This window comes from Acartia tonsa, chromosome 5 (genome assembly GCF_053477335.1).
Source record: "Acartia tonsa isolate MP-2025a chromosome 5, ASM5347733v1, whole genome shotgun sequence".
NCBI classification, from domain to species: domain Eukaryota; kingdom Metazoa; phylum Arthropoda; class Copepoda; order Calanoida; family Acartiidae; genus Acartia; species Acartia tonsa.
This window is the reverse complement of record NC_137264.1, coordinates 28842417-28958733: the sequence shown is the minus strand read 5'-3', so window position 1 is coordinate 28958733 and position 116317 is coordinate 28842417. Positions and strand designations below refer to the sequence as shown.

The 116317-nt window shown below is 32.3% G+C and overlaps 5 protein-coding genes across 15 annotated transcripts; 4 read left to right on the top strand and 1 right to left on the bottom strand.

Annotated features, from left to right (window-relative positions):
- Positions 1-6456: 6456 nt before the first annotated feature.
- On the bottom strand, positions 6457-18103 carry LOC145319218 (uncharacterized). 3 transcript variants are annotated; one of them, XM_080161193.1, is made up of 10 exons: positions 16906-18103; positions 13921-15323; positions 13126-13324; positions 12558-12670; positions 11474-11620; positions 9830-10517; positions 9236-9604; positions 8935-8999; positions 7240-7693; positions 6457-6942 (listed from the first exon to the last, which is right to left on the bottom strand). In XM_080161193.1, exons 1-10 carry the CDS (start codon positions 17246-17248, stop codon positions 6584-6586), a joined length of 4140 nt encoding a protein of 1379 aa, XP_080017319.1. In that variant the 5' UTR covers positions 17249-18103; the 3' UTR covers positions 6457-6583. The 3 variants fall into 3 exon arrangements, with proteins under 3 accessions (XP_080017319.1, XP_080017320.1, XP_080017318.1); XM_080161194.1 differs by having other exon boundaries at positions 9872-10517; XM_080161192.1 differs by having other exon boundaries at positions 9236-10517.
- A 921-nt stretch (positions 18104-19024) lies between these two features.
- Positions 19025-78385, top strand: Spf30 (survival of motor neuron-related-splicing factor 30). Of its 4 annotated transcripts, none has more exons than XR_013879752.1 (8): positions 19025-19969; positions 20500-20634; positions 21427-21561; positions 29394-29477; positions 58593-58694; positions 70784-70951; positions 72873-73292; positions 78022-78385. XR_013879752.1 is itself a non-coding variant. In XM_080161190.1 (7 exons), the coding sequence occupies exons 1-7, from the start codon at positions 19856-19858 to the stop codon at positions 72954-72956; spliced, it is 819 nt and encodes a 272-aa protein (XP_080017316.1). In that variant the 5' UTR covers positions 19025-19855; the 3' UTR covers positions 72957-78385. The 4 variants fall into 4 exon arrangements, 2 of the variants coding, with proteins under 2 accessions (XP_080017316.1, XP_080017314.1); XR_013879751.1 differs by having other exon boundaries at positions 72873-73652; positions 77974-78385; XM_080161190.1 differs by having other exon boundaries at positions 21430-21561; positions 72873-78385.
- Positions 78386-90449, top strand: LOC145319213 (uncharacterized). Of its 5 annotated transcripts, none has more exons than XR_013879749.1 (7): positions 78386-78518; positions 80175-80441; positions 81630-82082; positions 82542-82694; positions 83413-83606; positions 84084-85586; positions 88042-90449. XR_013879749.1 is itself a non-coding variant. In XM_080161185.1 (6 exons), exons 1-6 carry the CDS (start codon positions 78393-78395, stop codon positions 85144-85146), a joined length of 2256 nt encoding a protein of 751 aa, XP_080017311.1. In that variant the 5' UTR covers positions 78386-78392; the 3' UTR covers positions 85147-90449. The 5 variants fall into 5 exon arrangements, 1 of the variants encoding a protein (XP_080017311.1); XR_013879748.1 differs by having other exon boundaries at positions 84084-85606; XR_013879747.1 differs by having other exon boundaries at positions 84084-86389; positions 88110-90449.
- Positions 90450-90475: 26 nt separating this feature from the next.
- MESR6 (misexpression suppressor of ras 6) lies at positions 90476-102916 on the top strand. 2 transcript variants are annotated; one of them, XM_080161186.1, is made up of 15 exons: positions 90476-90524; positions 90881-90944; positions 91571-91634; positions 92135-92270; positions 93481-93559; positions 94087-94165; positions 94784-94872; positions 95614-95702; positions 96006-96069; positions 96653-96762; positions 99312-99353; positions 99646-99713; positions 100649-100698; positions 101629-101742; positions 102581-102916. In XM_080161186.1, the coding sequence occupies exons 2-15, from the start codon at positions 90888-90890 to the stop codon at positions 102671-102673; spliced, it is 1134 nt and encodes a 377-aa protein (XP_080017312.1). In that variant the 5' UTR covers positions 90476-90524; positions 90881-90887; the 3' UTR covers positions 102674-102916. The 2 variants fall into 2 exon arrangements, with proteins under 2 accessions (XP_080017312.1, XP_080017313.1); XM_080161187.1 differs by lacking the exons at positions 101629-101742; positions 102581-102916 and adding an exon at positions 101390-101488.
- Positions 102917-103680: 764 nt separating this feature from the next.
- Positions 103681-111772, top strand: LOC145319217 (uncharacterized). Its single transcript, XM_080161191.1, has 6 exons — positions 103681-103764; positions 104507-104607; positions 105635-105757; positions 106444-106527; positions 107157-107222; positions 111020-111772. The coding sequence occupies exons 1-6, from the start codon at positions 103752-103754 to the stop codon at positions 111074-111076; spliced, it is 444 nt and encodes a 147-aa protein (XP_080017317.1). The 5' UTR covers positions 103681-103751; the 3' UTR covers positions 111077-111772.
- The last annotated feature ends 4545 nt before the right edge of the window (positions 111773-116317 follow it).

Sequence of the window (116317 nt, the reverse complement as noted above, 5' to 3'; positions counted from 1 at the left end):
TTTGTTTTCAGAGCAAGTTTCTTTGAATTCCAAACGTTGTGTAGACTGTTGAAAGCAACCCTAGCCTTATCAATCCTGGTTTTAATATCAGCTTTTGAGCCATTTTCACTGCTGATAACACTCCCCAGATAGGTGAATTTATTGCTTTGTTTTAATTGTTCACCATTTATTGTTATAGTTTGATCAGGGTTTGTAGGTATATTCATAATTTCAGTCTTCTTGACATTAGCAAAAAGCCCGACTTGTCCTGCATATTTGACTAGTCTATCTGTCTTAGCTTGTAGATGTTTAATTGTTTCTGAAATCAGTGCCAGGTCATCAGCAAAGTCCAGATCTTCTAGGTGTCCTAGTATGCCCAGCTGGAGACCACGTTTTTTGTCCTCTGTGGTTTTCTTCATCACCCAGTCAATGACCAATATAAATAGAATAGGTGATAAAATGCATCCCTGTCTAACTCCAGTGCTTATTTTAAAGAAATCAGATGTCTTATTGTTTCCAACTGAAACACAGGCTTGGAAGTTGTCATAAAATTTAGTTATCATAATTATCATCTTTTCTGGTATACCATAACTTCTTAGTATTTTCCAGAGTTTTTGTCTGTGTATGGAGTCAAAGGCCTTAGAGAAATCAACAAAATTTACGTGAAGTGGCTTGTTAAATTCAACACATTGTTCAATAACTGTCCTAAGGGTGAAAATTTGGTCAACACAGCCCCTTCCAGCACGGAATCCAGCTTGTTCTTCTCTCAGTTTATTGTCAATTTTCTCATCAATTCTGTTTAAAATAACTTTACATAGGACCTTGCTTTGGATAGAAAGCAGCATAATTCCTCTCCAATTATCACAATTGTTCAAATCTCCCTTCTTAGGTAGTTTTATGATTATACCTTTAGACCAGTCCGTTGGTATCTTTTCTTGCCTCCAAATTTTATCAAAAAGATCAGTTAGAGTCCTAGCAGAAAGATCTATGTCTGCCTTAAGCATTTCGGCAGTTATCAAGTCAGGTCCTGGTGCTTTGTCATTCTTTAGGCTATGTATAGCAGCTTTAACTTCTTGAATAGTTGGTGGTCTTATATCTATGTCTATTTCATGTCCTGGTTCTGGTTCAGCAATAATTTCTGGTTCAGGTCTGTTCAACACTTCTTCAAAATGTGATTTCCACCTTTTAGCAATTTCTTTTTCTGTAGTGAGTAATTTACCATCTTTAGCCTTGATAGTTTCACCACTCTTTTTGCTATATTTGCCACTTAATTGCTTGGTTATGTTGTATACTGTTTTCATGTTACCAAAGTCAGCTGCTCTCTGGGCCTTTTCAGCCAGATTGTCAATGTAATCTCTCTTGTCTTTCCTTGTGCACTTTTTGACTTCTTTGTCTTTAGCAGTATATTCAGCTTTTAAATTGCTCATGTCAGCCAAATGTTGAGCATTATGGATTTTGTTTTTGAGCTTCTTTCTCTCTTCTATTTTGATCCATGTTTCTTCAGAGATCCAGTCCTTTTTCTCTGGTTTCTTGTGTCCTAGGATTTCCTTAGCAGTAGATTGAAAGTTTTCTTTAATTGAAGTCCATGTGATCTCAGTCTCGTCATTTAGGTCCTCTAAGACTTGAAATCTATTTCTGAGTTTTAAGACAAATTCATTCTTTATCACAGGGTCCTTTAATCTTGAAGAATCATATTGTCTACCAATCTCACTCTTTTTATCATGGCCAGTACGCTTCAGCTTTAATTTAATCTTACTGACAACTAGTTCATGGTCACTAAATATGTCGGCTCCTCTATAGCTCCTACAGTCTTGCATTGATTTGACCCATTTTCTATTGATCATAATGTGGTCAATCATGTTTCTTGTTTGTCCATCAGGTGTTGTCCAGGTATATTTGTGAATGTTTTTGTGTTGGAATAATGTACCTCCTACAACCATATCATTATTTAAACAGAATTCAAGTAAAAGTTCTCCATTTTCATTTCTTGTACCTATGCCAAAGTGTCCCATTGCATTCTCCACTCCAGTCCTGTCAGTTCCTACTTTAGCATTCATATCTCCAAGAACTAGGCACATGTCATGTTTGGGTACTGAGTTTCTGATTGATTGCAGTTGATCATAAAACTCTTGTTTTACTTCTCCATCTTTGTCATTTGTTGGGGCATAGCATTGGATAATGGTCAACTTGCAGTGCCTTGATTGGAATCTAGCCTTAATTATTCTGTCTGATATAGGTTTCCAGTCTATTAGTGAATTGACATGTCGTTTTTGAATAATTATAGCAACACCATACATATGTTGGCTTTCATGACCAGAAAAAAGTATTTGGTGGCCATCTTTGGTTGTAGTTTGTCCTTGTCCTGTCCATCTACATTCTGCAATCCCAAGTATTCCAATATTGTAACTTGTCATTTCTTTAACTACTTGGGCTGTTTTAGTTGACACATACATTGTTCTAACATTCCAGGTTCCTATCTTACAGCTTTGCTTAGAACTTATTGGTCCTGTCATCAAGTTGATAGCTTCCTTTCGGATTTCACCATCATCTTTCATATTCTCAGTAAACTGAGCATCAGTTCCAACGGTTCTTGTTTCATGCACACCTCTGGCTGTGTGAAAGCCATTAGTGTTTGAGGATCTGTGGGTGTTTTCTTGAACTTTTTGGTTTTATAGGTAGGATAGTTAGTCCTACGCAAACCTTCCATATCCCTGGAAGGATGGGTGACTGGTAAGGGGAGGGACGTCAATATCCCCCAGTACTTCAAGAAGTACCTCCTGCCACTCAATCACCATGCAAAGTTTGAAATCGATTGGACAATTCTAACATGCCTAAATTAACGAAAAAAGCTATCCGTTTGTGACGGACGGACGGACCGACCATAATTATAGAAAAGCTTCGCTTTTAAAGATACATAGAAACCAAATTAGTCTTGCCAGTTCAGCAGCTTTCAATTTCCCTTCATTTTCAAGTCGCAGCCGCCAGTAGGATAGCAATTGGTTGATGCAGCCGCTTAGTTTTTATAACATACATCTGGAGCCGTCAAGAACCAAAAAAAGTCATAATTCTTAAATATTTTTCTTTTTTATATTCAACTAACCGATCACACACCTAAAAGCCTCTAGGGGCACAGGAAGGAATGGAGGGAGGAAATTAACTCTTCTGTTTCGATTAGTTTTACACTTTTAGGAAAAAACTTTGCAGTATAATGTAAGAAACATCCTTTAATTTAAAACAAAATATACCTGAATGTAAATAAACAAGGATGACAACATCCATAACAGCGAAGCACTGAAACGGTAGGACAAACGGACATTAACACTTGTATAGTGTCTGAACTGAATAATTAGAATATAAAAGTATCAAAAGAGTCGAAGCAAAGTTTAAGTAAATTTGTTGGAAAATTGCTTGATATAGGATAATGTTTATGGACATACTTACATTTTGAGGACTTGATTATAGAGTTGATTCGCTTATACTATTGTTCTTTTGTTCTTTGTTGTCCCAGGAATCAATATACTAAAAATCAGATCAAACGGATAATTAGAAAAACCAACATGTTTAAAATGGACGTACGGACATTCTGGTGATGATTATAGAGTTGCTACGGTTTTTGAATCGTACCTAACTACTATAGGAATCATCATGCAAAATTTGAAATCGATAGGACAATTCTAACATGCCTAAATTAACGAATAAAAACTATCTATCTCGGACGGACGTACGGACCGACCCTAATTATAGAAAAGCTTCGCTTTTAAAAATTAATACAAAGACTTAGCTGAAACTTTCTTGTAGACGATATAAATTGGTTTAGAGTCTTTGTATGTTATATAAATAGTAATAGAAAGCAGAGTTTTTTGTCATTCATATCAGGGAGGGGGGGAAAATGGAGGTTAAATCATCTGAACCCCATTATTTCCTCAATATGCTGACTGCCAAAAGTAAAATTTTAAACTCGCGAATTGGGGGTATATTAATATATCATCAATTGTCCTATACCAAAAATCCCTGCATTAAAATACATGGCATATTCAAGATAGAAGAAAGAGCGCTTAAAATACACCAATAAAATGCCTTCAACCAATTGTAAATCAGTCGTCTCAATTTCATTTGGACTGATGTATGTATGTGCGCGCGCGACGCGCCTATTGACTTACATATACACACACATGTACATGTTTGCATAAAGTAACACGCACTTTGCCTGGATTCATAGACATCATTTAACACTAAATTTACATACTACTCTTATTTAATTATGTTGTGATACCATGTTTAAATAATTTTTAAAGTCATACACTGTGATTTAAGACTCGTCAAACAAATACATTTTAAATCACACACCCGTGTTCTTTATTTTCAATTTTTGCTCCTTAAATCTAAATTATGACATTAAAAATCCCTTAAAATTTTTATAAAACTCTTCGAAAAGGGAATAATTAATAGGATTTAGGTCAACAATGTTCGATTTGGGCCTGTACTGGCATGACAAATAAATAGCGTAAAAAAAGGAAATTCCAATTTCTTGATAGATTAAGCTCAATCTAACAGGATGCATAAATGAACCACAAGAAAAAATATACTTTTAATAAATGGATTTTTAATGTATTAAAATTTGTAATAAGGAAATGTTTACTAAAATACAAAGTTGCTTCGGTGCAATATCATGTCTAATCGTCCTAGGTTATGACTTTAAAATCAATAATTTGATAAAAAAAATTCTATAAAAATAACCTTTAAATATTTTAATAATTTTGCCATTTTCCCGCAAATTTTGTGTAAAATGCATGGACACCTTTATTTTGTTGAAACAAAGAGACCTTGAGTGATAGAGCCTTGGAGTACATCGACAGTGATGTGGTGACGTTTACAATACAGAGAAATAAGCTAGGGGCAGTGGGCTTAAGATGCTAGTCATTAGAAAAAGAAGGATAGGACAATGATGAAATATATTATACCAGCGGCTTTGCTCCTGGAGTACAGGTGCTTTGTATTCTAAAGGACAGAAAAGGGGTAGAAAAATGGCCAAAAACCAACCCCTCAATCTTACAGTCTTAAATCAGACAATAAAATAGCATAAAACCGACACAGGACTAATTTAGAAAATCCAATCGGTTCAGATTTATTGAGATTTTAAGCTTCAGACAAAAAAACCTTACTACAGGATAATAATCTACGAACCAGATGAGTGCCGAAGTAATAGATAAAACCTCCTTGACAATTAAGGGTCTACACACCCCCTAAAAAAGCCAAAAGGTGTTTGGGGAAGTTTTAAAAATTACTTTCAAAAAACAAGGGGACCACTTATTGACAATTAAATAACCCCTTCTTTTAATCTGTTTTACACCATCTTGGCAAAACCCTGAGTACACCACTGCTACGAAACTTTCTTTGCCCCAATATTTACTGGCCAGTAAACAGAACATAACACTGAAGGAGTGGGTAAAGAATGGATTTATTATTAATTGGATATTACCAAGGACAGATATTACACATGCCTAATCAAGTAATCTAAAAAAGTAAAACTTGTAGCTGGCTAAATTAACAATTCCCCCCCCCCCTACTGAATGTGTGAACTGACCAATAAGTGATGTCCAAGTTAGCTACCTAAATTGACGACAATTTTACCCCTATCATAATATACACGTACGTTGTAAAATATCCATGATAGTAAGTTTTAGATGCTAATAATTGGTTAACAGAAAAAATGTGTATAGGTAGTAGGGTTGGCAATCCGAATCCACCCAATTTTGGAATCCGAATCCATTTTGTAATAGCGGATTCGGATTCTTAATTGGTAGGCTAAAATTAGCGTCTTGAGTTTTTTCTTTCAACTTACCCTTTTTAATGTATCATTTAATATCTGGTTCGATTCTTAGAAGTGAATTATAGACAACACAAACATTAATTTTTATGACATATGTAGCACTTAAATTTTTAAAAATATTGCTAGAATCCGGAATCCACCATTTTTTACAGATTCTTGTAAGAATCCGAATCCAATCCAAAAATTTGACGGATTGCCATCCCTAATAGGCAGGCATTTAGATATATTTATCTACAAACCATTCTTTCCTCTAAAAGTTAGCTTTAGCCCATAAAAGCTTTAGTCCGAAATATCTGCACGGTTAATTAACCCACTCCCCAGTACTGAAAGAGTCCTAATCATTTAACGTTTTATCCTTCAAAAACTTTTTGAGTGTGTTTTTGCTGGGCTGCTTATTGATAAAGTTATCCTTTTGAATTAATGTTTTATTCCCAATAAATAGAGGAAAATACTAACCACGAAATTCAATATGAAATACAAAACACTTCTAAATTTAAAATTTTTACCTAATTGTTGCAGGAATCCTAATACATGGTTTTAATTCGAAAATGATAAGTAAAATTCCGTGAAAGCTTATTATTGAGAACTGCATTAAGGACACACAACAACCGTAGAAAAGCCTTGCTGTAAGCATGAAAAAAACTATCTAAATTTAATGGCTTTATTGTTTGCAATACAAAATTATTTGATCAATCAATTATGAATTTATACTAATACAATAAGATATAGCACGGCTGCATGTATCATATTAAAATTAATTTTCATAAATAATATTTACATAAACATCATTTGATCACTTGGATTCTGTCCCGTTGATCCCGGCATGCCGCCCGGACTTTGCCGGTACATGTGGCCGCCGGGCTGGCCCATCCCCCCCATACCCCCGTGACTTCCAGCCGCCGATTGCTGTTGCATTTGGTTTGAGTTCGGCGGTTGCTGCCTATTTGGCGGTTGCTGAGGATTTTGTTGTTGCTGTGAAGGGTTGTATGGCTGTTGTTGCCGCGCCCCGGGGTGCTGGGCGTAGCTCGGGGGCTGCCCCTGACCCTGGGGGGCGGGGGAGTGGTGCTGGTGGTAGGAAGGGTCCATACCACCACCAGGGGTTGGAATTCCACTCCCACTCTTGTCATAAGATTCTGAAAAAAAATAAATTAATGAATGCTAAACTTTTTATCAGTGTAGCTACTAAATTACTAAGAGTAGGTCTATACGTCCGTCCGACGATTTGCCATTAGTTACCACAAAAATAATTCCATACCGTGTCAGTTCCGTCGATTACAGTGGTTTAAAAAATATTTTCTATTCTTGCTTATAATTAAAATAGGAATATTGTTACCTACTGAAAGTTTTTTTACTCAGAAAATTTATATTCTATGTTTCTCTCCCTTTTTCCTCTCAGAGGTATTTTAGGAATATGTATGAAATCTACTTACCTAAATTAAACTCATTGTTACTGTTACTATGAGGGGCGGGTGACATGTTGGGATGTGGTGACATATTTGGATGCGGTGACATGCTGGGATGCGGCGACATGTGCGGCTGCGATATCGGGCTTGCTACCATGTGCGGTGAGGGCGGCACCTGCATCATATGCGGCGACGGTGATATTGTGCGCGACGGGTTATGCGCCGGGGATTGAGGGTACGAGGATTTTTGTAAATTTTGTTGCTGCCCTTGCTGAGATTGAGGGCCCGTCGTTTGGTTAGGCGGGCCACCAGAAGGAGACGGGTGACCGCCAACCATCCCGCGAGGACCCGTCGTTTGGTTAGGCGGGCCGCCGGATGGAGAGGGGTGACCGCCCACCATTCCGCGAGGTCCCATAGGGCCCATTTGCCGCTGTCCAGGATGTCCAGGATGTCCCGGCATTCCCATTCTCATTCCCATACTCTATAAACAAAAAAAATACAATTAATAAAGACTACATGAATTGTTGAACAAAAAATAGCCTAAAAATGTATTTTAAAAACCTATTTATCATGTTTAAGGTAAGCATTAAAAAAAAATGAATCATCAAAAGTCTAGAGATCATAAAATGCGTGCATGTACATTATTGAGCATTATCAGTCCTCATAGCCCAGAACACACACACACAAATATATAAATAAATACTCAATGAAAACAGAAAAAAATGCAAACACGCACTAAAAAGTTCGCAATCCACGTGTTTTCTCTCGCATTTTTAGTGCAAGGTGTGTGTGTGCGAATATTTTGGCGTGTTAATGTTTGATTGCGTGACTTGGTGTTGCACTTTGTGTCCACCTATCGGCCAAGGACAGAGACTTGTACTTTGTAAACAAAAAGGTAAAAGGACAATTTGATCTGTAAAGTGAGCTGCCATAACAAGGTAACAGTATGGAAATATAAACATTGAACTAAATCTCAAAATCATAGGTAATTCAAATAATTCTTTGTTTTACAAAATTAAAAACGATCCTAACTTATCTTTCAGGGACTTCACTTTGACAGTCTAAATAAATTATTAAATATTACTTACGCAAATTTGTGATAACATGATTTACAAAGATTTAATAATTTTTTTCCCCATTTACCTATCCCTTTCCCTGATGCCAAGTAGTAAAGTCAATGACTTTTGTGACTGATAGAAAGGTGGCAAAGAAAATCAGGTAAAAACGGAAAGGATGAATCAGAAATATATTTACCCCTCAATTTCGGATTGTATACCCAGTTCTACCTTAGGAATTTGAAAAAATGTGGGGAAAATTATTTATTTCCTAATGACCTTTCCCTTAATGATAGAAATGAGAAATGCAGCTTTGATTATAAATAAACTTTTAATTAAAATTTTTAAAAATATTTTTGTTCTTAAATTTATGAAAATAATTTAGACAAAATCTATCATTAACTGACAAGATGGGGTTTGATGAAAAGATATTCTTACTCCAGAATACAATTTTTTATATGACTAATACTTAACCCAATTTAACCTACTTACTCATTCTGAACTGCATTTATCTTTTTTAGCCTCAGCTTCCCTATTAAAAGCTTTCCTAACATATAGGAGAACTCAGTTTAGAGATTAGAGAAATCTTAACGGACAAACGAAAAAACCTTTCTTCTTAACCTATAGGTACTTCTTCAAGATTTTTTTAATTTTAACAAGGACAAACCTGGTTGAAAGCTGCGGGGTTAGGATTTCTGATATTTTGTCGCATCATTGGCATTCCGTTAGGATCTAAATAAGAAAATGTAATTATAAATAACTTGAACTAATTGGAAACTTAAAAAAGATTCTTGCTGTCTTAGGGAAAAGTGTCGTAAAAGGGGACATTTTTCTTTTTCCTTTGACGGAAACGTATGTGTTCTCGGACGTTAAAACAGGAGAATAAAGACAACTTGGCATAGGAAGTTGCTTTGTTGCCGAATTTTAAGAATCTATATTAATTCAATGAGTAAAAAATAAGCATTTACCTTTGGAAGGGTCATAATCTCTGCCAAGAGGACTTCCAGAGGACTGCATCTGTTGCCAGCTACCTCCAGGACCCATCATACCAGGCGGCATTCCTCCAGGGCCCATTCCCATACCCGACATTCCTCCGGGCATTCCACCATGCATAGGGCCACCAGGTCCGTTTGGCATTCCCATTCCCATGGGCATTCCCCCTGGCCCATGCATGCCCATGTGTCCTGGCATTCCACCGGGCATACCGCCTGGCATTCCCCGACCTGCGGGACCACCAGGCATGCCTCCAGGCATACCAGGCATACCGCCGGGCATGCCCGGCATTCCAGGACCACTGGACATAGGCATACCTCCCGGACCGCTTGACATTGGCATACCTCCCGGCATTCCGGGCCCGTTTGACATACCTCTTGGACCATTAGGCATACCTGGCATGCCTCCAGGGCCGCCAGGCATACCACCAGGACCATTCATACCACCTGGCATACTTCCTGAGCCTCCAGGCATACCTCCTGGGCCTCCAGGCATACCACTAGACATGCCACCAGGACCGTTAGGCATACCAGGACCGCTAGACATGCCTAGGGGACCAGTAGACATACCTCCAGGACCACCTGATATGCCTCCGAGACCACTAGACATACCTCCAGGACCGCTTGACATGCTTCCAGGACCGCTTGACATACTTCCAGGACCGCTGGACATACCTCCAGGGCCACTAGACATACCTCCAGGGCCACTAGACATACCTCCAGGGCCACTAGACATACCTCCAGGGCCGCTTGACATGCCTCCAGGACCGCTCACCATACCAGTAGAGTTAGGTGGCATTCCAGATTGGCTGCTTGGCATACTTGTGTTTGGCATTCCTGAAGCATTACTTCCCGGTAGGTTCCCACCCATTCCTGGGCTGCCGGGTGGCATGTTGGAGCCCATCAACCCTCCAGGTGGCATAGGCGACTTAACCGACATGGTTGAGCCTGGCATTGTGTTTGTCATACTGGTGCTTGCGCTGGTACTGTTCATACTGCTGGCCACAGGGCTGTTGCTACTGGAGCTTGTGGTTACCAAACCACCGCCAGGCATAGGAGATCCTCCTGACATGGTAGGAGTAACCCCTGCGGGTCCAGGGCCCGACATATTTCCGCCAGGTGGGCCATTGGGGTTGCCAGGGCCACCCATGCTTGGATTGCCTTGCATGTTCATCATGTTGGGGTTAGGTTTGTCGTCAGGTTTGGTTGTCATGGGACCGGGAGGACCTGGACCTCGTAACCTTTCATTCATTCCCACCTTTAAAAAATGGATTAGAATTAGAAAAAGGTAACTGAAAAAGCAGATAGAATAGTTACTTAAGTAATGATAATTTAAAAGAACAAGGTAACAACATCCATAAAAGCGAAGCACTGAAACGGTAGGAAAAACGGACATTAACACTTGTATAGTGTCAGAACTGAATAATCATAATATAAATGTATAAGAGTCAAAGTAAAATTGTAAGTAAATTTGTTGAAAAACTGCTTGATTCAGGATAATGGTTTGTTATGGACATACTTACATTTTTAGGACTTGATTATAGAGTTGCTTCGCTTATTACATTATACTTTGTTGTCCCAGGAATCAATATACCAAAAATCAGATCAATCGGATGATTAGATCACATAAAAATTTGTTGTTAAAAAAGTTAAAAAATCAACACGTTTAAAATGAACGTACGGACATTTTGGTGATGATTATAGAGTTGCTACGCTTTCTAATAAAATCGTACCTAACTATTAAAGGAATCACCATGCAAAATTTGAAATCGATTTTGTTAGAAATTGTTAGAGCAGATTTTACAACAAACAATGATTGAGAGAAACAGTTTTAAATGGTCCATCTTGATAAACATTCATCTTTATTAATTTTTAATGAGCGATCTTTAGCAATAGGACAATTCTAACATGCCTAAATTAACGAAAAAAGCTATCCGTTACGGACGGACATACCGACCCTAATTATAGAAAAGCTTCGCTTTTAAAAATACTACCTACGAAGTAAGAAATAACAATATAAAATTCTAATCCATATATAATAAACTTTAACATTAAAAGTAAATTTTTTTATGAAAAACCAAGATTTGTTCATACTTTAATAACTGCCTACTGTTGTGAATTTAGTATTAAATCGTAAAACTCATACAAGGAAGTACAGACGGACGAATGAATATTTAGTCATAAAGTAGCCGCGCAACTGACAGTATTTAGTACCTGAGCTCTCATCATAGGGCCAGACGGGGGAATCTGTTGCATACCATTGGAAACTCCTCCCGGAGGACCTCCAGGGGTCCGGGCAGCGTACTGGGGTGGCACACCTCCCCGCATTCCGGGATTCATCATGTACGGCATTCCACCAGCCTAAACAATTTGTTTTAAATAATTTTCTAGTTTTTTTATTTACATTAAGTTTTTCTTTCAAAATAACGATTTCCCTCCTTTCGCTAATGGACCCCAAATATCTAAATGCTTTTTTAAGGTCATCAAAAGTGTGGGATCTACTGCAGTTCACGGTAAAATATTGCTGGTAAGCAATATTTCCAAAAATCTAGGAATTTTAAAGGCTGGTAGCTGTCAAACGGCTGTACGTACAGATCATACCCGCACACCATTTTAGACGGCATAAGAAGGCCTACAAATAATTTGGAATAGCCAAGATCCAATTATGCACAGGGAAAGCTTCACTGAAGAAAAAACGCGTAAAATAGGTCTTTTTCGCGCATTTCTTTGCACTGGGAGATAATTATGCATTATTGATTTATGGCTATTCCAGATTATTTGTAGGCCTTCTTATGCCGATTAAAATAGTGTGCGGGCATGATGTGTACGTTCAGCCGTTTGGCAGCTAGCAGCCTTTAAAATTCATAGATTTTTGGAAATATTGCTTACCAGCAATATTTTACCGTGAACTGCAGTAGATCCAAAGTGTGCTAGGATATTACCCCATATCAATAGGGACACACATGGTGTTAGGTTAAAATGAAATATATGAGGACACGTGTTTTGCTGTCTATACATAAAGTGAAAGATTGATTAGAATAAACTCTAAATAAATGACAGGCAATGTCATTTAGAATTAAGATATTTTATATTTGTTGTATTTTTTACTAAAACAATGACTATTTGAGAAACTTTTCAAAATGTATTTAAAAATAACGGCATACATTATAAGACATATGGAGAAAATAGTTGGAAGAAAAAATGTGCTGAACTCATTAGTTAAATTAAGAATCAGACAAAAGAATAGGAGTAAATAAAAACACAAACCAAAACAATAAAGTAACAAAGTCTAGTATACCTGAGTATTCATTCCATATTCTGGAGGTGGAGGTCTGTTCCCCATTTGTTGTTGCATAGGACTCATTCGGTGCATCATTCCAGGGCCCATTCCACCTCCACGTTGCATATAACCTGCAAAACATTAACATTATAAGTAAAAGGTAATTTTTATTTTTAGCTATCTATTCAATTTTAAACAAAGTCTTTTTATCATATTAAATTTTTTTTTATCATTCTTGTTTGATAATTAGGTGTGTAAGGGGCGCGGGGAGCGTTGCAGATGTACCAATTTTTGAACCAACACAAAAGAAATTGGTCTCAAAAAAGTTACAGCACTGAGATTTGATTTTCCTGCTGTAATGTGGTACAGTTTAAAATTTTGAATAAAAAAATGGCTGAGAACTACAATTTTCGTCTAAATTAAAAAAAATATAAGTTCTTTTGCCGCTGTTCTTCATTATTCTTCATCTAAGCAAATACCAAACAAAGTCACATTGCTGTATTTGTCTTTGAGGCTGAGTGACTTGGTATTAGTTGTATTAAAATTGGCAAATCCGCCCTCCCCAATTTGTCTTTATAAAGAATACCTGGATGTTGGTACATCATGCCGTTGGGGTTTCCCATCATGTCCATGTTTGGCCCGGCGCCTGGAGGATACTGGCCTTGTTGCATGGCAGCCATTTCTGGGGACATGTTGCGCATCATGGCATTCTGTTGCTGTTGCATACGGAAACGCATCATCATGGCTTGTTGCTGAGGTGACATAGGTCTTCCACCCATTCCCATCTAAAACAAAGATGAAAAATCATATTATTATTAATATATGGAGTCAACAAATGTAATACAAAATTATTAAAGGTGAAATATGAAATTCATGCTTCCATTTTCGAAAGGACAACAAATCCTCATGTCATCATGTTATTTTTGGACGGAGAGGATAGGTTATAAAAGATAAAATCATTCTTATATGATGAATTTCACGAAGTTTTAAGATTTTTTGGATAAACCTCTAGGTTCCAGAGCTGCAGGCCTCCAGGTGGTCTCTGTACAGGTAAAAATGAAATGTTTTCTTAAGGTTACAGGTCAACTTATGAAACAAAATATGCATAGGTATTTTGTTTTATAAGGTGATTTGTAACTTAAATTTTTTTTTTTCATTTTTACCTGTACAGAGACCACCTGGAGGCCTGCAGCTCTGGAAGCTGGAGGTCTATCCAAAAAATCTTAAAACTTTTTGAAATTCATCATATAAGAATGATTTTATCTCTAATAACCTATCCTCTCCCGAGTCCAAAGTTAAAGCCTAGGTACCAGGTTTACGCAAATGTTTCAAAACCTCCCCCCCCCCCATAATACTTTCAAAATTTAAGTTTATAAGTTACCTGCATCTGATGGTTCATGCCATACATTGCTGGATTGCCACCCCGCATCATGGCCTGCTGTTGACTGCCATACTGGCCGCCCATTGGACCCATGGGTCCGCCCATTCCACCTGGATTTGACATTCCGTTCGGATTACCCATCCTGAATTTTGATTGGTGCATTTGCGCCCTAAGTCTTGCCTCCTCCTCCATTTTAGCTTTGAGCATATCTTGGTTGGGTCCCCCCATCCCAGGCGGGCCACCCATAGCGCCTGGTGGCATAGGTCCTCCAGGCCCTGACATGGGCATAGGTCCAGGTACTGATGATGGCATCCCACCCATTCCTCCAGCCTGCGAAGACATTGGCATGCTGCTATTAGGCGGACCGTTCATGAGAGACATTCCACCTGGTGTCGGCATTCCATTGGCACTGCTACTATTATTACTATTGTGACCTAAAGACGGCGACATACCGCCCATATTTGACATGCCAGGCGACATACCGTTGCCATGTGGCCCACTATTTCCTACCATTGAAGTCCTTGGCATTTGGCTCGTTGGTTGTTGCTGATGTTGCGGTTGCTGTTCCTGCATATCATTAGTACGTTGTGGCATAGAAATTGTATTACTATCACAGACAGGGGGGTTCTGGTGTTGTTGCGCCATCATTTTGAGCGCCTCGGTTGCATTGGGCTGGGAAACAGAGGGTGCTGATGAAACGGGCAGTGTTGATGCACCACTACTGTTAATGTCTAAATTATCTGTTGTACTCTGAGCATTTAGATCATCCTGCCAACTTTTGTCGTCCAAATCTGGCTCCTCCTTGGGATCAAAGTCAAGAGATTCATAGAAGGTCTTGTCAAACTCTGGTAAGTCGTCCATAAGGTCTTGGAAAGCATCATTGTTCATACCGTCAAAACCATCAAAATCTTTGAGATCAAGCTCGCCTAAGTTATCCTCCTGCTTTAAATCATCAGGGTCGTCTTTCACTTTGAGAGAGTCGTCATTACCTCCCTCAGTCTTGACGGACGCTGTTCCTAGGGGGTCAGGTTCAATTTTTAACTTTGCATTAGAGTCAATCTTGGTATCAATTGTCTCTTTTTTGATATTACTCACTGCGCCAGAGTCACTATTTGTCATGTTGTACTTTACATCAGGCGTGCAGTGTTCCTCTTTAATTTTGCTAACTATAGAATCTAAACTAGAATCAATGTCCAGGTTGGCTTTTTTGGAATTGTTTGGCATAGGCCCCGATTCCAGGGGCCGCTTCATGGGTCCGCCAGACGAACTGTCTTGGGAGGCCATTTTATTATGGTCTAGATGGGGGGGAGGAGCAGATTGTTGATGGTGAAGTTGGTTGCCCCCTCCCATGGAGTTATTTGAGTTATTCTGAGCAGAGTTATTGTATTGCATCATTGGGTTGCCTAAAAAGAGTTAATAATCGTCAAGTTTGCAACTAAAAAAATATTAACTTTTATGTCAAAAACGAACGCACATAGGGTAAGGGGGGGGAAATTTCGTTTTTTTTGAAAACAAATGGGGTAAATATTAATATTTTCAAATGAAACCAAGACCAGTAGAAAGCTTACGGAAAGGACTATCAGGTCCTAAAAGGACATTATCCTAGGACTTTTAGAAGTTGGCCGAAATTGACCGCAAAAAAGTTACCGATATTTCCCCACCACCGGGGGAAATATCGGTAATTTTTTTCAACCTAAAAAAAATCGATGAAAAACGGCCAAACGGCCAGTCGAACATAAATAATCATAATTAGTATAGGTTATAGGGATTATCCACAAAAAGTTTCATAATGATCGGACTATTCCTTCTATGTTAAAAATGAATTTTTTTGAAAGACGCGAATTTTCGATTTTTTTTTTCAAAAATTTTTTTTTAAAAAACTTAAAATTAATATAAGAAAAAAACGTATTTTATTACTTTTTAGGCCTGATCCTAAAAAAGCTCACATTGAACTATAGATTTAGCCCAAAAAACATGAAAATTGATTAAAAATTGACCTCAAAAATTTAATTTGAAGCAAAAGTGTCATCTTTGCAAAAAATCTTGACTACATTTTAACCTTAAAAAAATCGATGAAAAAAGGCCAAACGACCAAACAAGCGTAATAAATCATAATTAGTATAGGTGATTGGGATTAACCACAAAAAAATTCATAAAGATCGGACTATTCCTCCTATGTCAAAAATATTTTTTTTCAAAGGACCAGAAATTTTGATTTTTTCCTCGCAAAATTTCGATTAAAAAAATAAAATTAATTTTTTTTTTGTTTTTTATCTGTTCTATTCATTTTTAGGCCTAATTCTTAAAAAGTCCATATGGAATAATAGATTTGACAAAAGAAAACATGAAAACATGACCTTAAAAGTTGAATTTTAATTTCTTTTGAAATTACCGATTTTTCCCCCGGCGCCAACTTTGGTCATTTTTGAAAAAAATATTAACCCGATTTTAAAGCTCTCAACGGATTTGGAAAAAGCGGGCAATTTCTAGTTCAAAAAGTTTTTCAGATCAGCTCTAGGTCTTACCAATTTTTGTGTAGGTCGATCTTTACACACCTACTAAAAAATTTTTGGGAAAAAAAAATTTTTCGTCCGACTTTGAGACCCAATAAGTACCCTTAATATTCATCTCACAAAAAATTCATTATATACTTTTTTGTAGGCAATTTAATAAGGAACAAATTTGCTTTTATGTTTTTTTCTGTCATTTGAAAGGAACATGGAGAAAAAGGTCATTTAATGAAGGTAGGTCGAAATTACCGAGAATAGCCCCTTACCGAAACTTCCCCCCCCTTACCCTATATGTAATAAAAGCTGTTTCTACAGAAAAACAATTAATAATTTTAACTGAAAAAAAAAATCAAATTAGACTTATTATTCAGCAAATAGATAGGTATTTGTTAATACTACAACATATTGTAAGTCAATTATATCGTTTTTTATCTTATTCGTTTCTATCGTTATATATACTGCGAAAAATAACTACCTGAATTAATATTATTCATTTCACTCTTAGCAGCAGCCTTTTCGGCATTAGACGACTTCTTAGAAGTCTTCTTTGTTTTTGATTCAAGAAATTTCTGTCTTAATAATTTTGTGTCCTTGATTTGTTGTAAGTTTATTTGATTAGCCGTGTGGTTGTACTTAGGAAGCTTTGTGTTGTGCAACTCCCGGTAACCGTCCATCCTGCGTTTCAGGCGTTCGACGGCTGCCTGGTTACCGCCGGCGGACGTGAGATTGGGAGGGCCCCCGCCGCCCGCGGCGACTGGAGGCAACGCGGGGTCTGGCCCGGGCTGTGGACCGGGCAAAATATCAGACACTGCAGACATTATCCACCAAATACAGGTGGGTGCATGTTGGCGGGCGCGTAGCTGTCTCTTTGACCCCGGCTATTTCACATTGTATCATACACATTAGAAAGAATAATCATATAACATAATAAAAACCTTAAAATTTTAGTATTTTGGTTTGTTTTGAACACCAGTAATAATAACTATCACTTTGTACTTATTTCAGAGTTTAATTGATAAAATTTTCACCACTTTTTTTGAGCAAGCCTAAAAATGTCAATTTATGTGAAACTTGGCGTCGGTCTGATTTTTCAATCTTTTTGGGTCAAATTTAATACAATTCTATATTGAAAGTCACTAAGAATACATTTAACCAGATTTATGTACAAAAATACATAGTTAATTTAGGCGTTTAAGGGCTATTTTTTGAAAATAGCCTTTTTGTGTATCGGCTGAGCCAAAGTTTTGCCTATACATATATATATATACATAAACAAAAAGCTGAACCTGGCTGACAGGGATGCCAAATATCCCAAAATTGTAGTCACTACTTTCAGCCTAACAGGGTTCTCACTTCATATATTCTCTGCTGACATCTGTTGCTATTATTATTTGACTTTAAATGTGAAACTAATTTAATGCTAAATGAATTTTCATTGAAACAAGATTTTCACATTTATCATTAAAATTCAATTTGTTGAGATTTGTTGAAATTTTTCTGAAGAATTTTGAAATATCAACTCTTTGAATATAAGTTTTTCAATTGACTTTTTTTTCGCTTTTTTGGGCTGGAAATCTACAATTTCGAAGGGTATTTTGTGTTTTATTCAAATATAACAAAATTTTCCTAACATTTCTTTATTAAAAAAGTGGTGTCGAAAATTTTATTTTGGCATCAGTGCTGGCTGGTACATATTGGCTCTGTGTAGATGCCACCTGCGTCTCATTTAAAAATTTTATTTTACCGGTTTTTATTCAAGTTTTACTTTCAGCCGTTCTACCTGCTTTCCGAGCGGCTCATTGTAAAATATCTAAACGTCAATGGCATTATAAAATCATAAAAAAAGTTCAAAAATAATTAAATACTTTTGAAATCATTACTTATTTCATTTGATGTTTTTTGTTTTGTTTATTTAAATAAGTTGTATTTTTTTGACAATTTAAGTTGTGTAGTTTACTACAAGCCTGCCCCTGGCTTTCCCCACTGCCTAATTATGTCACCACTATGAATGATTTTTATAGAAATAAATAATGCTCTCCTAAAATTTTAAAAAGAAGTAATACAATCCTTTAGACGAAAAAAATTGAAATGTTGTCTTGCTTTCTTTCTCTGTTCAAAATCATAAAAATAGACTAAACATATAAGGTTTTTTTTTCATTAAATCTATAATTTGTGCCTAGATAACAAAACTTTTGCTATTACTCATTATGATCATATTTCTAAATTGTTCTTTTTGGCGATTTTGTGTTTGGTTAGACTTTTAATTGGGTTTGAAAATCTCGCAATATTTATTCTAACTTCCTATTGGTCAGTAGAAAATCCACCAGATAATATTGGATCAAAATCTACTAACTTGGCGACGATACTACCCTAGCTGACGCGGCATTCATGCAGAGTATACAACGTATTATTCATTTTTATTTTTAAAACTAAAATATAATTTTTATTCAATTGTATATTACTCATAATAGCTTTATGACTTAATATCAATTATAAAAATAATTTATTCAAAACTGAAATATAATAAAGATACAAAAAGTAGTTGTTTACCATGAAAAGTTGATTGAAGGGCAAAAGTTTAAAGTGTGTGTGTGTGTGAGAACATATGGTTCAAGGATACACACACCAGTTCTATTCTAATATCTGAAGGAGCCAAGTCAATTGTCTGTCATTGCTAACCATCCCTCCTCACCCTTCTACCTTCCCAGCTTAAGCCATTAAAATTTATATTCTCATAAATTTTAGCGATTTTTGTAAGAACTAAAAATACTGTACAACATGGGTGCAGCTTTAAATTAAGTAATTTTTAGCAGACAATACGACACACATGCTTTTATTAATATCTTAATAAATGGGTTAAAAATAGGTAAAACATTAATAGAAAGTAATTTTTTAATATTTTCGAATGCTAGTGAAAACTCTAAGTGCATATGCGTTTTATTAATTTATAAAAAATGTTAGTGACAATTAAGTTAAGATTTTTACAATTTTATAATTATGAAATAGTGATAAGTTATATTTTGGTGATAACTTACAATTATATCATGACAGCAAAAATTATTATAACTAACAGTGTTATGCTTTAACCCTATAGGTATTTAGACATTTGATATTGTGTAAATAAACGTTTTTTTTCTTGAACATATGGTAAGTGAATATAATAAGGCGTATTTAACTTCATTTATTATTTATAGATATGCATTCAAAGGTTTTATTACTTTTTTGATGTACAGTATTCTGAACATTACTGGATTTATTGATTTTAGTATTTAAAGGTGTCCCAAGTTTTTTATGAAATTATAATGGCATTTTATTATTATTTTTTTGAGTTCGGAATGATTTTTATAAATACCTAGTAATCCAAATCAAAATTATTTGAAAGTTGCGACAATTTTTAATTTAAGTCATGTAGCATATTTATAACGATGAAGATTATTGCAGAAAGAATATACCTAATAATTTTAAAATCAGTTCATGAAAAAAGACAAAATATGGGGGATGAAATCGATCTCAACACCTATAAACTTCAGTTACAGCAGGTAAAAAAATCTAATTACATCAAAGTTCTTTTTAATAGGACTGTCTGCCCATACATATTTTAATTTTAGTGTTTCTTAATCTGTAATATTAAGTAATAAGTTGTTTTTGTCTGAAGCTAAAGATATTTCAAAACTGGTCTGAATGGGAAGGATTTTTATTTTTAAGGAAGGTTTTTATGAATTAATTAGGGCAGTTTAAGGCGTTTTTAAGTCCTCTCCCTTACGTCCTTGGAGGATTGGGGCGAATGGTGTTAATTTGTTGCAAATTGAATAAAATTAGAACTTTTATTATTAATACCTATATGCAGTTACTTTTTTGTAATATTTTTTTTTTATTTCTTAAAATTTAATTTCCTTTACGTAAATGTTCTTATAATTAGATTTTATTGAAGGATAATTTTTTAATATTTAATCTATGAATTTTAATAGTTTAATGTGAAATTCATTATATTCATGAAAATTGTAGAAAACAAATATTTTCGTTCAAATCAGTGATTTTCTTATTTTGGGTAATTTGGTCATTTTTACAGGTGGAGGCTGCCCTAACATCAGACCCAATAAATGAAGAGTTGCTACAATTGAAACAAGATCTCAGCCAAGTTATAGAATTAACATCTCAATTAGTAAATGCTGGAACTGTACCGGAGCCGGAACCGGAGCCAAAGGTGATAAAAAGTGATATAATTTACAATTCATTCAATCATTTAATGAAGATTCATTATTATTATTATTTAATTGTTAATTAAGGGGGGGGGGGGGGAGTTCTGACACATTTGCGTAAACAGTGAGTATAGGCTTTATCTTTGGACTGAGAGGATAGATTATTAGGGATAAAATCATTCTTATGTGATGAATTTCCCCCAGATTTAAGATTTTTGGATAGGCCTCCAGGTGGTCTCTGTATAGGTAAAAATTAAAAATAAGATTTTTTTTTAAGAGTTAGAAATTAACTTATAAAACAAAATATGCTTCTTTTTGATTGTTATTCACATATTTGAAGAAAAAACATACATATTTTGTCTAATAAGCTGACATCTCACTCTTAAAAATTTTTTTTTTTCATTTTTACCTGTACAGAAACCACCTGGAGACCTGGAGCTCCGGAACCTGGAGGCCTATCCAAAAATCTTAAATCTGGGGGAAATTCATCATATAAGAATGATTTTATCCCTAACAACCTATCTTCTCAGTCCAAAGATAAAGCCTATACTCACTGTTTACGTAAATGTGTCAGAACTCCCCCCCCCCCCCCTTGTATAAGAAAATTTATTTACAATTCACGAATGGAATTAAAAGAGTGTATCTATTTTATTCTTGGGTACCTGAGGCTGTTAGTGTTATCCTGTATTTTTTTCCAGTTAATACCTATCGTTTAGTATCTTTAAAAATAAAAGTTAAAACTTGAAGAAAAAAAATAGCCTAAATATTCTTTATTTAAAATATTGTACGTTTAATAGGAGGAGGAAGAGGCAGAAATAGAGCAAGCCTTCACAAAAGCTAAATCTGAGGAAAAGAAAAAATCTAAATCCCGGTGGGGAGAGAAAGAACCTGTGTTACCTGTTAAACCCTGGCAAGTAGGAGAGAGATGTCAGGTATGTATCTTATAATTAGGAGGGAGAAGACGGCGACAGTTGAATTAATCTAAAAACCTTTCTTCCCCCAACATTAAGAATGTTTACTTGTCATTTTAACACGCCTGCAATGCCCAGAAAAAGTTAATAAAATTAAGTCATAGGTACTAAAATTATATTAAAATAAGAGATGAAATAGGAAAGTTTTCATAACGATTGTGTGCTCTGACGTTACTTTTTTTTAAAAACAGCTTGAACTTAGTCGAAATAAAGTATTAATACCAAAATAAAAGACGTCTCTGGTTCTTCAATGATGTTTATTTTCTTATGTACATATTTACTATTTTACTTTGACATCTCTGAAAACAAACTTGCTTGAAGCAATTTGTAATGTCTGAAATAGTATGTAAAATTCATATTTTGTTTGTGAGTTAACCTATTATATTTACTGTCGTATGTATATGTATATAAATCCATAGCAATAACATATTCATTAATGCCATTTAGTAATTTAAATACTTTTAATAATGCTTTAAAATATTACTAGCCTAATTTAATTCCTGGCTTTTTTGATTTTCTGAACTTTATTGCTTTTTAAATAGTTGGTGAATCTTAAGTTTGTTGCTCGTTAATCCGTGATATTAAAAAAGTAGCTCTGGTTAGACAGGGGTGTATATTCTGCACAAGATTTATTTTTTTTCCCCCTGCTACAAATTTTTTTTTATTTTTTCTCCCCTCTAGTTTTTTCTCACCAAGTAGGGGGGAAAATGGAAAAATATCTATGAACTCTATATTTTATTTATTTTATCCCTCCTACCACACATTTTTTTTTAGTTTTTTTTACCAAGAAAAATGTAAAAAGGTAAATGGAAAAAATGTTTTCAGTTTTCTTAATTTTTACATTTGATTTTTTCCCCCTCCAACCACTTATTTCCCCCCCCCCCCCCACTGAGCAGAGGATCCCATGTAGAATATACACCCCTGGGTTAGATGAGTATCATGACAGAAAAAAATCTGTAAAAAAAAACATCTTGCGACATGATGACTGAGCCAGCTTCTAGTGCATCCATTATCTGAAACAGGGAAAAGTATTATGAAAATTAGCTTGATAACTATACAATAATATATAACAATCATAAACAAGAAAGGTTTTGATAATTCTAAAGTCTGTACATAAATTTGCCAAAACTGCCAATTTTAATATATAACAGCGTACTTTATCGTCATTTGAATTTTTTCAAATTGTTCATTTTGAAATTACAAAGTTGTCTTGTCTTATATCGATGGACATGAATTAAGTACGTTTTAAGGATCACTTTAAATCCACTAAATCGTTAAAATAGATTTAATTCAGAAACAAAATATTGTTAAACCAATTTTTTCAAAGGATATTAGCACCTTTCCGTGGTGTGCATCCAAATATTTGACATTTAGTCAAGACTAGGACAGGAGCAGGAGCAGCACAGGCCCCCGGGGGCAGGGCGGGGCTACAAAACCAGTTTTTTTTTTTTTTGGGGGGGGGGCAAAGGAAGATTATCTTCCAGTTTGTTTTCTTTTTATGTAAGCATAATATAATACAAGCGGACGTAGACAAATATTTGCTACCTAAACAACTTATTAAACAACATGAATTCAGAATTTTTTTTTCTTTTATAGTTTTTAAGTAGAATATAATTATCACTATTATAGTCCATTGATGAGTAACATTAGTTTTTAAAGCAGATTTTCTATAACTAAGGGTTGTCCTTACGGAATAAATGATAGCTCCCATTAGCAGGTTTTAAATAAGATAGATCTTCGATTAGTCATATTCATTAAAAATGTTGTATGATGATTACTTCAATGATAAGGTTAAATCAAGAAAGAGAAGCTACTCGTTTATTTGTACTTCGGCTACACTTAATTTTTATCTTAATGGTAATAAATTCTAGAAGAGTCATCTCCTCTTGACAATTGTGCTTTCAAGATCTTATTGTTGTGCTTCGCTTTTATGAATGCTTTTATTCTTGCAAATTTTATAGTTTCCAAACTATTCAATAATTCCTTTGTTTTAATTTTTTTCTACAATTATAACGTGTATCCAAGTGGAACAAAGATTTCGTTTAGTAAACTAAATTTTTATGTTTTATATCTTTAAGATGCTTGAAATTTTTATTACTGAAAACATACTTCTAGTAGCGCAGTTACTTTATGACATGGCTATTTCCGTTTGTCCTTGATAACGTCACTGTCAGAGTAAGATAAAATTAAATATCTTTTTTATTTAAATCATCCTTCAATCATTTTTTAATTACAGTTTATTTGTTCTTTGTTACCTAAGTTTACAAGAAGTTTGCCAATTTTTTCAGCTTACTTTTTGCTGCCTTACTTTGGACATAAAAGTCCTTGTATTTTTTTTAATCCAAAGAAGTACTTTGGTTTCTTAACATTTGAACTGAACTTAAGAATTTATCCGTTTATGAAACTTAAAGAAAGATAGCTAACATTTAAAAACGTACATTATAATTAAAAGAATCGCAGCAACATTAGGTAAGCAAATAACATTTTTGATTATAGAAGAACAGACAAGTATTATCACGGTTATAAATCTGACAATAATTAAGATTTAGGGAACCTTTTAAACAATATCATAGTTAATCCGTGTTCACGAATAGATGGACTTTTCTAATTACAGGGATCATAGGTTAAAAGATAATGGACAAAATATTTATTTTGATTCCCACTTACATTATCTTTTTAAAAGTTTGGACCCTTTTAGATTGAACTAGCAAATCAGGATTCAATAAAAAGCACCCAAAGTTTTCAGGGCATCAAATGAAGATAATAAAACTTTGGGTGCCAGTGTAATTTACAATCTAATGTCCCCCACCCTTCCTTCTAGTTATAGAGTAGCTGCTCTACTGAAAAAATTAAGTAGACATTGACATATGCTAGTAAAAATATGAAGTCTGGACAATATCAAAATTAATGTTTGGATGCGTTTACATATTTTATTGTCTTGTAAATATGTTAAATCCATGATTAGCAAAGTTTTTCCTGGTTTTTCTTTCATGCAAGAGTTATTATTTTAAACGACGCTGTTTAAGTTTTTTCTCAGAGTTTTAAGGGATATGAGATTGGTAAATGTTTAAAAATCTTTGAATTTAAAAAAAAAATATCTTTGAAAATGTTAGATATTGTACTAGTAGGTTACTTCCAAGAAAAGTACGTATTTACACCACTAAAATAATAAAGATTAGGTTTTACTAATAATCCTTTTTATATCTGAATGTTAAACCACATAATGTTTTAAATTCAAATGTTAGGATCAGTGTTCTGGAGCCGGAGCCGGGAGCAGCAACATTTTTGGTGGAGCCGGAGCCGGATCCGGAGCCGTATTTTTCGTTAAAAACGGCTACGGCTCCGGACTAGCTAAAAATGATTTTTTAAAGTAATATTATAATTTGGCAACGGTCTATTTCCATATAATAAACTGAAAAACTATTGTTACTTAACAAATAGACACACATCCTTCTACTTTTATATAGCTTTAATCAAATAAAAGCAAAATATTTTAGATTATTTATTTCATTTTATCAAATTCAATAATGAAAAAAAATTGATATATCAATTTTAAGGTAGGAGCCGGAGCCGGAGCCGCATCAAAATTATACGGCTCCGGCACCCTGGTTAGGATAAATATTAATTTGTCTCTTGCGAAACATTAGGCACATTTCTTGTTTTAATAATATTCTTAGTTTTAATATGTAGATATTTTTCTAAATTATACCCAATGTAAACAACCTTATGAAATTTAACGGTGCAGTTCCATGAAGGGTATTCAATCTATTTAGACGCCTAGAAAAGTGACATGTACTTAAAATGTTTCTTTTAATTAAGTTTATTCAAAATGAGATATGGAGTAAATTGGAAAGTTTAACCACGAGAAATTTTTGCAATACAATAAATTCAATGGATGTCAAATTTAAAACTTAAAAATGTTATGACAGAAATAGATCTGTTGGCATAAATAAAAAACCTATCATTTTCTCTTTGTGAAATTTCTCCCAAGGAGCTGTACTAAAGAAGAAAACTAGCTAAATCAACTTTAATTTAAATGCCATGTTAGGTTATGATGGGGGAAGTTTTGACACATTTGCGTAAACCGTGTGTATAGGCATTATCTTTGAACTGAGAGGATAGCTTATTAGAGATAAAATCATTCTTTATTTATTCTATTTGAAAACTTTTCCCAAGTTTTTGAATGTTTGGATTGCGCTCCAGGTTCAGGAGCTGCAGGCCTCTAGGTGGTCTCTGGACAAGTAAAAATTAAAAAAAAAAAGATTTTTTTGAGGAGTTAATTCAACTTATAAAACAAAACATGCATCTTATATCTTCAAATATTTAAATAACATTTAAAAAGATTCATATTTTGTTTTATTGCTGACCTCTAACCATAAGGAAAAAGGATAAGAGGATGAATACTCACCCCTTTTTCATGGTAAAATACTACTTCCCCATCCCTAAATTTAGAAGCAGATGAAAATCAAAAGCCGCCCAGGGCTTTTTGTAAGTCAATCATAAATAATAATGTGAATAAAAAGAAAAGCGATATTTAGCAAACAGCCGTGGGCGGTCAGAATCAGCTAATTGTTCATGATGAAAAAAATTTCCCCCTTTTTAGAAATAGAAGGATTCATCTTTCATGAACAAATTTTTTTAAATAAAAATAAAATTCTATGTAATTTTTAATTAAAACATTAAAACGAAAATATCTAATCTAATATTCTTGCCCTAAATATGGAAATAGTAAAAAGTAAAAAAATATTTTTTTTAATAATTTTTAATCCTCCCATTTGAAAAGTAGTGGAATAGCAATAAATTTTAGCGCGGCAACAGCGCTGAGTAGGCCTCTAGGCCCACTGCCTATTTTTGTCTTCTAGTTGCTTCGATTCCTCTCTTTTATTTTTTTCTCTATGCCTCTAACTCTTTAAAAATAATTTTTTTTATAAATATTACCTGTCCAGAGACCACCTGAAAGTCCTGAACCTGGAGGCCTGCGGCTCCCAAACCTGGAGCCTATCCGAAAAATCTTAAAACTAAGCCCTTATCTTAGTCCAAAGAAAAAGTCTATACACACGGTTTATGCAAATATGTCAAAACTTCCCCCCCCCCCCCCCCTTCTTATTTCCTTTAACTCTAGTTATGGAACACACAAGGTTAATTCGAAATCAATATCATAATTAATTATAATTATTTATAAACTTTAATTTAAACAAGTTTCAAGTCTCTCCTTAAATAATAAAATGGCAACTTACGCACCAGGAAAGGGAGATAGAAATAAAACAAAACTCAGAATTTGTTTTGTAGATTTAACCGTAAATAACAAAGGTTGCAAAAATAATAACAATCAAGTTAATCGTGGGTGTTGCTCTAAATCATCTATGGAACTATGTGAAGCTTCCTTAAAATGGAGAAGAAATCAAATTGTTCTTTAGTCATTGAGATCTTAAAGGACAAACGAAAAAAGCCCACTACCTAATATTATAAAGAATAGTCGATAAATATTTGTTTTGAAGAAATCTTTACCCTTCCTACAAATGCACTTTTTAAGTATTCAAGCAGTCCCATCCTGATAATTTCTAAGTTGTCACCAATATGTACTTTTTTAGATATCCAAGATATACTGTTCACTAAAACTAGAATAACATCCTTCCATTAGAGCTTTGTAAAGAATATAATTTAAGATTGGCTCCCGCTTCCAAAAATATAAGGAACAAGACAACTTATGCTGAACTAATCTTCCCCTTCAAATTTATTTGGTAATGTTGCCGGTGTAGTTAAGGAGAATTGGAAAAAGAATAGAATGATTTAATCACAGTTGCCTTCTACCTCCATGGAATTAATAAACTTATTTGATAAAGATTCTGATTAAATTAATCATCATGTTCAAATGATTTATAATTTATCGAAAAGCTTCGCGAAAAAAAAAACAGGAAAATTAAATGAAAATGTAATCTACTTTAATCAAATTAAGTTTCCTCGTTTATAACACCTAGTAATTTGTAGCGCAGCTACTCTACAACTAGGGTTTATATGCTCTCTTATCATTTACAGCAACCCATTCCTAATATGACATAAGACCTAAGAGACAATAGACCTATAAGACAAAATACCTAATATAAACAAAAAATACCCTAAATTTGAAAAGAATAAATGATCAACTTTTTTCTATAACAATCTTAAATAGGATATAGTTGTCCTTGTTTTATTTACTCTGTTGTCCTTGTAAAAAAAGTGTACCAAAGATGACATTTGAAATCTGCATTCTTGGAAGAATTAAAAAAATTGCATTTCTCGTCTGTCTCTTGTTGTTAATTTGTTTTATTTAACCTTTTAACTTTTATCAGAGCTTAAATATTTTGAAATGTTGTCCTAGTTAGATTATGTCGTGATTACCAAGCAATGGTTTCTGCAAATTTAATTCTTCCCAGAGGTGTTTGGTAGCACTCAGGGTTGTCGAATTGGGCAATTTTTTTGATATTAGGCGGCCCAATTGCCCAAAAGGGTTTTGGGCGCCCAAAAGTGGTTTTGGGCACCCTTTTTGGGCAAATGTCGTATAAAGCATATAAAAAGGATATAAAATAGCCTAAAACCATACCTAGACTTATTATTAGAAATAAAATAGCCTAAAACCATCTCAGGACCTATAAAAGCTCCACTGGAAAGGAGAACCATATCGGTTCAGCAGTTAGCAAAATCCTTCTCTAGATACAAAAAAGCTTACTAATTTATATAGTTAACTAGCGGCTACGGAGGGGAGAGTTAAATTTGATAATCCAATTATTATACCTATTAGATTTGAAAAGAAAAAGTAAAAAACTTTGGGGGGGGAATATTTTTTTTTTTAGGGGGGTGGGATTTCCTCCCCCATTTTTATTTTTAGTTTAAAAAATAAAAAAAAATTTGGGGGGAGTGTAATTTTTTTCTATGGGCGATTTCTCTTAGGAGGGTGGTGGTACCCTCCCCCAAAATTGTTTTAAACCTTCCCAGAACCTATGAGAAGCTACCCTGTTAAGGAGAACCAGATCGGTTCAGCAGTTAGCGAGATCCTTTAGTACAAACACACAAACAAACAGACACACATCCTGTTACTTTAGTATAAGGATATCACCCAAAAAATAGGCCCGCTCCCCCTCTTTTTTAACCCCCTCCCCTTTTTCTCTCCCCCTAAAAGGGGGGTGCCCAAAACTGCCCAAAAGGACCTTATATTGGGCGGCCCAAAACCGCCCGCCCAAAACTGCCCGCCCAAAAGCGCCCGCCCAAAATGACAACCCTGGACTAGCACTACTACTTATAAAGTAAGGTCTGTACGTCTTTAAATATATAAAAGATGAAAAGCAAAATATTTTTAATATTTAGGACCTACTTATCTATTAATAATCTAAAGGAATATTAATGTAAGAGGAAAGTATTTTTGACATGTTTATCAAAAATAGTTTTTGTATCAGGTGTCACTCAGTATTGAGATTTAGGTTGCTCAATTGTTAGAATTATTTACTAGGGGATATGACAGTGGCCAAAAGAATGATATACATCATACCCAATGATGAACAAAATTACCCTCATCATTTAGATTAGTGATTGGAAAGTGTTGATCTGCTATAGAGTTTAAAGATTTATTGAAACAACCTAAAGTTTTGAAGCATACAAGTGAGAGAACGTGTTTTGAAACTTAGGTACGATAATAATTCACAGCCCAATGTCGTCTAGCTACCCATTAATTTTCTTAAAAACAAAGAAACTGCAGATTTCTACCAAACTTATGTAAAAATCAGATATTTAAATTCACAAAAAAATATTTTTATTTCTAGGCGCCATACAATGGAAAGTATTACGATGGAAAGATAACAGAAATCGATGGAGATACAGTATCAATAGTCTTCGATGGTTATAAGGTAACATTTTTGTCAATTATTTCCCGTATCAATTCGAAACCGATAAATATTAATTAGAACCGGTTTGTAGCCATACTGAAAAGTTATGTATAACATTGTATTGTATCCAGTTTTATAATACTATAAAACTGGTTTTCTTATAATTGTACATTAGTATATACGATGCGATAAATAACTATTTTTGCATGAGTTTCAACAATATCCGTGGATATGATGTTTAAGAGATAAGGATTTACTTTTCGTTGATTTTTTATAATTCCAAGTGTTACATGGTTTTCTTAAAGGTTTTGAATTTAAAGAATTAGTTCTTCTGAATTTCAACACTTATACACTCCAGTTTATTATAAGTCAGTTTTAATCATACAAGATAATTGATTTTATTTTATAGAGCTTTTGGATTTTAATTTCTTATTGTTTCAAAAAAATATTCTTTGGTAATGTACCTATCTATATGTTTTTCATAGTTTTATAGACAATATCTCTGAAAACTTGTTGATTTTCAATAATGTATCAAAGAACATTTAAAGCTGGTTAGATACCATGGTTTTCCATTTCACTCTTTTTATTTTTATATAATTGCACCTTAAATGTTTTTTAATCTTCTATTGGTTAAAGTGTTTGATTCAATTAGTGCTAATTTCTTATATATTTGTTAAAAATAGCTCCTATAAATGCATTTAGTGTGTGAGGTGTCTATGATGTAGGGATAGGTATATCATATCATATTTATGTATAAAATTGTATTGATAATAGAATATTTTTAAACAAGGATGATAATATTATTAAGAAAAAGTATTGTAAAGTGATTTATAGGTTTATCATTTTATCGGTTTTATATAAATTAGTTGAGGAAGCCCAATCCTTCCAAACGTGCTAGTTTACAATTTAAAATTATCAATAAGTTGCACTGAACACTAAGATATAATTTTTGGCATATATTTCTACTATTACTTACCAATAACAAGAAAGATACTTCTTATGAAAAGGCAGTAATGTTTATTTTCAAAGTCGAATTAAAAGTTTTAAAGTGGCAGGTAAGTTTCCCTAGTTTAATAACAGATTTAAAAAGTTTCAGAACATAATTATCTCAATAACTGCCCAGGGGAAATCTTTGTTTTACTAATTTTTTGTTACCCCTCCCACATATTTTTCTAGTATTTTCCCCAAGGAGGGGGAAAATGGGAAAACAATTGAGCACTCTTTATTTTTTAATTTTCCCCCCTTCCACATAATGGGGTAGTTGCACAAAATGCATTTAAACTTGAATTTAGTGAACTGCATATTTTTTTCTTATTTAATGGTTTAAACTACATTTATAGGGCATATTTTTGAAAGAATTTAGATTTTATACAATGTATTTTTAAAATCGTATTCTTGTGATATATGCAATTTATATAAATGGCTTATTTTCACAAAAACAGAATTACGACTAATTTAGTGCAGTGATGTCTAATTGTTGGTTATTTATTGTAATACAAAATCTTATGTGTTTGATTGACAATTGTTTATTTGTAACTTTTGCTTGATCTTTTTTCTGAAATGTACTACATGCATTTATCCCTTTTATCCCCCCACCCTTTAGCCGTGGATCCCAATACACCATTGCCAAATCATGCTGTTTACTTGTTAACTCTCCATGTTAATTGTATTGGCTTGGATGAATATAGAGTAGCCATGCTACTAATAAGGATGCAACTAGTGGCTAGAGTATGTATATAGCACAGCACACGGTGGTGGTAAGGATCATTGGTTTTCATTTATATACTTCCTGGGAACTTTTTTACGGACACCACACGCAAATCGTGTATTTTAATACACTCACACACGCGTGCATTGATTAGTATTACTCTTAAAAAATAATGAAGTACATCTATTATCCGTCTGTCTACTACTAAAGATAAACATATATGGTTCTCCTTGTCAGAATATCTTAATATTTTTAAAAGCGAAGCTTATCTATAATTAGGGTCGGTCCGTCCGAGACAGCTAGCTTTTTTCGTTAATTTAGGCGTGTTAAAATTGTCCTATCGATTTCAAACTTTGCATGTTAATTCTTGTAGTAGTTAGGTACGGTTTAGAAAGCGTAGCAGCTCTATAATCATTACCAGAATGTCCTTACGTCCATTTTAAACATGTTATTTTTTTTACTTTTTTACAAATATTTATGTGATCTAATTATCCGATTGTTCTGATTTTTGGTATACAGATTCCTGGGACATCAAAATACAATATCGTAAGCAAAGCAACTCTATAATCAAGTCCTAAAAATATAAGTATGTCCATAAACATTATCCTGTATCAAGAAGTTTTTCAACAAATTTACTCACAATTTTGCTTTGACTCTTATTCATTTATATTCTGATTATTCAGTTCTGACACTATACAAGTGTTAATGTCCGTTTGTCCTACCGTTACAGAGCTTCGCTTTTATGGATGTTGTTATCCTTGTTCATTTATGGAGGCCGAGGATGTCCCCACCTCCCAAAGATAAAATAATCCAGAAATATTTTATGACTTTTCGGGGGAAATTGGGGGTTAACTCTCCCGCTAACATTTTCATAATTCAAGGCTGAATGTAGGTCTTGGCTATTCAAAAACATTTTTTTTCATAATGTATTTCACTGACCCTGTCTAATATAGCATACAAATACTCTAAAAACCCACCAACTTTTACACACACACACACACACACACACAACTGAATAGACATTCATTCATATGCACTAATAAGTGTGAGTATCGGTCTAATAGTTTACGATAGATTGGACAAGATTTTGTTAATAACTTACTCGGTTTTTGCCCTCTGTCTTGTCTGTCCTATATTCTACGATATATTTTTATTGTAGCAACTACTTTTTACCTAGGATATATTTTATGTACAGTTTACCCTTGATGGCTTGTTCTTGCTGATCTGCTTAATACTTTTGATATAATTATCCTAGTTAACTATTAGTTTTCTTACTTTTTAAAGTTCCATATCCCTAGGTAGTTCCTGCTTTTTAAAAGAATATTAATGCAAGTCTTATCAAAATTGTTAGTTACTTCGTTGCAAAACTTATAAAATCAAGGATATTGTTTAAGGACATACTTAAACTTTTAGATGCTTTGCTTATAACATTATTGTAATAGGAATCAGTTCAATTTTACAAAAATCAGATGAATAGGTATACAAATTTTGTTTAAAAAGTAAAGAATCCGCATGTTTGAAATAGACGTACGGACTTTTGGGAATGATTATAGAGTTGCTACGCTTCCTTAATCGTACCTAATTTTTATAGGAATCATCATGCAAATTTTGAGATAAATAGAACAGAACCTGTTTGAATTAAGGACGGACGGACCTTAATTATAGATAAGCTTCGTTTAAACAAGGATGACAACATCCATAAGTAGCGAAGCATAAACAATTAAATAAGAATTTAGATATTAGTTGACAAAAGCATGCATATTAGGAAAAAATCACGAAACCTTTTCAACATTTGTTAATTTCTTAATATTTATTTATATTTCAGTACTATGACTAACAGACTGACGGTCAAAGTAAATTACATACTGGATGCTCAGAACAACGGGAAATTTAATTTTTATATTTTTAACTACAAAAATTTAAAAAAAACGGACCATAAACACCAAAGATGTGAAAAATATAAAAATAGCCAAAAACCTGCAAAAAGGCAGTCTGACCGCCATTGATGTGTTCTTGAAACGAAAGGAAATTTAATTTTGATATCTATAACTGAAAAACTTTGGAAATTGGGCCACAAACACCAAAGGTATGGAGAAAAATGTGAAAAATTGAAAAATAGCCTAAAACCTGCTTAAAGGCAGTCTGACCGTCATAGTTGTTTTCTTGAAACGACAGGAAATTCAATTTTGATTCTATAACTGAAAAAATTTTGGAAATCGGACCATAAACACCAAAGATATGGAGAAAAATGTGAAAAATACAAAAATAGCCTAAAACCTACTAAAAAGCGGTCCTATCGACATTGATGTTTTATAGTTAATTGTGCTCCTTGATAATGGGAATGTTGTCAAAAAATTTCAGCCTTTTATCTTTTATAGGAGCCGAGAAAATCACGTTTCCCCCAAACTAAGACGGACATACGGACATATGGACAGACGGACATTTCAAATTATAGAGTAGCTTCGCTACTAAAAAATATTGAATCAATTCACCAATTATTAAATTATTTAAATGCTTTAATAATTTTAGTTTTAATTTGATAATTAACAGACTCAAATTATTTTTAAATTGGAATTTTAATATTTTAATGTATTTTATATTTAATTTTTATTAGTACAATAAAATATTTTAAGCTTAATTTAAACAATACAATTAGATAAGAATTTTTCTCTAAATGAAAGTTATGGCTAAGCAATGGTATTTCCAAAATTGTTCTCGACAAAGGCATTGTCTTTACAAAAATGCTTGGCTTTCAGAGTTTTTTTAAATTGCTGTAGAACAAATTATGGAAGTAATATTTATGGAATTACAAACTGTTGCGGTTTAAGGCATATTTCATCTTGGAGAAGAACATAGATAAGAAAGAACAATTAATAAATAATAAATGTTTTTTATTTGGTTTTTGATAGTATATTTTTATGAATTGATTATTTTACTCCTATAATATATGCAGCTAACAAATCAAAGGATAAGACAATGAGCGATAAATTATTTAGATATATACTCCTACAATAAACAAAATTATAACTCATTTCCATTAAACCCTTCTCAAATATTATTTTATAAAAAAAAACCCTCACTAATCCTAAAAATACATTTGAAGGATTACTTCTCTTAAAATACCTTTAATACAACTCTTTATTATCTGTGTCTAAATCCTTGATCTAGACCTCTTTTTATTATTATCAGTTGTTGAAAATATACATTATTATTAATATATTTATATTTATCCGGAAGTATTATTTCAACTTTTCATTACAAGTACAACAGATACTAGTTTGATAATCACTTTAATTTAAAACAAATGCCGAATAATAATTGTATTTTACAAAAGTAGAATTTTTATCATAGAATTGGATTATTTTTATTGTTTTGAAAAATACAATTTTGTTCATAAACAGCATAGCTTAAACAAGCAATTATTTTTTTTTAGTAATAACTGTTACTTCATTATTAGACTGGCAGATACTTTCCTTCAAGACTCCAGGGGGTGGGGGGGGGGGGTAGTTTTTTTGATGGCGGGGGCTTTTTTTCTCAAGGCGATTTCTCATGGCGATTTCTCATGGCGATTTCTCATGGAAGGATGGTGTGGTATCCTCCCTTAAAATAGTTTTATACCTTTCCAGGATCTTTGAGAAACTACCCTGAAAAGGAGAACCACATTGGTTGAGCCACCAGCGAGATCTTTCGGTACAAAAACATACACATAGATTTTGTTACTGTATTATAAGGATTAACATTTTAGCCAAGTTCAACGACATGAGTCAAATTAACCTAGTTAAAGGAAGTTCTGCATATTATTTATTTAACTGCGGTTTTCAGCCAGTCGGTCAGTCGGACAGAACCAAATTATGGAGTATCTGAATTAATATATTTTTTTGATAATTAAAAGTGTTCACGGTTCCACGAATTTAAATCCTGCTTACGAATAAAAATTCTTTTGCAATCATAAAAGGAATTTTTCTTATGATGTTCAAATCAGTAAGAATAGACGTGCAGATTTTACACTAATTATTAAAAACCTGCAGCTTTAAGCTCGGTAGCTGGTTATTTTTATTCGTTGCGGCTTCAGAATTTTGATTTATCACCAGGAGAACACAAAGTCTTTTCCAGTTGAATTTTCTTCATGCTATTAAGCCATTTTTAACAGCTATAAAAAAATTCACGTAAAATCTAAAGTTGTACATCCTTCTTTTTAAAGAAAGGGGAAAAGAAAAAAATAGACAGGGAAATCCTTGGCTAATTTTAATTATCTTTGCATTATTTTTAAAAAAATATTTTTTTTTTGCAATATATCAAGAACGACATAACGTAAATATTGGCGTAGCTATTAGAATATTGTTATCGTAATGCACTGATTATGCAATTTTTAATTACTAGTGTCTACAGTGTAGACTCTACACCCCCTAGAAGCCTCTAGTAGGAGTGGAGGTAGTCGACCATCCCACCTTTTTTCAATTTGAGTTTTAATAAAATGTAAAAAAAATTGCGAGGGGGTCATATATTATTAGAAGGGTAGAGATACCTTCTCCTAATAAATGTAATAACCTTCCCTGGACCTATAATAAGCTACAGTGTAAATGAGAAGTTCGATAGATAATTTTTTTTTATGGGGATATAAGGGGATAAAAAAGACTTTAGCAGTACCTTAAGACGTAAACGAAGAAATAAAAAGACGTGCTACTCTACTGTAAATGTATCGAGTGTGTGTTAGCTCTGGGTTAATAATGAATTAAGAAGTGACGGAACGGCAATAAAAATTGCATAGGAGTTTAGATTTATTAGGCATGTGTATTTTTATATTGTCGGGGACGCGCAGTCCTAATTTTTACTCTTTAAAAAAAAGAGAAATTTATAAGGGGATAAAATTTATCTGAGGGGGTATTTCCTCCACTCAACCCCTATGGACTTAAAAAAGAAAAAATCTTGACAACATTTAAGGAGAGCGTGATGTAATTATATGTTTGTATGTATGTATATACAAATTGGGTCACAAAAATAACATTTTTATAAATTCTGTGAGAGTGTATTTGTACAGGGAGGCAGGGACTCAACAATGGAGGAAAAATAAATAGTCAATCTTCATTTTTTCTTTTGTTTATTTGAGAGCTTACCTATTCTGGGGGTGAAAGTGTTGTAGAATATTTTTGCTATCATTGTCCTTTGTCTCCCTGGTTTGTAAGTACAAGCTTATACTATATGTGCTGCATAATAGAATCATATATCATGATAAACCAGTATCTTCGTCCCTAGGCTCTAGGGGATGGCGATTATGGTCAGGAAAATAGCTTTAAACCACCCCAAGACATTTAATTTGCTTCCCTAAAGCAGGGGTGTATATTCTGCACAAGATTTATTTTTTTTCCCCTGCTACAAAATTTTTTATTTTTTTCCCCCCCTAGATTTTTCTTAAAAAGTAGGGGGGGAAATAGAAAAATATTTAAAGAACTCTATATTTTATTTATTTTATCCCTCCTACCACATATTTTTTTAGTTTTTTTAACCAAGGAGGGGGGCGAAATGGAAAAAATGTTGTCAGTTTTCTTAATTTTTACATTTTTTTTCCCTCCAACCACTTATTTTTTATTTCCCCCCCCCTGAGCCGGGGATCCCATGCAGAATATACACCCGGCTAAAGTGTACAACCCATTTGAACCAACAGATTCCGGGATCTTAATCTTCAGACAGAAAAATATTATTACTATTTGTCATAAAGATTAAGTAGGTTTTTCTTCTGCTGTGTAAGAAACGCGACAAATTGAGAGAAATAGTGTCAGTAAAGATCAAGTTGTCATAGAAGATAGAAATAGAACAGTCAAAATACTTTCATACCTAGTATTCTTAGTTCGCTTTTTAGATTGCATGTCGCTTTCAAAGAAATAGGGGAAATTGAATTAAGTTCAGCAGCTGCATATTCTAAAGGAGGCTTTGCTATTGCGGAGTCGAGTTTATTAGAATGCTCGTTTGATGCTAGGCTTTCGGCCGAAGTGAGCAGCCATTTTTTTATGCAGCAGCTACTGAATCCTTAATTGAAATAACTTCATATACAAAGAGAAGTACAAATTATCATTTAAAATATTTCTTTCACCTTTCTTCAATTATGCCAAAAAATAATTGGCTAATAAACCCTGTTTCAATTATTCTACATTTTTAGCATGGTTTTGTTATTGTTTAAGAACAATGGTGGAAGGAAATTGTGTTGAGATACATTTTTGCTTAACGATCGCGATAATATATTTTGACCTATTATTTAGTGTCTAATACAGACAGACGTTTTTGACCTAAGTACAGAGTATCTGCACTATTCAATGAGGGAATAGTTGCCCTGCAAAGTACGTTCAGGGGGAAAACAAAGAAAAGACCAACTACAAAATTATGTATTAGAATCATGAATATATAGAAATTGCATGATGAAAAAGAAATTTTAAAAAAAAATTATGCTTTGGTGTAAAATTTAACCTACCCATAGAGAGAGGGGACTATGGGCTGTTTATTACAATAGTCCCTAAAGTTTTAATAACGTCTTCTCATTCATTAGCTTAATAATTTTGGTGATTAGTGAATTTTGATTGGTTTGTTAAATTAGTTGAGCGTGCAAACGTTTCATTCAATAATTATAATCCACAGAAGGAGGTAATTTTGTTTATCAACATAGGGGATGGACGTCAATTTATCGGCCATCGTCTTGGAAGTAAAGTACCAATCTTGGGTTAAGATTTATCTACATCTCTTTACCAATAATAAATAATAAACTACCAAAGGCAGAATTTCCCTACAAGAATTATATATTTTGTTCTTTTCCTATCCTTAAATTCTTGGGTTTCAATAAATGGCCGAGGTTAAATTATTTTTCTGGCTAAGAATTCTGTTTTCCTTTGGATTTTAGAGCCTGATTATCAAGTCTTCAAAATATGCCTAGAATTTCACGGAGAAAAGGAATATTAAATATATTGATTTAAAGTTTAGCAATTTCTTCTAAGGGTTACTTGAGAGCAATTCTAATTGTGATTTTCTTTTATTTCAGAATTTAGAGATTAAAAAGCTACTTATTAAGAGCATATTTTTTGGACACTTTCTTATACTTTTATTCTCTTCAGTTAAACAATATGTTATTTTTCTCAAATAATGATTTTAGTTGAGGTTAATAGTACTGTTTAATTTGATTTAAGCTAATAGATGATTTAATTTTGCTGTCATTTTTGGAATATATTTAAAGAAGTACATATTTTTAGCACAGCTATTAGGGTTATTACTACTAGCAGAACAAACATATCAAATAATTTCATACTATAAAGTATTAAATCTTAAGTGTGTTCAGGGTATGTTTTATGCTATCTAATTTAATTATCAAAAAATAAGATTTAGCCCCCTTAAAGGCTCAGGGCGAAGCCAGTATCACTATTTATTGTTTTGAATTTATTGAAGCAAATAAGTTCTTACGCCTTCTTAAAATGAATGCTATTTTTAAATAAATGGATAAACAAAAATATCAATTTCTTTATAAATCCTCACATTAATATTGACAAAAACAAGTTAAACCCTCTCTTTCAGACCAACCTTAGCCTTTAACAAGAATAATCATATTCCAAAGTACGGGTTACATTAAATAATTGAAAATCTGTTACTTGTGATATAAATATGCAACTTTATTGTAATGTTTTACTCAGAAAAGTTTCAAATTCAATTACCTATAGGATCTCTACTTTAGCATACCTAATAAAATACCTTTCCTGAAATGATCCTCAAAATAACTAAGATTTATGAAACGCAAGAGCTATAGGGTTATTTCAGGGCTGTTCCAATACTAAAAATATTGATATTTTACGAAATGTAATAATATTTATATTTATAAATTATGCATTTAGGCAAGCCTACATTTTTATATTTTTATTATACATAATAAACTTTGAACCAAAAGTTCAAATTAATCATTGACAGGAGTAAGTGTTGTGTATAACAAATTATGGAATTATAGATTTAGAATAATAATGATTGTTGACCAATTAATCATTAACTACTCTATCTTGTATAATTACAGATAACCAATCCTTGATTGAATGGCCTATGTCCAGAAGTATCAAATAAAAATGCATGAAAAGTGTCTGTTTTAGTCAAAGGCATTCCTTTCCAATTTTTCAATTTATGTTACATTATTGGCAAAGCTTTAGAAGAGCTTTTATCTTAGATTTGAACTCAATACCTTTTCTAATAAATCTTTCCCTTTCAATGCAGCTTAAGTAATTACTGTTTATGTAAGTGAACCAAAAAACAGCTGTTTTTTCTACTTTTAATGAAAGGCTTATTGACTTGGCTCTGTTCTATACAGGATACACTGCACTGAAGAATACAGAGTTTCCATAGAGGGCTTAAAACCTTTGACTGCGTTGTAACACTTGTTTTTTACTCCTTTTAATAAATTTTGTATGTTTTTTGTTTCCATTGTAAATCAACGAGCAAGGAATCCAATTGCAACTTCCACCAGTGCAGTGGGGAGGCTAGTGTGGCTCACTACGATAAACCCCTTGTATCACAACTTAACCTATACTATTTGTGAATTATATGAATTTGGTATGAAAGTATTTTTAGGTGCATATTTTAAAGACAGACTCTAATATACTTGTGAGCCTTCTATTACAATATTATCAATGATTAATATACATATTAAAACATACATAGACTAGACAGACATACATGAAATAGAATATTAATATATGATTATATTTACCTCTAGTTTAGTCTGGTGTGACATTTTTGTTTGCTTTCATTAATCAATGTATATTCAGCTAAACATCTATTTTTTATTTAAAGTCATAATTTACTTGAAAATTTAAGTACCTGGAAATAAAAACTCAATTATGACTTTAAAAAAAACCTATAGTGAATTTTATAGTGAAATCAATACTATTATCGCACTGTGCTTCTATTGAATAAGGAAATAGTAAAGCTATTTACCGTCCATAAGACCTTTATTTATAGTCTTTGACAGTGACAAAGATTTATGAAAAAATATAAAAAGGTTTATTGGGTTATTTGTTCATATGTGTAAATATATTCTTAATAATTTTTGGGGCTTTTATTGAATTGTGATTGGTTGGTTTATTAAGTTGAGTGTCCAAGCATTTTAACCACTAATTGTAATATAAAGAAGGGGTAATTTTTTATCATTGGGGATGTCCTTCAATTTATAGGCCATTGTTTTATCCCTTTAGATTCCTGGTGGAAATACATAAAGAGTGATGCACTCTGTACTCATTGTGAAAGACAAATGTACAGACCATGTAGCTTAGATTAGATATTCTACCAAGATCTTAAATCATTTGCGGATATGTTCAGTAAGATCCTTATCCCATTTTTGGTTACAAGACCCTTGCTAATAGTCATGGGTTGGTGGATTATAATTTCTTTAAATCAATGAGATGTAGCAGATTAAAATTTATACCGTGACATGGGATAGGTTAGTGCATTATCAAACTTCATCCTAGCCAACAATATTTAAGCATTTAAAATTTAATTTTAGGGTCTGAAAGTTAGATTGATTAAAATAGCATATTGTTCATTTTAATCTAAGTAGTAATTTAAAATCATTTAGTAAAATTGTCTCAAAGATCTTAGCATTTAGGGGTTAGTGATAGGTTTTATACTACCATAGAAATATTTGTAAAACTATACAAAGGGCTTTGTAAGTACAGAAACTTGTAAATTATTTATTTCATTCTAGTCTACTTTGACCAAGAAGGGAGGGGACATTGCACCTACCCAATTTTCTTTTTCTAATTCGATGGCCTGAATACTTTGGTTACTTTTCATTGAATTTTTTTAAGATTGTTCCTAACTATTTTGTTCATAAGTTTCAACTAATCTCAATTTACATAAGGGTTAATTTTGTATTTAATGTCCATTGTCATATCCCTGAAAGTTCCGTGACTGACGCAATTTTTCTAATTTATTATAAGAAAATCATAAGTTTACTGACGGAGTTTTCTTCAGTATTTATTACATTAATAGGATAATGGACGTAAAAAAGTTAAGCTTCTTTATTTATCATATGCTTTTCTTCATGGAACTAACCAATTCATTTTTAATTGTACTTGTAGGCCAAGTAACAGACTATGTGCATCTGCGTTATCTTCGTAGTTATCTTGGTACAATAAATAATGAATTAATCCTCTCTTGTCTCCTAATATTAACTTTGCTTGCATAGTGATAACAATTTTTTGGATCAAGAATGAGTTTTAAAACCTAGGGCATTGGTAACGTGACGGCTTGTTATCCGGGAGGTGTTCTATTTTGAACCACACCACGTCAAATTAGAGACGTTACAAATGGCACCTTCTACTGAATCCTGAGGTGTGTGACATTATTAGTATGAGTGCCTTGACTCATATAAAGACGCAACTCATTACCTTACACTTTTAGTATTCCCAGTTAAAGAGCGAATAATCAAAGCAGGGTGTCGGAGCCGTATAATTTTGATGCGGCTTCGGCTCCTACCTTAAAATTAATATATCATTTTTTTGTTCATTATTGAATTTGATAAAATAAAATAAATAATATAAAATATTTTGCTTTTATTTGATTAAAGCTTTATAAAAGTAGAAGGATGTGTGTCTCTTAGCTAATATGGAGCCGGAGCCGTTTTTAACGAAAAATACGGCTCTGGCTCCACCAAAAATGTTGCTGCTCCCGGCTCCGGCACCAAAACACTGAATCAAAGTTTTTGTTGGGTATACTCTGGGTAAAATTAGGACATTATTCCCCTTAGTTAGGTTGTTGTCATTTACACCAGACTAGATTTAAGTTATCTTTATGGACTGCTAACAGCAAACGGCTTGGTGTAAGTGTTCAGATATGGCAACATTTAGACCTACCTAACAGGACGGACCAACATTCGCAATAATGCACAGTGAGTGCGATGGTTGAGAAATTTTGCATTAGTTGACATATTCATGCACCCAATGTAATTGGGTCTGGGCTAATTTTAGATTATTTAGACCATGTTTAGTCATATTTGATAAAAGAGGACTATCCACGAACAAGAGCACGTGATTCTAAGTACCTTCCAGCATTGATCCTAAGTATTTTCTTTCAGAATATAATAGGTCACCACTAATAATTAATATATTGACGAGAAAATTTATGCTTCACCACTTCAAGTTGAAGAAAAGTAAAAAAATGTTCAGGTTTTTTTGTCAAAATTCTATTAAACATTTTGTTGAGTTCGGGGTGTCTTTAATTGTCCATGTTGTCAAATGATAAAAATTAAAAAAAGTTAAAAGCACATTTACTATATATCACATGTATGTTTAAATTAATGCTAGTATGGATTAATTTACAATCTATATAACACGAGTATTCGCATATGTATCATCAAATATCCATTTTATTAAAAGAATTAGCTTCATAAAAGTTTTCAAAATCAATTAAAATACCTAAAAAAAATATGGTGAAACGTAAATTTTCTCGTCAATACATTAATGATATATGGTGACCAATCATATTCTGAAAGAAAATACTTAGGATCAATGCTGGAAGGTACTTAGAATCATGTGCTCTCGTTCGTGGATAGTCCTCTTTTCAAACAAGATCTGAAATAATATCTACATAATAGACGTGATCCGAGTTTATTGTATTTGTAATATGACGTTTATTAAGCACAATATTTGTTTAATGTTTGCGTTCATATTTTTCTGTACCTCAGTTTATAGTTAGTGTTTGTTAAAAGATAACCCTTATCCCATGAAGGTTACAATTTTAATAGAAAAAATCATCTTTTATAATAATATTTTGACTTAATAAAGAGGCTACTTTGATAGCTTTACTTAAGATTAGATTTTGGCAAAACAATATTTTTTTAAAGAAGCATCCATTTTGAAAGTGAAGATAATTGAATTTCTAAATATTAAATATTAATGAAAAAATAATGCATAATTCCTAAATGTTTAAAATTATAAAAAAAAACATAATGACTAAATTGATCATTTATAAAAACTTACCAATTAATTTAATTTTATATTAAAACCATGAGGAATAAATATAACACATGCCTTTTTAAACATTCTTCAAATAAAATATAATAATATGCATTGAAGAAAAAACAAGAAATTTTTGTCCAAAAGGTGCGCAAAGAAATATTTTCAAGAGGATTTTACAGCTGTAAGTTTTTTTCTTCACAAAAAAGATTTTTTTAGCAAATAAATCAGGATGATAATAGTTATTTCTCGTAACGTATTATAAACGGCTTTCAGCGGATATAGAATGTACAATTATAAGATTAAAACTAGTTTTTTTAGCCCCGTGGTGCCGAAGGCACCGGCTAAAAAAACTAGTTTCAATCTTATGATTGTACATTTCTATATTCGTAGAAAACTGGATATAATACGATGCTAGACATAGTTTTTTCGTATTCATGAGAACCGGTTCCTATCCACCGGATTCAAATGAATACGAGAAAATAATTTAAGAATTTATTTAGATACAATAATAAGGGGGGATGCGGATGTGCCACTTTTTGAAACCAAAAGCAAAACGCGCATGATTTCAGCCCATAAAAGAGTTACAGCTCTAAAATTCGGCACAGCAATTGCTTTTGTGAAGAAACGGCGGCGGAACCGCCGCTCCCGCCGAACTTTTTTTTTTACTTTTTTCGTCAAATTAGACAGTTCTCAATCATCTGAGATAAACTTTTTTTTACTCATAAGAATTACCTAATATTTTCACGTGACACAAACATGTCAATATTAAATAAAATCTTACAAGTGTCAAGTGAAAATATAAGGGAATATTTTATAAAAAAAAGTTTTTCTGAGATGATTAAAATTGTCTAATATTTCGAGAAAAGGCAAAAAAAAATTCGGTGGGAAACGGCGGTTTTCGGCGTGAGCGGCGGTTCCGCAGCCGATTCTTCACAGTTCCTTATTGTTCTCTACAAAAGCAATTGCTGTGCTGAATCTTATAGCTGTAACTCTTTTATGGGCTGAGATCATGCGCGTTTTACTTTTTGTTTCAAAAAGTGGCACATACCTATGTAGATTAATGGTTGAAAAGTTGGCTAGTTTGATCCAATCAATATTTTTTTTTAAGACAATAAATCAGAGAACGTAAAGATTTGGAGGGCAGTACAATTTATACTTCAATGTAAAAGCAATCTTTTAAAAGAAGTTTATTTGCTAATATGGATAAACACGACCAAGTAGAAATAGGATGTGCATAACGCCAGGGAGGGAGGGGACATTGAACCAAAAATTGCACTTGTACCTATAGTTGTACAAATACCATCCCATTTCGTTGGCTTCATTTAGGGACTTTAAATCGTGATTGATTAGCACATTATATACTAGCAATGACTTTTCTACTAATAACAGATGCTGGAAAATTTTTCTATCATAATTGGGGGTGTTACTCAATTTATCGTCCAATGACTTATCCCTTTAGATCCCTGACATAACGTACACTTTGTTAAGACAAAATAGCTTCCAGACTAGTTATCTATCTATGCATCCACATATCAGTCATCAAGCCAAAAATTAGATAAACGAAAATATGACTTTTTATGGTCATATATTTTTGCTGCATTGAACTCGTTTTTATGTAATATGTTTTTCTCTTGGGAAATATTTTTAAAAAATTTATGCACTTCGCGCACATCTTTCTTCTCAATTTTGTGCATGACGCGCCTAATTAAATTCCTTCTGTTTACTTACCCCTTTAAGGCTGGTGTGAGTGTATGGACTAGTTTTAAGATTGGTTGCAGGGCAAATTTGTATGTGTGCAATTTATTACACTATTTTCATACCGGAAATTAAGGGTAGATATTTGCAGGATGAAAGTAGTAAGCAAAATATATTTTAATTAAGTAGTTTATTAAACAGTTTCTCTTTTAATTGACAATTGCAAACTGTTAAAGTGTGGTGCTATCTTGCTTTATATAAAGCTTTGCTTTATCTATACACAAACCTTTTTTAAACATTATATCTACTGAATATGTTGATTGATTACTTTGTGCATTGCTGTATTACAGGTTGTTGTTCTCTTTCGATTGTAGTTAACGTTGGGATGTTCTGCTATGATCATGGGCAAGAATATCCTCTCCTTGTCGTATGCATTCTCTCTCAAAAATATCCTTTCATTTGAGTATACTTAAATCCTTGTTTTGTAGGGCTACCAAATAGATTTGTCATTCGTTTCTGTACTTTTTTGTTTTCTGTGTGTGTGTGGTGTGTGTATGTGTTTCCATGTTTAATTTTGTTATATGGTTTCATTTGTTGATGTATGTGTATGTTATAAAATTACCTAAATTGTAAAACAAAACTACATATTTACAGCCATTTTAAAATCAGCTTGAGACCATTTTAATTCCGTTTGAAATTGGTTGATTATTTACTATTATTTACCTTCTTAATATATTTTTAAGATTGGATTTTCTGAAGGAATTTATATTATTTATTCAATATATTTATACAAAGAAATTTTTTATTATGTATGTACAGTTATATTACATACAAGGATATCAACATAAAAAAAAACAATGAAATGCCAAAATAAAGAAATTCAAATCATAGTTAAATTAAGTTCATTTTGTCTTATATGGATGCTTGAGCTATTTTCCTGCCCACGATAACCAGTGCTTAATTTCTTGTTGTAAATATTTTCTCACTAGACTGATGATTTAAAATAGAGTTCCTTCGCTATTATGAAGATCTATGTTAGTATCCGGATGCATAGCCCGTGAGGGAAATGACAATGGCTGTTAATTTAATCTACAATCCTTTCTTTTTCCTAGCACTATTTTACCCACCAGTCACATCATTTGTAGAAGAATTGGAGGATGAATTTTTCTTGCATTGTCTTATCCCTAAATGCTTGTGCTAACCCTTGTGTAATTTGATTCTTAAACTAAAAATAAATTAGTCCAGCTTCATGCAGGAACTGAACAAAAGTCCTACGTAAGAAATTTGGATATGTAATTCGAAACAATATTGATAACATCCAAAGTACAGAACCTGTTAAAAGTTAAGTAGGGAATCTTCATAAATGTCTTGGTGGTTTGGAGCTATTTTTCTTATCATCTTAACCTCCCTAGAGGCTAGGGGCAAAGCGATATCAAGAAAATATTGGTCTTTAAATTATTTGAAATCAATCTTTTTAGTTTAGAATGGAAGACATGATTTTTCTTCGTAATCGTGGGTAAACAAAAATAAAGCGGATTCTTATACGTTCAGGGTTCCTTTTTCTCTTAAATTGACCCGGGACTACGGGGCTATGTTGGAAGGGTAATAGAAATTACATTACAATCAAATGATGAATGAGTGACGTCACAATAATGAAGGATGCTGACGTTCAAACAAAAAGAGAGTTGGGAGAGGGAAGTGAAAAAAGAGGAGGATTGAATGAAAAGAGAGAGAAATTACATACGTGTGTGTGTTTGATAAGTTTCTCTTAGAATGAATACATTTACTACACATAATATTGTTTCCCTTTCAATCATATTTTCATTCTCCCACTCTTGCATACTAACTTTAACAAACTTCTTTAGAACTTGCCTAAAAATAGACAAAAACAGATTTTTGTACGAGATAACCCCCTGTTATTTTTTGTTATTGGTTCTTTTTTTATTGGAAATATTTCCAAAAATAGATTTGTAAATGGAATAATATGGTTTTTGTTGTGGGGCAAAAATTAGAAAACGTTTTTATTAACATTTTCAGTATATGATCTTTGTTGACACAGATGGTGTGCACCCATTTTTGCATATTTTCCATCATGAATATGAATCAAAGAGAATTGGGCAGTATGTGCTTAAGTAATATTTTGTAGTTTTAATATATATTATACGGAATTGATTGGACTTCAACACAGAAATAATAAAGATAGTAGTGTATTTTTCGCCTTTTATTAGACAGTTTCTGCGGATATAAAAATAAAAAAGTTCATTCGACAAAGCAAAAATTAATCCAGCGTGGCCATATTCTTCAGTATACTGAAAATCTTCAGTATTCTTCAGTATTTGGAAATTGGGGCTTCAGTATTTTCAGTAAATACTGAATATTCAGTATTTGAAAATTTTATTCAGTATTTTTCAGTTTTTGGAAATTTTCATGATTCAGTATTTTCATTATTTCTTAAATTCCAAAAAAATTTGCATAAATAAGATGTTTATTTAAGTAGTTGATGTCAGATTTTTTTTGCCGCTTCGCGCCTCACTTTACTTTCCTTTGAATTACCCTATAACTTTGTACATTAATTTTGCTTTTTTTATGGTAATAATAGAATACTAATTTAATTAGACAACAACCATAATTAGCATAATAATAAGGGGGGGGGGGGAAGTAATCCGTGATTATTAGGCTAGGTATTGATGTGAGACTATAGATTATTTGGGATAAAAGTTTACTTTTGGGTAGTACTTCACGTATATTTAATCATTTTTTGGATAGGTCTCCAGGTTCAGGTGCTGCAGGCTGGAAGGTGGTTTCTGGACAGATATAATTTTAAGAAAAATTTAGTTTGAAGAGTTAGAGATCAAATTATTAAACAACATATGCATCTTTATGGATGTTATTGACAAATCGGAAGAAAAAAATACAATCGGCCTCCAGGTTTAGGTGCTGCAGGCCTCCAGGTCCACTCTGGACAGGTAAAAATTCAAGTTCTTTATTTGAAGAGTTAGAGGTCAACTTTTAAAACAGAATATGCATATTTTTTTTATATTATTGACATATTTGAAAAAAAAATTAAAATCAGCCTCCAGGTTCAGGTGCTGCAGGCCTCCAGGTCCACTCTGGAGAGGTAAAAAAATCTAATTTTTTATTTGAAGAGTTAGAGGTCAACTGATAAAACAGAATATGCATCTTTTTTTGATATTATTGACATATTTTAAGAAAACATAAAATCAGCCTCCAGGTTCAGGTGCTGCAGTCCTCCAGGTCCACTCTGGACAGGTAAAAAATCAAATTTTTTTTTGAAGAGATAGAGGTCAACTTATAAAAAAAAGAATATGCATATTTTTTTATATTATTGACATATTTGAAAAAAAAATTAAAATCAGCCACCAGGTTCAGGTGCTGCAGGCCTCCAGGTCCACTCTGGAGAGGTAAAAAAATCTAATTTTTTATTTGAAGAGTTAGAGGTCAACTGATAAAACAGAATATGCATCTTTTTTTGATATTATTGACATATTTTAAGAAAACATAAAATCAGCCTCCAGGTTCAGGTGCTGCAGTCCTCCAGGTCCACTCTGGACAGGTAAAAAATCAAATTTTTTTTTGAAGAGATAGAGGTCAACTTATAAAAAAAAGAATATGCATATTTTTTTATATTATTGACATATTTGAAGAAAAAATTAAAATCGTCCTCCAGGTTCAGGTGCTGCAGGCCTCCTGGTCCACTCTGGACAGGTAAAAAATCAAATTTTTTATTTGAAGAGTTACAGGTCAACTTATAAAACAGAATATGCAATTTTTTTGATGTTATTGCCATATTTGAAGAAAAAATTCAAATTGGCCTCCAGGTTCAGGTGCTGCAGGCCTCCAGGTCCATTCTGGACAGGTAAAAAATCAAATTTTTTATTTGAAGAGTTAGAGGTCAACTTATAAAACAGAATATGCATATTTTTTGATATTATTGACAAATTTGAAGAAAAAAAATTAAAATCGGCCTCCAGGTTCAGGTGCTGCAGGCCTCCAGGTGCACTCTGGACAGGTAAAAATTAAATTTTTAATTTGAAAAGTTACAGGTCAACTTAAAAAACAAAATATGCATTGTTTTGGATGTTATATATATATACTCAGACTGGCCAGAGTGTACGTTTTGTACGTTTTGTACGTTACGCATCGAATCTGTGTACGTTCTGGACGTTATTTTGATATGTGTACGTAATGTATTTTGAAATTTGTATTTTTGTACGTTTTACGTTTTTTAAAAATAACAAGAATCAAATATTAGCAGAAAAGTAATTTGTATGTTTTCTATGAAAATTTTTGCAAAAACAATAGGTGTATTATTTAAATAAATTCAATAATATCTTCAATTTTCATAGAACAAAAATATGTATGTAAATTATGCATATATGTTATTAGAACTTACAGTTAAAATTTATGGATTTGAAATATATGTCCTATAGATATAGTTTAAACTATTGAACAGAAAGAGATATACAGTTGACTAAATTCAAGTTTAAATGCATTCCATGCTACTAACCCTTTAATAGATTTTACGATAATTTTTTTCAAATTCTTTATATACTTGGGTAAATTTTCCGAGATATCATATGGTGCACAGTGTAGGATTAAGAAGTCTTATTTTTTGGTATCTTCAGTTTTTAAAGAATAAGAATCAAATATAAGTATAAAAGTATTTGTATATTTATTTGTATTTGTACTAAAAGTATTACAAAAATAGTATATTATCTATAATGCAAAGCAGAATGATGTCTGTCCGTCTGCTTGTCCGTCTGTATATCAGAAGCTTAATATCTCAGTAACCACTGAACCTATTGTGCTCTACTCTTCATGGAATATACCTAATAGTCCTGTGATGGTTTTTGCTATTTTCTTTGGGGGAGGGTCACTTAAAGCTTTTTACTTTCTACTAGGATCAGAGGCTTCGTATCCCTCTTTTATAGAATCGTTTGTTGGAAATTTGTCCAAAAAAAATATAAAAAAAGATTGTGATTATTTTTTTCATTTAGGCTTCGCCCCAGGGTGCGGTGGGGGTTCCCCCACCCCGCTGATTTGCATTAGTTTACAAAAATAAATTGAGGGGTGGTTGATTTTTTTTGGGGGTGGGGTGGGTTTCCCACACTTTAAGAAAATAGCCTAAAACTACCACAGGACTAGTAGATATATTCCCTGAAGATTAGAATTTAGAACCCAATCTGTTCAGCGGTTACCAAGATCTTAAGCTTTAGACAGACAGGCATTGATTTACTTTGTATTAAAGACTAGTATTTTCTGAGATCTTTAGCAATAGACAAAATAACCCTATATCCTATTATATGTTTATCCTATAAATCCTTTTTTTTCTGTAACAAAGAATCTCGCTAACTGCTGAACCGACATGATCTTTGTGAGGTTGTAGGCTATTTTCTCTGTTCTTCCATATCCCTTCAAGAACCTGTATTCAAAATGGTAGAAAAATAGCCTAAAACCATCTCGGTAACTGTGTGAAGTAGTTATGAAAATCTTAAGCATCAGACAAAAAACTTACTACTTTATTTAATAGAATATACTTATTACGTAATAACAGGATGTATGTCTCTCTGTCAGTTTATTTGTACCGAAGGTTCTCGCTAACCGCTAAACCGATATGGTTTTTTTACAGGGTAGCTTCTCATAGGTCCTGGGAGAGGGTACAACTACCCAAGAGAAACTACCCTTAGAAAAAAATCACAACCCTTCCCCTATTTTTTCTTTCTTTTTAAAATTGAAATCAGAAATGGGGGTGGTCTACTCCCCCTACCCTCACTAAAAAAATTATTAGCGAAGCTACTCTATAATCACTTTGTCAGTCCGTTATGCTATCAGAGAAACGTGATTTTCTCGGCTCCTGTTTTTTGATTGAATAAGTTCACATTCTACATATTTTCATTGAGATTTGCCTTTTGGTTGGGTGCTAGATCTATTCCTAGATTTTCTTTTTTTCATGATTTTCTCGTCTTCTATTCAAGATAGACGGCTGAAATTTTCAGGGAATAAATAAATTCACATTCTACATATTTTCAAAAAGTTTCTTTAAGGTTTGTCTATTTGTTGCAGTGCTAGATCGATTCCTAGATGTATAGGTTTTTGTGATTTTCACAACTCATATTCCTGATAGACGGTTGTAATTTTCAGGGATTGTATTAGTTTTCATTCTTAATACTTCCACTAAATTTCATTGAGATTTGCTTATTGGTTGGGGGGCTGAATTTATTCCTAGATTTTCACGTTATTATATATTTTTAAAAGGTTTTGTGATTTATTTAAATTATAAGTTAAATGCTTATTTTTACGACACTACTCTATAGTTTATATAGTTCCCAGATTTCCATCCATAACTTTTGAGCTTCGCTACTTAAGGATGTTGTCATCCTTGTTTTTTACTTTTTATTTTTAAATAAAAAAATGGGTTTTTGAATTCAACCCCCCCCCCCCCCCCCCCCCCAATCAAGTTCCTCTAGAGGCCTCTAAGGGCGTAGTCGCTGGTCCTTGTAATAGGATATACTTTGTACATAATAACAGAATGTCTGTTTGTTTGAACCAAAGAATCTCGCTAACCACGGAACCGATATGGTTCTCCTTAACAGGATAGCTTCTCATAGGTCTTTGGAAGTTTTATAACTATTTTGGGGAAGAGTATCACCATCCACCCTCCCAAGAGAAATTGACTTTAGAAAAAAAACTACCTCCTCCCCCCAAAAATGAATTTTAATTGCGATTTTAAGTTAATTTTTTTCCAGATGTCTATAAGTAACTTTTGAGCTTTGCTACTTATGTATGTTGTCATCCATGTTTTTTTTATTGAATTCAACTCTCCCCTCCTCAAGTGCCCCTAGAGGCCTTTAGGAGCGTAGACGCTAGTTCTTTTGAATAGAGTAATAGGATATCTTGTGTCTGTCAGTTCGCTATGGTTCTCCTTTACAGGTAGCTGCTAGTAGACTTAAATGTATTGATAATAGGTAACTAGGAAATTATTTAACTTATTTTTATTAGGAATGTACGTTTTTTGTACGTTTTTTTACTTTTTTTATGTACGTAACGTATTTTTTTTGTGTACGTTATGTACGTTTTTTATTTTCAAAATTGGCTGGCCAGTCTGTATACTTGAAGATAAAATTAAAATCGGCCTTCAAGTTTAGGTGCTGCAGGCTTCCAGGTGGCTTCTGGAGGCCATTTTCAGGTATTTTTGCTATTTTTTCCAATTTTTTTTCCTATTAGAAGGTTTAAAAACATGGTAGGTATCATATACATTGATACTTTTTATATGGAAAGTGACACTTTTACCTGGATCCTGGTGAACGCTGGTTGTTGCCGGCCAGGTGAATATCTCAAATGTTTTTTTAGAATTTAGAAAAAAGTTTTCTAAATAGAATAAGGTTAAAATATAATAATATAGTGAAATTTATGGACCTGGAGCCTGTCTGGACACACATTTTGAAGCATTACATTTTTACAATATTATCTTATTTAACCATTTTTTATAAACATATCTTTCCTCTAAATTAAAAAATTACCTTTACAGCAGTCACTAGGATCCATCAAAAAGTTTCAATGAATATGATAACTACCAGGTCTATACAAATATAGAATAGAAAAAAAGTAGGAGAGAAAATTACATAAATAAGAAATATACCTGAAAATAGCCTCCAAAGTTACCTGGAAGCCAGCAGCACCTGAACCTGGACGCCAGTTTAATTTTTTCATCTTCAAATATACAAATAACATCTAAAAAGATACTAATTTTTTTTTAAAACTTACCTCTAACTCTTTAAATAAGAAATTCTAATTTTTTACCTGTCCAGAGTGGACCTGAACCTGGAGGCCGATTTTAATCCTTTCTTTAAATGTGTTAATAACATCCAAAAAGATGTATCTTCAGTTTTATAAGTTGATTTAACTCTTTAAATAAAAAGTTTGATTTTTTGCCTGTCCAGAGTGGACCTGGAGGCCTGCAGCACCTGAATCTGCAAGCAGGTTTAAATTTTTTCTTTAGATATGTCAAATAACATCCAAAAAGGTGCATATTCTGTTTGAAAAGTTGACCTCTAACTCTTCAAATAAAAATTTGATTTTTTTTCCTGTCCAGAGTAGACCTGGAGGCCTGCAGCACGTGAACCTGGAGGCCGATTTAAATTTTTTCTTCAAATATGTCAATAATATCAAAAAAATGCATACTCTGTTTTATAAGTTGACCTCTAACTCTTCAAATAAAAATTTAGATTTTTTTACCTGTCAAGAGTGGACCTGGAGGCCTGCAGCTCCTGAACCTGGAGGCTGATTTTAATTTTTTTTTTCAAATATGTCAATAATATCAAAAATATGCATATTCTGTTTTATAAGTTGACCTCTAACTCTTCAAATAAAAATTTGATTTTTTACCTGTCCAGAATGGACCTGGAGGCCTGCAGCACCTGAACCTGGAGGCCAATTGTAATTTTTTCTTCAAATATGTCAATAACATCCCAAAAGATGCATATGTTGTTTAATAATTTGATCTCTAACTATTCAAACAAAATTTTTTCAAAAATTTTACCTGTCCAGAAACCACCTTCCAGCCTGAAGCACCTGAACCTGGAGACCTATCCAAAAAATGATTAAATATACGTGAAGTACTACCCAAAAGTAAACTTTTATCCCAAATAATCTATAGTCTCACATCAATACCTAGCCTAATAATCACGGATTACTTCCCCCCCCCCCCTTATTATTATGCTAATTATGGTTGTTGTCTAATTAAATTAGTATTCTATTATTACCATAAAAAAGCAAAATTAATGTACAAAGTTATAGGGTAATTAACTAAAAAGTATTTAAGTTTTGTAATCATTTAAAATATTTATCAGTCATTTTCTGCTTAATTGGTGCAAGAAAATGAAATTTTGAAATGAGGAATCATATAAAAAAAATACTTATTCAGTATTTGTATTTTTTTGTTCAGTATTTCAGTATTTTTTCTTATTTTAGGATTCAGTATTTTCAGTATTTCCTTTTTTTTCTTCAGTATTTTCAGTATTTTTTCTTATTTTAGGATTCAGTATTTTCAGTATTTCCTTTTTTTTCTTTAGTATCAGTATTTTTTTGGTTGTGGCCACACTGTTAATCCTTTTGTATATTTTTTTATGTACAAATGTACACAATACGATGGAATGCATTTGTCCTGTATCATGGCTTATATGTATTGGTTATAATCCAGCCGAAATAAATCGAATTTGATTTCATACTAGAAAAGTGAATAACAAAATGAAAGCCACATCTTTTTGGGTAGTAATCATCCTAACTAAAACTGCTAAAACCAATAGCAATGACATATTTTATAGTTTTATAAATCTAAATTTAAATACTAAAAAAAAGAATAATCTGCAACTGTAGATACTTGATCTTATTCATTTCTCACTCAAGTAATAATTAAATTTTCATGTTAAGCTTTTGCTCTGCTCATGTGTTTTGTTGAAATAAACTATGGCTTCAAGCAAGATAATTAATTGAATGTGCATAAAAACGTGTATTTTTAATTTCGCAGCAACTCTTTTATTAGGATATGTCCGTATATCTCTAACTGAATAAAACAGTCACTTTTTATCTTACTAATTAAATCTATTCCTCATCTCCACATTTCTACGCCCCTGTATGATTTTGGGACTCTCTTTTAAATGGTAGGGAGGGGACAGATAAATAAAAAATTCCCAAGACTTTAATTTAAAAATTTATTGCCAAACAAAACCATTCCGGGATGTTTGTGGAGCTTCTCTGAAATAGAGAACTCAATTGTTTTAAGGGTTAGCAAGAACTTTACACACAAAACTAACAAAAATATTAACATTTTATGTTAACAGATTTTACATTATACCAATGATTGTTTGTATAAGTAAAATATTGTAAGTAAAATATTGTTTTTTAATACTAATGGATTTGATTTTCCTTGTCATTAATACGAATTAGAATTAAAGCCAAGTTACATGTTTCCCTTAAGAGCACAGCTTAATATATTTGTAAAGCAATTATCGGGAAAGTGCATAAGAAAAAATAAGATGTACAACTGCAGAAAGTTTCATAACTACCTACTATTTTAAAAAGGTTTATTTAAAAAAAAAAAAGAAATTTGAAACATTTAGAATGTAGGTACATCTGTTATATGTATGAAAAAAAATCGTTGTAATTGCCTTTGTGAATTGAGAAAAATATATTGTTCTATGAATTTACTTTTATTTCAAAAATAGAAACATTCATTTTATTTCATATGGGGGAAAATACACATTAACTTAACTAATATGTACAATTTTAAAAGAATTGGAAATTATTCTGTTGTCACTTTTATTTAAGAGCTATTATTTTTCATGATGAGAACTTAGAGGCGAAATATTTTCTATTAGTTGAAATATCTCTTCAAATGATTTTATTGTCAGTTTCAAAAATTTTAATTGTACATTTTATCGAATTCCTTAGGTATATTCTAACTTTTTACATAGTTATTGATAAAATTACACAAAGTCAGGGATATTATGGGATAAGACAATTAATGATTAATTTATATGCATCTTAAATAAGGAATTACAAAATTACTTCTGTAAATTAGTATTGTTGGTTGAATAGATTGGACACTTCTAGTTAGGAACCAACCAATAAAAGTTTAATTAAAGCACCCAAAGTTTTTGCGAACAAATAAGAAAACGAGTACATATAACTTTAGGTAAGTTACAGTCTAATTTCCCCTTCCCTCCCTGAATATAAGTACAGTTAAAGCTAAGGATAGTACAACATAAATTAGCCGGATTTTGTTGAAATTAATTTATCTTAATTGTGTTTTTTACTTAACATGTTCTTATAATGCATAGCAGTAATATTTACATACAATAAGAGAAAAAGATATTATGTAAAAAAGATTAAATACCTATACATATAAAATCAATATGTAATTATAAGTAAGCAACAAACTTCACTTGAAACATTAACTTATTTTTAAAAAGCGAAGCATTAATATTCTACTTTTTCAGTTTTGACACTCTACCAGTGCAGTGTAAATGTTCGTTTTTCCTTTAATTTCAGAGCTTCGCTTTTATTGAGTTGTCATCCTTGTTTTTTACAATATTTTCTTTAAAATATGTTAGGCAAAATAAAATATGAAATACAGGGTAATCCTAATAACTGTCCCTGTCTTATTATTGCATATATTCCAGACAATATTTTATTTTTCTTAAATATTTTATTGATTGTTTATTGTATAGGTATTATCACTTCCGTATAGTGTCATATCTGCAAAGAATTGCATGCTTGCATAACAAGATATAGCTAATGAATTGGAGAACATTTTGTTGTTAATTTTCTAATTTTTTAATGGACGGTATTTTGTTGATATTTTACATTGCTGATGAATTCGTCAGAAGTGATTGTACAATGTACAACATCATTTTTATAGTTACCACTTGCCATACTTATATGATATTACAGTACACATTAAATAGTGACTTAATTCAAAATATACTCGTATAATTTATAAATATTCCTAACTTTTCCTTAATTTCATAGAATTAAACACATTTGAAATAAAATACAAAGTGATTTTGTTTAAGTGAGCTCTTGATTTATTATTAAACACCAGGGTTTCGGATCCGCATTGATTTTTTGCGGATCCGGATCCTCAAAATTTGGTCAGTGCGGATCCGGATCCTACCAGATCCGGTTCCGGATCCTTGACAATAAAAATAAAATCACCAAACCTTTCAAAAATATTTATTCTTTAATTCGAAGTCAAAAATACTTTTAATTTTCAAGTCTGACCCTAAACCTTAAAGATTGGCTCTCATCAAGAGAATGTCTGAGATTGTATATAAATTTAGGTAGATTTTTCCCTTTTTTCTGCATTTTTTTGAGTCCAAGAATCCGGATCCGGATCCTTGGACTCAAAAATATGCGGATCCTTGCGGATCCGGATCCGAAACCCTGTTAAACACACCAATTCAATGAACTTGATTTGTGAAGTATATCATTTGCTTTGTTGCATAGATACAAATCAATTTTATGTAACAATTTAGGGTTTCCCTACATTGTGACACACCCTATATATCTGTACAATATTTGGTTGTATTCATTCTTGTTGTCACTAATTTCATGCTGCCCATAATTTCATCGATAAAATGATAAGAAAAGCAAACTAGATTTAAAACCTTTATAAAAGCGAATAAGGAATATGGCGATTTAATTTGTACCAGTGCAGTGGCTGGACCCCAATCCTTACAAACATAATAACCCATTTTTATGTGTTTTTGTGTGTCAATTTTTTAGTGGGTTGTCCTTTTCAACTTCATTCGGGGGATAAGTTATATTCTTTCATCCCTTGATTGCAACAATATTTAGAAATGGCGGATTAGACCACTGAGTGTGGAAAATCTTTGCTCTTAAAAAACTAAAATGCAAAGTGACAAGAATTAATTTTCAATTCAAATTCACAAACCAAACATTGCATTTGTTTGCCCAGAGTTCAAATTACTTCTAATACATCTTTTTAGGTCTTACAGGGACGGGGGTTTACAAACACCATTATGAGTTAATAATATTTATGATGGATTGAATGTACTATTTGTAATTTATTTTTAAAAGTGAAGCTTTCCTATAATTAAGGTCGATCCATCCGTAACGGTTAGCTATTTTCGTTAATTTAGACATGTTAGAATTGTCCTATCGATTTTAAACTTTGCATGATTTTTCCTGTAGTAGTTAAGTAAGATTTAGAAAGCGTAGCAACTCTGTTATCGTTACCAGAATGTCCATTTAAAACATATTGATTTTTAGGTTATTTGTAATCACTTTGTAAAAATATAAAAAAAATCGTAGACCTTAGATAAAGAATCTATAAATAGTTTTCAAGAAAAAAAAATAATTATGGTTATTACTTATAATTTTGCCCATCTTTTTATTGCGTCTGATTCAAAACAAACAAGGATCAAAATATTCAAAAATTAAAACTATAGAAAAAGAAATTGAAATTAGAACAAGATTTTTAAGTTCTATATATTGATTAATAATGTTATTGGCTTCGACTTGAAGCTTGTTGATTGACATCCCTGATGATGACAATTAGTGGTTGAAACGTTTGAACACTCAACTTTTTTATCCAGCTAATCAAAATTCATTAAAAGTTCTTAAAGTTGTTAAGCCAACGAATAAGAAAACTTAAATTAAACTTGGACTAGTCTACTAAACAGTCCAAAGTCCCCTCTCTACCTGCAAATATCTACCTACGTTCTTAAATAATGCAATTTATTGCGTACAAAAGATCCATAATTAACTAGAAATTGGGGTAAACTACAACGTACTGTTGTATTTGCTTTTGAATTATTTTTTATAGACTTTAAGACGTTAAGTACCACAGTAGGTTTGTAGTAAAGTCTAATGCAATGTCTATGTGTTAGAGCTTTGTTTTAATTTTACGAACGACCTTGAAGGCTACATTATGTTTCTTTGATATTTTTCAATGGGCATTCATACGATTTAGAAATAAAAACGTCAGTAAATAATATAATTCATATCTTAAGTGTTCAACGTGGTCATTCTTTTTTCTCCTTTCCGACAAAGTGGTTAATACTATTAGATGTTTTTAAATATTTTACTTTTTGTTTACCTAATTGAAACGACTAACCGAACAGATTTTCATATTTGTAAAATATGGACGTAATCGTCGTTACTGCCAAATATATCGATGCTTTTTTGCAAAGTTTTAATTTTTATCATTTATTTCAGAGCGTGGAGAGTGCAAGCCTAGGAGAATTAAAGCTTCCAGCCAACGGGGCGACCACGCCTTTTGTGAAGAGTAGCAAGAGAGAACTTGAAATCAAAAGAAAGGTGAGAATGAGATTTGGATACTTAAAAGTTGTTATTGCATTTTCCGGTATGGATTACAACCGGTTTTAAGTCATACTGAAAAATCATGTATCTTTTCGTACTATATCCAGTTTCTACGAATGTAAAAATGCACAATAACAACAGTATCAGTATCAGAATCAGATTTGATTATATAATTGTACATTTTTTTTATATCCATGGAAAGCTTTTTATAATACGATAAGCATAGAAATCCTTCTGAGTTATTTTAAGTACTACTAGAATACCGGTGCATTTATAAAAATTGTTATTATTATTTACTAGTATACTTATTTCTGTTTCTTTTCATTATAAAAGTTAAATATTTAGGCATAGTTTTGGTTAGATTCTACATTACTACCAATCTAAGCTATCTATATAACCAAAGGATAGAATACAGAAATGAAATTTATAAATTTTTTAAAGAATACACAATTTTTTTAACAATATGAAAAGTTTTTTTGAAACCATTATTAGATTTTAAGTGAAACAAGTAATTGGTGTTTATTTGGTAATTTCGACGATTTTTCTAGCACCTCAATGGCGGATTTTTTCATTGTCCACTTTTTTTTTGATTAAAAAAATAACAAGATACACGTTTTATAACGTTGAATGAAAGAGTGATCATTAATGGCTGAATCATTGAATAGGCTATTTAAATCTTACTGGGGGAAAGAATTGTAAGGGTAGCAAAGTGCCTAGTCATCAGATACCATTTTCTTCAAGAGTAATGGTGGTTCAAATTAACATTATTTTCATACAATGCGCTATGTATAATATTTTAATTGTTACCAACCTATAGCTTGGGGGACTAACATGATTGATAGACTTGTTCTATTGGCTATAAACTTTGCACGATTTGTTTTATTTTTAGCAAAAAATTAAAGATAAAATTCAGTCGATATATATATTTGAATAAAAGGGGCCATTAGATTTATTTACCTTCATTTAATTCAAGTCTGATTTTCTAAAAAGGACATTAGTCATTATATTCTTCGTACTTGCGTATAGCTTTAAAGCTCATGCCAAGTTTCATATCGAAATTCAGATTCTAAGTGCCATTTGCGTATTGATTATTGGTTGCATTACCCCCCCCCCCCCCCTGGGCATTTAGACATTTGTCAGTGTTCGTTTATCTTTAATTTGTTGGACTTCGCTATTATGAATGCTGTCATCTTAGATTATTCTTTTGAAGTTTTGTCAACGTCACTATTTTACCAGTGCATCTGCTTAATCATGCTTGGAAATTGATTATCTCTAAAATTACGTCTGCTTTGTCTTTATTGATTGCATAAAATAATGTGTCGCGCCGGCTTTTATTTCGAATAAAAAATGCTGGATATTTGCATCTTTTGGGTTCAACCCATAAATGACTCTTGAATTGATAGCAGAAAGGGAAAATTAATACCTTTTAAAATGTATTTCAAGTGTGGTTTAATGCACATTGTGTATTCTTAGTTTTTTTTTATATTTTACCGAAAATTACTTTTTATGGAAGCTTTCTATTTTGAAATAATCTGTCATATATCTATCGCTTCTGCAGCTGCCAGAGCAACTTTATTCGTTGCATTTTTTATCTGTATGTCCCTGAAAACAAAAACCTTTACTCCACCCAATTTTGAAATGTGGTTTTGCATAAAACAAGAAGTAGAGAGAGGGTGGCAGCCACGTGCACCAGGGAGGAAAGGGGGTGAAGACTTTGGACTGTTCTTATACACATGCTTAAAAACTTTCAGAGACTGTTATGAAATCTTGATTGGTTAGTACAAACTAACAGTGACACTGTCCAAACCATTTTCCTATCCCTATATTAATATACAGAAAGGACAATTTTGTTTATTGATTTATGATTTGGCTTTAACACCAAGGGGGGGCGGAAGTTCTGACACATTTGCGTAAACCTGGTGTATAGGCTTTATCTTTGGGCTGAGAGGATAGGTTATTAGGGATAAAATCATTCTTATATGATGAATTTCCCCCAGATTTAAGATTTTTTGGATAGGCCTACAGGTTCCGGAGCTCCAGGCCTCCAGGTGGTCTCTGTACAGGTAAAAATTAAAAATAAGATTTTTTTTTGAAGAGTTACAGGTTAACTTATAAAACAAAATATGCTTCTTTTTGATTGTTATTCACATATTTAAAGAAAAAACATACATATTTTGTCTCATAAGCTGACATCTAACTTTAAAAAAAAAAAATTTTTTTTTTCATTTTTACCTATAGAGAGACCACCTGGAGGCCTGGAGCTCCGGAACCTGGAGGCCTATCCAAAAAATCTTAAATCTGGGAGAAGTTCATCATATAAGAATGATTTTATCCCTAATAACCTATCCTCTCAGTCCAAAGATAAAGCCTATACACCAGGTTTACGCAAATGTGTCAGAACTTCCCCCCCCCCCCCCTTAATCGTCCATTGTCTTATCTGTTAAGATCCCTGCGTTTATACAAAATGTCTTTGTGGGATTAACATTTTCAGAAAAATATCTTATTCGTGTAATTAGGGGGGGGCACAATGCAGCAAATGTACGTTTTTTTGGACATTTTAACTATGTTTACTAAAAGCTTCATAAATCGATCAATTCTTGGGATAAATCAATGCAGAATATCAATTTAGAATCGCCAATGCAATGAGAAAACAGTAGATCCATTTTTTGAATTAGCTAATTATGAATTTTATTATTTTTTCAACGTCAAAACATAGCCTAAAATAAATTAAACAATTTTGTTTAAGTTTACCCTTTTAATAAAGTAACAGGATCTGTGTGCGTCAGTGTATACTGTAGGATCTTGCTAATCGCTGAACTGATATTATTATCCTTTACAATGTAGCTTCACACAGATTCTGGGAAGTTTATAACTAGTTTGGGGGGGGGGGGGGGGCAACACCCTCACAAGAGAAATCGCCCCTAGAAAAAAATACTCATCCCCCCCCAAAAAAAAAAATTTTCTTCAGATTTTAATTTTAAAAACTAAAATAAAAAATGGGATGGGTCAAAATCCTCCCCCCCCCCCCCCCTATCTCAAGTGCCACATAGCCGCTATATACTAGCTATAAATAAAACAGAATTGTCTAGCGGTTTGCACCACAACTATTCAACTGGGAGTTGTCAGTAGGTCTATCTGTCCCTAAAAGATAAGCAGTAAAATAATTATACTTCGTTGTTTGATGACAGATTTTAAATCTTTAAATGCTTAATAACTTAGAATTATCTTAGAAATCTCTAAATTAAAGTGTCAAAATTGTTGATTTATTAATAAACTTCCCAAGGAATGACTTTCTTTTATTGGTCTGGTACTTATGGCTTTATCATTCTTGCTAGGTAATTAATATGCAATACATTAAAATTTATTTTAAAAATCTAAAATTGAATGTTAACAACCCTTTATAAATAAGTTAAAAAATTGTTTGCCTGCCTGTATTAAGAGAGATCGCTAAATGCTCATGCAGCTTCTTAATGTCAGGCTAAAGTTTAAAATATTATGTGTTTACTGCTTCACCCTACCAAGATAAACCGTCCTTGAAAAACTAACCCTTTACCCAAGTTTAAAATTTAAAACAAAAACTAAGGAGAAGTCTTGACATTCCCTCTTCTCTAGGCGACTAGAATAATAAAAAATTGAAAATTTCCATATGTAGAAAGCAATAAAAATATTAAAGAATTGGACAAATAGACGAACAAATAAGTTACAGTGTAGATGCGCCATAAAGGTTAAAGTCAAGGTTTCATCATAAAAAAATTCTACAATCTCTACACATACACAACTAAAGAGATCAATTTCATCCTTATGTCCATGACAGAACATCAAATCTAAAGAAGCAAGGAAATAGTATTTTTCACAGAGAATTTCCATGACTCTCTGAGCATTCTTGACGGACTAAGTGAGATAAATAAATGATGCTTATATAATTGTTATAGGAAATGTTAAAACAAAGACTAATTTTCTATCTTAAATAGCACCTAAAAAAATATTTGACATTTGAAAGATTATCTTCGCTAATAGAATTGTAAATGATTTTATTATAATGAAAACCAAACTTTTTTTTTCAAATTTTTGCGGGTATAATATTAATTACCCTTCTCTTTCAATAAAGGGGACAAAAATATTTCTTTTGTATTTTTATTGTTCTTGTATAAAGAATTAGGGTTATTTATGTTGGTTTTCCTTTGCTACGTTAAATATAACTGCTAAGATAAATTAACGAATGCTTTGATAAAGTCAAATATTACACACTTTCTCACTAAGTAGGGACTGTATAAAAATGTGAATATACGAAAAAAAGCCTCTTGGGTAAACATTGGACCCGCTTTTTTATCATTATTATAACCTTGCTAAATTATAAATGTATGTGGGAAGGTTACCCAAGCGGCTTTTTTTGAGAAATAACCTAAAGAACATAAAATAAACGTAAAAATGAAACGTATGAAAAAACCAGTGGCGTGCGAACCGAAGGGGGCATTTGGGGCAATCGCCCCCCCCCCCCCTAGCGACCAAAACGCCCCCCCCCCCCTGCCCCCCCCTAGCAACCGCCCCCCCTGCCCCCCCCTAAATGTTAAAAAATGCCCCATTTTGCCCCCCCCTGGTCAACAAAAATGCCCCTTTTTGCCCCCTACCCTACAAAAGGCAAAACTATCCCAGTTTCCAAAAAAAAAAGATCAAGAAATACTCAAAAAAAAAAATTTTGGCGCTTCGCGCCAAACAGACAGTTACTATTCATTTAACCTTACCAAATTAGTGTAGAAATTAGGTTATAATCTTTTTTCACTGAACATAACAAACCAGGTTATAGGAAGTATTTTATTTTGTATAATATAAACTTTTTACCAAAGAAATTTTGTACAATGTACATCCCAAATGATGATACACAAAATTACCCCTTATATAGATTACAATTAGTGGATGAAATGTATGGAAACTAGACTTAATTAACCAACCAATCAAAATTCCATTAAAGTCCCCAAAGTTGTTGAGCCAACGAATAAGAAAATTTTATAAGAAATATTGGGGACTAGTGTAATAAATAGCCCAAAAACCCCTCCCTCCCTGCATATTTGAAGAAAAAAACTTGCGCTTCGCGCCTTCCAAATGGTTTCTGCTATGAAATATTGGGGACGAGTACGTAATAAATAGCCCAAAAACCCCTCCCTCCCTGCATATTTGAAGAAAAAATTTGCGCTTCGCGCCCTTCCAAATGGTTTCTGCTATGAAATATTGGGGACTAGTGTAATAAATAGCCCAAAAACCACTCCCTCCCTGCATATTTGAAGAAAAAAATTTGCGCTTCGCGCCCTTTCAAATGGTTTCTGCTATGAAATATTGGGGACTAGTGTAATAAATAGCCCAAAAACCCCTCCCTCCCTGCATATTTGAAGAAAAAAATTTGTGCTTCGCGCCCTTCCAAATGGTTTCTGCTATGAAATATTAGGGACTAGTGTAATAAATAGCCCAAAAACCCCTCCCTCCCTGCATATTTGAAGAAAAAAATTTGCGCTTCGCGCCCTTCCAAATGGTTTCTGCTATGAAATATTGGGGACTAGTGTAATAAATAGCCCAAATACCACTCCCTCCCTGCATATTTGAAGAAAAAAATTTGCGCTTCGCGCCCTTTCAAATGGTTTCTGCTATGAAATATTGGGGACTAGTGTAATAAATAGCCCAAAAACCCCTCCCTCCCTGCATATTTGAAGAAAAAAATTTGCGCTTCGCGCCCTTCCAAATGGTTTCTGCTATGAAATATTGGGGACTAGTGTAATAAATAGCCCAAAAACCCCTCCCTCCCTGCATATTTGAAGAAAAAAATTTGCGCTTCGCGCCCTTCCAAATGGTTTCTGCTATGAAATATTGGGAACTAGTGTAATAAATAGCCCAAAAACCCCTCCCTCCCTGCATATTTGAAGAAAAAATTTGCAAAATTTCCAAAATGAGTGTTTTTATCTCCCCCCCCCCAATTTTTTAAAATGGGGTTATTCATCCTTCGGTATATTCCTCTTAGTATTATTTTTAGCGATTTCGAAAATTTGAGTACCCCCCCCCCCCCCCCCCCAACAAAATAATAATTTAAGTAAACTATTATTAGGTTGGACAGGAGGAAGGGAGGGAGGGTATATAAGGCGAGACACGAGCCTTGCCTTGCCTCCTTAGTCAACCATGCCAACCAGTTTAGGATCTCAGTCCCTCGCTACAAGGCAATCTGTAGTCGACTAACAAACAGCTTCAAGCTTTCAGTCTATTTATATACAGAATTCTTACTGTATTGTTTTCCCCTTTCCCCTCCCATCTGACCAACAACCCCCTTATCCCCGCCCCCTTTATGTTCTCCCTCTCGTCCGCTCCGTGTCCGCGTTTTTTAACTGTATTGTTTACCCCTTTCCTCTCCCATCTGACCAACAACCCCCTTTTCCCAGTCCCCTTTATGTTCTCCCTCTCGTCCGCGTATTTTTAGCAAGAACAATTTTATTTGTGGGTTGCGTAGCAATATTTAAAAGAAATAGCCTAACCTAAAATAGTTTTTTGAAATTTAGAAAATTAAAGTACCCCCGACAACGAACATCTGTGGCCGCAGCGCTCGGCTCCCTAGCCTATAACCTAACCTAACCTAACCTAAAATAGTTTTTTGAAATTTAGAAAATTAAAGTACCCCAGACAACGAACATCCGTGGCCGCAGCGCTCGGCTCCCTAGCCTATAACCTAACCTAACCTAACCTAAAATAGTTTTTTGAAATTTAGAAAATTAAAGTACCCCAGACAACGAACATCCGTGGCCGCAGCGCTCGGCTCCCTAGCCTATAACCTAACCTAACCTAAAATAGTTTTTGAAATTTAGAAAATTAGAGTACCCCAGACAACGAACATCCGTGGCCGCAGCGCTCGGCTCCCTAGCCTATAACCTAACCTAACCTAAAATAGTTTTTGAAATTTAGAAAATTAGAGTACCCCGACATCGGCTTCCCCACACAGCACGGACACGTTATTGAATTAAATTGAAGCTTGCCTTTTTCCCGTGTTCAAATCTTTTCCTCCTCCCGCAGACTATCCAGACTGTCGGGGGGGGGGGGGGGGGGGGGGGTACTCAAATTTTCAAATTGATAAAAAATTTTGTAACAGGATAACGCCCATCCTTCCTGCTGAGATTTTATAACATCCCCTTCCACCCATTAAAAATGTTTTGTGGTGGAGGGGGGGGGGGGGAAAGGTTAATTTATCTTCTGTACTATTTTTTCGAAGATGCTTTCTAGCTCCCTTCCCTTCGGTCATTGCAGTGTGAGGAGAAGGGATGGGGGAGAAGAGATGGGGGGGGGAAGAGGTGGGGGATATAAATGGGAAATAGGGATGGGGGAAGGGATGGGGAAGAAGGGATAAGGACTAGGAGGCCCATAATCAAATAATCCCACCCCTTAAAACGCCCTTATTTAAATAAAAAAAAGCGACTAGAAAATTAATTTATATGTTAAAACATTGCTCAATTGACATAGGGTCGAAATTTTCAAATTCCTTGAATTGAGATAATTTCTTGTTTAGGTAGCCAACTTCAACGAGCTGGTACTCGGTCAATTTTAAATATTTTCAAAAAATTTCAACTGCTAGTTTCATCATTATGCTCATATTATATATTAATTAAAAGATAAGGTTCAAATTCGATGGTTAAAAATTTTGAAATGTCCAGCTTTGCTGCACTGTGGGGGGGGGGGTGTTATTTTGTTCTTTATGTCCAACCCCTGCTGGCGCTTTGACCCTGCGGAGCTGCCCTGTACCCAATAAAACCTAAAGGCAACCACTAACACGAACCAAAACTTCCATCCATACTTTCTTTAATAAAATAATAAAACTGGGTGGGGATGTTCTGTGCTCGACCAGGAACTTTAAGGAAAACCACTGAAATTTCATATCTAGTCAGGTGATAAAAAATTATTCCAAGAGTTTTAAATTAGTCCTTTTTTATCTTTAACATAATGTTAGCACAATTCGACGATTTAATTTGAGGACTGCATTTGATAAGTAATCTACAATATGCAAATATTTTTACCCTTCTCATTATTTTTTTTTTTTGCATATAAACGTATTCATAAATCTATGCTGGGCCATTAAGATTCGCCTGTAGGCGTTTTTCTTGAATTTTTAGATTCTTGTTGCTCAAAGCGTAGGGAAAAGTTCCTTTAAATATCTACGTATTCTTTAGTCCTACGTGAACGTTTTGTCTTCTATTTTACTTTATTTCTAAAATTCTATTCTATTCTAACTAAATAAATTATTTAGATCGACCTATAATTTAGAATATTTTCAAGGCAGTAATCATGGTTGTATCTCCCATCTACTTGTGGTTATTAAAAATAATTTTACAATTTCTATAAAACCTAGAAATACAAACTTCTTTATAAATAAATCATTTTTATTTATAAATACTTGGTACAACAAATGATGTAAAATTATTTAATGACTGATTAAACTTAATGTATGTAATTAAATATTTATCTCAATTATAAGGGGAGCAGGCATTTATTACCACATTTGTTAAAATCACCCATATAATCAAAAATCAACATGGCAACAGTCTTACTGGAGTATAATTTATTGTTTGATTGTTATATTTCTTAATGAAATACCAATTTCAACATATATAGCTTTATTTCTATAGACTAAATTTCAGTGAATTTGTTATATATTATACCTGTTGTTTGTGCTAACTTTTGTTTTGGTAAAAGGTTACTTTTATAACCACATATTGTTGAGTTCTTTTTATTGTTACTCAAAACCCAATAAATTGATCTCATTGGACAAAAACTAAAGAAGGATCACTAAACATTTATGTCTCAATTGGCCTATTAGGTAATTTTAGCCAAGATGATGACAGGGTTATATTATATTATGCAAGGGATCCCCTGAGGAGGGGGGGGAATGAAAAAAATATGTGTAAGGGGGGAAAAATTTAAAAATAAAGGGTACTTCAAAACATTTTTTCCACTCCAGGGAGATAAAAAACTAGGGGGGGGGGGAGAGAATATTTTGCATCCGAGGAAAAAAAATTAATCTTGTGCAGAATATACACCCCAATCAATTGTAACCCTACTTAAAACTGATATAAAATACATAATATACATTCTCGTATTCATTAGAAACCGATTAATATCCGCTTGATTAGAACCGGTTCTCATCCGTACGAAAAACTATGTCTAGCATCGTGTTATATACAGTTTCCTACGAATATGAAAATGTACAATCATAAGATTAAAACCAGTTTTTTTTATCCCGCGCCTTCGGCATCTCAGGGCTAAAAAACATGGTTTTAATCTTATAATTTCACATTTTATATCCGTGGAAAGCTGTTATAATACGATGCGAGAAATAATTACAATATTATATAATATATAATAACCTAAATTAAATTTAAGTAATTATGTTTCGCGACCTGTTGCTAGTTCCAAAATTTTCCTAATTATGATATTAATTGCCATGTTAATTTTGAAGATAAGTTAACTTTTTACTTTTCTTGTTAATAAAATTTAAAAAGCTTTTTACACTTGTAGTTTGTCCGTACATAGCAATTTTGGCTATTTTTACTCTCATTTTGGGTTTATACAAAATATATCTTAATGTTCAATTCCTCGTTCGCTTAATGTAATAAGCAAAGAATCTATATGTTAATTTACTTCATTTTCGCTTCTTGCATTGTAGAAATATTCTCTTTCTTAAATATATTATTATTACATGTCTACTCTATATTTGTTAACATATGTTTGTTCCTATGGTTGATTTGCAGAGCTCCGCATTTCTCATATTTTCATCATTCAACTTTGATAATGAGTTTTGATAATCAATTTTATTGACAAAAACTTGTGAATAAGTTTTAATATAGCGTTTATCAATTACTTTAAAGATTAAGTGTTTTTGTTGTTAAGATCCGGATTATGTTAAGATAAATGTACTTAGGTTTTTTAATTGCAAAGAAGGTTTTTTGTTTTGTTTTAAACTTTAAAGATTTTATAAGTTTTGATTCATTATTCAAATAATGTTTTTTTGTATGTTTAACTGAATCGATTGAGTTTTCTTTTTAGGAAAATTTAATATAGGCCCTGAACAGGCTTTTTTTTCTATTTTCATAATTTTGAATGCTATAAGAGGTTTGTACAGTTGTCAGCATTTATCAAAAGCAAGAGTACAACTAACATTTAAAATTGGTTAATACTTTTTTTAATATAATATATAATGTTAATTTACTTCATTTTCGCTTCTTGCATTGTAGAAATATTCTCTTTCTTAAATATATTATTATTACATGTCTACTCTATATTTGTTAACATATGTTTGTTCCTATGGTTGATTTGCAGAGCTCCGCATTTCTCATATTTTCATCATTCAACTTTGATAATGAGTTTTGATAATCAATTTTATTGACAAAAACTTGTGAATAAGTTTTAATATAGCGTTTATCAATTACTTTAAAGATTAAGTGTTTTTGTTGTTAAGATCTGGATTATGTTAAGATAAATGTACTTCGGTTTTTTAATTGCAAAGAAGGTTTTTTGTTTTGTTTTAAACTTTAAAGATTTTATAAGTTTTGATTCATTATTCAAATAATGTTTTTTTGTATGTTTAACTGAATCGATTGAGTTTTCTTTTTAGGAAAATTTAATATAGGCCCTGAACAGGCTTTTTTTTCTATTTTCATAATTTTGAATGCTATAAGAGGTTTGTACAGTTGTCAGCATTTATCAAAAGCAAGAGTACAACTAACATTTAAAATTGGTTAATACTTTTTTTAGATATTGATTTTTGAGATTTACAATTATGTAAAATGTTAGATTATTGTATGCATTCTTAAAAGTAGAGATGCTCTATAATTAGGGTTTCTTAGAACAACCAAGAATGTTCTTCGCAGTTATTCTCTAAAACTTTCTTAATTTTTATTACTGCAAATCATTCAGTGGTGTATATTCTGCAAGAGATCTCCTGCTAAAGGGGGGAGGGGGAGGTTGGAATAAAAAAAATATGTTGGAGGGGGAAAAAGAAAAAAAACGAGATCTGAAAACATTTCATCTTTATCCTTGGAGAAATAAATTTATATTTTCAATTTTTGCGCTGCCTATAGATATATAGAAATATTTTCTTTTTTTAACTTTTATAACCATAAGTGTGGCCTCTTCTTTTACGACCTTCACTGGAAAATTTGAAGTCAATTATCTTGTTTGTTTACTTTGCTTTCATAAATAAAACTTTTTTGGAATATTGACATATTGGGAAAAAGGTGTTATCTTAGGTAAACAATGTTTTACGTCTTTCAACTTCACGTTATAATCACGGAGACAGGGGAATTAGGGGCAATAAAATTATTTTCTACATAATTATTCTTTTTTATTTTCAGAGGTTTAGATAAATTCCATTCCTATTTCTAAATGCTAGGATAAGGACGCAGTAATCCTGTTTATTTTATTTGCTCCTATAAAATAATTATAAAATAATACACAGGCTGTATTTAAAAAAAGAATTGAATAAATTAAATTAATTTAAAGACAGTTTTATTTATTTAATACTAATGAAGATATTGGTCAAGCCTGTTTGAAAATGGTTATACTATCAAAATTACCTATTTTTTAAATAGATCTACATATCATAATTTAATTTTGACTTAAATCTTATTTTTATGTGTTTATCCATTGCTTAACTATACCATGTCCCTGATTTATAAATCTTGTTATGTTTACTCTGATAAAGTCAGTCTGAAGCTAAAGTCAACAATGTTGTTGCAAGTTTATTGCACGATTATAAATGAAAATATTCCAGTTTTTTTTTCATATAAAAAGTAGCGGCGGCCTTTTTTGTTGTTTCATCTTTGTTTTGCCCCCTCTTCAACATTTTAAAATTCTATACAGCAAAAAAATTCTTTTGACTTCCTCGCATTTTGAACAGATTATTGTTTATTCATAATGAATAACATTTTGTAATTTTTACGTTATTAAAGCTATAAAAAGGAGACTCGAAGCAACTGTACAAATTATATGGTCTACTTAAGCTAAATTTCTTGATTTAAAGGGATTATAAATGTTGATATAAATATTAATAAAAAACTGGTTTTTAGGAGTACCTGAAAGAAAAGAAGAAAAAGAAACAGGAGAAAATGCAAGAACAAATAGAAACAAAGGAAAAAGAGAAAAAGCAATGGCAAAATTTCTCTAGTAAAGCCTTTGGAAAGAAAGGATTTGTTAAGAAGAGCATATTCAAAACTCCAGAAAGTAGCGATGGAAAGGTAAAGCTTTATATCGTATTTCAGACAATATAATCTTTGATTAAATACTTTTTCTTCAAGTCCTATCAATGTAATTTTTAGTTTTTAATAAAAGGGTTGTGAGAAAAAAAAATTTTAAACTCAGTGATTTTGCTTTTTTAGTTTTGTCACTCGTAATGTATGGATAGGGAAGAATTTTAGGCAAAACAAATATTAATATAAGTGCAATCATCGGAAATCTTAATAGACAATTCCTAATGCTGGTATTATGTTGTGTCTTGTAATGAGTTTATTCTGTAATCCTTATATAAAGTTGATAGGATGTTTGTATGTTTGTCTTTGTGTACCGAAGAATTTTTGTTAACCACTGAACCGATATGGTTCTCCTTTACAGGGTAGCTTCTCATAGGTCCTGGGAAGGTATTTAACTTTTGGGGGGAAGGTAACACCAACTTCCCAAGAGGTATCGCCTTCAGTAAAAAATTACCCTCCCTACAAAAAAAGTTTGTTTACTTTTTCATTTCTCACCCCCCCCCCCCCCTCTCCCCTCAAGGTCACTTAGAGGCCGTTAGTTGGAGATATGGCATTCATTTTCCCTATTTTTATCCCTTCTTCTTGGCACCACTGGTTTATTTTTGAAAAGGTGCATTAAGGTGTGTGTAATTGTATCTATCTCACTCCATTTCTCTCTTCCGCCTCCGCTTTTTTTTGCGGGTGCATAGCATCTTCATAAGTAATTTTATCTATACCTACCTATGCATTTTAGTTCTTGTATTGCACCTATCCTATTATACAAAATAGTAAGGTTTTTGTCTGTGGCTTACGATTTCGATAACTACTCGAACTATTGAGTTCTTCGTTTCAGGGAAGCTTCACAAAGGTCATGGGGTAGTTTTATGCCTTGCTCTTCGAATACATAGCCTCGAGTCTACAGCCTATGAGCGCAGAGGCTATTTATATATAGAGAAAGCAAGTACAATTGTCTATGTCAACGAAAGCGATTTATTGATAAAAATTGGTAGAATATTTTATACTGTGCTACTTATTTACACATATTTGTCATTCATAAATAGTTTAAAATACCGGCATTTCTTTGCACCTTTGGTTCTACTGAACCTTGTGCTATATCTCGCAGGGAGGGGCGGGACATGGGCTGTTATTACACTAGTCCCCAATGTTTCATAATAACAAATTCTTATTCGTTGGCTTAAAAACTCTGGGGACTTTTATTAAATTTTGATTGTTTGATTCATCAGTTTGAGTTTCTAAACGTTTCAACAACTAATTAAAATCTTCAGAAGGGGGAGGGGGAATTTTGTGTATCATTATTGGAATGTGCCTTAATTTATCTACCATTGTCTTATCCCTGCATTTCTCTGCATATTGTTTCTCTTATTTTAATAGGAATAAGAAGAAATTGTTTTATAAGAAATGTAAATGATCTGATGCTCTTAATTCTCTCACACCAGTATCAAATATCTTATCCAGTTAAGAGCATTTATTTACACAAATTCTAATGAAACATAGTTTATTTTATTTTCTACGAGAACATAAAATAAAATAAACTTTTTTCGTTTTTGGTAGGTATTTAGTCATTTGTCTTTCATAGAAATCAAAATGGGTACTACTAGTAAAAATATTTTTGACTTGATAATATTCCTCAAAAAAATTCTACCTGATGAAGAATAATTTTTGTCTCAAATTTTGAATAACAAAGTCTAAAAGCGGAGTTTGTCCGTTTGTCTATTTATCACTGTCATCGAAGCCTAATAGAATGACCATATTTTTACAAAAGAATAAAAAAATCATAAAAGTAAGAGGAATCTAAATTACGTTTGTAAATTTATTTTTATGTGCTAATTATACTTGGACTTATTGCGTGAGTGGCGTCATTATTTTTTTTATTTAGGTTTAAAACTAATGCGTCTTTTTTTCAATTTAGGTTGGTGTTGGTACCTGCGGAGTGTCAGGCCAGGGCATGACAGATTTCAGTGTCGCAACAAAATACAGAAAAACTTCATTTTAAAACATTCTTTTTAATAATAAACTGTGGGCATCTAACCTAATCCTCTCAGTGAATAATACACATTTTTATAAGTAATATGTGATTGTGGTAAAGTTAGAATCATTTATCACTGTGTACAGAATAAAAATAATGAATAATGTTAACTTTGGTTAACAAAAACACATTGAAAATAGTGTACAGATAAACATGGTTTGTGGATTGAAAAAAAAAATAAATCAACAAAAAGTGTATGTGAAATTATAAAAATTGCATTTTGTGACAAAATGATGATTTTCTAATAATTGTCGGAGAATATAATAGTGATCAGCAGAGCATTACATTCAGTTCAAATTTTGTGTCATCCTCATAGTGACCAATTTTATCAGGGATTTTTAGGGATAAGACAATGGACGATAATTTGTGTACGTTCTCAAGGATAAAAGTACATGAAACCAAAGATTAAACTTTGTAATTTACAGTCCAATATCCCATGCCTCCCTGCTTTTTATAGTAAAAAAAATGGACCAGTATTATCAATACTCTAAAAAGAAAAATAAGATAAACAAAGGTTTAATGGTTGAAGTTGGAACACAAATAATATGATCTTATATTTTAACATTAAGTATTGAGTTAATGATAATTTGAAAACTTGTCAATGCCGCCCTTTTCAAATATTTTTTAAACAGTTTTTGTCCCTCCTCCTGACTATACCTTAGAGTACAATATCCATAAACAACATTCATTTTCAAATAAAATAGAGGCCTCACTCTCAACTGGGTTCCTTTTTTGTTGCTTAAAAATGGGACTTTTATCTTTGTATTAAGTAAAGCTATATGTTAGGTTATATAAGGTTTTCAGTGCCATGTACTTTATATTTATTAGTTACAGACAGAATGAATTGTAGCATGTTTAATCTTAAGACGTTTGTACTTATTGGTTTGTTTTTTTTTAAAGCAATATGCAATTTCTGTTAGATAATGGATTTAATTTTAGGCAAAAAATTTATATCTATACAGAGTTTCGGATCCGGATCCGCAAAAAAATGCGGATCCGGATCCTTGGATTTAAAAAAATGCGGAAAAAATGGAAAAATTTACCTAAATTTATATAAAATCTCAGAAATTCTCTTGATGAGAGCCAATCTTTAAGGTTTAGGTTCAGACTTGAAAATTAAAAGTATTTTTGACTTCGAATTAAAGAATAAAATTTTTTGAAAAATTTGGTGATTTTATTTTTATTGTCAAGGATCCGGATCCGCACTGACCAAATTTTGAGGATCCGGATCCGCATACAATCAATGCGGATCCGAAACTCTGTCTATATAACTCTGAAGCTTTAAAGGATTTTTCAAAGTACGCATATACTACATATTTGAATTACGATAAAACTACACAATACATCCCCTCTTTCAAGTTTAAAATTAAACAAAGTAAAATAACCGAGTAATAAATTTCTTTTAACTTCCTGAATTTTAATTAAATAGTATAACAATGTAAATTCATTGGCAGTAAACTAGATAATTTATACTAGGATATGGTTTTTTTTTCTCTCATGGACGTGCGAGAGCGGGTGGTGTGGGGGTGTTCTTGGACATATTCATAATTAAATCATCGGGGGTGGCTTGAGTGTAATTTTTCCGTATAAAGTATGTTCATACTATTAAAAGGCAATCCCTCTATTCATTTCAAGTATGAAGATATTTTAAAGTAATTATCAGGGTAAAATCATGTGCACGCGACTTTGGTCTTTATTATGCACTAAAAAGAAAATAGCAGAATTTAAAAAATAGCTTATAAAAAATCTATAACAACATTTATTTTAATGCATATCTTTAATGAAAAATATTTATTATTTTTTATGATTTATTTCAAAATCATTCATCATTGAAAATTATATGCATTTTATAAATCTGGAATATTTTTAAAATGTCTGACATAAAAAATAATTTCAGACATAAATCTATTTCAGCTTGATTTTTGCTTGCATATGGCTGTGCGTGTGTGTGTGTATCTGTGTGTAAATATTCAATGTGTGTGTGGGAGTGTGTTTGCATACTGCACATGTTTGCTTCATTCAAGTGTATTTATTAATTTTATTGATTACTTTAACAATATCAAAAATGTATATTAGGCAAATACATTCAGGTTCAAAATGGCTTTTTGCTTGATTACTTTCATCAATCAAGACTCATGTTAGAAATAAATCAAAAAGACTGTCAATTATTTTAATAAAAAAATGTAAGACTGCACACTCGGTACCATGTAATAAGATAAGAGCATTAAGTTTTTTCTCTCTACTTATTCTATTTATTGACCATTTGTTGCATTATAAATGATATTAAAAAGTCTTTAAATACACATGTACTACTACCACTATCAGTTGGATTTATTGCGATGACTTTCAAGTTTACAAAGTGTACTAAAACTCGTTGTTCTTTAACAACTTTGCACATAAATTCGTTTTTTAGTGTGTGTTTGTATGTATTATGTTTATCTGTCTGTCTGTCTATCCTAAATCCCATTAACCTTATAATAGCCAGCAACATATGTGAACTATAATAGAAATTCTGCATAAGAAATAAGAGGGTGATTTATTGTGGATATCCCGTAATCAAGTGTTGAAAGGCGCTTTACAACATCATAAACGGCATTTATAGATTTTAGTAACATGTATTAGAAGATACAATTCAAATAAAAGTTCAATAACATATGCCTAACAAATAAATGAATTAATTTGACTCAGTAATTTTGGTGTTATATATCTATCATTTTAACCTCGACTTGTTCCCCAAAATAACTTCCCAGCTCCTATGAGAAGCTACACTGAAAAGGAGCACAATATCGGTTCAACGTTTAGCGATTTCCTTCGGTACAAACAGATAGACATCCTATTACTTTATAATAAGGATTACGGTGTCTTTACAATAATCAAACATGCCTCTTTATATTTATATTTGTGATAAAAAAAATTTAATGAAGTCAATTTAAAACAAAGTATTTTAACTTATTATAAATATTAAAATCTAATTGGCAAAATATGGTTGTCATTTCACGCAGTGGTAAGATTAAAAGGATTTTATAAATACCAGGGAAATTGACAAAATATATTTTAAAAGTAATAGAAATATTTATTATTACTAAGTTTAGGAAGGTTAGGGATCTTAAGTGATAAGACAATGGACGAAAAATTAGCAATAAAATTAAATAATTTAACACAAAAACATAGGCATTTGATGACATTGTTTAGGTATCTTTTAAACTCAAACATTTTAAGTCTTTTTGAAATTATTTTTATCCTTATATTTATCTGTCCCCGAATAAAACAAAAAAAAACAGACTTAAGGGGAGGAAAAAATTACGGGTGAACGAATTTCTACGAAGATATGCATCAAATGTAATTGAGAGATAATGATATTTCAAATTGCATTTTTTTAATTCTCTTGTTTAAATTGTTGGTCATCGTTGTGTTTGTGTTAACTGCAAGCTTTTAGGGACAGGGATAATTTATATAAAAAAGAAAATAAAGGATTGATAATTATTGTAAATAACCTTTTGAATGGAACTCTTTTCTGTATAACTTTTTACCATTTACTTTAAAGCACTTTTTTACTGCTGAGACGCGACTTATTGCAATACTGTCTATAATAAAAAAGATATACAACAGCATTTTTGGCTTTAAGTTAATTTCAATTTTCGGCTTGAATTTTTTAGGGTAATACTTACCGTTTTGACTCATTGAGTTTACTAGACATCAAATGATTTTGTGATTTTGCATCAAACATAGAAGTACAGACATGGCATGGTTTTTATGTAGCTTTTGTACTAAAAATAATAAAACTAGAAGACAAAAAGGAACTAGTTGGCTCAAGAGATTTTAGCCTGTGCAATCAGCATAAAAAACACCAATTTTATTATTTAATAGGATCATACAAAACCTTTATTTTGTGGATTTATCAATAAAATTTTATTTAATATTTAATGACAGTTCTAGTCCCCAATTGTTTAAACGAGATTTATCTTAAATCACTAAATAAACTTTGAATTACTTACATAATTCAAAGAAAACTGCAAGCTGTTAGGGATTGGATTAGAGTTAAAGTTCTGAAAGCCTTTATATTCATGTAATTTAAATGCACTCATAGCTATGAAAACAATTTTACTTAGATTTTAAAAAAAAGTTATTTAAATAGAACAAAGTAATTAAACCAAATCTTGTTCTATTTTTTCTATGAGTCGGTGGAGATTTAATGTTTTTTACTGAATAAATTAATTCAATGTTAACTTTGTGTACCTAGTTGTTCACACATTAAAAAGTGAAGACACTGAATACTATTTTTAGATGCTTTTAACCTAATTTTAAACTTAAACAGAGTAATTTAGCTTTTTTAAAGGAAGATACAAAGTGTTATTGCAGTGTTTGGTGAAATTATATACAATGCTTAATATGTATAATTTATAAACACAAACTAAATTTGGCACCAAATTACGTTCTTTGCCTACCTAATACCACCCTTAATTTTATGTTTGATGTTCAAACATAATTAGCCATAGTACAATAAATAACGCCAATACAATTTTTATACACATCGTACAGCTAATTAAACTATTATTTTGTTTAAAAACATATCAAAATTACTCTGCGTGACCCTTATAATTAAACAAGAATTAATGGGATTATGCTTATGACTTAAAGTAAGATATTATAATTATTATTGTAGAATCAAAGAAACTTTAAAAAGCTAAAACTTTCTAAATAGAAGTTAATGAAATGAAGCAAATATTATAATTTAACTTAATGTTTTGACTAACCATATCTATAAATTGAAACAACGAGCGGATCTTTGGCGGTCAAGAATTATAATTAGATATTTACTTAGTAATGACTCAAATACCTTTTTTCAGCTAAGCTGTATTATACATTGATTTGTAGGTATAATCCTCAAAGTTAAACCCCATTATTTCCTTAAGTTGAAAGTCCAATTTAAGCAAAAATAAGTTATTTTTGGTATTTTTTTAAAATGATGGTTGTTATATACAAGTTGGGAGACATAATGCCTTATAATTTCTGATAATTATAACACATTGAGGTTAACTCTAATTAGCTGATGATTTATATTTTGGTAATGCTCTCGCTAATAATATGTTATTAAACAATCATTCTGTTTGATTAAGATTATTGTGTAACAATATTGTTCTATAAATAGGTATTGGATTCATATGTAGTCATGTTGTAAATGACTTTTATACCTAGTGCAATTGGGTTATTAATAGTGACGATTAATTGAGGTTAACATTCTCTGAAAATAAGATTAATTTTTGTTTAAACAAAGAATAATAGCAAAAAATTATGAATATTTTTACACAATGATCTTTATTCTAACAACGCTTATGTACAAAAAAAACTCCTGGAAAATAAAAACTCATTTTAAACTTGTTACCGTTAATTTCAGATGGACCAATGAAAATTGTTTGGGTGTCTTGCTCCCCACAGCTCGTATCTGCTGAGTACTTGGCTAAGATGGACAAGTATCTGTCCTCTTTAGACATGAAGGATTCAAGATATAATATTCTTTCATATCCTCAGGTAAGGATCATCTCTTTTTTTTGGGAGGGGGGGGGGGGGGGGGCAATCTTGAATTGAAAGATGAACAACTTTAGAATAAATGTATTTTTTGTAACAGGATCTGTTTCCAGCAAAGAACATTATTACATTTATACCTAAGTTTACTTTACGTTTTCCAATAAAATAAAAGTAATCTAAATTACCTTTTAATGTTTTTGCCACATTTAAGAATCACATAAATCTTTAATTTAAAAAAGTGAAAGTATTAAGAGCTTTTATTTCAATGAATTGAAGAAAACGAGAGAGGGCGGACATTTAGCACATACTTAAAGTTATTATTAATAACAAAAGAAGAATTATGATTTACAAAACTCTCTAGTTTCTCCACTTTCGCCTCTTTTTCGTTGACTTTTGAAAGAAAGTTGCCTTTTTTATGTTTTTTAATAATCTGATTCCAAGTAAAGTCTCTGAACACCTACTAGATACGTGACGTAAAATTAAGATTCTTACGGATGTAAATTATTTTCATTATTTAAAGATATTTAAAAATAAAATTTTCATGTGATCTAGAAGAGATTTACTTAGAACGTAAATTAAATATCAACAAGGCACTTAAGATGTTTAAATTCCCATTTAATTAAAATGACTGAGCAAATCCTCTAATGATTTTGCAACCAAAATAGCCAACTACGTTCTAAGAATAAGATAATATCTTTATTAAGTCTTAAATGGCATCTTAACAGCCTCCTTAAATATCTAGTTACATTTCTTTATTATTGTGATTTTACATTAACATCACGTACACTGCTTTTTTCAATATCAGCGTTTATGATTTGAAATTATAATTCTACATCAGTTTTTAGTGGCGCAGCTACACTATATATCTAACTAGGTATGATAATGTCAGACCGCAGTCAGCAAAATTCTTATAATAAAGTAACAGACTGTTTTTTGTGTACCGAAGGATCTCGCTAACCGCTAAACCGAAATGTTTGTACCTTACAGGGTAGCTTCTCATAGTTCCCGGTAGGGTTAATAACTTTTTTGGGGCGTGTACCTCCCCCCCTCTCCTCCCAAAAAGGGTGCGATTGTAAAATTAGGCGGCAGGGTCAAATTTAATTCACCAACTACAGGTCACAGAGAAGCCGCTAGTATAAGTAAAGTGGTCATACATTCAATGTCTTAGTAATGTTAAGATTCAACCTTTATTCAGGGGTATATGATATATAATTCTGCTTAGTTGACCCTGCTAAAAGGGGGGGGGGGGGCGGGAATGTAAAAATTAAGATAACTGAAAACATTATTTTCCATTTTCTTCCTCCTTGGTGAGAAAAAAAAATAAAAGAACATGTGGGAGGGGAATAATATAAATAAAATAAAATAAAATAAAATAAAATAAAGATGTCTGAACATATTTTTCTATTTTTCCCCTTCCTTGCTGGAAAAAAAACTAGGTAGGAGAAAAAAAATTGAAATTTTGCACCAGTGCAGGGGGGGAAAAATAATCTTGTGCGGAATATACACCCCTGCCTTTATTATAACTTAATAAATTAGATATCAGCCAACAAAAGGCAGAATATTGTAGATGAGAATTTTAGTGAAAGGTGATTATTGTACTGATGTCTTATGGACCTGTCCCTGACAAAGAATTTTAATAATATAATTTATTTTTCTAAGGTGAAAAGACTGAGTAACCTGATGAATGAAACCATACCAATCCAGGGCAGAGGCAATTTTCCCACTCTTCAGATCAAACTGGTCGGCCTAGTTGTCCTAGTCAAGGGCAAGCTCGAGGCCGCGGGCATTACTGTCCACGACGTCCGGCTGAACGGGTCCGTGGCCAGCAGTGTGTTGGCCGTTGAGTCCAACATCGAGTACAACGATCTCGACCTCATCTTCTCGATCGAGCTGGACTCGCCAAAGCAGTATGAAATAGTGAAAAAGGCAGGGCTAAATGGATAATTAAATAAGCATAAAAGTCTATTTTTGCTTTGTAGTTTTGCAGATTTAAAGGGGACTATGCACAAACGAGGGAAAGTGATTCTAAGCACCTTATATCGGTGATAGGTACTAAATTTTTTTTCTGATTATATTAGGGTTATGTTTGATATAGGTATGCCAACTAAAATAAATTAGGCTTTACCATGGTTTTCTATGAATAAACTTTTAAATGTTAAGCATTTTTTGATGAACTATCATCAAATGTTTTGAGTTCAAATAAAATATCACACCAAAACATAGTAAAATGCTGTAGATGGTTCCACGACAAACGTAGGAGTCCCAAACGTAGGAGTGGAAAAACATCGGAGTGGACAAACGCAGGAGTCCCAAACGTCGGAGTGGGACAAACGCAGGAGTGGGACAAACGTCGGAGTGGATAAACGTAGGATTTTTGGGACAAACGTCGGAGTGGACAAACGCAGGAGTCCCAAAAATTTTTTTTCGATTTGAATTTTTCTTTGAATTTTGATTTTTTTTTCAATTTTTTTTTTTTTTTCAATTTTGAATTTTTTTTTTCAATTTTGATTTTTTTTATACAATCCCCCCCCCCTTCCTCGGTCCCCTTATTTTTCTTAGTTAGGTTAGGTTAGGTTATAGGCCAGGGGGCCGAGCGCTGCGGCCATAACCATTATTTTGTAGACAGGGGTATAAAAAAAATTTTAAAATTGTCATATTATTATAATAGCAGACACTCCTGCGTTTTACTTAAGCCATGTCCACTCCGACGTTTGTCCACTCCGACGTTTGGGACTCCTGCGTTTGGGACTCTTGCGTTTGTCCACTCCGACGTTTGGGACTCCTACGTTTACAAAAGTACACTAATTAAACTGTTAACACTATTACAAGTTACCATTCCTTTTTCTAATTCACCAAAAAAACATCTAGAATCATTGCTGAAAGGTGCTTAGAATCACTTGTTCTCGTTTGTGCATACTCCTCTATTAGATAGGTTTTAAAAAGTAAAATATTTAAAAACTTGCGTTTATTTAGTTAAAATTGAATTCAAGATTGCTTAATAAAAGGTTTAGTATTTCTCTAATGTACATATGAACTTTTAAATAGCTCAATCTTTTACTTTTAAAATCTTGTGATTTTTATCTTGTTTACTTATCCTTTTATTTGTGACAACAGGTCGTGCTAGACTCTCTGTTGGATCTATTACCCGAGGGAACGTCCAAGGAGCGCATGTCGGGCATCACCCTCAAGGAGGCCTACGTGTCCAAAATGGTAAAGGTGACCGAAACTGACCGTTGGTCACTGATCGGCCTCGGTAACAACCACACCAAATCAGTCGAGCTGAAGTTTGTCGACACTATGAAGAGAAAGTACGAGTTCTCTGTCGATTCATTTCACATAATTCTCGACACGTTGTTTTTATTTTACGAGTGCAGTAAAATGTGCATGTCAGAGAACTTTTACCCCACTGTGGTGGGGGAGAGTGTGTATGGGGATTTTAGTGAGGCATTGTATCACCTGGAGAACAGACTCATAGCTACCAAGCACCCGGAGCAGATTAGGGGCGGAGGGTTACTCAAGTACTGTAACCTTCTCGTCAAGAACTATCGTCCGGCGGTCCCGGAACAGGTAAAGATTTTTTTTCAACTCTGAATCAGCTGGATAAAAATTGTGCCTGAAATGAAGTGTGGATCAACAAAAATTGTCCATAAAAAGATTTAAATTATGGGATTGGGATATTAAAAAGAGTGGAACGATCATATGTATGTTTTTATTTTCTTATCGTGACAATATAAACAATTTCCTATTAAAAAAAAGCATTGTTTATCCTGGCCTTCAAGGAAAAAAACCTTTAAATTGTTATGAGGTACCTTTAAACTCCTTAAATTAATCAGATAAATAAAATTTTCTCACAGTAAACCACCTCCCCTCCCCTCCCAAAAAAAAAAAACTTAAAATGAGTTCAAATCATTAACCAGGTTAAAACCGTTGTTTCTTTTACCTAGCCTACGTCACCCCATAAGATTTTTTTGTGAAATACTTTGAATTTTTTATTTCAAACCTGATTTTCACCCACTTATATTTCAGGTGAAAAACATGGAGCGTTACATGTGCAGCCGATTCTTCATTGACTTCCCCGACCTGACGCAGCAGCGCACTAAACTTGTCAAGTTCCTAGACAACCATTTCCTTGGTCCGGACATACAGCTCAAGTATGACTACCTGACAATCCTATACCAGGTAGGATCATCTTTCGATTATTGTTAACAATCTTTATTTAAAGTTTTTGAATAACAGCATCATATTTTCCTACGTATTATATACATTACCTCTCGCTTTACCTCTAATTCGTTTCCATTGAACTTCTCCAGTTTCCTTACTCGTTAATAAAAATAAAATGATGTTAGATTTTAAAAGCGAACCTTTTAACACCAATTTTTTAGGTGAGTTATTAAAGAAAAAAGTTTACTATTGGGGTGTATTTTTCTTATATTTAAAAAAAATTGGATTTTGCCTCCAGGTTCAGGTGCTGCAGGCCTCCAGTTTGTCTCTGGACAGGTTAAAATAAAAGAAATTTTTTTTTATGTTAGAAGTCAAATTTTAAAACAAAATATACATCCTTTTAAATGCTATTAACTTATTTAAAGATAAAAGATGCATATTTTGTTTTATAACTTGAACTTTAGGTAACTCTTCAAAAAAAAATTTTTTTTTTCATTTTTACCTGTCCAAAGACAACCTGGAGGCCTGCAGCACCTGAACCTGGAATCCAAATCCAAATTTTTTTTAAATATAAGAAAAATACACCCCGAAAGTAAACTTTTTTCTTTGATAACCTAATCTCTCACTCCTAAGACAAAGCCTATGCACCCTGTTTACGCAAAAGTGTCAGATCCGGCCCCCCCCCCCCTCCCCCTTGTCCTGGTTCTTGTTATGCTAACATTATATATTTTACAAGGTGGTTGACGAGTCAACGGTGTGTCTGATGGGCCACGAGAGACGACAAACCCTGCAGCTTATAGAGGCGCTCAGCTGTAATGTATTCCTACCAACAAACAACAACAATTCTTATGAATCAACAACAATCTCAAATTGGTGCAACGGTGGTGGTGGTGTTATGAATGGGGACCTGAGTATGAGTAGTCAGAGCAGGTAAAAATACAGTAATAGGACAATTTTCTTACCAATTACTCTTTTTCATATCATGACTTGGAGACCATTTAATAGGTATTATGAAAGGTTTAATATTTTCCTGCTTTTGTCATTGCCATAATTCTTTTTTTTTCCTGCAAATTGTTATTGTTATATATTGAAAATTATATCTTATAATTAAAAAATTTCTATGATATTTTTATTAAAGCTGTTGTAGTGGTTTTTATGTATAGGGATGAGATACAACCTTATAAAAGAATGAGATTTATATCTATTTCTAAGTTATGCAATCCTAACCAGTGCTAACTCCATAACTAACTCTTGCTGATGTGTCTTAAGTTGATTTATCCTTATGAATAAAACTTTACAGCAAGGTCCTCCACATATATTTTTTTTTTTTACAGAAAAGACTAGAAAGAAACCTTCTACACAACACATGCTCTAAACTGTTCTATAATTGTGATCTTTTAATTTCAGTAGTAGCGGTGTGGCATTAAGCAACAGCAGCAGTAGCAGTTGTCATTCAAGTCGGTCCTCCCCGGCCCCGCAAGGCTCATACACAGCCTCTTCGCCGGGCTCCTCAAGTTCCTATCCCTCTCCCGCCCCCTCGTCGGCGTCATCAAACGGCGGAGGCGTGACGGTGTGTAACTATGCACCGCCTCAGTGTCACGCCGTTGTCTCAACTTCCTCCCAGTCTCATTTTACAACAAGCCCACCAAATTACCATCACAAAAAGAATCATGGGAATAGCAACAAGAACAAAAACAAAAACGGCAACAACAACAATAATAACAACGGTGGACAGTATAGTCCCATGTCAGCCTCCAGCGGCGGCAGTCCACAAAGTTTAAGTCCCAAACCGGCGGCCGCAGCGACGACAGTGCCGGTAAATCATTGCGGTGAAGAATGGCGGCTTGTACCTATCTCATGGGTGACCCTATCCCCGGCGCCCCCTCCAAATCACCAACAACCACCGCCGCTTGTGACTAACCAACCCCCTACGTCAGATTCTAGCCTTACTTCAAATCAAACCGTGACATATCGCCAGGTGGCGGTGCGAAGTTTATGCACGCTGGACAATTCTAACGGCGGCGTTACTTGCCAACAGCCGCCGTGTGTGACGATAGCTACACCGACAACGTGTACTATGGTCGGACCACCGCCGTCTCAACCCCCGCCGCCGCCATCAGCCACAGTTATCCAAACATCACCGCCGCCAAACCATCACACTGTTGCAGTAACGAGCCAAAATGGCGGTACACCCCATCTCGCCACCTACGAGATTATCACAACGTGTCCGCCGCAAATGTTATACAGCAATGGCAATTATTACACAGCCTTTTTGAAAACAGCGGTCGCGGCCGGAGGCCCCACGTTGGTAGCAGCCTGTTGTACCGGTAATGGTGAGGCGGGAACCGCCGTGAACGTGACAGCGGCCACGCCGACAATTATGACTGCGCAGCCTTGCTATTCTTGTTCGTGTACATGCCAGGCGGCCTCCATGTGGACTCTACCCCCTGCTAGTCACCAGACCACGTAATGCAAGGTGTACAAGTAGTTTGTAGTGTTTTAAATGTTGCCCCAACAAGCAACAAGGTGGCCCTTGTTTGTAATTTGATCAAACATAATTTTTGAGTCCAAAACGGCTCTTTTACCTTATTAAACAAAAAACTAAATTTTTTAACACAAAAAAAATTAAATGTGAAAATTGGAGATTAAGAGTTTATTTTGTGTGTACAACGTACTATTTACAATACAATACAGTCCTTATATTATAGGATATACATAGATTGTATTCAGTATATTTATAATATGTACGTACAGTACATACATACACAACTTTAACTAGTCTTTTATCACTCTAGTCTCTCTATACAATCATACAGAAAAAAAAACAAGAAAAAAAAAGACTATGTAACATTCATATACTATGTATTTTTATTAATTTTAATTGAATTTATAAAGACGCTATTATTGAATGTTTTATAATTGACCTATTGGTTCCTATTTTCTGTTGATATATTCCTGTCTCAGTTCTAATAACCTGGTCAAACAATTTTCTAATTAATAATCTTTTTCAATCTCGAATTTTTTATTCAGTTTCAATGCTTAATTGTGAAACTTAAAAAATGCAATGAAATTACTAAAGAAACACTCATATACACTTGATATTAAGACCAGTTTATTATTACTATTTATAGTAGCAACGCTACTCTACAACTAATCCCAATGTCTGATATATGCCTTGCCTAGGTATTGTGACTACTAAATATTTTCATTATTGCCGAAAACTTGTGATTTTCATACATTAAGATGGTAGATAGATAGTTTTCTGCTGCGCTTCTTATGGACATTATTGTCCTTGTTCGAAATATGTATTATTAACCACCTCATAGCTTTATTAAACTTTAATAACAGGGTCAAGAAATTTGAATTGCAAAACCTTTGTTAGTGTATTACAGCTTAAGATTTCACCATGGTGTTTATGGGCAAGTTAGGTCGCTGTTGGAAAAAAACAGAATTTTGCCCACTTAATGTTTAACTACCAGGATCTTTAAAAAGATATTAATCTTACTTTTAGATATTTCCAAAAACCTTTAATTTAAACTCTATGGAATTTTAAGCTGTCATGTTGCAATGATGTACTTTATTGTCCCTGTTGAAATTAAATAAATAATGTTGAAGCTTGGGCATTCATATACTACAATATTATATTAGGAATAGATGCACAGACAGGAATCTGTAAATATATACATCTTATACAATATATATTTGTACAATTGGTAAGAAAGTAGGGAACCAAACCTGCTAGCTCTGTGTTAAGTAAGGTTTAGTTATATCCCCTTGAAAGATGTTGAAAAAATATGTCATTTTGGCTTCTAATGGCATCACATTAGTTTATTTTTTTGCTATCCAAAAAAGCTTTTATTATGAGGGACTGGCAAAAAGTTTTTTTTTTAATTTTCGAATATAAGACGGCAGCTTTTTAAAAGATCCCCTATTATTTATGCACAACTTCAAATTCTTATAGGTTGGGTAAATTTTAAAATCTAAACCTAGCAAAAAAACAGTCAAAACTTAATCATGATGTTCTAATTAAATGTCATATTTCCAAAAATGAAATGATCTCTCCTTCTCCCTTGTTTTAAAAATCTCATCCTATAACCATGATTCACTTATTATTTCTGAGCTTCTTTTTTGTATTTCTTATATTTTTATATTTGTATTGAGGGAGAAACGCCAAAATGCATATTTTGAAATCTTTCAAGGGGAAACTTTCTAAAAATCTCTTTTTCTATTGTCATTTTTATTGGTCTATCAATTAAACATAATTTCTAAATCATGAATTTTTTCCTTGTTTCGAAGAAAAAAGTTATTCTTTAAAAATCATTAAAGATTTTGTGCTAATGTTTAGACCTTAAAAATCATTAGAATATTTTTTTCTTTTTGTTATTTTACTTCTCTTGGTATTTTTAAGGATCGGCCTAAAAACTGAAATTGTTATATTTAAATGAATGGATATGATTTGATATTTAAAAATTAATTTTGAACATTAAATAATTGATAGGATTTATTCAATGGAATTATATAATAACTTACCTAAATGTTGATGCGTCAAATAGGCTTTCCATCCATTAAATATTAATAGATATTCAAATTAAGCGTAGTTATGAAAATTAAATAGTTGGATAAATATTTCTTTAAGTAACAATGCCTCTTAAACAAAAAGATGCATAGTAACTAACCAAACAACGCAAATATAAATTTATCATTGTAATAGATAGGATTATGAAAAAGTATAACTTTATGACGCTCACCTAGTCATCAATCATTTTTTAAAAATCGGAAAAATGGGATTAATACATTTGTACGGATGTAAAATACTCAACAAAAAATTGTCTGAAAAACTTATAGGGTTATTAAAAAAACTTAACATCTGGTAAAAAAAAAGTAAATTCTGAGTTTAAACGTCTCATTTTTTTTAAAAAATTAGTCATACATCACAATTGTCTAAGTCAAAATGGTGCGGAATTGAAAAGACTTTTCCTTAGCCTATCTATCATTATTCCCAATCATCCCTTGATCTCCATTTAAGAAAGAAAATGTTGTGATATTTGGATGGACTGTGCCTTACTATCTTTATTATGTGCCAAACTAAGACAAGGCAAAGATATAAAAAAAAAACACATACCCCCTCTGAACTGGTGATACAAATCTAACACTTGAAATTGAACATCTAATTTTGATTTATTTTGTTTTAATTCTATTTAGAATTGTAAATATTTTGTTATTTTTTTTACTTAAGACTTAATCGAGCTATATCCCCTCCCCCCCCCCCCCCCCCTCTCTAAGAAAATCCGCAAACCTGGCCCTAAATAAATGGAGATCAAGGGAGGTTTTTAAATCATAAATAGTTTCTTATTCAACATTCAAGGCATCAACGAATCAAACCTATTCAAAGATGCAAAAAGATAAAAATTATTTATTCACAAATTTCTCTAGATTTAACATGTATAAAAAAGGAAATTTATTAATTGTTATGTATAAAAATATGTTTTATTATTATTAAATAGTTATAAATTGAATAAGTACCTTTATCATAAAAATTGGATTGTTTTTTTTTATTTCATTTAAAATTTTATCATATGTTCTTATATTTTTATGAAATATTTTTTTTTAATATATAACCTGATTTCTAGTATTTATGGTTGCGGATTTTTTGTGCCAAAGTGGACTATCCACGAACAAGAGCACGTGATTCTAAGTACCTTCCAGCATTGATCCTAAGTATTTTCTTTCAGAATATAATAGTTCACCATTAATAATTAATATATTGACGAGAAAATTTATGTTTCACCACTTCAAAGTTGAAGAAAAGTTAAAATATGTTCAGGTTTTTTAGTCAAAATTCTATCAAACGTTTTGTTGAGTTCGGGGTGTCTTTAATTGTCCATGTTGTCAAATGAAAAAAATTAAAAAAAAGTTAAAAGCACATTTACTTTATCTCATATGTATGTTTAAATTAATGCTAGTATGGATTATTTTACAATCTATATAACACGAGTATTCGCATATATCATCAAATATCCATTTTATTAAAAGAATTAGCTTCATAAAAGTTTTCAAAATCAATTAAAATACCTAAAAAAATATGGTGAAACATAAATTTTCTCATCAATAGATTAATGATATATGGTGACCTATTATATTCTGACAGAAAATACTTAGGATCAATGCTGGAAGGTACTTAGAATCATGTGCTCTCGTTCGTGGATAGTCCCCTTTCAATAAATTTGAAGTGAAAAGAAAGGTTGGGGGTAAAGTTTTATTCTCATAAATCAAAATCAATTTCAAGATTTTTGCTTTTTTTGTTTTCTGCATTCATTATACTATTTTTAAAAAAGGTTAATTTATTTGGGTAATCATTATCACTTTTAAAAATCATTTCAGTTGTCCAATTTTTATGAAATAACCACTTTTCATTAATGTCACAAATAAAAAAAATGTGTATATGGAAAAAAAGATCTAACTTGACTTACTATTTGTTATATTAAAATGATTTCATCCTACTCAGGGACACGGATAAGTATTCTGAGATAGAAATAACATGGCGGATTATTATGAATCTATTGAGTTTAACTAGCTTGTGTAGCTAGAGAATGAATTTACATTTTTTTTGCTGTTCTATTATTTTTCAGTATACTTATATAGGTCCCTGAATCTACCATCAATCAAATGTGATATCTAAATCTTTATTGAATTGTAATATTTTTAATCTTTGCCATGACAGTCTACAATATAAACCTTACATGAATAAAAAAAATATCTTAAAACTTATTTAAAAGATCGGTCTAAGGTGCTAAAAATGTTTTAAAAACCATTAAAAAAATAATCAGTATTGGTCCATTTTGAATAATGGTCGCTTTGGCAATAGGAAAGAAGGTTGTTTTCTTATTAATAGAACAGGTATTTAGCGACTATTTTTTTTGCATAAGTCAAGTAAGGTCAAAAATTAAAATTTGTTGTTTGAAATTTTAACTAAATGTTATTTTTAGCTAAATGTCTATTATTATTACTGGGGATGTTTTATAGTTGTTTGCAAGTGTTTGTTATGAATATCATCAAATTTTTATCTTGAACCATATCTGTGTATCTTATTCTTAAATATGTGATAAAATAATAATGGAGATAAAATTGTGTGTTGTCTGTTGATAATTAATATAATTCCTCTAAACATTGTTTAATCTATCATATAAGATCTGATTCTTTTTGCAAAATACGGAAGGTCATTTTTTAAGTATCTTTAAAAACTGCTAACGATCAAATTGCTATGGGCACAACGTAAAATTGCATCTTAAAACAACCTAGCACACCAAAATCATGCTAGCATACGTCAATGTACATAAATACCAATTTTACGCGCTTTTTCTCTAGCTGCACACTTCCTGTGCATTTTGATAATGTTAAACCGGAAAGTTGGTTCTAGCAGACTATAAAGCTACCGAAAATTAACCTTTTTTCTAGTTCCAATTTGTTTCTTTATTTCTCTAATTCTTACCTACCAAGAGTTTATTTTTATCTTTATAATTTGTTAAGAAAAATTATTATCTATCTACTTAATTTTTATCTAAATTTTTTGTGATTTTTTTTGTCAAATAAACTATATCTTTTTATTTAAAAATCCTAACGCTACGAACTATGTGAAATGTTTATTCTTGTCTTCCCAGAAGATCGACATGACAGTGGATACATTTATCAACACAACTATAACCATCCCCAGCATCCATATATAAATGTAATTTTATAAAACATAACAAAAAAATAAAAATGATAAAAAGAAAATATTGTTTTTAATTGACATTTTTTTCAGATAAATATATTAAATGGATAAAATGTATTAGAAGATTTTTATTAAAGGTATTGTATGATAATTTTTTCCAAAATGAATTAAGAAAAGGATAATAAAACCATTTTAACCTCTTAAACATTACCAGCTGCAAAACGTATGTCTTGTGATAGGATGAAAGGTTGTTTTCTCATAGGTTAGGTTATATTGGGTTTATTGTTATAGTATTTCTTATTCTTTGAAGTTCGGTTTCTGGTGAAAGCTGATATTAAATCCTTTGGCCAATCTCAGATTACCTAGTAAGCTTCGCGTAAAGCTGATGCTGCATACTAAGCTGTCATGGCAGCTTCTCATTTACTATATCGCCCTGTCGTTATTGTAAATGACTTGTCACGTGAAAATACCTCAAAAGTATGTGTTAATTCAGATTTAAAATGAAGTTACGAGCATTGAATCATATTCCTGTGCACGTGGAAGAGGATCACAACGAGGTAAATAAAAGGAAATGGGGGCGTCGTTGCAGTTTAGTGGTAACCAGGGATCTAATTGTCGATGATGCACAAAGTTACCCCTTCTGTAGATTTAATTTTTAGTTGATAAAAACGTTTGAACACTTAAATAACCAACCATTCCAAATTCACTAAATTCCCCAAAGATGTTAAGCCATCGAATAAGAACACGTTTATATAATACTTTGGGGTCTAGTGTAATAATCAGCCCATTGTCCCCCCTCTCTCTTTAAGTGGTAACTCACTGAGTAACAGTGGTGAGAGTTACGAGTTCAAGTCCCCATATTGATTATGGTGGGACATATTACATACTTGGGAAGGATCAGGTATTAAATATGAGACAGAGTGTCAATTCTAGTGCTTAAGCTGGCCCTAATGGCTATACAAATGATTCTATTTAATGACTACAGCTTCTTACAAATGAAAGTTTATTCTTTCTTAGCATAAAAATGTATAGAAAATTAAGAGTTCCAATGGAAAAGTAAATTACTAAAAGTGTTGGACATTGTATACCTAGAAACGGAAATAATAAAAAAAAATGTTGGATACCTACTTGTGCACAAACACCTGTTTTTTAAAATATAATAGACATTGTATATTTCATTTAGGTATTAAAGCACATTTACAAGAATATTGGAGCAAAACATTTACCATTGGAAAATAATACTCTAGGTAAGTTATAGTTAAGATCAGAACAGGGGTGTATATTCTGCACGGGATCACCTGCTAAGGGGGGGGGGGGGAGAAATTATAAAATTAGATTTTTTCCATATTCTTCAGGTAAAAACTAGAAAATATGTGGGAGGGGTAAAAAAATGAATAAAATCATGAGTACTTACGGAAACAGTTTTAAATTTTTCCCCCCCACCTTCAGGAAAAAACTAGGAAAGGAAAATGAAATATTTTTCAGCCGGGGATAAAAATGAATCTTGTGCAGAATATACACCCCTGGACCAGAAAAAAATTTATTTACTGTTATTAGAATTAATTTTCTAAGGGTAATGAAAATAAATACCTAACGAAAATAAAATTCAGTTTTAGAAAAAGGAAACCGAAAAAAAAAGAAAAAATCGTTATCTCTGCTTATAAATATCTAAAAATTAAATATTAGCCCCAAAACTTCTCAAGATCATTGTTAATTTCAGACATTCATACTTAATACACGTTTTCAGTACATTTTGACTCACATCCTGATCTCCTGATACCTGCCGATCTAGCTCCGTCGGATTGTTACAACAAGTATCAGCTGTTTGAGAAGATTTCCATTGAAAATTGGATCCTACCTGGAGTTTTTGCAGGTTTATTCAGGTTTGTATTATAACATTTCAAGAGGTTTAATATTTGCACGAAATTCATTAATAACTTTTTAAATTATGTACGTTATACAGTATGACCCTCGAAAAAGTATTTTTAAGCATCTGCAGCCCTTATTTCTCAATGAATTATTAAAAAATGCATATGTCCTTGTTCTCCATAGTATTCCACGTAAGTAGATATAAAAATATTTTTTTTACCTCCATTAACACTGGAGATTTTTAGTGCTAAAGTTTTGAAAAAGTGACTGAGGAAAAAGTAACTTTTAACATGAAACGACTTTTTTAGCAAAATTAAGCTAGAAATCCTTTTATTTTTGTTACTAGCAGAAACTTTATACAAAAATGAAATAAAAAATTTTGTTTTTGAGTAAAAAGCATTTTTTTACACATATTTTTTGAGTCTTTTTAGTTTAAAGATATTTTGAAAAACTTACTTATTAGGCAAAATTGTTTTAGATTAAAAAACCAAATAAATCTCTATGAATATAGCAGGAAAATTGTTTTTGTTTCACAATCCTAACTTTAATAACAAAAAAGTTATAAAGAAAATAAAAATAAAACATAATGATTTTTTAGTCTAAAAAGCTTAATTTACCCCCTATTAAATAATTGAGATGTCAGAAAAGTAGGCGGAGCAACTGTCATAATTAATCCTTTTCTATAAATAAGGGTTAATAAATAACCTAAAATTTGCAAATAATCAATTCATTCAGTAGTATTTTTTGCCATTAAAAATTTATATATTTTGGTGGAATAAAAAAGAAATATTTAGTTAACTTGTTTTTCTTTGTGTCTCATTATTCAGTTGCCAGAAAAACATAATATAACAATCCAAAAAATAAGAGAAACAAAAAAAATTCTTTTTCTCAGTCACTTTTTCAAAACTTTAGCTCTAAAAATCTCCGGTGTTAATGGAGGTAAAAAAAATATTTTTATATCTACTTACGTGGAATACTATGGAGAACAAGGACATATGCATTTTTAAATAATTCATTGAGAAATAAGGGCTGCAGATGCTTAAAAATACTTTTTCGAGGTCATACTGTACATCCATGAAATGAATCAATAAAAAATGTATTTTCATAAAGCATTATGGACTGACAGGCTGGCAGACAGACAAAATAAACTGAAGAGTAGCTTTGCTAGTAAAAACTTTCCATTATTAGGTAAATTTGGAACTTTCTGATTTTTTTATGTTTCAGAACAGTGATTTGGGTGTGTCCCCCCTGGTGTAATCAAATTAAACCTGGTGTCTATAACTTTAAAATTGGCTGTGATAAGGTAACTAAATTCTGTCTCGGGTTCTAGATCATCATTAAAAACTATATCTTTACATTATTTAGTTACGTATGAAAAAAAAAAATCTTGAAATTTTTGTTTAATTAGAGGTATATACAATATGCATTATGCATACATACATGCGTTTACTTTTGCTTTCTATTTTATATTAGTTGATATTTATGCTGTTGTTGACTTTATTTATGTATAGGAATGAGATCAATAAATAAGATTCTGTTCTTGAACTCTTGTTGACAGACCGTTATTCAAATTCCTAATCGGCGTTTAAACCTGACACGTGTTTAAGTATAACAGGTGTCCTTACTTATGTTACCCAACACTTAATTAAATTGAATTAAATCATTATTTGTGATAATATGGAGAGACTTGCTAATACTAGTTAGCGTACTACGCTCTGGTTGGGAAAAATAACTAGTTGACTCTGCCACAGTGAGCAGCCTTAAAAATACCTTCCTTCCTGCATTCGGCTTGAATAAAATTATATGAAAAACTTATGTATTTAAATTTAGGATAGTGGACGATTAGCAGTGTCTTGTCTTGAATCGTATTATATCAGTGAAGGAATTTATAAACCAGATCACAAACTTGGTAGGTAACTCATTTTTTCCTCGTTTGTTTAGAATTAATTTTCTAAATATTCCTAATGTAACAAGGAGAATATTTCCCATTATTAGCGAAGCGTTAGGAGTCAAAATGCAAAAAATCCTTTAACATATATGTATGCTAAATTTAACGCTACCAAGTGTGTATGTATGTATTCAGTTTTCTGAGCTGTTTTATAGAGGCTGTAGGCCACGTTAAGACTGTGGGCGAAGCTAATGGTTTCCAACTTCAAATCGTCGATCGCATCTGAATTCTAACTTTTATAAGAGGAGCCACTCACATACTTAGTTATTATAAATAACCATTTTCTCTTTTAATAATGGGGTTTTAATTTGATGGACATATCCTAACCCCTTGTTTAGAGTAACTGCAATACCAGAGAGGGAAGACAATGGATTGTAAATTGTACTGGTCCCCAATGTATTAAAACACGTTTCACATTTGTTGCTCAAAAAATTACTTTGGCCGTTATTAATAACTCTTGATTGGTTGATACAAACTAGAAGAAAGAGTCTCAACTCCTTGGATAATACATTCTAAGCTAATCTTTTTGTACCTCAAGAATACCTAGGTATACTCCACAATTTTTGTTATTATATTTAGAGAACGCCAAAGATTTGAGATTGATTGTGTTGAGACTGGATGAAAATATAAATCAGTTGGAACTCAAAGATTGCATTCAAAATGTTAAGGTATATTTTACCTACTTACAAAATTAAATGAAAAACTTTATTTAACTTAAGATATCCTATTATTAAACGCATATGTTTAAGATATATATATTCCCAGGGATAAGCCAACGACTGATGAATTGTATATCCTCAATGATGACACACAAAATTACCAACGAATAAGAAAACGTTATTATAAAACTTTGGGGGACTACTCTATTAAATAGCCCATTGTCTCCTCTCTCTCCGAAATATTCTGCTATAGAAAAAAATTTAATATATTTTTCTTCAATATCCCTGTCCCTGTGAGAGAAGATGAAAGGATATTATTAGTCCACAACACTTGTTATTTGAATGCAAATTGAATATTAAAATATACATCTATTAAGTACATAAAAAATGTAATAGACATTTGACATAACGGACCTATCATTAATACCTATCATTAATACATTATAAAAGAGTCTTAATCGCAAAGAACATAGGTCGACCTTTGGCAATTTTAGGTCGAATTTTTCATTGTTTTTTCCCGATTGACCTTAAGAAACAATTGTGTTTTTTTTCAGTAGCTAAAGATCTTCTTAACCACTGGATGGACACTGACAGACATATTTATAGGTCCTTGTCAGATTTGTAATTATCTGGGATGGAAAGAAGGTGAAAATTCCCCAAGAGATTTGCCGTTGGAAAAGTGATATCTTCCATCAAAACTCCCTTTGTTCTTCGTCTTTCCGTTTTGATTTCTTTTATTATTTTTTGTAGGATCAGATAGATGAAGTTGAACACTATATTCTGGATATTGATTTGGATTTCTTTTCAACACTGAATCCATTTGTCAATCTATACAAGGAAAACTTGTTTATTTCTATCACTTAAAAACATGCGAGTACAATGTTATTGTTCATTGTAAAGCAGTACAAAATATAATTTTTACTTAAACAAAATGTTGGAAAAGGAAACTATAAAACACTCATATATTCAAAGATGTGATCAAATAAATTTTAGATAGCCTAAAACCACCCAGGGCTCTACGTAAAGGTTTTATGAAATGAGAAACTCAGAAGTTACTGAGATATTAATTGACAAAATAAGAATTTTTACTAAATTATTTATAAGAATTTTCAAATATTTTAACAAGTTTTCTAATGATAGGATGCTAACTTATATCCCCAGCTTAAAGAACTATACACATATAAACCAATTCCAGAACATCTAGAGGTATCGGTTTTTTTGTCAATATTCAGCAGCTTATACCAACAACGAAATTAATACGAAAAAAAATCACTTTATTTTCAGCTGTCACCTTTTTATTTGCCCACCAAATATTACCTTAGATTTATTTCGCTTGGTTGCTATACCTTATTACTGAATATTTAGTAGCGCAGTAAATGAATAAAGAGTATGTCCGTACGTCGTTCTTATTATAATTTCCGATCAATAACTAACTTGAGTATACTTTACTCTAAATTGGATTCGTGTAGCATTAGAATATGTAAATCGGGTCAAAAGTTGCGCTAAAAGAAAACCTCCATTTGAAGGTTTTTTGCTAGAATCAACGTTCGGTGTACCATTAATGACCTTTCCAGTTACTCCGAATCTGATTAATTTCCGTTGGATAAAAATTGTTTTTCGCATTATGGGGGAATTTTCAACGAATCTTTAAAAAAAACATGAAATTAATCACTCTTTAGTTGGACTGAGCATTTGTCCTGTCGGTGCCAAAAAAAAACTGGAATTTAGCTTATAATTTTTCGTTTCACTATCCACGGAAAACTATCTTTCATACTTCAATTATTTCTAGATTGGGGAGAAGATGAAGCTTGGGGAAGAATTTGGAGCGGCCAGACAGAAAATGTTGACAACTCTGGAGGGAATATTCACGTTTCTTAGCCAAAATGAATCCATTGACAGGTTAGATTATAAACCCCGAACAAACATATTATGCAAATCTTAATTTTCAAAATAGCAGCTTTATTATTCATTTAGGATGATATTACAATAAATATGAAATGTAGATGCCTCTTTTGGTTACAAAATTCCACTATTATTTTTTAATTAATCAGCACCAATAAAGCACAAGATCTCAAAAACAGCACTTGGGGGAAATACTGGTGAACAAACATATTATGCAAATCCAAAACAAAGCAACAAAAAAAGGTTTTTTGGCACTTTTCTCCTCTTTTAAAGATTGATTATGATAAAATAATATCTTTTTAAGGGATTTATGCATTAAGGGGGGGGGGGGAAGTTCTGACACTTGCGTAAACGGTGAGTATAGGCTTTATCTTTGGACTGAGAGGATAGGTTATTAGGGATAAAATCATTCTTATATGATGAATTTCCCCATGATTTAAGATTTTTTGGATAGGCCTCCAGGTTCCGGAGCTCCAGGCCTCCTGGTGGTCTCTGTACAGGTAAAATTGAAAAAAAAAATTTTTTTTTTTTAAGTTACAGGTCAACTTATAAAACAAAATATGCATCTTTTTTAATATTATTCACATATTTGAAGAAAAAATATGCATATTTTGTTTTATAAGTTGATTTTTAACTATAAAAATTTTTTTTTTTTTTTCATTTTTACCTGTACAGAGACCACCTGGAGGCCTGGAGCTCCGGAACCTGGAGGCCTATCCAAAAAATCTTAAATCTGGGGGAAATTCATCATATAAGAATGATTTTATCCCTAATAACCTATCCTCTCAGTCCAAAGATAAAGCCTATACTCATCGTTTACGCAAATGTGTCAGAACTTCCCCCCCCCCCTTATTATGAAATATAGTATAAGGTAGAAATTAATGATTTTTCTAAATAAGAAATGTTTGAAAAAAATAAATTCGACCCCTATCACTTTAGAGGACAGCTGCTGACCCCCAGTCTTATGGATGATCCTAAATACATGTTAAAGATAAAAATTACCCTGAAAAGTATACAAAAATGTTTTTTTATGTGTTAAAAAAATCTATTTTAAAATCTTGATTTTGAGGATGATGACCTTTCAGATGCTCCTGTTGGTGGTGATGGTGAGCCAAATGTTATCTAAGTACATGCCCATTACAACAACTTGTCTATTAAGCTATGCACCATTTTTTGTAGTCATAGCAGCCTCCAATGGAGCCTTCCGACAAGAAATATAACCATCTTCTAAAACTACAGTATTCACCTTATGAATTGAAGTAAATAAAATTGCAATTCTTTTCTTTTTTTAATAATGCTGGGCTGGAGGATGCTATAACTACAAAAATTGGATCATAGTTTAATATATAAGTTGTCAGCATGGACATGCACTTTGATAACATTTGGCTCACCATCACCACCAATAGGGGCATCTTAAAGGTCATCATCCTCAAAATCAAGATTTTAAAATAGATTTTTTCAACACACCAAAAAACATTTTTGTATAATTTTCAGGGTAATTTTTATCTTTAACATGTATTTAGGTTCATCCATAAGACTGGGGGTCAGCAGCTGTCCTCTAAAGTGATAGGGGTCGAATTTATTTTTTTCAAACATTTCTTATTTAGAAAAATCATTAATTTCTACCTTATACCATATTTCATAATAATTAATGCATAAATCCCTTAAAAAGATATTATTTTATCATAATCAATCTTTAAAAGAGGAGAAAAGTGCCAAAAAACCTTTTTTTTGTTGCTTTGTTTTGGATTTGCATAATATGTTTGTTCACCAGTATTGCCCCCAAATGCTGTTTTTGAGATCTTGTGCTTTATTGGTGCTGATTAATTAAAAAATAACAGTGGAATTTTGTAACCAAAAGAGGCATCTACATTTCATATTTATTGTAAAATCATCCTAAATGAATAATAAAGCTGCTATTTTGAAAATTCAGATTTGCATAATATGTTTGTTCAGGGTTTATTAAGAGATATTACTTGGAGGTCGCATTTGTGATTATCTACAGTAATTTTGTTAGTGAGGTTTGAGTTAAACCAATTGGTAATAAGTTATTAATAAAATGAGTGTTTACAAAACTCACTTACAACCATTTGATTTCATGATTTTAGTCTAAAAGTCTTTACAGTGGAAGATAATGTTACACCTTTTTATGATTCATACCTGCCTTAATGTATTCATATTGGCCCGCAAATGACATAATAGTAGTAAGGAACATTTTAATATCTTTAAAAGTAGGCATAATGTGAGAATTGAGCCCATTGTGTATGTGACAATGATTCCTCTGGGGATACATGATAACAACGCAAAGCCAGACCGTATTTGGTCTCAATGCACTAACAAACCAACTATTGCCGACAACAAGCCCTTGATTGCACGACCTTTAGAAGTAAGTTTTAACTGTGCAGGGCAGGGCAATTAGTTTCGCCATACTCTAAATATTAATGTGGCGCATAGGACATATGAAAGAAGCAGTATAAACTATATTTACTGATTATTTTGTCTCCTAGTTAAGTTGCAAATATACTCTACAGACTTTTCTTTTTCAGATATGAAGGCGAAGGAGAGGAATATTTACCCTCAATTTCAAGGTACCGACAATAAAAAATACAATAACAGAAAAACAAGGATGATTAGGACATTATACTTCTATTAGATATTTTTGAAATGTATAACTCTATATTTCTCTTTGTCTGTCCCGTCAGTTCTTTTATCATATAGTGGCAATGAGATTATATCGGCTACTGTTCAAGATAGACGGTTAAATTTTTAAAAAATATTATCTATACTTATAAGCATCCACGATTTAATTTACTTGGCCTGTAAATCTTCTCAGTCATACTACAAAAATATTAATATTAAAACCTTTCTTTGTTATTCTAGGATAGTTGAGTCAGTAGGGAAGCATTATCCAAGAGCTGACGTTGATTGGTTACAAATTCATAATGCTGGTTTGTTTAGTCCAGAGACAAGTTAAAAGTTAGTGGTGGAAAAGTTTGGACAACTCACAGACCAATTCCCCCTCCCTCATTGTTTTATTTTCCCTAAAGGATTGTTGCTTCTCATTAACCTACTACGGGCATAGTCACTATCATCAGTGAACCATTAACCCACCCCCCTCTCCGGCTGTTAAAGGTCCGGAAGGGGCCCGATTGTGAAGAGTTAAAATGTTAAGATATCTTTAGTTTAATGCACATTGCACATGTTATTAATTTGATTTCACTAGAAATAAAATATAAAAGGGGGGGGGGGGGTATTTTGCGTTTTCCCTTGAAGGTATGTGTTCTAAGACAAGACAGGAGAAGAACGCAAAAATTTAGCAAATTAGCATGCAGTTGCTCCCACCGAAAAACCCGTTTTTTTTTGTGGGCTTTGGGTTTTAGGGGTTTTATTCTATATTCAGTAGTGGTAAATGTAGTAAATTATAACAGATTTCTACAATTGTTTTTACATTAGTTGAATATTTTTTATTATCTAATATAACTAGGTAGAAGTTGGAAATTGGAAGTTTTAAAGAAAAGAAACATTGAAAAATAGATAAATAGATTCATTCTCTTCTGTTTTGATCATAATTGTTTATCTAAAACAATCACTTTTCATTATTATAAAATTTATTTTAAAGCCCCCTATTTAACATTTCTAAAAAAAACGGGTTTTATGGAGAAAAAAACCCGTTTTTTGCGGGTACCCGCGTTTGGTCAAACTTTTGATTTAAAAAACCCGTGTTTAACAACCCAGTTAGCTGTATCTTTTATCTAAGAGCTTCGCTGTTTTAAATGGTGTTATTCTTTGTGTTATAAATTTCTCATATCGATCTATATTTTGATAATTACCTCAATTTACGTCAATATGAATACAGAAGTTTTTTTAAAGATGAATTTTTTAGGTTGTACTTTTGATGATAGTGAGTTACCCCATCATATTTCTTCCAAACAGGTATATCTAAACGTACTGATGTAAAAAGAAACCTCGCCATTAAGATATATAAGTTTTCCGGAATTTTAAAGTTAGGGGGAGATTTGAAATCTGCATCAAATTTTAAGGATTTTTTATAAAATTCGATTTTTCTATAATTCTTTATCTAAAAGCGGAAATGCATTTTAAGTTAATTAATTTTGGCATCTGCGATTGGTGGATTTAAAAAATCTGCGCTCTGATTGGATGTCGTACATCATTTAACCAATTAGAGCGCAGGTAGTTTAAAATCCACCTATCCTATTGGTCAAAATTAATTAACTTAAAATGCATTTCCGCTTTTAGATAAAGAATTATAGAAAAAACGAATTTTATAAAAAATCCTTAAAATTTGATGCAGATTTCAAATCTCCCCCTAACTTTAAAATTCCGGAAAACTTATATATCTTACTCGCCATATCAATAACTACTATCTATTTCTTTTCAAGTGTGCAGTTACCCTTAATTAGATTATGACAAAACTTATGAACATTTGACATAAACAAATAGAATGACATCCTTTATGTTATGGATTATCTTTGTACATGAAACTTTGTAATTTTTGATGATGTTCAAGTTAACCTGAAGAACTGGCGATTATTTATTAGCCCTAAGTTTATTTAACACCTAACTTAAAAATAAGCATCAATATACGTTTTTTTTCTTCAAATAGTTTGACCGTGGTTGTTTATCGATATGAGAAATACGACCCCTTTTTCCTGAATTAAATTCCTGGAAAATGAATTATAAACACTTAAATAATATAAAGTAAGATTTTGTTTTTGTTAGCCCTAGGCTGTTTAGGACCACAAGAAATTAAATATTAAAGAATATTCATCTACATATCCGCGGACAAATATCTATAAATTCATCTGGAGTTGAAGTAGATAAACAGCTATTTTAAATATTAAGGAAATTTTGAACCTGATGTCATCAGTAGAAAAGCTGTTATCTTACCTGGAGAAGCCTCCAACAGTTATAACTGTTGCCAGGTCTTCACATGATGACTACTGTCCTCCATTTCAGGTAAAAACTGGAATTTTTGATAAATCACTCTTGTTTTTTTTTAAAGTGTAAGTGGTATTATGATTTTATAAAACTAATAAAATGTTAATTTTAAATGTGAATTAAGCACCCATTAAGCTTTTTTTATTTTTGTTGTCATGGGAACAATTATGTTCCCTTCATGCAATTTTATTTAATTCGAATCCGTGAATTGAATGCTTAAAATAAAATTCTTTCTAAATGTGCAATTTTCTCCTCTTTATAAAATGTTCGTAGGAACAAAATATCTATTCATGCATCCAGAATTTAAATAACAATGTTGCCAACCTCCATAAAAACGAAGCTAGCCAACTAACAAATCAATGACAGACGGGGTGACTTTTCTGCTACATAAAGAGTAGCCTCTCTTGTTTAAAGTGAAAAAAACATTTAAATCTAACTTTTTTCAGATGGTGACAATCCTATGATATAAAGTTTTTTGGTCTGTAGCTTAAGATTTCAAGAGCTGCTAAACCGTATGCGTTCTCGATTCCAGGGAAGCTTCACATAGGCCCCGGGATGATGTTAGGATATTTCGTGTGCTAAGTCTTTAGATGGTTTTATGCTATTTTACTTCCCACCCCTTCCCTTTGAAATCTGAGACCATAGATGCTAGGGGCGCACCCGCTAATTGAGTATGCAGTTATAACTGAAAATGTAGAGTAGCTGTGCACCACTGATTATTATAAACCTAAGCCGGCACTAAAAAAAAGTTATGCAAAGTTCCATAATGAACAATGACAATTCTTCGAAATGAATGACTTACTAACCATAACCCTGATTATAGTAAACCCTCGCAAATCAAAATATTTAATTTCAGGTTGAAGAAATCCAATCGTCAGTATTAAATCTGTTACAGATGAAGTATCCTGCCACTAAAATTAGCCTCGACTATCAAGAAGATGATGAATGAAGGACAAAAGTGAAGTTCCATGAAAAGAATTTAATTGAATTTTTGGTCTCCCAGTTTATTTCTCCATATTTATGTTGGTAATATCTGAAAAAGAAAAATATTTCCTATCGTGGGGTTATCTTATTTCTTTAAGCGATTACTTTTTAACAAAAGCTTATCCTTGTAAATCAGTCTAATCATATAATTTTTAGCTCTTCCTTTACTTTTTTCATTACTTCGCCCATAGCCACTAGACCTTCGCCGCCCCCCCCCCCCCCATCCCTCCAACCTCACTCTGAATAGCCAAACATTTGCCCTGGACCATTACTCATACTTCCTTGATGCAGCTCTTTGTGAGATTTTATTAGACATTCTATGGACAGGCAAACATACAACATATTACTTGAGAGCATGTTTACTTTAGTCTATTTTGATGCTGTACTACTTGTGGACTTACTAGTCCATGTTCAATACATATTTTTGTACGTGATTTTTGTAATGTGATATTTTTCTTGGTTCCAGCATTTTTTTTTATTTGTTTCTGAAAATAGATTCTCTCTCTCTCTCTGTATAATGAATTTAATTATCTCAATATTTTCATTTTCCTATTATCTATAAGGTGAGCGTGACTTTTTGTAGTTATCCTGTAATCCAGATATTTAGGACACTAAAAAACAGAAAATTCTTTAAGCCTTAAAAATACTGTTTCTAAATTTGTATTTGATTTACAGATTCAAATAGAATTTTTACTTCCTTAAACCTACACTCATAGGTTTTTGTTACCATTAACGCTATTTCTTTTTTTTTAAATTTATACCATATATATTTTTCTTTCATTGCTCTTTTTAATACCTATCTATTTTTAAGGAACAATTTATGATTTTAGCAGTCGTGTCCACAAAGTAATACTTGAATTATGTGATCCCTCAAATAGTCACAAATCCCTCTCTTTTTTATAACTTCTGTTAGTTTTTAAATTGTCATAAAAAAATCTATCATTTAAAAAAAAACTTTTTATCTATTATTTCAGACAAAAATAAAATGTTTTGATCTGGAAACAAGTTTTCTGCCAGATTTTTGAAAAAAGGATATAATTAAAATGATTTCTTTAGGTAATTCTTTTAAATAGCTTGGAAAGGGGGGGGGGGTTAATGCAACCATCTCGTAATCAATGTATAAATGGCACTTAGAATTCGAATTTCGATCTAAAATTTTGCATGAGTAATCCCTAAATCAAACAAAAAGTTGAAAAAGTAACGGCTAACGGCTCAGCCGCTTAGCCGTTTTTTGGCTATTTTTAGGGCAAATCTGTCAAAATTACGTAGGAATCAACTTTTTGAAACATATTTTTGCTTTAAATCATGTGAAATGATACAAAAAAAACATTTTAGATTTCTAGTACCAGCAACTACCGGCTAGAACCGTTTGAAAACGTTTTGGAACAGCAAATAGTATTATGCGAGATAGGTTTCGTGATGATTTGCATTGAAAATAGCCCAAAAAATGGCTAAACAACTGAGCCGCCAGCTGTTGGCCGTTATTTTTCCAACTTTTTGTTCGATTTAGGGAAAATAGACCTACCAAGGATTACTCATGCAAAATTTCAGATCGAAATTCGAATTCTATGTGCCATTTATACATTGATTACGAGATGGTTGTATTACCCCCCCCCCCCTCTTATATATTGATAGTACCTAGGTAATTAATATTGATTTGAAAACTTTTGAAAAAGGAAATTAAATCTTTAATTCTTACGTTAGATGAATACTATACCAAACATACATTGTACTTTAAACAGAAGTATATTTATGTTTTTGTGTGAATAATAAAAATTATAATATTATAATAATTTAGGAAGAATACAATTGAGAGCTCCGGCTGTAATAAGATGGAAATTTATGGCGAAGAATATTAATCATAAAATTACATTTAGATATAATTCATCACTGCCCGAGGAATCATTTTATTTGAAATCTACCTAATGACTTCTTACTTGTAAGAACAGGGAAAATTATCGGACCACGGACAGAAAACGAAGTAATGAGTTTCGTCGTATTTTCACAGTAGGGTAGGTAATGATTTCCCAGCAGGGTAAGGAAATATGCCCTGCAGGATAAGAGCCCCGCGCCGGGGCTAGAAATAGGAGAAAAGCTGTACCGAGTTGGTTAAAATTTTCAGGGAGAAGCTTTATAAATGTCTTAGGGCGAGGGTCTATAGTCTAAGCAACTAGTGGCATTAAATAGTAAAGCAGTACCTACTTTTTAAAAGTATGATTTTAAAGGGGGGAAGGGGGCGGATGTGCCACTTTTTAAAACCAAAAGTAAAACGTGCATGATCTCAGCCCATAAAAGAGTTACAGCTCTAAAATTCTGCACAGCAGTTGCTTTTGTGGTGAAAAATATGGAACTTTAAAGAAACGGCAGTGGAACCGCCGCTCCCGCCGAATTTTTTTTGCCTTTTCTCGCCATAACAGACAATTTTCAATCATCTGAGATAAACTTTTTTTTTCATAAAAATTTCGCTTATATTTTTACTTGACACTTTTTTTTAATATTGACATGTTTGAAATATTACAAGTGTTACGTGAAAATATAAGGAAAATTTTTATGAGAAAAAAAGTTTATCTCAGATGAATGAGAACTGTCTAATTTGGCGGAAAAAGGCAAAAAAAAATCGGCGGTTTTCGGCGGGAGCGGCGGTTCCGCCTTCGTTTCTTCACAGATCTATATTGTTCTCAACAAAAGCAACTGCTGTGCCGAATTTTAGAGTTATAACTCTTTCATGGGCTGAGATCATGCACGTTTTACTTTTGGTTTCAAAAAGTGGCACATCCGCCTAGTGGTTACGAACCGAGTTATGATAATTTATCTTCTCTAACGGATTAGGGATTACTAAAGATCAACCTATTTATTTATAAAGTTAGGTTGATCAGAGGGTGGTAATTCTTTTATTTTGATAAATATAAATGATCGTGCAACACAGAGCTCGGACAAAGAAGTTTTTCAGAAAAAATTTCTAGAAATAAGAAGAGAGAAAAAAGAAGCAGCTGTCCCAAAGCTATTTACTGAAGAAGATCAAAAGAAATTGAAACGAGCAATTTGGAAGGTAAGGTTTATATTTTTAATAATACTAAAATAATGTACCTACGCATGGGGATGAAGCGCCGATGAAAAAAATATTTTTAAAAATAGTTAATACATAAAATCTATGCAGATTATGATACAGGAGTGGACTTCTCATCAAGTCTTGGATCAAAGAATTTAGTGCTTAATACAAATATATCTACTAAAGAAATAAGTTGCGCGCATTTTTAATACTAAATATTTAATAAAATTTAAATTACCCCCCCAAAAAATTTTACCCCGAGGATAAATTTTGGGGGGGGGTAAACTAAATTTACCCCCCCCCCCCCCAACAGACTTATGGGAAGGGGGAATTACCCCCCCAAGCAAATTTTACCCCCGGGGTAAAAAAAAATTTTTTTTTTGGGGGGGGGGGGTAAAAAAAATTTTACCCCCCCCCCCAAAAAAAAAAATAGCTTGGACGTCTATGAATTCTTAGTTTTATAGTTATGAAAAAAAGTTATGCATTTTTATCGATATATCAACAAATGTTTTGTTAAGTTCAATTTGCAAAATAAAACCACAAGACAAAACATCTATAAGTGCAAAATGCGGAAAGTACATTTTTAGAACTAGTAAAATTTAAGCATAAAGATATGGGAGTAAGTTTTATTGATATTCCATTATTACATCCTTTAATCGCTGTAATTAAACAATTTTGTTTTTTAGGCTTTCTTTATATCAGTAACAGGAGCAGTTTTGTCATGCATTGCTTATGCCTGCTATGATCCAGCCTACAGAAGAAGTACAAAGGTTATTATCCTATAATTTATAGCAATAAGGTGTTTTTTTGTCTTCAACGAAGTTTCTTGCTAACCGCAGAACCAATACGTTTCTCCTTTACAGTAAAACTTCTCATAGTTTCTGGGAAGGTTTATAGCTATTTTAGTAAGGGTACCATTACCAGCAATAGAAATAATTTTCCCCAACAATTTTTGTTCTTTTTTCGTTTTGAAACTGAAATAAAAATTTGGGTATGCGGTCGAATTCAAGCCCCAATCGCCTCAGATACCCCTAGAGGCCTCAAGGGGTATAGCCTCTAGTTATATTATAATTGTGAATCTAGAAAATTTTCTTTAAAAGTAGATCACATTGAATATTAGTTTGAGGGATTTATAATAAAAAGACGACATTCTATTACAAAGATATTTTTACAATTAATCCTTATATAAAGGATGATTGTCTGTGTGGGTGTATTTTTAGCGGAGGATCTTTTACCATAGGTTCATAAAAAACCTTTTCATTCTAAAAATCCTGCCGGACCCCGTTTAACCTATCCTTACCTAAGTAAGAAACAAACAAAAATAAGTAGGTAAGAAATTAAATTCATATTTCGTTTCCATTATTAAATACCTATCGATTGCATTTTTTGTTTTGTTTAGTATGAATTTCCATTCGTGTATACGATATCAACATATTTGGTGGGAGAAAAAGAAACCATGGTTAAGGTAATTTTAATTATTTAAATGCACTTTAAAAGATCAGCTCCAATAATAAAAAGATTACCTAAATAATACCTATTTGAAAAACGCCTATTGAGCATTGAACTCTCCCTCCCCCTTGTATTATTTGAATAAAATAAAGGGAGGGGTGCTATAGCTTTTTTTCCAATAGGCCCAAATCCTGCATGTCTTCCAATTATCCATTATATCGCACCCCCATATGGCCTAAAGAGTAAAAATATAAAATCACCCCCCCCCCCCCACAGTGGGATTTTTGGTCATTTTTTAAATTCCCTCAATTTTGAGTTAAATGTCCCAGGGGCTAGTATTACCATTCAAAAGTTGCCATGCAACAGATTTTTTTATATACTACAAAATTAGGCAAAATACAGCAGTTTTGCTGAACGTGGTCAAAGGATTATTTTTAAAAAGTGAATTTTTTCATTAAAATCATCATACATTGCTTTTCCTACTTTTTCCTAGAATAAATTGGTGTAAAAATCTGATTAAATGATATGTAACAATATTTTATTGATATATACAGATGTTTCTACTTTAAAATGCAAAGAAAAATAAGAAAAGTTGTCATAAATCTGTAATTTAAAATCCAAGAACACCTAATATTGCATCTTGAAATAACATGTATTTTTTACGTTTAAAGGTTTTTCTCACTTGGGGCTACGAGGTGCCAAAAGTTATTTAGGCCCTGATTAAATTCAAGTATTCATAATTCAAGATTAGTTCATAACTCTTGGCACCTCGTAGCCCCAAATGAGAAATCCAGCTTAGAAAATAGATACTGTGAAGTTGTATTAATATAAATTAAATACCATTATGAAGTCAAACTACTAAAAATTGATATAATTTAATAACACACATATTTAATCTTTAAAGGTTACCTTTCCGTTTTTAATAGTGAAGCTATTCTGTAAATGATACGTCCGTCTGTCGGTACATCTGTCCGTTAGAAAAATTATTAGGGAAAACGTGAATTTCTCGGCTGCTATTTAAAAGACTTTATTACCATACTAAGAAGCATCCAGATTATAATTTACTAAGTCCTTCAGTCTATCGGTAATGGTCTGACAACCAGTTGATTTATATTTGAACAAGGATGACAAAATTCATAAAAGCAAAGCTCTGAAACAGGGTGACAGACAAACATTAACTCTTGTAGAGCGTAAATATGTAAAATATATATAAATAAGTCTTGTCAAAATTTTGCCTAAATTTGTTGCAAAAGTTCTTAAATATAAAATACTGTTTAAGGGTATACGGACATTGTTATAAATTGATTATAGAGTTGCTTCGCTTATAATATTGTACTTATAATATAATTTAAAAATCAACATAAACGTATGGACATTCTGGTAATGATTATAGGGTTGATACGCTTTACAGAACTAATACAGGAATCAATAGAACAATTCTAACATGCCTAAGTTAATGAAAAAGCTAACGTTACGGACGCAGGGACGTACGGACTGACCCTATTTATAGAAAAGCTTCGCTGTAATTTTAGATAGACAGCTTTTTTTTTGGGGGGGGGGGGGGGTAAAGATTTACCTCATTGATGGTAATCTACTCTATATAAAACTAACGTCTGCGCCCCTAGCATCTAGGGTATTCGAAGGGATATAGAAGGGCAGAAAAATAGCTTAAAACAATACCCAGGCTTATTTATAAAAATGAAATATCCTAAAACCATCCTATAAGAAGCTTCCCTCTAAAGAAGAACCATATCGGTTCAGTGGTGAGTGAGATCCTTCGCTACACACAAAAAAGCTTAGTACTTTATATTATAGGATATACTGAAAACATATATACAATGATTATTATGAAATAGTTTTAGTAACAAAGCTGCTAAATTTTTATAAATGTGCGTATGTCTTCCTTTCTGTATTTCTGAAACATTTAAATTAAATTTGATTTATAAGCCACTATTTTTTTCTGTCTGTCCTTTAACTTTGTTTGAAATACTTAATTTATATTGTTCTTTCCTTTCAATAGCCTTGGTTTCTAAATTTATAGTAGTCCCTAAATCCACTTTCATTTACTGTATTACTAAAATTTACCATCCAACTATTAAAATTTGAAAATAATAAGGATGACAACATCCATTAAAGCGAAGCTCTGAGACGGTGAGAAAAACGAACATTACCACTTATAGATTGTCATAAATAATCAGAGCATAAATGTATAAAAGTTGAACAGACATGTAAGTAAATTTGTTGAAAAACTTAATAATAACAGGATAATTACAAAACTTGTTGTTAAAAACAGTTAAAAATTGCCATGTTAAAAGTGGACATTCTGATTATGATTATAGAGTTGCTACACATTCTAAATCGTACGTAACTACTACAGGAATCACCATGCAAAGTATGATAAGTTTGATAAGACAATTCTAACATGCCTATATTTACGAAAAAAAGTTATCCCTTCCAAACAGATTGACAGACGTACGGACGGACCCTAATTATAGAAAAGCTTCACTTTTAAAAACGATTTTACAATATAATAAGGATGACAACATCCATAAGTAATAAAGCACCAAAAAACTTGGCATAAACAAAAAGGCAACTTGAGAGCAGTTGTTTAACATAAAAAGAGAGAGATAATATGCAAAAACTCTTTTGAAGCATGACAGATAAACGGACGAGATAATGTATAGATTAGATGCACATATATTTTAGCTGTGAAAATTACATTTCCCCCATAGCGTTACGGACTGATATCATATGTTATATTTTTTTTTTTAATGTTTAAAAAGTCATATTTGATAAGTAATAGCAGATAGTTAAAAGAAAACGATCAACAAGGAAGTTAAAAAAAACTTTTGTATAAGTAATACCACGATACATTAAAAAAACTCTTAGATATCCTATAATATAAAGTAGTAAGATTTTTTTGTCAAAAGATTAAGATCTCAGTGAATACTGAACCGATTGGATTCTCTAAATTAATCCTGTGTTGGTTTTATGCTAATTTATTCTCAAATTTAAGACTTGGGATGGGTTTAGGCTATTTTTCTAGCGCTTCGCTTTCCCTTTAAATAAAAAGCCCCTGGACTCCAGAAGAATAGAAGAATATTTTTACTATAAACATCATTAATTAAAATCAGTATCGAATTGAGAATGCATATAAAATCTTGAAGAACATCACATTTTTTTCCTATTTTGTGTGGTGTATGTTTGCAGGGCTCGGCAGCCTGTATACCTCAGGGAAACCATTTACAATTTTAAATATCAACTGAAAGTTTGAACCTGACCCAAGTATAACAATCCCTCTTATCAAAAATCTTTTAAAACATCAAAATGGGTTTAAATTTACGGCTTAGTCACAGCTGTTGCGCAGCTGCCGAGCACTGTATACTATTTATTGATAACTTAGAATAATATATTATGTATATTAATCATATACACCTTAAAAACTCTCCAAAAGTTTTAATTGAGGTCTCAGTCGATGTTAAAATAATTTTTTTTTTAATATGAATAATTTCAGAAATTTCGAACTTTTAACTATATGAGTAGATTAGCTCTAGGGACATTTTTCCTATATAAAATCACAATAATATGTATATAATATGTTATATTACATAAGCTATAACCTGTATATGAAAGGTTTTAACTTTATTTTTAGATAAAATAAGCTTTTGTTGGTATTTGTGACTCATAAAGTTAAAAAATCCCCAAAACAGCCAAAAAACCCACTGTGCCCCCCCCTCTCATTCAATATGTAAAAATATTATATATGCTCGACAAGACACCTCCAGGGAAATTGTTAACCGTTTTTTATTTTAGGATGAAGTTGCCTATAACAAAGCCAAAACATTCAAGTCAGCTTTTATGTCAAAATAAATCTGATAGAAACAAAACTTTAAGAATGCTGTGATGTGATGAATTGTCCAGGAATAGAGGGATAGGACAATAAACGATAAATTGATCCTTCCACCAGTTCTTTAAAGTAAAATTGTGCCTTGGGATCTTGTAAATATTGAAGTAAGATTAGTTATTTCTCGCATCGTATTATAAACAGCTTTCCGCGGATATAATGTACAATTATAATATTAAAACCAGTTTTTTAGCCCCGAGGTGCCAAAGGCGCGGGCTAAAAAAACTGGTTTTAATCTTATGATTGTAAATTTTTATATTCGTAGAAAGCTGGATATAATACGATGCTAACCATAGTTTTTTCGTATGGATGAGAACCGGTTCCTATCCACCGGATTCGAATGAATACGAGAAAAAGAATTATTTATGCGTTATTTTTTCCAACTGTTTGTTTTACCTATCCATTTCTTGGCTGGAAAACTTTGTGCATCTCGATTGGTTTGTCCAAACTTATCAACCAATCTTTTTATCTCAAAAAGGTTGAATCATCATTGCATTCATTGCATAAAGGGTTGTACATTGTAAATTAATCTATCGTTCATTGTCTTATCCCTAAATAATTATAATATGATATATACTAGAGTACAGTTTTTTGTTGGATGTACTCTTTCATTATTTTTTTCCCGAATGTAATACTTAAAAGAATAAATTTCAATTGTGTAATGTTTATGATTTAATTTCTTTTTAGCTATATTTAAACAATAACATTTACTGTATATTTTGCAATATTTATTTATTATTGTATTAGACACTAGCGGCTGCAACCCTACCATATAGGAGTTCTTTATTTCAAGGTAGGTAAGGACAACAAAAACCATACCAGGACCTATGAGAAGATACCCTGTAAAGGAGAACCAAATCGGTTCAGTAGTTATTGAAATCTTAAGCTACTGCCAATTATTCTTACTACTTTATATAATAGGATTACTTTTCTTGTTTATTTATGATGAAGCGAAATATTTTTATTGCGTCAAAAATATTAATAATATTCACGCAACCTAGCGGCTTTATTGATATACTTTACACTACATCAAATGATTAACCTAATCATATGAATTAAATTCAACTTGCGTCTGGGCCCCCTAGTCTTAAATAAAATGCTACAGCCATGATGGTAGCCATGGAAATAGCCATAAATCAACCGAAGTGATATGTGAAGCTTTTCCAAAAAGAAGAGCCCAATCATGCCAAAGAGAGAGGGGACAATGGGTTGTTTATTACACTAGTCCCCAATGGTTTATAATAGTATTTTCTTATTCGTTGGCCTAACAACTTTGGTTACTTTAAAAGTGCTTTGGTTACTTTTACCAAATTTTGATCGGTTGGTATATTAAGTTGGGTGTATAAACGTTTCAACCACTAATTTTAATCTACATAATGGGTTGATCTTGTATGTCATTATTGGAGATATTTATCATCCACCTATCCCTGCAATCATGCAAACTATTGTTACCTTTTTAAAAAGTTTAGCTCCTAGCCTCTTTGTGTTCTAGATGTTGGGAGGAATAAAAAAAATATAAAGTTAGAAGTAGCACACGAAAGGGTAATCAAAATTGTTCCAGCTATATCATGAAAATATACCTTCAGATCAGGGGCGTTTATTTGGGGGGGGGGGGTAATCTTTATTTCATAGAGGCATTTTTTTTTATTTGGAGGGGGTAAAAATTGAAAATCCAAAATTTTGGGGGTGCCTACGGCACCCCCAAATTAATTTGGGGGGGGGGGGGTAATCACCCCATAACCCCCCCCCTTGGACGTCTATGCAACAGATACAACATCAAAACACATATCATAAAATGGACTGAACAGACTAAAGATGCCTCATTTTCATTTACACGAAATTTAAATTGTTATTGATGAACAAGATGTGAGAAAAACACATTTCTTGATAGACTGACAGGCTAAAGAAGTTATAGAGTAAATGCTCATTGGTTAAAATATTTCAACGTTCTTTTATGAATAGCAGCTGAGAAAATCTCGCTTCTTCATAAATGTTTGAGACGGCCATGGTTGCTTGATTGTCATAGGAACTAATAGAGATATTCTAAAGACATACTGTCTAAATTGGCCAATAGTAGAATACTAAAGGTACATACAACACTTGTAATTAGTTGAAACATTTTACAGATCTTGTTACTCACAGGCTTAATTTTCGAATAAAGATTCGCTTCGCACTTCAAATGACAACGGTCGATGTCTAAAATTGTGTACTTTACATTGCATACCTTTATTTAGGTAAAAATTTGCATAAACTGAATATTTGTTGAAATTTTGTTTAATTAACATCAGACAAGTTAAAAGCCAATCAATCTATTTGCACTCAGGGATCTGAAGGGTATGACAATGGCAGATAAATTAATGTAAATCCCCAATGATGATAAACAAAATTACCCCTTCTGTAGATAAAAATTAGTAGATGCAACGTTTGAACAATCAACTTAATAATTCAACCAATCATAATTTATTATAACTTACTCAAAGTTGTGAAGCCAACGAATAAGAAAACGCTATTGTAAAACTTGGGGGACTAGTGCCCATTGTCTCCTCTCATTCTGGATAGGACCATTGGTGTGCTGATGTCTTTGCAAGGGGGTTGTACGCATTAGAGGAGTAAGGGGGTGGAGACCCACCTATTTGAAAGTCAAATATCTATGTGTCCCTATATTGAAAACTAACGCGCGAAGCGCTCAAAATTATTTAGACACTTCTATTTTTTTTATTGACACCCCATTGGAATGTAGACCTTTGTCAAGGGGGATGTACACCTTTGTCAAGTGGGATGTACACCCAGGGGGTGCAACTCCCTTTTTTTTGCCTCCTTCTGTACGTCTCTGGATAGCACAAAGGAAGATAAAATTCTATCTTGCAAATCGAAGAATGTTAATAATTTTGTTCGTCAAATTTATCTATTTTTTTTGCAATACATCGAACAAGTTATCTATTTATTACTATATCTTTGTCGAAGGAATAAAAGCACTGTAATCTAACATGGATATTCTTTTAAAAAACAAAACTTTTCTATAATTAGTGTACATACGTCCGGACGGATAGCTTTTTTCCTTGATTTAGGCCTGTTAGAATTGTCCTATCGATTTCAAAGTTTGCATAGTGATTCTTGTAGTAGTTAGGTAAGACTTAGAATGCGTAGTGACTCTATAATCGTTACCAGATTGTTCGTACTTTTAAACATGTTGATTTTTTAACAATTTGTAAGTGATATAATTATCCTATTGATCTGATTTTTGGAATGATTCCTAGGAAAACAAAGTACGCTGTTAAAAGGGAAGCATCTCTATTATTAAGTCTTAAAAATGCAAGTATGTCCTTAAACATTATACTAAATTTACGCATTTTTTTCAACTTTTATACATTTATATTCGGATTATTCAGGTCTGACACTCTACAAGTGTTTTTGTTCGTTTGTCCTATAGTTTCAGAGCTTCGCTTTTATAAATGTTGTCATCCTTGTTTCAATGTAATGCAGCTAGAAGTTTGTGTATGTGGTTGTAAGCAGTGACGTGCGAAGCACTTTGTCTGGTTTTGTTTTGTTTTGAACATTTTACCAAATTTTAACCCCCCCCCCCCCCCCAAGGGGGCACTTTGCTTTAGGGGGGATGGGCATTTTGATTTTATATACTAATTTTAAATAAGGGCGTTTTAAGGGGTGGGATTATTTGATTATGGGCCTTCTAGTCCTTATTCCTTCTTCCCCATCCCTATTTTCCATTTCTATCTCCCATCCCTTCTCCCCAACCTGCAATAACTGAAGGGATGGAGCTAGAAAGCATCTTCAAAAAAAAGTAAAGAAGATAATTTAACATTTCTCCGCCCTCCCCACCACAAAATTTTTTTTTATGGATGGAGGGGGATGTTATAAAATCTCAGCAGGAAGGATGAATAACCCCATTAAAAAAATAAGGGGGGGGGGGAGATAAAAACACTCATTTTGGAAATAATTTACCTAATTTGTAAAACTGATTTTAAATATTTTTTTATTGTATGACAACAAGGATGACAACATCTATAAGTAGCAAAGCACAACAAAATCATGAATAAGAATACAGTTAAGAAGATTTAAAAAGCATTTGTTGAAATGAAAATATCTTTAGGAAGAAAAAGTCACAAATCCTTTTTCATGTATGTTGTGTGTTGACAATCAAAGTAAATTACATAGTGGATGCTCGGAACAACGAGAAATTTTATTTTTTTTAAAGCGAAGCTTTTCTATAATTAGGGTCGGTCCGTCCGTCCGTCCGTCCATCCGTCCGAGATAGTTAGCTTTTATTCGTTAATTTAAGCATGTTAGAATTGTCCTATCGATTTCAAACTTTGCATGGTGATTTCTGTAGTAGTTAGGTACGATTTAGAAAGCGTAGCAACTCTATAATCATTACCCAAATGTCCGTACGTCCATTTTAAACATGTTGATTTTTTTACTTTTTTAAATAGCTTTTATTCGTTAATTTAAGCATGTTAGAATTGTCCTATCGATTTCAAATTTTGCATGGTAATTCCTGTAATAGTTAGGTACAATTTAGAAAGCGTAGCAACTCTATAATCATTACCAGAATGTCCGTACGTCCATTTTAAACATGTTGATTTTTCTACTTTTTTAACAACGAATTTTTATATGATCTAATTATCCGTTTGATCTGATATTTGGTATATTGATTCCTGGGACAACAAAGAACAATATTTTAAGCAAAGCAACTCTATAATCAAGCCCTAAAGATGTAAGTATGTCCAAAAACATTATCCTGTATCAAGCAGTTTTTTAACAAATTTACTTACAATTTTGCTTCGAATCTTATACTTTTATATTCTGATTATTCAGTTCAGACACTATACAAGTATTAATGTCCGTTTGTCCTACCGTTTCAGTGCTTCGCTTTTATGGATGTTGTCATCCTTGTTTATATTATAATCCACAAAAAAATTTATTGTACCATAAAAACCAAAGATATAAAGAACTATGTTAAAAAAAAAAAATACTTGTCCTTTCATCTACAGATATAAAAATCTCTTAGAAATATGGAAAACTTTGGGGTATAGTCTCTTTTTTGGCAACGCCTATTAAGGGGCATTTTGTCATGATTTCACAGTAGCTTTTAATAGGTTATTATAGGTTAAGTTAGGTGAGGTGATTTCCCCGCAGGGTTAGGCAATTGGCCACGCAGGGGCTATAAATAGGGGAAAAGCTACTGTGAA

Coding starts and splice junctions, on each gene's coding strand:
- LOC145319213 (XM_080161185.1), top strand. CDS start 78,393: ATGAAAATTGTTTGGGTGTCTTGCTCCCCACAGCTCGTATCTGCTGAG. Junction 80,442..81,629: donor AGTATGAAATAGTGAAAAAG/GCAGGGCTAAAT, acceptor TTGTGACAACAG/GTCGTGCTAGACTCTCTGTT. Junction 82,695..83,412: donor ACCTGACAATCCTATACCAG/GTAGGATCATCT, acceptor ATATTTTACAAG/GTGGTTGACGAGTCAACGGT.
- Spf30 (XM_080161188.1), top strand. CDS start 19,856: ATGAAGATTATTGCAGAAAGAATATACCTAATAATTTTAAAATCAGTT. Junction 58,695..70,783: donor AACTTGAAATCAAAAGAAAG/GTGAGAATGAGA, acceptor ACTGGTTTTTAG/GAGTACCTGAAAGAAAAGAA. Junction 70,952..72,872: donor CAGAAAGTAGCGATGGAAAG/GTAAAGCTTTAT, acceptor TTTTCAATTTAG/GTTGGTGTTGGTACCTGCGG.
- MESR6 (XM_080161186.1), top strand. CDS start 90,888: ATGAAGTTACGAGCATTGAATCATATTCCTGTGCACGTGGAAGAGGAT. Junction 93,560..94,086: donor TTAAAATTGGCTGTGATAAG/GTAACTAAATTC, acceptor ATTTAAATTTAG/GATAGTGGACGATTAGCAGT. Junction 94,873..95,613: donor ATTGCATTCAAAATGTTAAG/GTATATTTTACC, acceptor TATTTTTTGTAG/GATCAGATAGATGAAGTTGA.
- LOC145319217 (XM_080161191.1), top strand. Junction 105,758..106,443: donor TGAAACGAGCAATTTGGAAG/GTAAGGTTTATA, acceptor TTTGTTTTTTAG/GCTTTCTTTATATCAGTAAC. Junction 106,528..107,156: donor CCTACAGAAGAAGTACAAAG/GTTATTATCCTA, acceptor TGTTTTGTTTAG/TATGAATTTCCATTCGTGTA.
- LOC145319218 (XM_080161192.1), bottom strand. CDS start 17,248: ATGTCTGCAGTGTCTGATATTTTGCCCGGTCCACAGCCCGGGCCAGAC. Junction 15,324..16,905: donor AATGAATAATATTAATTCAG/GTAGTTATTTTT, acceptor AACTCTTTTTAG/GCAACCCAATGATGCAATAC. Junction 11,621..12,557: donor AATATGGAATGAATACTCAG/GTATACTAGACT, acceptor CAAATTGTTTAG/GCTGGTGGAATGCCGTACAT.